This window comes from Microcaecilia unicolor, chromosome 6 (genome assembly GCF_901765095.1).
Source record: "Microcaecilia unicolor chromosome 6, aMicUni1.1, whole genome shotgun sequence".
In the NCBI taxonomy this organism is placed as follows: Eukaryota; Metazoa; Chordata; class Amphibia; order Gymnophiona; family Siphonopidae; genus Microcaecilia; species Microcaecilia unicolor.
This window is the reverse complement of record NC_044036.1, coordinates 113706361-113850539: the sequence shown is the minus strand read 5'-3', so window position 1 is coordinate 113850539 and position 144179 is coordinate 113706361. Positions and strand designations below refer to the sequence as shown.

The window sequence follows — 144179 nt, the reverse complement described above, 5'->3', positions numbered from 1 at the left end:
TAACTGTATGCTGAGGACTATCATGCTGTTTGTTCTAATTTGTTAAATAAAGTTCAGTTGAGTTTCTTGACTTTCTGACTACCATGTGGTTCCTGGGTTGGAATCGGAGGGAACCTGAAGTGAGTAGTTTATACCCAGTCTCCCGATCCCCAAGTTAAGCTCTCGGAGAAAACCAGAGATCCTAACCCAGCTAAATGAGAGAAGCGGGTTACAATATCACTATTACAGAACTCCTCAAAGCTAAAAAGGCAAGGCCCCAGAAAATAACAGCTTCACAGTTGAATTTTACCAAGCTGTTACTGATTTGTTTACTCCCAAATTATACTATATTTTTCAAACCTTCCCCACTTTATCAGACAATTCAGGTTGCTTCCTACAATGCACAATTATGTCATTCCTAAACCTGATAAAGGGGAAAGGGAAATGGGACTTGATATACCACCTTTCTGAGGTTTTTGCAACTACATTCAAAGCGGTTTACATATATTCAGGTACTTATTTTGTACCAGGGGCAATGGAGGGTTAAGTGACTTGCCCAGAGTCACAAGGAGCTGCAGTGGAAATCAAACTCAGTTCCCCATGATCAAAGTCCACTGCACTAACCACTAGGCTACTCCCTCAATAGTTGAAAATTATAGGCCTATCTCCCTTATCAACATTGGTAATAAAATGTATCTAAAAATAATTCCCTCTAGACTACAAAAAATCTCCCCTCATTGATTCATAGGAATCAAAATGGATTCACCCCTAATAGATTAGCAAGCAACAACTATTCCAGACTACTATGGAATAAAATGAAACTGTTTGACAAGGCCTTCTTAGTGATCTCACTAGATGCTGAGAAGGTGTTTGATTGGATAGAGTGGAGCTATATATTTTGAACCTTTCAATGGTATGGTTTTAGCCCCAAATTTATAGCAATGATCCAACTCATGTATAAAAATCCCCTGGCAACTGTTGCAGTCAATGGTACAATCTCTCAATTTTTTAGTCTCAAAAGAGGTACTAATCGGGGCTGTCCTCATCTCTTCTCCTTTTTAATTTAGTCCTGGAACCATTTGCTAATGCCATTAGAGCTAATCAGAACATTATTGGTGTCTCTCCTGGTCAAGAGTCCTATAAGCTATATATATATGCCAAACGACATTTTAGTTTATACCACTCTGGAATCCCTTCGAACTTTGCTAAAGGTGATAAACGCCTTCTCTCCAATCTCTAGGTAATAAATAAACTGGTCTAAATCAATGCCTAAATCCTCATATTATGAAACACCAACTGGACCATTTGCCCTTCACTTGGGAACTCTACAAAATTAAATACTGTGGTATGCCAACACAATTGACAAATCAATGAAACTGACTAGTGATTCTATCATCTCCCTCATAAAATCTATTTTGGATTCCTGGTCACCCTTATTTCTTACCTGGTAGGGTAGAACTGAGGCCGTTAAAATGATCCTGGCCCCTAAATTAAAATACATTTTCAGTATGACCCTTCTATCATTCCCTCCTAGCTTATACAAAAAGATTGATACCTTAATCAACAAATTCATCTGGAAACATAAATCACCCCGCATAGCTCTGAAGAAATTAAAACTTGACAAAAAAAAGGTGGGAATCAATCTTCCGGATTTCTGGATATACCATTCCGCCTTTTGTCTATCCCAACTTGTTCAATGGTTTAGATTGGAGGAACATTGTGATGCCCTGAGATGACTAACCCTTTGAGGCCTCCTTAGTACATCCCTGTCCACTGCATCTCCTTAACACGATGGACAAGTTCCACTATTTCACATCATGTCATCTCTTAAAAGCTTCAGCCTATACTCTATGTGATTTCCGCAACAACATGAAAAATATGTTGTTGTCACTAAATGATATTCTAATATAGTATTTCTCTCTGTTTGATGCTAAATTTCTAAACTTATAAGAAAATATATGGAAATCTAAGGGTCTGTGGTCTATATCACAACTGTTTACAAATGACACATTATCAACTGCTGAGTCTGTATCTTCTAATTTTAATGCTCCATTAACTGACTTTAATACTAGGGAACAGGTTACCACACAAGCCTCCTCCATTCGTCCTCCTTGTCCTTCATTCTTCCTCTCTCAATTCAACTCCCTATGCCAACTTCTAGTAACTGCTCACAAGAAAGCATCATATATTTATTTAAAAAACTACAGGAAAATGTAACTGTTGACTCAGACTTGATTGACTGGCCTACTTATTGTTCTAAATCTCTTCGCCCAACCAAATCTAGTACAGCCATCACCCAGTCATCTTACTTCACCCTATACATGGCGTATTGGACTCCAGTAAAATTTGCAAAGCTATCCAAAAGGAGCAACTCAAGTGTATATTGGTCCTGCTCTTCAGAATCTGGCTCACAGTCTCACATGATATTCTTTTCTAAAAATGCCCAAGCCTACTGGAGTCTTAAATGGAAAAGGATGCTTTAGATATTTAGCCTTCCACAGAACACCAATTTCCTATCGGACTGTAATATTAAGATCCTCCAATCCAGCTATATCCTTGCCAGACCATCATCATAAATTATTTAATGTCATGCTGGCTGTTGCCTTTCATCTCATACTCTGCAATTGGAAGGACAACTCTAGGTTAAACTGGAGTTATATTTGTGTAATTAAAAAATATGAAGCTTCTATAGTCCTTAAACACCATCACTTGGCATCTCATGCAAGATATTGTGCCCCTTTAGATACCTTCTGTTCCAATATAATGGATACTTGATTGCGTTATAGCAAATACTCTGATTATTCTGTTAATTTTTTTTTAGCAGGATGATGCAAAGTCTTTTTACACTGTATGGAAGCCCTTTGATTATTTTATATGTTTGTAAAATATTTGAAAAAATAAATAAGGATTGTATTTTTCATTGTGTAGGCCCCTTGTCAGGCTTCACTTGAAGTATAGAGTAAAGGAACTAGAAAAAGTACAGGCAAAAGAAATTTAATTAAGGCCTTATTTCTTTAGAACGTGAGAGCTGGGAGCATGATACATTTTTCAAATATATTAAAAGGTCATACAAGGATCTTGCTGGGACACTGTGAGACTAGAAAGATGTAGCAAGGCATAAAACACCAGCCTCACACCCATTTCTTAGTGTGCTGTAGTGAATGGAACGCAGTCCATCGATACACACATCACAGCCACACTTGCATGCCTGTATTTCCTACTATTCCTGTTCATCCCAGCATTCTTGGTTGCAGTGCTGGTGCTAGACATGATGCGGTCCAGAGCAAATACTAGGGAGGGAGCCCCAAAGCTTCCTTGCAAGCCATCTCGCTTTTCATTTCAGGCAGGTTCGGGGTCAGGTAATTGCCCTGTTTGCCCACCCCTAACGCTAGTCCTGCTTGATTGCCATTATTACCCTTCCTAGTCAGCATTGGTTGTTCTTATTTCCATTTCTGTATACTGAATTCTTCTAATTTTTTATCTGGTTCATGCTTGCTGCCATGGAGGAGGCCTAAGTTCAGTTTCTCAGTGCAACTTTGCTCTTCTGGCTAGCCAGAACTGCAGATGTTGTGGGGGTTAGCCCTCAGCGCATCGGGAAAGGGAGAGCGTATCAGCCAACACACAATGAGGACACCTAGTGGTCAAATTTACCAGCATCAAGTGTCAGAGATTCATAGCAACCTTTAGGCCAAGAGCTGTTGCTAGGTGGGAGAACAGAAATGTTGACAAGAGGTGGTACCAATATAGCCCATATAAAAGACTGCTTCCTTGAGCATGAAGCCCAGAGGAGCAGGAAGAAATTGCCAGCACCACCTCCTCCATCCCCAAATTTCATCTGTTTTCACCATGGGCTAAATTCAAAATAAATATTTGTTCTTCTCATGGCACCATTGAGTATGTCTGCCTAGTACAATTTGAGTATTTGATACATAAACATCCCAAGGTTTCTGTGCTTTCAGCTGTTGGGAACTAGGCAGACAGAGATGAGGAGGGTAGCGAGCGGTAATTGAAAACAGCAACATGTTTCTTTTCTTGATGTGACAGCAGGGAGGTCCAGCTCCCTATTGGAGCATGGCGTACTCATTTTTCATGAGAACACAAGTGGTTTTGATCATAATAACTGCTAGCGTCATATTCTCTCACTGAAGTTGCTGTGCACTAGAAAGCAAGAGGCAGAATGCTATATATACTGTAAGATATGCAGAGCACACTTTTGCAGATCCATCTCACAGGGTAGGATGTGATGGGAGCACTGGAGACTGGAAACGTTTTACAAATTTCTCAAGCTCCAATTTGAAATTTGGGGTTTATAGCTCTTCTCCCAAGCTTATAGAAAGGCATTATAGACATTGGTCTTCCAGAAGGAAACACCATTCTATCACCTGCTATCCAGAGAAGTACATTTGAATATGTGGCCTGTTTGTATAGCCATGCCTTATAGAATAGCGCACAGCCAGATGCATGTGGAAATTTTAATTAGCGCCAATTAACTTCAATAATTAGTTGTTAGCACCCAACTATTGATAGTTAAGGGCTCGTTACTCAAATTGCACATCTTGAGTGCACTCCCAAATTTGGGCACGCAAATCTGGGCACCATATATAATCTGGGGGATCGCGCTTAGCTGGATACTATTACCTGTTATCCAAAAGAAGTAGGGATGGATGAAAGGCCTTCCAGATTGCTATGTTGCCTTACATAGGGGTTTTGCACCCTCTCTTGTCTTTACTATTACCTATTATACAAATAAATGACACTGACCAGGGCCATCCATTGACTTTCAGTGACCTTATCCAGATAGAGCCACTAAAATCATTACAGACTCTCCTGTTGCTAACTGGATAATGCTGGGGAGGTATGGGGATGGAGTGTAGATGAATTAGAGGCAATATTCAAACTAGCTATCTGGGTAGTTAGAACTGAAAAATTGCTATTCGAACCTTATATGGTGTCATGACCATTCAGACCCATTTTAGTAATAGTTTCTAGCATTATCTAGGGTCAGTGACAGCATTAGCCCTGCTCCACCTCAGTGGGAGGGCTTTCCAGATCCACTTTTCAAAGATTTTCAAGTCAAAGTCTGTAGGCCTTGAGCCATAGTAGCATTCTTCCACTTGAGACTTTACAAGATAATGTTCAGGTTATAGATGGTGTCCGGAAAAAAAGGGACCCCTTAAGTACTTTTCAATTGTTTAAACATATGGACTTTGAAAATACATTAGTCCTACCTTAGTCAAGATCGGGAGGCGGGGCTGGTGGTTGGGAGGCGGGGATAGTGCTGGGCAGACTTATACGGTCTGTGCCAGAGCCGGTGGTGGGAAGCGGGACTGGTGGTTGGGAGGCGGGGATAGTGCTGGACAGACTTGTACGGTCTGTGCCAGAGCTGGTGGTTGGGAGGTGAGGATAGTGCTGGGCAGACTTATACAGTCTGTGCCCTGAAGAGCACAGGTACAAATCAAAGTAGGGTATACACAAAAAGTAGCAAATATGAGTTATCTTGTTGGGCAGACTGGATGGACCGTGCAGGTCTTTTTCTGCCGTCATCTACTATGTTACTATGTTACCTTTATTAGGAAACTCCCTTAGCAAATGCTTTGTGCCATATGCCTTATTTTGTTGCAAAAATTTAATCGCAACATTATCTTCTTCGCTAAATGCCATTTTGCTAAAACAGATCTTAATGATCACTTCCTGAATGATGTCATTTTGAAAACAGGGATCATCCTATTTTTACAGCATCTGGCAGTAACCCCATAGTACATTTGTTTGGGGGTGAAGGTCCTATTTTTCCGGACACCATGTAGTCATTCACAAAATCAACTCTTCTTTATAAAGGTTATTTAGTTCAACTACTCTTAAACACAGAAGTCCTTTTCCTCCATCCAAACCATCTTTTACTTGAATCACAATAAATATTGAAAAAAAATGTCTAGAAGCAATTATTGACCACAATATTTAGCTGAAATTGCAATGTTCAATTACCTGACAACAGCACATACCAAGGGATGTGCGAATGGTACAGTCACACAGGGCGCCAGTGGCATCTCTAGGCAGAAATATTTGGGTTGGCAACAGAGAGGCAAGCTAGGTAAGGGGGGGGGCATGTCAAAACAACATTTCCACATTTCCACAAATCATACTCCTAAATTAGCAATAAGACACCATGGCCTTCTATGCATAAAGAACCCCCCCCCCCCCCCTTCAGTCAGTTTCAGCCACCCAGTAAAACTGTCATTATAAATAATAACATCATTCAACAAATTCTCTGTGTCAGAGGAGTCTGGATTCTCTACAGGATTGGTCAGAATCTCAACATAAACCCTGAAGCTCCAGTTCTGTATCACAGCCTAGATCCAAAAAGGCCAGGCAGTATATACAAATTTAATAAGCTGTAATAACTGTAACTCTAACCTCTGTATTTCCCAACAATCGAGCTATTCCCTTTACAACTCACTATACAAAAAAATATTCAAATTGTGATTATCACCTCAGGAACAGCAATCACGCCTTCCACTTGCAGACACTTTGTTTAAAGCAGATGGGTTTTTGTTTGTTTGTTGTATGTATGTATGTATGTATGTATGTATGTATGGTGACTTTACCGGACATAGAGACCACTAGTCCTGTGCATTTTTAATTTTGGCTGATTTGAGTAATTTTGCCCCAGAGCCTGCTTTCAAACATGCCAGACACTCACTATTTTTGCAAAACCTTCATTGGCTACCAGTATATGCAGGACTAAAATTAAAATTCTATGTCTGATGTTCAAGGCCCTTAAGGAAATTGCCCCGAGTACTTGAAGAACAAGATCACCCTCTACACACCTCCAAGGACACTAAGGTCCTCCCAAGGAGTATCCTTAGCCACACCCTCTCCAAAAGACATTATATGATGTGATACCCGTAAACAAGCCTTCTCCGGAGTAGCCCCCACACTCATTGAAAGGCTCCGCTTAACACAAGACTATCTCTTCAGGAAGTAGGTGAAAGCTTGGCTCTTCAATCAGGCCTTTAATGGAAGAAGTAACTAACTTGTTAGCCTCACACACACACAGGAGTGACAAGGGCTGCACATACTGCAGTAGGACATGTTTATCCACTCCTACCCTAACTGAGATAAAATTTAATCACCTCTCTGACCTCATGTGCAACTCTCTTGAAATCAGTCCTCTTATTTTCTCTCCTCCTACTTCTTATCTATCTATGGGGTCCTTTTACTAAGGTGTGCTGAAAATTGGCTTGCGATAGTGTAGGCACGGTTTTGGGTGTGCACCAATCTATTTTTCAGTGCGCCTGTAAAAAGGACTTTTTAAATGTTTTTGCCAAAAACGGATGTGTGGCAAAATCCAAATTGCCGTGCATCCATTTTGGGTCTGCAACCTTACCGCCAGCCATTGACCTAGCGGTAAAGTCTCACGCGGTAACTGGGCAGTAATGATCTACGCGCATCAAATGTCACTTGACGCACGTCCGATACACGCATCCGAAAATAACAATTATTTTTCGGTTGCACGTATCGGACATGCACCAAAAATGAAATTACCGCAAGAGCCATGCGGTAGCTGTGTGGTAGCTCCATTTTGGCGCACGTTGGACACACATAGACGCTTACGCGGCTTAGTAAAAGGGTCCCTATATGCTCCATCTTTGCATTTACCCTACGCTGTCTATTAAAATGTTTTATTTATATTTTGTTGACATTGTACGTAGCGTATTATGCCATACCTTGTATTGTTATTTGAATATTTTACTGTTGTAATTGTCTATTGCTTATGTTTGATTTATCCATACTGTATACCGCCTTGAGTGAATTCCTTCAAAAAGGCGGTAAATAAATCCTAATAAATAAATAAATAAGTAAACTCTGATGGAACCTTTTCCATCAAAGTTTTTATTTAGGGGCCCTTTTACAAAGGCACACCAAAACGTGGCCTGCATGCTAGACCATTTCTCCACTGCATTTAGAGAAAAGGTTTTTTTGTGGGGGCCGGGAAATGGTGTGGGAAAATTAAAACCAGTGCACATCTGTTTACGATCTGAGCCCTTAACGCCACTCATTGAATTAGCGGTAAGGGCTCACACGTTACCCGCATGGTAACTCTTCAGTGAGTGCCAACTGCTGATTACCGATTCTACTGCGGGTTTTTGGCTTGCGCCAAACTTGGAATTATCGCCAGGCACATGCTAGCCGGGTGGTAATGCCGATTTGATGCACGCTGCATGTGTGGCGACCCTTATGTGCCTTTGTAAAAGGGCCCTTATTTGTTTGTTGTTTATTTATTTATTTCTCAGACCGAGAGAAGGAGATGGAATCAATCAGGCAGACTTAGATCTCTGCTTGACAACACTACACCCCCTTTAGAAACTGGCAGAAGAATGCTGGGCTTAATCTGGGCTGCTATGGAAGCCCTGAACATGGGGGTCCTGTTTACTAAAGTGCGCTAGCATTTTAGCACATGCTAAAATTAGCGCACGCTAAATGCTACAGACACCCATATATTTCTATGGGTGTCTCTAGTGTTTAGCGCATGCTAAAACGCTAACGTGCCTATAGTGTGACTTACCTGCTTATTTTCGAAGGAGATCGCCGGCCATCTTCCGACACAAATCGGGATATGGCCGGTGATCTCCTGAACCCGGCCAAATCGGTATAATTGAAAGCCGATTTTGGCCGGTGCCAACTGCTTTCCGTCGTGGAGCCGGCCAAACTTCAAGGGGGCATGTTGGTAGGGTAGCGTAAGCTGTGACCTCTCGCACTAGCTTCACACTACTGCTGGTACTGCCACAAAGTTAACCACTGAATTTTGCTGTCCTAAGTTTGTCTGCTAACCTATGCTGGCACCAATGAGGTTTTATGACAGGAGACAGCTATCTGACCTATTCTGTGGGCTGAGGCTAGTTGGTTGAGGTTGCCACTATATTATGTGAACCCTTTGCTATTGAAAACAATAGCAAAATTGTGAGGTTATGACTGTCTATATGTGGGTTTGTTTTTTATTTGACAGCTTTTTTATTTATTTGAAATCTTATTTATTTTACCTGGTGGGAGGGTCCTGGGGGGTGAGCTGCGGTCCTGCCATGGGTGCAGGTGCTCCAGAGCAGGAGACTTGTTTTTGGAACTGTGGGTGTCCCCACAATTCGGCCCTAAGGCTCAGGCAGAGCCAGGGCCTTTCTTAAGCTGCCCCCTACAAAAAATCAAGCCTCCCATGACTCCAAAAAGTCTGCCATTCCGGAGTGCCCACAACTGCAGCAAGACCACAGCTCACTCCCCAGGAACCCCCCCCCCCCCCCCCCCCCCCCGAGATTTAAAAACACCCTTGGGTTACATATGGGAAGCTTTCATATAATAAAAAGCTGTGAAATAAAATAAAAAAAAACACATAGGCAGTCATAAACTTCACAAGTTTTTATTGTTTTCAATAGTGTCTGTGAATGTTTGGAGTCACACAATATGGTGGCTGTGCAGGGGAGACAGCTTCAACTTTTTGATGTCATGCCATTTTCTGTCATAAAACCTTCTTGGTTGGCACCCGCATTATTGCCAGTTCCTCCCCAACTCTGCCCCCTTCCACCCCTGACCTGCCTACTTTGGCCATGGCCGGTCAGAGCTCATACTCAGCAGCACTGCCCAGTTAGTTGCCGCTGAATATTGGCAGTTTTATACATACACATAAAAATGTTTATCACTGCTTGGTGTGTTCTGGTGTAGCACTCCTATTAGTTTTTTATTTGTGCTAGGAATACTGCCACTATTTTGATTTGTTGCCTTTATAAAAAAGATGCCCTATTATAACATTACTTCCCCAAATGGAAAAGCAGGGATTAATGCCATTCCGTGCATATTTTCGCTCATGGGGAACAGAGGCATTCCAAGGGGTGGAGTTGAGTAGGGTTTGGATTTATAAACGTACTTTTGGATTTTTAAAAGCATAGATATGAAATTTTGTGTGCACTAAATGGCTGGTGTAGAGGTATGTAGGTATTTTGTTGGGATAATTCTGAAAGGGAAAAGTATGCACTTACTTTTCTGTCTGAAAATTGGTGTGCCTTATATCATATTATTATTAGCTATACAGGTTAGGCGGGCTATTCACACTACAACATTATGGACGTTCATGGGCAGTTTATTCCAGCAGTTTTGCATTAATTCCAGTGTGATGTGCATACATTTATGTTGCAAATTTCTTAAGAAACATTCTCTGTGGACACTTGCTTCATTTTTCTGCAGATCTTTTTTGCGACTAAACAATGCATCCTAACCTGTGAACCTCATCTCTCATGCAGGTAAAAGCCTAATATTTAGCTACTGGGAGAGTGGGCAATTTTCAATAGCCCATTACCCAGGTATATCACTTTCAGAAATTGCCCTATCAAGTATTGCTTAATGTATTGCTTTGAAGACATCTACATGTTGTCATGCCAATAAAGTTTCCTGACTTTGAACCTGCTGAGAAGGGATAAGTCTGGTAATTCAGCATAACAGAAATGCACTTAAGGAGGGTGACACCTGTCCTGAGAAAAGAGGCTAATAAATCCAATACCTTCTGTTTAGATTTAATAATGCACATGCTAAGGAACATACAGTAACAATTGTTTACTTTGATTAGTCAATGGAGTTAATGATAAGACAATGGAGTCGGCAGGAGCACTGTGTTGTTGTTTGCGGATAATGAGGGAATTACATGGGGTGGAAATGAAGGCCAATGTATGCTTATTATAATGAAGTGAATGTTGAAGGAAGTGGGACAGAAGACACACTAATTTTCTCCATGCAATGTGGTTCTCAGTTCTGATCGTAGTACAATGATGTGAGTGCCAGGCAAGCACGTCCGGTACTCGGTATATCGTAATCTGACCTCATAAAGATGGCCGGTAGAACTGGTGCATGGTGCAGTCTGAGCATTAACTGAGCTCCATCCATGAGAAATGTGTGCTATACCTAGGTATGTCACCCTCCAGCAGTAATGAAGGCTAAGTGCTCTTGACCTCACTTGACTCCCACGCTTTAAATCACTGTGTAACAGACAGGACCTGGGAGCTGCCTTGAAGCCAGGAAAGTATCTTCCAGCAAGCTCAGATAAGTTCTTCACATGGAGCAGATAGGTCTAACCTTTACTACCTTTTAACAGGTTTTCCTACAACATCGCTCCTAATAGCTTAATCCTACCTCTTGATGAGCAAACAATAAATAGCTTTTTCCTAGTCATAATAAAAAAAAAAAAAGATTGCAGCATCTTGTTAACATCTGGAGCTCAATAATTTCTGTGCCGAAAATGTGGAATGCTTCAGCAGGCATAAATCTTGGAGTCGATTGAGACAAGCCCAGGCATGGGGTCCAGATGCTGTAAGAAGAATTAATGTTCACTTGTAACACGTCTGGGTGTCGGCAGCTTTGAGCAAGTTTCATGGCAAGAGTGCGGAACTAATGCAGCGTTTCGCTCTCAGACCCTGCTGCTACAGGAAGGAATAAAGCTCACAAACTCCCCCAGGATCTGCAGTAATCTTGTCTAATCGGCCATGGCTGTGTTTGAGGTTTCTGCAGCCCAATGCTCATCCTTTAGCGGCTTAGTAATTGCTGGCCATTTTATCTGGTGGCATGTCTAGGACTCTTTGTCCGGAAGTTCTGCACTAGTGAAGGCCAGAGATCCTTGGCTTGACATAAGCACTGACAGCATAGTTAAACAGACACGATCCAGAAAGAGAAGCTTGCTAAGGCTTTTGTTAACTAATCTTCATCGGGCTTTATACCACTTTTATGGATAAATCCATTCAAAGTGGTTTACATTTGCCAAAAAATAATAATTAAAATAGAAAGAAGGAAAAAAAAGAATCAGCAAGAGCTATTCTATTGACTGAGAAAGTCCTATAAATTTATCACAGTATAAAGCAAGCAGCAGTATTCCACATGTAAAGTACAGGCTCTTTCAGCTATGTAGAGGAATTCAGTTCAGGACCAATGGCTTTATAATTGATTCTAATAGAAGCCTCCCACCAGCCTCATGCACATCCATGAGACTTTTCATCTAAGATTGCTTGGTTCATCCAATGATATCACACAGTGGTTGCTTACTGCAAAAAAAACAGGCATCTTAGTGAAGTCAGTAGAGGTTCTCCTGGCATTGCTCTCTGTGGTGGTGTATATAGGAAATTGCTGATCCCCCTTCAGCACACTCCCTCACTGGGTCACCTTAAGAGGCCTAGTCATAGCATACTCAGCAGAGAGGATGTGGTTCAGCTCATAGAGAGAAACCCCTACATCAAAGATAAGCTAGGAGAGGCCCAGTGGGAAGAGAAGTAGCCTCCAGGGCTCATCCCAGTATTGTAAGGACCCAGTGAGTGGTTTGCAGCTGGTATCGTGCAAGGTAGGAAGCTAAGTTTATGCTTTGCCAGAGGAAAGCCAGTTGCCAGGGACATAAAGGAGGACAGCAAAGGACCTAAGAGAGGTTTGCAGCAAGGAAGGGCAAGATAAAGGCTGCATTTTGCCAGAGTTAAATTTTGTACCTTGTTAACTGTATACTCATTTGTTGGGCTGGCAGGAGCACAGGCCTATTTTTGATGGTTAAAACCAATGCTAGAAAAGCCTGTGAGGGAAAGGGTGTCTTTATGTTTGACTTTTGGCTATGTGAATAAATCTTGTTTGCCTCTGAATTGTTGTCTGCCTGTAAGTTAAAAGCCCAGACCTAAAAAACTCACACGCTTTATCACACTCTCATAATTAGGAAGAATATCAAGGAGTATGTTTCCTGGTGCAGCCCTCAGAGTTAGAGCAGAGTACCATGGAATATGTTTACTGGCACATTCTCATAGTCTGGGGGGAATACATAGAGTGTGACTCCTGCTGTGATCCTTGCTGTCAGAGAGGGTATTATAGACCATGCTCCCTAGCACAGCTCCAGAGATGCCAAGTTATTATTTGTTGCATTTGTATCCCACATTTTTCCACCTATTTGCAGACTTAATTTGGCTTACAACTGCCTGGTTACTGTCAGGGTAACGCAGGAGGCCTTACCGCCACTTCAATGGGTGGCGGTAAGTGCTCCTCCCCCCCCCTCATGGCCACAAGGTAAGTGCAAGCTTATCACATGGCAATGTGTTTTTCAGGCTTTTTACCCACTGTGGTAAAAAGGGCCCTAGCGCATGGCAAAAAAAATAGCTGCTGCCTCTACCACAGGGCCCTTTTTACAACAGCTTGTGTAGGGACCCCTCTATGAGCCATGCTTTGCCACTTGCTCTTTTCAATTTCCATCGGGTTGGAAAAAATAAAAATGGCAATTACTAAGTTATGCTCTCTGGGGCCCTTTTACTAAGCTTCGTAAGCATCTATGCGTGCTTAACGCGCCAAAATGGAGTTACCACCTGGCTACCGCATGGCTTTTGCGGTAATTTCATTTTTGGCGCACGGCCAAAAAAATAAGTTTATTTTTGGATGCATGCATCGGATGCGCCCAAGTGGCATTTGATGTGTGTAGGTCATTACTACCTGGTTACTGCATGAGACTTTACCGCTAGGTCATGGCTGGTGGTAAGGTCGCAGACCAAAATGGACGCGTGGCAATTTTGATTTTGCTGCACATCCATTTTCAGCAAAATATTTTTTAAAGGCCTTTTTTACAGGTGTGCTGAAAAATGGATTGGCGTGTGCCCAAAAGCCACGCCTACACTACTGCAAGCCATTTTCAGCGCATTTAGTAAAAGGACCCCTCTATATCTTTCTTCTTTCCAACAGCTCTTCAAGCTGACTGGCTCAAACACTAGAGGCCTTTTTTTTTTTAATGTGCTTTTAGAAATTATACATGTCCCAATAAATCAACAAGAAATACAAGAGAAAATAAATATCATTATCTAAAGAGACAATGAAGGAGGCAGATATTATTACCTAAACAGTAACACCAATTGCTAATTAGTCCACATCACGAAAAGAGATAACCTATTAATCAAAACAAGAAAAGAATAATTAAAAAGAAAAAAGAAGCCTTCTTAACATTACAGACACAATAATTAAATGAACTCCAATTGAATGAATTCATTCCTCCAGCACACTTAAAGTCTCATGTTTTTCTAGAAATAAATAAATAAATAAATAAATATTTTGTTTCTCCTGAAATGTAACTAAACATTTACAGGGGAAACAAAGGGAAAAAAGTGGCTTCTAGAGCCACTAACCTACTTTTTAAAGCCAGAAAGGCTTTCCTTCGAACTTGAGTATTCCATGAAACATCTGGGAAGACTTGTACATTCCTTCCAGAAAACAACTGACACTTCTTCTTGAAATAAGACCTTAATATCAGTGATTTATCAGATTCATTCAGGAAGGTAACCAACAAGGTAGATCTGGCAGGAATAATATTGGCAGTGTCCTCCAGAAATGCTGTTAAATTAGCAGTTCCAGTTCATCCTGTTGGCACCCCCTACAACCTTTTATTAGAAATATAGAAACATTTAATCAAGGAAATCTGGTCAGAGTTAGACAAACAGAGGACTTCTTTAAAATATTTCTCACTAGGGTCTCTGCAGATAAGAAATGAGTTATAAGAAAATTAAAGAATCTCAAGTTCCTATGCCTTAAAGAATTTTCCACAGCAACCAATTTGTTATGCAAATAGAGGCTATCCTTAACAGCAGAAGTACTAGTATTTTGTAAAGAAACAATCTTATTATCAGCATTTTGTACTAAAGAAGAAAACTGAGACATTTTAACATCGAAATCCTTAAACTTAAGAACTGTTTCAAAAGTGAAAGAGCAGAGCCGAGGCACCACATCCTTCAATATCTCCACGTCCTTCAATAAAGTCTCAATAAGAGTGACAACTGTCCATATGTCTTTAAGAGTAATTTCTGACTGAGTTAGAGAAGTCACATCTGATAATCCAACTGGAAACATGACTTCAAAATTCAAATTGCTCAAAAGAAAATACCTTTTCAGCAGAAAATCTCTCTCTCCCTCTCTCTCTCTCTCTCTCTCTCTCTCTCTCTCTCTATATATTATATATATATATATATATGCCTAGGTTGTAAGTGGATAATAAATAAGAAAAAAATAAAAATATATGTGATATAATCATTTTATGCAGGAACTATTGTAAGGGTATTGGACTCACTAGGCTAAATTTCAGCTATGCACTCTTCCCTGCCCTACCTCCCAGCTTTAGGAGCATTCCCTTCTCTCTTTCCTCCCCTCTTTCAGTTCCAAGAACTTTTGCCTCTTTCTCACTTTTCTGCCTTTCCGTCTCAACAGCAGAAGTATTCTCCTCTTTTCTTCCCCCTCTCAACCCCTACATCCAGATTCCTCTTTTCTCCTCCCCCTTCCTCAGCATCCTCCTCTCTTCTCCTCAATCATCAGCCTCAGCAGAATTCAACCAGGATTCTCCCTTTCTCCTACCTGGACACTGAGAGGCTGCAACTCTCTCTCTGACCTGAAGGCTGTCCTGGAGGATTAGCACCACAAGTCCAGTCTGAGCAGTGGCATGAACAGTAAGAGGAAATCCTCTTTGCAGTATTATTTCTGCGGCAGCAGAAACACATAACAGCAGAGCATGCATGTGATTCCCACTTTGCTGTCTACGTTGATGCATGTTCTAGGACTGATTCTTTTCCAAATTCCAGGAGGTATACTACTACTACTACTACTTATCATTTCTATAGCGCTAGTAGACGTACCCAGCACTGTACACTTGAACATGAAGAGACAGTCCCTGCTCGACAGAGCTTACAATCACATTAGGACAGATAAACAGGACAAACAAGAGATAGGGGAATATTAAAGTGAGGATGATAAAATAAGGGTTCTGAGCAAGTGAATAAGGGTTAGGAGTTAAAGCAGCATCAAAAAGATGGGCTTTTAGCTTAGATTTGAAGACGGCCAGAGATGGAGCTTGACGTACCGGCTCAGGAAGTCTAGTCCAGGCATATGGTGCAGCAAGATAAAAGGAACAGAGTCTGGAGTTAGGGTGGAGGAGAAGGTGCAGATAAGAGAGATTTACCCAGTGAACGGAGTTCCCAGGGAGGAATGTAGGAAGAGATGAGTGGAGAGGTATTGAGGAGCTACAGAGTGAATGCACTTATAGGTCAATAAGAGGAGTTTGAACTGTATGCGGAAATGGATAGGAAGCCAGTGAAGTGACTTGAGGAGACGGCTAATATGAGCATAACGACACTGGCGGAATATTAGTCGTGCAGCAGAAGTTTGAACAGATTGAAGAGGAGAGAGATGGCTAAGTGGGGAGACCTGTGAGAAGCAAGTTGCAATAGTCTAAGCGAGAGGTGACTTGGTGTGATGGGGGGGGGGGGGGGGGAGAGTTGGTGAAATGATGTGGTAATTTTCTCCATCCTCACCACATTTATATTGACTGGTCCCATAGTCAAAGTGCCGGTGGAAGCAGCAGTAGTGCTACTACAGCTACCCCCATAATTATGAAACTGTAGGCAGCATCCTAGTGCACCTTGTTCTTCCACTGGCCTGGCTCATGTACATTACATTATCAGCCTTCAATGGGTGCTGCTTTAAAGAAATGGTTCATTTCACTCCTTCCTACTTTGTACAAGCACAAAATGTCCTTACTGTGAGAAACACATTTATCTGGTAAGGATCCAATGGGTCCTTAAACATACATATTCATTGTGGATATGTAGAGAATCCAACCAGCTGGATGTCTCTGAGAATAGTGTTGGAAAACCACACTGGTCTATGGGAAAATCTTAATAAAAAGAGAATTCTTACATTATATTGCCAAAGCTTTTGTGCACTTTAACCTTACTCTATGTAGTAAATATGTGCTACCAGTTACAAATCTATGTTAAGGAATGGCAGGGGTTCTACATAAATGTACAAAAATCTGGAATCCAAGTTACTGTGCAAATCCTTTTATGGTGCCAGCAAGCAGCATCTCTGACCTTATGGGGTCCCTTGACACCCATAACTCTGTACCGTTGCACTGGCATCATCCAATTATGTGAAATAAAGACCAGACATTTTCCCATTTATAAATATTATGCATCAGAAGATTCCAGAACATTCGCAGAGCACAAAATGACTCTTATTAAATGCACTTCATGTACGTGAGTGGTGACTGAGTTTTTCTTCAGTGCTAGATTCTATAGAAAATGACTACAGATAATGCAAAATACAGCATTCAGACTGCTTTGTGGAGCTCACAGGCCCAATTGAGTGACTCCTCTCTTACAGAGATTGCACCGGCTGCCATTAGAGACATGAACACTTTTCAAACTGTGAATTATAGAAACTATGATAAAGGGAGTTCAAAGCACACCAAAGAGCACCAAACAAAAAAGCACAAAGGGCCTTCAAGATTAGGGCGTCAATTGAGAAGTTTATTGGATAGACTCAACACAGTCCGTGTTTCGGCGAAACCACCTACGTCAGGGGTCTTACAAATGTGAACAGGTACAGTTATAGCAACCTTCAAAGGAAAATGCCAACAAAAGGCGCGAATGCAAAAAAAGAGCACTGTCTCACAGTATACACTACTACTACTACTTATCATTTCTATAACGCTACTAGACGTACGCAGCCCTGTACACTTGAACATGAAGAGACAGTCCCTGCTCGACAGAGCTTACAATCTAATTAGGACAGACAAACAGGACAAACAAGAGATAAGGGAATATTAAGGTGAGGATGATAAAATAAGGGTTCTGAACAAGTGAATAAGGGTTAGGAGTTAAAAGCAGCATCAAAAAGGTACACTCTGCATTCGTGCCTTTAGTTGGCATTTTCCTTTGAAGGTTGCTATAACTATACCTGTTCACATTTGTAAGACCCCTGACGTAGGTGGTTTCACCGAAACATGGACCGTGTCGGGTCTATTCAATAAACTTCTAAGTTGACGTCCTAACCTTGATGGCCCTTAGTGCTTTTGTGTTTGGTGCAAACTGTGAATTATGGCATTTAGAATATTCTACAGTCTGGCTCCATTGTGCATGTGTTCATTATTGATTTTACCCCTGTCTTATAGAACATTATGTAATGGGGATCAGTTATTTCTTAATTTTCCATCGGCAGTAAATGTAAATGGCTCTTTTTGTGCAATTTAGTTGCTTGTTATATCCCAGTGAAAGTCTAGCTTTCTTACTGAAACCCACAATGAACCAGATGACTGAAAATTGAGGAATAGAGTGATACGTTGTATTGTACTGATTATCACAAACATTTTGAGCAAAGTATTATGGTAGATGTCTTGCTCACTGAATGCATAGAAATAAGGATCTGCAAACAAGCTGTAGGTGATATTTCCATTAAACTGAGTGATGATTTTCTGCTGGGTCACTGATCTAGAATCTTTTTAATGGTGACATCACTTTTCATGAATTGCTGCAGTTCAAAACTTTTGAGTCAACACTTTCCGATCCCAAGATCATCAGCCAGAAAGAGCTGGCTATAAGTTTTAACAATGCCTGCAGTGAGTCACAAACAAAGGAGGCCTTTGTTGGCTGGCAAAATTCATCTTGCTAGCCACAAAGAAAGGAAGACACCTGTGGGGCCGTAATAAATGGGGGATGTTATCCATCCATCTGCCATAAGAAAGAATGGAACTGCAATACTGTAGCTAAGAAGATAAAAGCAGAGTTTCAGGGGGGGGGGGGGGGAGTTTAGAAAAAAGATCTGGTGGGGAAGGATGAGAGGTCAGTGCAGATATTCCCACCCCTACTATCCCATCACCTCCTGACCTGGTACCTAGATTTTTAGAAAATTGCCTCTGGACTACCTTAATACATCTGTGACTAGCTTTCAAGAGCTAGTGTTTGCTCCTCTCATAGCATATGCATATTGCCTGGATTCTGCTATGTCTTGACATGTTGTTAATGTATTACTAGCATCTGCTTATCTTGTTTCTAGATTGTTGCTTGCATAAAACCATATGGCTATATTTCTTATGAAATAGCTGGTCTTTCATAATATAAGTTGTCCCGATGCCCAGTAATGTAACTATACAATGCATGTCATCTAACCCAAGTAATAGCACAATGATAGCTCTTGACAAATTAAAACAGATAATCATTCAACCTAGTTCTTGTTTTAACTTAAACTAGGGGACACTCAATGAAGTTACATGGAAATACTTTTAAAACAAATAGGAGGAAACACTTACCCCTGTACAATGATGTTACATTAACGTACACAGTCTCACAATTATTTTCCCCTTGCTTGTATCATCTAGAACCATCCTTTCTGCTCTCCCTCTGATTGCACTTACTTCTCTGGGTATAGCAGCTTACACCTGAAGAAAGAGCAGATGGAATAGATGGACATAAGAGAAATGGAAAGACAGTGGTCCAATCTAAAAGAGCTATAAATACAACAACATATCTTTATATCAGGAAAGTGAAAAAAAAAAAGAAAAAAATGATTGATTCTTCAAAAAAGTTGCAAAAAATAAAGGCAAAAGAGGCGACTTTCAAGAAATACAGAACGCAAGAAGGGAAACACGGAAAAGAATACTGGATAAAACTCAAAGAAGGAAAGAGAAATATGACTGGTAAAAGCAAAGGCAGAAGAAAAAATAGCCAGAGATGTAAATAGAGGTGACAAGACTTCTTTCAGGTACATTAGAGAAAGGAGAAAGACTATCAATGGAATTATGAGTCTGAAAGATAGTTAGTTTATAGTTTATTGAAATGTTCAATACCACTTAGCTACAAAAGAGATCGCAGCAGTTTACAATGCCAAGAAAAACCACTATATGGAGAGGAATGAGGAAAAAGTGGACATGCTAAACAATACGTCTGCTTTGTGTTCATGGAAAAAAAATTCTGGAGAAGGCCCTTGGTCGGTTGAAATAGGTGTATATGGGGATGGAGTAGATATTGCACCGCTTATGGAAGAATGTGTTTATGAACAGCTTGCAAAACTGAAAGTGGAAAAAGTCATGGGACTGGACGAGTTCCATCTCAGAATACAGAGTGGTTCTTAAAGATTTGTTTAATAAATCCTTGGAGACAGGAGAGGTTTCTCAGGATTGGAGAACAGTGGATGTATTTCCTCTTCACAAAAGTGGTGACAGAGAAGAAATTGAAAACTACAGGTCAGTAAACCTCACTTCAGTGGCTGGAAAAGTGATGAAGATTCTGTTGAAGGAAAAAGGATAGTAAACTTCTTGGAATCCGTCATCCAAGGCAGCATGGTTTTCCCAGAGGAAAATCGTGTCAAATGAATCTGATTGATTTCTTTGACTGAGTGACCAGAGAATTGGATTGAGGACGCACACTAGATATAGTTTACATGGATTTTAGCAAAGCCTTTGATACTTGAAAGCTATTAGTTATACAAACAAATCGTATTCAGAGATGGCAAATGGTAAAGCTAGAGAACATGGTTGCAGGGTGGTAGACTTAGGAGTAGAATCAGAAAATACTTTCTCATGGAGAGGGTGATGGATTCCTGGAATGCCCTCCCAGTGGAACTGGTGGATACAAAAACAGTGATGGAATTCAAAAACACATGGGATAAACATAGAGGATACTTAAATAGAAAGAGCAGTATCAAAACAAATCTTAAATGACCTCATGGCTGTTGATGTGTTAAGATGCGCAAGAGTGGTGCTTTGACAGCAACTCCACCAGTGGGACAGTAAGGCAGACCTCAGCAGTTTGCATCCTATATATGGTAAGATAATAGTGCTGTGCAGACTTCTATGGTCTGTGTGCTAAAAATGGCAGAGAGAGATCATGATCAAGTATACATATTTTATTTTGTACCTCATGCATATCATATGCTATATATGTGAGTATTGTGTAAGCACCTATGTTCCTTTAAAGAATAGTTTCCTATAAGGTACCCTGTTATAGAATTGCCCTGCACCCTGACTCACCTTCTGGCCTCAGGAGGGGGTGTCGGGGTAGGTCTGCACCTTCCCTGGGGTCTATGCCTGCCTCGTTGGTCAACACTATGGTATCCAGCACACTAGAAGTCTCACCCGGAGGCACACACTGCTCCTGCCCTGGGCTAGGTAGTGTTCCTGTCGCTAGGCACGCATGCGAGCTGAAGAAATATTAAAGGGCCAGCAGTGGCAGTGCTGGGCCACTAAGAGAGAACATCATTTCTAACCCAGCAGCTTTGTAGACGGACTCTGCTCCCTTACCAGTGCCTTAGTAACAGGTTTCCTAGTCCTGTCTTGGAGGGTTGTTTCAGCAATGTTCCAGTTCTCCACAGCCTTGTTCCAGTACCTGCAGCCTTGTTCCAGAGTCTTCAGCATTGTTTCTGTACCAGCAGCCTTGTTCCAGAATCTTCAGTGTTGTTCCAGTACCTACAGCTTTGTTCCAGTCTTTGGCATTGTTCCGCTATCTGCAGCCTTATTCTAGAGTCTTCTGTGTTGTTCCAGTACCCACAGCTTTTTAGGAGGACTCTGCCTTACCAGTGCTTTAGTAACATGTTTCCTAGTCCTGTCTTGGAGGGTTGCTTCAGCCTTGTTCCTTTTCTCTCGCAGCACCTTATGCCTGGAATAGACTTCCTGGACCTATACGTCTAGCTCCATCTCGACCTGTTTTCAAATCTATGCTGAAAACCCACCTTTTCACTGCTGCTTTTGGCTCCTAGCCACAATTGTCCTCCCCTTGTCCCTTCCTCCCTTCTCGCCCATTACTTCCCTCACCCGTAACTGTCTTGTCTGTCTGTATTATTTAGATTGTAAGCTCTTTTGAGCAGGGACTGTCTCTTTGTATCAGGTGTTCAGCGCTGCGTGCGTCTGGTAGCGCTATACAAATGCTAATGCTAATAATAATAATAATAATCTTCAGCATTGTTCCAATACCCGCAGCCTTGTTCCAGAGCCTTCAGCATTGTTCCAATACCAGCAGCCTTGTCCAGAGTCTTTGGCATTGTTCTAATATCTGCAGCCTTATTCCAGAGTCTTCTGTGTTGTTCCAGTTCCCACAGCCTTGTCCCAGAGTCTTCCGCATTGTTCCAATACCCGCAGTCTTGTTCCTGAGTCTTCAGCATTGTTCCAGTACCCACAGCCTTATTCCAGTCTTCTGTGTTATTCCAGTACCCACAGCCTTGTTCCAGAGTCTTCTGTGTTATTCCAGTACCCACAGCCTTGTTCCAGAGTCTTCTGTGTTGTTCCAGTACCAGCAGCCTTGTTACAGAGTCTTCAGCATTGTTCCAGTACCAGCAGCCTTGTTCCAGAGTCTTCGGTGTTGTTCCAGTCATGTTCTGCATATCCAGTTGACTCCTGCCAGGCCCCTCCTGGTCTATTCCTCTCTTCCAATTAAGGCCAGCCCCAGGGCCCTTCTTGAGCCACTGTCTGGCCTTGCCTCTGCTGGGCTACTCACCTGCTGCCTGTTGGGACCTGCCTAGCCTTCAGGCTTGGTGGGTAGCGCAAAATCGACTGCAGCCTAAGAACTCACTTACCTTGAGCGTGACATGCCTTTTCTGTGTCTATGAAAAAAAAAACTAAGTCAATCAGTCTCATAATGCAAGTTTGCTTTAACTTGGGAGGTTCATTTTGACCAACTCAAATGGGTTGTGTTTGCTAGTTTTACCTGCAGCTACCAAAGGGAGAGTGGAGATGAAGTTTCCTAAAGCTGGTCTGGCGGTCTTTTGGTCCTGGAGAAGGAGACAGAGTATAAATGATTGCACAGGAAGAAACAGAGAGCTAGAAAAGGACAGTGCAGTGAGGAAAAGGTGCACCTTTGGATTGCTGGACATCAGCAGAGAAGAACATAGGCAGACATGTCAAAAATATTTACAGTCTAAACCACCCTGCTGGGACTAATAGAGGGAGAGGAAAGCCACTGGTATTATTTGAGCCTAGACATCTTAACAGAGTTATAGAAAGATATAAGGTTAGACCTCCATCCTTTGAAAGGTGAATCTCATGCCATACCTGATCTTCTCAAGCTCTGGACTTCATTAATATCTTGTAGTTTAGATCCATTCCCTGTAATAGAGTACCAGGCAGTCAATGATAGGAGAGATTAAACAAGGTGAAGGGAAAGGAGGTATTGCTCCAATCTGTTTTCGCTATCATTGCACTCAAAGCTCTTCTGAACTTATAACCCATGTCTACCATGTCTTAGTAGCAATATGGGACATGAAACATCTGCCTTGGCTGATGGAAGCAACCCAGCCTTGTGTCATACAAAACACTCTGGGCTTGATATTTAAAAGGGTTTAATCAGGGAGCAGAAGCTCCTGCCTAGTTAAACCATATTCAAATATTAGCTGGGCAGTGCCACTGATTGGTCAGTTGAGGGGTTGTCAGAAGGTAGAGTCTGAGTGGTTCTGGAAGTTATGTAGGTACCGGTGATATTTAGTGTTGGTGTCTGCATAACTAACCTGATAGGTAGGACTGTGTAAACTGCAGACCTAATTTTGCACAGTTAGCTATGCAGGTATGGCCATCATGGCACTGAACGCTGGCCATACCTGTACAACTTCCAGGTGACACTGCAAACCCGGATATTCAGTACTGGTGCCTGGACATGGCCTGGCATTGAATATCCAGGTCTAATTTAGCAGGCAAAAGTCAGCATTTAAAAAAACACTGACCGCCATCGGCTGAACATTAACCCCTTCATACTTATAAATGCTCACACACATTCCCCAGAGAGAAGGAGGGATATGTAAGACAGCTACCCACACACATTCAAAATAACATTAAACATCTGGCATCTTAAGGAAGAACTAATTTTTAAAGAAAATACCAAAAAAAAAACCAATATCACAATGGAGACTGATTACAGCCCAAGAAATTAATTAAACATGTAGCCAAAACTATTTATCAAGAGCAGTCCACAGCCTCTATTTATATGAGCATAAGACGTGCCAAGCTGGGTCAGACTAATAGTTCATCATGCCAAGTGTTCTGTCTCCAAAAGTGGTCAACTTAGATCGCTTAGTAATACATATCAGATCTCAAATAACCCCCTCCCCCCGGGAAGCTATCTTCTAGAAACACATCCAAACCCTTTTTTTTAATTCAACTAAATAACTAGTCATGACTACATTCTCAGAAACAAATTCCACAGTTTAATTATATCTTGACTGAAAAAATAACTTTCTTGCATTTGCTGCATTTTGAGTGAGCTGCATTGCAAGGCACAACTGACGAAAGTCGTATAACTGTCCTGGCTATAAAGGCATTGAAATGAACCTATAAACCTCAGTCCATACACAGATAGCCAAGGGAGGAACAAGTTCACCCTCATAGTCCATACCCAGGCAATTCAAGGTAGGCCAAGATCATGACTGGAAAATTATTGATGTTACTAATCTTCTGCATAGTAACAGAATCCCCCGAGGCTGTTCTTCCACCATGTAAGAACTGTGAAGATAGTGTATCTCCAGCAAACATCATGACCAACTGTTTGGCAGACAGCATCTCCATAAAGAAAATCTCTCTCTAGGATTTAATTGAGGCAACGGCATGATCTTCTGGTGTGATACTGCAGGTAATCTTTGCAGTGTTAGTACTAGAAAATATGTTGTGGTTATGGTGGTGCCTTCAAAAGCATTTTGCCAGCTACAGTCATAGTACTTTTACTTGTCCCCCCTCCCTTTGCCCTCATCTCTGCAGGTTAAACAGATATGAACTCTGGCATGATGTTCAGCTGCTCACCATGGACTGTGTAGTGGTAGAGAGAGGTGTTTAAGGCCAAAGACCCAAGATATCTTTCCACAAATTGTGGCCAATATGCTGATAGTTTGCACAATGAAAAATATGTAATGCACAGTAAGCAATTGAAATCTTCATGTTTTTATCCAAATTCTCAGTGACCCTGGACTGGAGATGGTATTCCTTTTATAGTACCTTGAGTCCTTTCTGGACTGTACTGTCCACTGTTTGTCCCCAGGATTACAAGGTAGTCTGTCAGTGGGGTGTTAGCTGACTGGCTATGTAAAAATGCTACAGGCCAAGGCAAAGACTGAGGGGACTTGTCCAATGCTGCTGGTGATTTAGGCCTTTACAGTTTCATTGCTCTTACCATTCTCAACTTCAGGATCACTACAGAGTAGTGGTTCCAGCTGGGAGGGTGAAGTCTGCATTTTTCCTTCTGCAGAGGTGAGGAAGCAAGTATGCAGACACCCAATGCAACAGTGCCTGGTAGACTACGCCCAGAAGCCTCCAGAACACCACCTATACTTGTAGAAGCCAGATGAGATGTAAGTAAGTGATTTGAACACACAACAGAAATTCCATATAAGGAAAGATGTGTCTACAGGTTTTCTCAATAACAGGATGGAAAGGTTGCTCCCCACATTTCTGTGACATATCCTTAGAACAATCATTCACTTCTCCTCACCAGGCCAAACCATCTACAATTATCCCTCCTACATTTATTCAGCTCTATTCTTCCCCCAACTCCAAAACATGCTCTTACAACAAAGATGACAGAAAAGGACCCAAAACATCCTCCAGAAATAGGTGCCACAAGGGCCTATACAAAGCTATTAGGTGCCTAGGCAAACTTTCAGCCTTATGTCCCCCCTTCAACTATCTTTCAACCCCTAGTGTCCCCCTCCAAGATTATGATAATTAAATTCAACAATCACAATGATTCCAACACCACCCTTCCCACAACAATCCTGTAAAAATGTTTAAAGTAATTAGACATCATATGTTTTTGTATGTATATATTACATTTATTTATTTATTAGGATTTATTTACCACCTTTTTGAAAGAATTCACTTAATGTGGTGTACAGTAAGAATAGATCAAACATGAGCAATAGGCAATTACAGCAGTAAAAATACTCAAATAGCAATACAAAGTATGGCATAGAGGGGCATAATCGAACGGTGCCAGCCAACTATGTGGCCGGCGCCGTAAAGGGGTGGAGCCAACCGTATTATTGAAAAAGATGGCCAGCCATCTTTTCCTTCGATAATACGGTTGGCGCCAGCTAAATCTCAACATATGTTGAGATCGCCGGGTGTAGAGATGGCCGGCTTCGCTTTTTGGCCATAATGGAAACCGGGTCTGGCCATCTCAAACCCGGTGAAATGCAAGCCTTTTGGTCATGGGAGGAGCCAGCATTTGTAGTGCACTGGCCCCTCTGACATGCCAGGACACCAACCAGGCACCCTAGGGAGCACTGCAGTGGACTTCATAAATTGCTCCCAGGTACATAGCTCCCTTTCCTTGTGTGCTGAGCCCCCCAAATCCCCCCCAAAACCCACTCCCCACAACTCTACACCACTATCATAGCCCTAAGGGGTGAAGGGGGGCACCTACATGTGGGTACAGTGGGTTTTAGGGGTTTTTGGATGGCTCAACATATACCACCACAAGTGTAACAGGTGGGGGGGGGGGGGCTGGGTCCACCTGCCTGAAGTGCACTGCACACACTAAAAGTGCTCCATGGACCTGCATACTGCTGTCATGGAGCTGGGTATGACATTTGAGGCTGGCACAGATGCTGGCAAAAAAATGTTTTATTTTAATTCTTTTTGGGTGGGAGGGGGTTGGTGACCACTGGGGGAGTAAGGAGAGGTGGGGCACTTTTTTGAGACTTGGTCCTAAAAATAAATGGACCAAGTGCAGCCGGCGAAATGCTCATCAAAGCTGGCCATCTTTTTTCCATTATTGGGGGAAGCCAGCCATCTTCTAATCACGCCCCCGCCCCGCCCTGCCTTCTGTACCCTGCCTTGAAGTATGGCCGGCTGCACGACAAAAAGCAGCTGGCGCTGGCCAAAATCGGCATTCGATAATACCGATTTGGCCGGGTTCAGGAGATCGCCAGCCATCTCCTGATTTGTGTCGGAAGATGGCTGGTGATCTCTTTCGAAAATGAGCTGGACAGTATACTACTTACAAAGTCAACACAATATGTAAGAGAACATTATATATGTGTGTAATGAGGACAATCTCCAAAAGCCCCACCTCCCTGTGGGTTCAAGTACACACTGATGGTTGTTTGAGTTAATGTGATTGTCAGACCCTATTTTGTTTTGAATGCTGCTATTCTTTACTACCCCTCAGAAACTGCTGCCCTAGGTAACTTCCTAGTCTTGTCTATGAATCTTCATGAGTTAGATTTTGATGAAATTGAAGCAGTGCATGCAAATCTCTCACATGTATATTCATTGTGTATATCCTGAAAACCCCATGGGACTAGGTGTGCTCCGAGGACTGGGTTGGGAATGGCTGGTTTATAGAGATTAATAGCTGCTTGGATGTGGCTCAGGGAGGTTTTCAAAGGGTAGTGGGACAGAGACTTTGTTGGTGGCCATGATGGATCGGATCTATATGGGCTTGGGAAAAAAATGTCCCAGTCCTTTTAACATCATTAGGTTTGTCAGCAGCTTTTGACACCTTAGAAGAACCTGAAATTTTATTGGATAGATGTTCAGCGATTGGTTTAAGAAGAAATGGTTGGGCTCTTTTTTGGAGGATCATACCTTTACAGTAACGTATGGTGGTCATTGTTCAGAACACATGATATTGGAGAGTTCCTCAAAGTTCACCCTGAGCCCTCTTTTGTTTAATATCTATATATATCCATTGGGGGAGCTTATTAGATCTTTTGATTTCATGGTGTATATATGAAGATGATATTCAGATGATCTGTCTATTAGAAGGTGACCTGGATGTGGTAACATCTAGATTACACTCTTGCTTATCTAAGGTGAAAGACTAGTTAAAAAGGAGTGGTTTAAAGTTGACTGTGTCCAAGACTACCTGTTTGGGATTGGAACAATTTGGAGCCGAAGTGTTAATAGGGCACGAGGTAAAGGTGTTGGGAGTAGGGCTGCATTTTGATTAAAATTTTAATTGCAATTAATTGCACAATTAAAGGTATGTTATTTATTTACTTATTTTTCCCACTGCATTGCCCAGAGTCATAAGGAGCTACAGTAGGGGGGAAAAAAGAAATAACATATCTTTAATTTTATTCATTTATTTTATTTATTAGGCTTTATTTACCACCTTTTTGAAGGAAATCACTCAGAGTGGTGTACAGCAAGAACAACTCAAACATAAGCTATAGGCAATTACAGCAGTAAAAATATTCAAACAACAATACAACATATGGCATAGTATACTGCTTACAGTGTCAACACAAAACATAATAAAACATTTTAATAGCATAGGGTATAAGCAATGATGGAACATATAGATAGATAAGATATTGTAACAGGAGTAAGAAAAGGAATTAATTTAAAAAGAAAGTTGCAAATGAGGTCAGAAAGGTGCTTGAACATGGATAAACATGTCCTGCTATAGTATGTGCAGCTGGTGTCATTCCATGTGTTTGTGTGTTAGTTACTTCTTCCATTAAAGGCCTGGTTGAACAGCCAAGCACGATTAATCTCATTACAAATTTTTATCAAAATGTAGCCCTAAAAACATTAAAGAATAAAAAGTAATAGAAAAGTAAGAAATATCAAATACAAATTTTACAATTACAAATTAAAGTTTGGGAATTTTAGGTATTGTAGATGGTGACCTATCCATTTTGGATGAGTCTGTTGGATTATTGCAATGTGTTGTATTTAGGGATTAAGGGTGGATTAATTTAAAACAATTGCAAGTTATCCAGAATATGGCAGCGAGACTTCTTCTAAGGAAATGTATATGGGATAGTGCTTGCCCATTATTTAGAGAACTTAATTGGCTACCTATTAAGGAAAGATGTTTATTTAATTTGATAATTATGACATATGTTATTTTATTTTCAATTGCCCAGATACTTAATGAATGTTTTCCACAAGTATGTGCCTGCCCATGCATTAAGGTCCCTCTTCCATAGGCTGTTGCTTAACCCATCCTTAGAGTTCTGCCCCAGAGTGAAATGGAGGAATAACGCTTTCAGTATTTTAAGTCCTTTGTATTGAAATAAATTACTAGAGGAGTTGAAAGATATGCCAACTTTGTTGGTGTTTATAAAAAGGCTTAAGAACATAAGAACAGCCATACTGGGTCAGACCAATGGTCCATCCAACCCAGTATCCCGCTTCCAACAGTGGCCAATCCAGGTCACAAGTACCAGGCAGACATCCAGTTAGTAGCAACATTCCATACTACCAATCCCGGGGCAAGCAGTGGCTTCCCCCATGTCCATCTCAATAACAGACTATGGAATTTTTCTCCAGAAACTTGTCCAAACCTTTTTAAAACCCAGATACACTAACCATTATTACCACATCCTCCAGCAGCGAGTTGCAGAGTGCAACTATTCTTTGAGTGAAAAAATTATTTTCTCCTATTTGTTTTAAAAGTATTTCTATGTAACTTCATTGAGTGTCCCCTAGTCTAAGTTGAATGATTATCTATTTTACTTTGTCAAGAGCCATGATGGTGCTATTACTTGGGTTAGATGACATGCATTACATAGTTACATTACTAGACATTGGTACAACGTGTATTATGAAAGACCAGCTATTTCATAAGAAATATAGTCATATGATTTTATGAAAGCAACAATCTAGAAACAAGATATGCAGATACCAGTAATATGTTAACAACATGTCATGACATAGCAGACTATGGACTTTTCTCAAATGTAGTAGCTGAAAAGGAAAGGGAAAGAAGGTTAGCCTTCGTATGTTACAAGACAACTCAGAAAAAGGAGGACAGGCACAAATATCTGAAAAAGCTAAGAGAAGCTGGAAAAGCTGTCAGGAATGTGAAGAGGCAAATGGAAGAAAAGATAGCAAATATGGTAAAATTGGGAGACAAGGAGGGGCATAATAGAAAGGGACGTCCTCGTTTCGATTTGGACATCCTTGCAAAAGGTACCCATCCAGGGGCGGGGAAACCCGTATTATCGAAACAAGATGGACATCCATCTTTTGTTTCGATAATACGGTCAAGTACGCCCAAATCTTGAAATTTGGTCGTCCTTAGAGATGGTCATCCCTAGACTTGGTCGTTTCTAATTTTCGGCAATAATGGAAACTAAGGACGCCCATCTCAGAAACGACTAAATGCAAGCCCTTTGGTCATGGGAGGAGCCAGCATTCGTAGTGCACTGGTCCCCCTGACATGCCAGGACACCAACCAGGCACCCTAGGGGGCACTGCAGTGGACTTCATAAATTGCTCCCAGGTACATAGCTCCCTTACCTTGTGTGCTGAGCCCCCCAAAGCCCACTACCTACAACTGTACACCATTACTGTAGCCCTTATGGGTGAAGGAGGGTACCTAGATGTGGATACAATGGGTTTCTGGTGGGCTTTAGAGGGCTTGCTGTTTTCTCCACAAACGTAGGGGGGATGGGCCTGGGTCCGCCTGCCTGAAGTGCACTGCACCCACTAAAAGTGCTCCAGGGACCTGCATACTGCTGTCTTGGACCTGAGTATGACATCTGAGGCTGGCATAGAGGCAGGCAATCAATATTTTTAACAATGATTTTTGAGGGTGGGAGGGGGTTAGTGACCACTGGGGGAGTAAGGGAGGTCATCCCCGATTCCCTCCGGTGGTCATCTGGTCATTTTGGGCACCTTTTTGTGCCTTTGTCGTAAGAAAACCACGACCAGGTAAAGTCGTCCAAGTGTTTGTCAGGGACGTCCTTGTTTCTTTCGATTATGGGTCAAGGACATCCTAGTGTTAGGCACGCCCATGTCCCGCCTTCGCTATGACTCCAATACGCCCCCTTGAACTTTTGCCGTCCCTGCGATGGAAAGCAGTTTGGGACATCCATAATCGGCTTTCGAATATACTGATTTGGACGACCCTGTGAGAAGGACGTCCATCTTCCGATTTATGTCGAAAGATGGGTGTCCTCTTTCAAAAATAGCCAAAACATATTTTTCAGATATATAAATGACATAATAGCATTGTGAGGCTGAAAGCTGAGGGGGAGGAATATATAGAAGCTGATAAGGATAAAGCTGAACTGCTTAACAATTATTTCTGTTCTTTGTTCACAGATGAAAGCCGGGGGTAGGACCACAGAAAACAAATGCAAATGGGGATGGATGTATAGTAGACCAGGACCTATTCTCAGAAGCCTGTGTTCATGGGGAGCTAGCTAAGCTAAAAGTAGACAAAGCAATTGGGCATGATGGGATACGTCCAAGGGTGCTCAAGGAATTCTGAGAGGTTCTGGAGGCTCTGCTATCTGGCATCTTCAATGCTTCCTTAGAGTCTGGAGTGGTCCCGGAGGACTGGAGAAGGGTGGATGTGGTACCGCTGCACAAAAGCGGAAGTAAAGAGGAGGTTTGGAATTACAGAGCTGTCAGTCTGACCTCGGAGGTGAGCAAACTAAAAGAAATGCTTCTAAAGCGGAGGATTGTAAAGTTTTTCGAATCGAATGGACTGCAGGACTCGAGGCAGCATGGCTTCACTAGAGGCAGGTCATATTAGACAAACCTGATTGATTTCTTTGATTGGGTGACCAAACAGTTGGACTTAGGAGGCTGCTGGATGTGGTGTACTTGGATTTTAGCAAAGCCTTTGACATGGTTCCGCACAGGTGGCTGATAAATAAACTGAGTACCATCGGTATGGGACCTAACGTGACTGGGTTAAAAATTGATTAAATGGAAAGACACAGAGGGTAGTGGTAAATGGAGCTTGCTCTGAGGAAAGTGATATTATCAATGGTGTACTGCAAGGGTCGGTCCTCGGGCAGGATCTTCTTAACATCTTTGTGAATGATATTGTGGAAGGACTGTCTGGTAAGGTTTGTCTCTTTGCGGATGATACCAAACTCTGTAATAGGGTGGACACCCCGGAGGGTGTGGATGGCATGAGGAAGAATGAACTAAGCTTGAAGAATGGTCCAATAATTAGCAACTAAGATTTAATGCTAAGAAATGCAGGGTCATACACTTGGGTTACAAGAATCCAGGGGAATGGTACAATATAGAGGGTGAACTACTTCTTTGTACGAAAGAAGAGCAGGACTTGGGGTGATTGTGTCTGATGACCTTAAGGTCTCCAAAAACAGGTAGAAAATGCAACGGTGAAAGCCAGAAGGATGCTTGGCTTCATAAGGAGAGGGATGACCAGCAGGAAAAAAGAGGTGATAGTGCCCTTGTTTGGTGAGGCCCCATTTAGAAGTACTGTGTGCAATTCTGGAGACCGCACCTACAGAAGGATATAAACAGATGGAGTTGGTCCAGAGGGCGGCTACAAAATTGGTAAGCGGTCTCGGTCATAAAACATATAGGGACAGGCTTAGGAACCTCAACATGTATAAGCTGGAAGAGAGGCGGGAGAGAGGGGATATGACAGAGACGTTTAAATACCTCAGTGGCATTAATGTACAGGCGGTGAGCCTTTTTCAAATGAAGGAAAACTCTGGAATGAGGGGGCATACAATGAAGTTAAGAGGAAATAGGCTTAGGAGGAATCTAAGAAAATACTCTTTCACGAAAAGGGTGGTGGATGCGTGGAATGGCCTCCCGGTGGAGGTCGTGGAGACGAGGACTGTGTCAGAATTTAAGAAAGCATGGGGCAGGAATGTGGGATCCCTTAGGAAATGGAGGAGTTAGTGCTTACTGAGGATGGACGGACTGGATAGGTCACTTGGCCCTTATCTGCTGTCGTGTTTCTATGTTTCTAACAAGGGAATAAATGATTTCAGCAGCATTGATAAATGATATATTGATAAATAAGCTTTTGGAACAATAAATTACATGTCCTTGGATTTTGTTATCTTTGGACTTGTGGTTTGGTGGCTTCCATCCCTTTTTGGCTTGTGCGTGCAGATTTTTGTGGAATATTTTGGTTTGTTTTTTTGTTTTTTCCTGTGATATACAGGTCTCCTTCACAGACAGAAGTGGACAGAGATTTAATTGAAGACATTTAAATATAGCTGTGAAAGGGGAAGTACTACTAATAGGTGATCTTAATACTTAATAAGTGATGTTGATCAGGGTATCCTTATTGCAGGGTCTTTTAGAAGCAGGGAGATTCTGCATTCTCTATAGAAGGAACTATTCCAGCAGTTGGTAATAGGGCCATACTGGACTTAGTGCTTACTAATGACGAGAGTATTTCTGATGTTATAGTAGGTGGTCATCTGGTTTAATATTAAGATAGGTGTGGAGAGGGTTCATTCAAAAGTGAAGGTTCTAGATTTCAAAAATACTAACTTTATTCAGATGGGGGATTACCTCAAGGAATTGCTGTCTGGATGGGAACATCTAGAAGAAGCTAGAAAGCAATGTGCAAATCTGAAAGGAACTATTTTAATTCTTGTGCTCAAATCCTGACTCCACTTGCCTCTGATTACCTGTCTCACCTCCTCATTCTTTACACTCCATCCCGCTCAGTCTATTAGTGCCAGCCTTCTACAACTCCCTCCCCTTCTGTTGGCTTCCTGGACTCCACTCGTGCCTCTGCCATTAGTTACTCCATGTTAGGCCCTAGAGCCATGTTTCTCTAAGATGGAATTTTTTTCAGAAATGAAATTTAATGTTTTAGCGACTGCATGTGATTACCCCGGAAACAGGTTGGGTGGATCAAAACGCCAAACTGTTGAGTGTTGGCGGGTGTTGCTAAAGTTTTAACAGCACTGTGCTCTGCATGAGCAGATAAGTAGTTTCTCTTTGGTTCATTACCAAAAAATGTATATCACATTGTTGTGCTGTTCAAGACTGTAGATGTGCCTGTTTATTACATGTTTGGGACAATAGAGGCAAATGATTGAATACACCTGAAGGGCTTGGATCTGGAATAGCTGTGCACTAAGAGATCCTGTAGCCAACTTACAGTGCAAAACAACTTCTCTTTTGTTTTAAGAGGAGATATTTTTTTGTTTTAAGAGGATGGTTTACCTGGATTTTTATCAGGTTTCAAATGTATTTTTTTTTTACATTTTGTGGATGTGGTAGTTTCAATTTTAACATTTTTGAGATGTTTTGAGATGTTTCCAATCAACTTTAGAACATTTTATGAGGTTCCATCTCTTTTTATGGAAGATTAAGGTTGCTCAGGGTTCTTCCATGGTTGAACCACATTGATGAAATCCATGGCTTTTTTGTGCTGGTATGGGCCGGTACAGCGTTCCGGCACCTTTTTTCATCTGCTTCCCATGAGCAAGACTCCAGTGGCAGCTGTCCTGAGCTCTCCCCTCCCCCCAGTGTACCTTTCAACCTGATTTTCCCCTTCAGACCGAGGCCAGGATGGGGAGCTGTGGAAGAGTATAAGAGAGGAAGGAGATAGGTCCCAAGGAGTTGAGTGAGGGTAGCAGGTTTACTGGTGCTCTAGGGCCCAGTCTAATATTTATAACACTGTCTTTTCATAGGTGGGTCAGGGCTGTTATGGTTTAGTTTTTCCTCTATAGGCTTTGAGTGTCTTTTTGCATGGTTTTGTGTTATTTTGGCCTGTTAAAAGCAGACTCTGAGTCACCACACAAACTAGAACCCATCCGTTTTATACAAAGAGTCTGGCAGTGGAAGGAGCTTATGCTGTTCATGAGGTGATAATCAAAATTTTAATATTTTTTGTATAGCATGTTCTAAGAAGGGGATAGCTCCATTGTTGGTGAATATGAAAAGTTTGTGATATAGAACTAGACCTTCAGGATTTATATAAAGATTCTGACCAATCCTATAGAAAATACAGAAGGCTTTATGAATGATACTATCAATTATCATGCTAATTTAAAAGGGGGTGGGGGAGAAGGGTAAGCTGTGCAAAAATGTCACTTTGACTTGCTCCCCTCCCCGGTGCCACCTCAAATATTTCTGTCTAGAGATTCCACTGGCCAAAGGTACATATATTCAAAATTACTCTGGATTTTTATGTAGTCATTTTAGTTTCATACCTCACTTTTTATACCTGCCCTATTCTTTCTGATGTATGATGGGATGCATTGAACTTTATATCCATAATGGCAACAGCAGCATACAGTAATTTGTGGTTACTTATTTTGTATTTGATGAGGCCATATCTGTGCACTGTGTATATGTGAGTGAGGTGCAGTATTCTGCTGATATGTAGTTTCTGTGTAGAAAATCCTGTTTGTTACGTTTTCCCAGTAAGAAATGTGTTGGTATTCTAGGGACTGGTATGAGTACTGGTACCTTTTTTCCTACAAAAAAAAGCACTGCTCCCTTCACACATGGAATTTCTATTCATAGGGATTCCATGTTGCTGTTTCTTGCTAAAATTTTATTCTGTTAGACTTAATTCCCTCTTTAACGTATAGCATCACCCTCTGTCCAATTTGATCTACCCTATCATTAAGATATAATGTGTTCCTTGGTAACACAGAGTCTCATTGATTGTTCTCCTTCCACCAGGTTTCTGAGATGCCTATTATATCTACCTCTTCATTTAATTACGTATTGTGTTGACATTATAAGTAGTAAAGTATCACATACCATGTAAAATTAGTTTATCTTGTTGGGCAGACTGGATGGACCATACAGGTCTATCTGCCGTCATTTACTATGTTACTATACTATGCCATACTTTGTATTGTTATTTGAATATTTTTACTGCTGTATTTGTCTATTGCTTATGTTTGATTTATTCTTACTGTACACCACCTTGAGTGAATTCCTTCAAAAAGGCAGTAAATAAATCTAAATAAATAAATAAATAAATAAATAAATAAATGTACTACTTAGTAGCTTCATTGTGTGAATCCTAGTCCTAGTATTTTTGGAAAGAGAAAATAAGTGATTCACATCTACCCATTCCACTCCACTCATTATTTTATAGATCTCTATCAAATCTCCCCTCAGCCATCTCTTCTCCATGCTGAAGAGCCCTAGCCACTTTAGCCTTTCCTCATAGTGAAGTTGTCCCATCTCCTTTATCATTTTCATTGCCCTCTCTGTAACTTTTCTAATTCCACTCTATCTTTTTTGAGATGCAGTGTCCAGAATTGCATACAGTATTCAAGGTGCAGTTGCACCATGGAGTGATACAAAGGCATTATAACATTCTCATTTTTGCTTTCCATTTCTTTCCTAATAATACCTAACATTCTATTTGCTTTCTTAGCTGCCGCTGCACACTGAGCAAAGGGTTTCAATTATCATCAATGATGACCCCTAGATCCTTTTCTTGGTCGATGACTCCTAATGTGGAACCTTGACTCCTAATGTGGAACCTTGCATCACGTAGCTATAGTTGGATTCCTCTTTCCCACATGCATCACTTTGCACTTGCTCACATTTGGATGCACAGTCTCGTAAGGTCCTCTTGCAATTTTTCACAATCCTCTTGTGATTTAATAACTTTGAATAACCTTGTGTCATCAGCAAATTTAATTACCTCACTAATTATTCCCATCTCTAGATCATTTGTAAATATGTTAAAAAGCAGTGGTCCTAGTACAGACCCCTAGGGAAACCCACTATCTACCCATTTAACCCTACTCTCTGTTTTCTATCTTTTAATCAGTTTTTAATCCACAATAGGACATTACCTCCTGTCCCATGACTCTAATTTCCTCATAGGCTCTGGCATATCCCCACCAAATTTAGCCCCCGATATCCAGTGCCGTTGCCCAGACATAGCCTGGCACTGAATATTGGGAGCTAATCTAGCCGGCAACGGTATTTTAAAAAAATGCTGACTGCTGCTGGTTGAATATCAGCCAGAGTTATTCTAAAATCAGGCTGACTTCATTTTCCAAATCCTTTGAATAGTTAGAGAAATAATTTGCAATAATCTCACAACTGTACAGTTCTACCTATGGATTTTTCCCCCAGTTCATCAACTGTCTTCAAGAGATCCCTAGACTTGCTTTGTGAAAACGTAAGTGCATTAGAAAAAAAATTATTGTTCAGCCTTTCTTCTAACCTCCCTCTCTTTCTTTTTAGGTCTCTTAGAGGGTAATTCTATAAGGTGACATCTAGATTTAGGCACTAGGAAAGTTCATATTTGAAGCCTATTCTATACTGTATTAAAAAAAAATACACAAAGCTTGTTTTCTGCAAAACTCTGTGAAAACTTGACAAATGTCAATAAAATTTGGGATATATCATTCTGAATAAATTTGCAATAAGCCTACACTCACGCTGGCCACCTCACCTAAATGACATCACCACCACCTAGTGATTGTCATCATGATATGCGTAGACGCCATTTTGCTTTAAACATAAACAGTTACCATGATTTTCCATCAGGAGGATCTAATCCTTATTAAAAATTTGTATCTGGAGAAAGGTTATGGTTCTCATAGACTGGTGCAAGAGTTTCCAGAAAAGATGTGGAAAAGGGTAAGCCTGTTTTTGAAAGGTTGATTCATGACAACCTCAAGCAGCGTCTGGCTGAGTTGTGGGCCAGCTTGAGTCAAGCATGTGTGCGTGCCAACGGGGGCCATTTTGAACCTTTGCTGTAGGCTTATTACAAATGTATTCGGGATGATATATGCCAAATGTTATTGAAATTAGTCACGTTTTGACAGTTATGCAGAAAACAAAATTTGCATAGTTATTTTTTTTTTTAAAACATTTCCCCTGATATTCTAAGCTATTTAATCAGCCAGACACGGCCGCTGACAGGTTAAATTTAACCAGTAATATTCAGCGGGAGATAACTGGTTATCTCCCGCTGAATATTGCCGGTTAGCACCTAGTGCATAACTGGTTTTATCGTGTGACTTATCCAGCTAGGCGCCGATATTCAGCACCTAACCGCATAAGTTTAGCGGTCAAATAGGACTGCATAAATAGCTGGCCTATCTTTAACCGCTAAAACGTTAATGAGTTAACGCTGAATATTAGCTTAACTGGTTAACTTTTTAACAGTTAAAAAAAAACAGATATTTAATGCCAGTTGCCGGAAATGTCCCGGCATTGAATATCCTGGTTTATCGCCGGCAGTGGACAGCAAAAGCGCTGCCTGCTGCCAGTTGAATATCGGGCCAATAGTGTATAATGAAAAGTAGGTTATAGGTCAAAATTTATTTGATGTGGAGGGGCATTTTCGAAAGGGCCATCCAAGTTGCGATTTGGACGTCCTTGCAAACCAGTGAAATCCAGGGGCAGGGAAAACCGTATTTTCAAAACAAGATGGACATCTATCTTTTGTTTCGAAAATACTGTCAGGGACATCCAAATCCTTAAATTGGGACATCCCTAGATTTGGACATCCCTAGACATGGACGTTTCTGACTTTCGGCGATTTTCGAAACCAAAGACATCCATGTCAAAAACGACCAAATGACATGCCACAGGACACCAACCAGGCACCCTAGGGGGCACTGCAGTGGACTTCCTAAATTGCTCACAGGTACACAGCTCCCTTATCTTGTGTGCTGAGCCCCCCCCCCAAAACTCACTACCCACAACTGTACAGCACTACCGTAGCCCTTACGGGTGAAGGGCGCACCTAGATGTGGGTACAGTGGATTTCTGGTGGGTTTTGGAGGGCTTGCTGTTTCCTCCACAAATGTAACAGGTGGGGGGGGGGGGAGGATGAGCCTGGGTCCGCCTTTCTGAAGTGCACTGCAGTACCCACTAAAACTGCTTCAGGGAGCTGCATACGCTGTCACGGACTTGAGTATGATATCTGAGGCTGGCATAGAGGCTGGCATGACATATTTTGAAAGATGTTTTTTGAGTGTGGGAGGGGGTTAGTGACCACTGGGGGAGTAACGGGAGGTCATCCTCGATTCTCTCCGGTGGTCATCTGGTCATTTCGGGCACCTTTGTGTGCCTTATTCGTAAGAAAAACAGGTCCGGGTGAAAACATCCAAGTGTTCGTCAGGGACGTCCTTGTTTTTTTCGATTATGGGTCAAGGATGTCCAAGTGTTAGGCACGCCCAAGTCCCGCCTTCGCTACGCTGCTGACACGCCCCCTTGAACTTTGGCCACCCTTGTGACGGAGTGCAGTTGGAGACGTCCTAAATCGGGTTTCGATTATACCGATTTGGATGTCCCTGGGAGAAGGACGTCCATCTTCTGATTTATGTCGAAAGATGAACATCCTTCACTTTTGAAAATGAGCCCAATACTGTCCATCAGAAGGATTATCTGAGCAGTTTACGCGATTCCAATTAATACATAATACAGCTGTTCAAACTTTTTATAAGCACGACCATGTTGCTGAACAACACTGGTTTCCAATCTATTTTGTAATTTGGTTCAAAATTCTTTCCTTATCTCATCGTGCACCTTATTCATTTACTCCATTGTATTTGGCAGACTGTATTCACTTACAGGTACTTTCCAGAATATTCCATTTTGCCCACTCTCTCCTCCACAATAGTTATACATCCAAGATCACTTCTTTTTGGAAAGCCTCACTGTTACAGTTATGAAAGTTGTTTTATTCCCCTTTGTTGTCCTTTATTGTAAACTGCTTTTCTGTGACTTGTGAAATGTGGTATATGAAATCTTTTAATAAACATATCACTTCTTCTCTCAGTCAAGAAACGTGAAGAACAAATAAATGTCTCTTACAGTTTCAATTGGATCTGCAGCATAATCGCATACTATCTTTACACTGAGTGCTAAACTCCTTCAATAGAATCCAGCCTTAGTAATAGGAGGTAGAGGAAACCAAGACCCGCTAGAAGTTTTATGACAACATTCTTTCTGAGGATAAAATTTTTCATTCCATAATAAAGAAAGTCCTTTTAAAATCTGATGTACATTAAGGCTCTCTCATAACATAGTGTTTTCTGTTTTCTCTTCCAAGGCATTTTTTACTCTCTGTACAAAACCCCTTTGTTCCTTGCACCAATCTCTGTCTAATGCAACTTTAGCCCAGCTGTTCCGCATCAAGCAGGAAGCCATGCCAGCAGCATTTGGCACAGATGAAAGTACACTGACTAATAACCCTCTAGAAATACCATTTTTCCCCTCTGATTTCTGCACATATTTTAAAATGTTAATGGGTTCCACTCTGCTCCGAGCTAGGGAAGGTTACAGAATGGACTGTGTGTGTCCAGCAAATTACTAGGCGGGCACCAGGCGCCTCTCTTGCTGGACTGCCCTGGGGCATTGTCTGGGGTTTTAACCTTTTAAACTGCTGTCACAGCTTTCCTGCTAATAATTTTCCAATGATTGGGAATTTGTGTTTGAAAGGGAAATGAGTTGAACCAGCAAAGGACACCTCAACTATTCTACGTACTGGAGTCGTATTTCAGAATTCTGGTAAACAGTGTCTTTGGAATCCATGTGCTCAGGGCCGACATTAGAATGGGAGACAGGGCAGTTGCCCTCGGCCCCCATGTTACAGGGGACCCCAAGTCTACCTAAATCTGAAGGCCCTACATGTGCTAAATCAATACTGGAGCTTACAGAGAGAAGTCAGAGGTATAGATATATAGAGAGAGATAGGTATAGATACAGAGATATAGGTATATATAATATATATAGAGAGAGAGAGAGAGAGAGAGAGAGAAATGTAGGTATAAATGCTGTTTTATTTATTATTTACCCACTGTCTTCCTCAGTGCAGAATTTCTAGATTTTGACAGAGTTCACATAATGGGCACATCCTTCAAAAAATGCCATCTAGCCACTCGCCACTGAACTAGTGTATCAGGAAATGGAACACTGTTGCCTGAAGTAAGGAAGCAAGGCCAAACTGCCTGACATGAGGGAAAGCTCGTTATGGTCCCTGAGGAAACACTCAACATAGTGCTGCCAGACATGAGAGAAGAGGAAACTCGGTACTAATTATTCTGATCAATTACATCTCCATTATTACCCCTATTAGGTTTGTGGCTAATATCCTAGAAAAGCTCAGCAAGATTGGTCTGGCAGAATATGTTGCTCCTGAACCCTGATTAAGTCTTGCTAATTATTCCACTCCACTCAATGTACACAGCCATATACCAGCATAGTAACATAGCAAATGATGGCAGATGAAGACCAGCAAGATTCTTCCAGTCTGCCTAGAAAGGTGGTCAGGGTTGTACCTGATACTTCATGCAGTTTACCCCTCCCCCTTGTCGTTAGAGTTGTACCTGCCACCCTGTGGGATTATCCAGGAGTGTTCTCAGCTGGAAAAGTGCCCTGTGCGAAACACCCTCTAGCATCTTGTCCTGCTCACTGTGCTGCAGCCACCAATTTGGGGACAATGGATGGGGAGCAATTTTTGCACCTCTCTTGCGCCCTGTGTGGCTGCACCACTTGCATAGCACTTAGGACAGCCCTGAGGTTCTCCAACCTCCTGTGTCATTAGGGTTGTAACTGTCATTCCGCAGGTTACTCCCTTTTTAAATGAAATTGCAAGTCATTTATATTTTGTTTTGAGCAGAAATACTTACACATTTATTCCATCCTCTCGTGCTAAATGGATTCTCTGTATTTATTCTGTCATCATTTTCGTCCCCATCATGTCCCACGGAAGAACATTCCAGGCATCCACCACCCTCTCTGTGAAAAATATTTCTTGATATTGCTTTTCAGGTTCACTCTTTGCTTTCAATGGAAGTAAAACCCAGACTGGATCAATGTGTCCTCCTTTTTCTGGAGCCATATGGTAACCTTATTTATGCAGCCGACAGTGGTGGCCCTACCATTAGGCCAACTGAGGCTGGGGAGCTTGCAGTCTAACCTTATCTGGATAATTATCTGGTTGGCTGACTGAATATTGCGCTAATGGGATACAGTCAGCTCTGTCTCAGCTCTGCTCTTGCCCTGCCCCACCACTATCTGGATGTAAGAAGTGCCACTGAAATCTGTGCCGCCTAATGGGTCCTTTTACTAAGCTGTGGCAAAAAGTGTCCTGTGCGTGAAGGCCATTTTTAATGCTGATGTAAAATGGCTGATTTTCTATTTTTGTATTAATGGCCATGTGCTGTGCGACTGTTAAACAAAATTACTGCATGAGTACTTACCACCACCTATTTTGTAGGTGGTAAGGGGTCACGTGAAAATATGTGACGTTTCTTTTTTAAGATAGTGCTTTGAGAAGGGCACAAGTAGTACTATTAAATTCTAACAGTGGTTTCTTATAATGACGGTTTTTAAAGCCATTTTACAGATTCTTTTATGACTTTTAAGGTTTTTATTTAAAAACTTTTTTACCTTAAAAATGTTTATTTATTTTTTGAACTCTAACTAATCAATTTCCTTGTTTATTTAATATTTTTATTTGTACAAATGCTCCATCACCTTTAACCCCACATAGAGTCAGTTGTAAGATGGTAGACCCTGTCTGACCACAGTGAAAGAAGGAGAACTGCAGTTCAGCATTCCTGCTGTTTTCTCTGTGCCCAACAGCAGCAACTGTAAGAAATGTGTGGCTCCCTTTTCCACCACATCACCGTGTGCAAACCTAGGTTTCTTTTATTTCTCTTATTTATTTATTTTTTAACCTTTTAGTCTGTCTTGTATGCAGACTTACTATTTTAAAGGGGAAGCACCCTCTTGCCCTTTAGTAGGTATGTTTCCTTTTGTATCATCTTTTATCTGTATATTATCGTTTTATTTTTCATCTGTTTATATATTTTACTTGTGAATCTTTACATTTATCTGTGAACCTTTAAATGTTAGTCACTGGAGATTTTTCATGTTCATCAATTTCAATGAGACAGATCACATCATTTACCTTAATGGACGTCATCTGTTGTCTATTGATCATTAGATTTTTTAAGCACTGCTACACATTATTGTTTATGATGTTTGTTTAATATGTTTTTATGGTTTAGAATTTCTCAATTTTTATTTTTTTTATTGTTTGTATATTAATATTAAAGATTTAATTTACTGTCATTAGATATTTTAAGGATTATGTATATGTTGTTTTAGATAATTGAATTAATTTGCATGTAGATTTTAATTTTGTTTTTGTATGTCTGATCAGTGTATTGCAAACCCCTGATGCAGCCTTTTTGAGGCAACACGTGGCCACGTTGGGTAACTGACAATAAACCATACAGCTATTCATTCTGCTTTCTTTTTGCTGTTTTACATTATTGCAAGCAGATTACTGCCTCTTTGTTTGTTTGTTTCTAATCAGTTAATGCACAGTAATGTAGCTGCGCTAACTGGTTAGCGCAAGAACAACAACTGATATGCCCCCTCCAAAAAAAATAGAAAACTTTTTTAAGGACCGACCACAGGATGCCTGGCTTTGAATACTGACCTGGATGCAATTACTTTCTGGTCAGCCCTTCACATATCTGTCAGGTCACTAGGTGAAGTCTATAGTCATGTTTCTTCAATGTCCTCATCAGGCTGAAGCAGGGCAGCCCTAGACAATCTGCTGCCTGAGGTGAGGAATGAGCTGTTGCCCCGGCTTCTCCTCTACCACCCCCTTACCACAATCTGACATCCCCCCCCCCCTTCCGTTCCTTCCTTCCTTAATCTTACCTCTTTTTTTTTTTTTTTTTTAAAGGCAGTGGCAACAGCGGCATCAGCGATTCTCATAGACTGCCCTGTCGCGGGTCCCAGCCCCTTCTACTGCAGCCCGCCCTCTGAAGTAACTTCCTGTTTCCTCAGAGGCAGACTGTAGTAGAGAGATGAGGCCAGGATCGGCGGCAGGGCAGTCTATGGAAATCGCTACTGCTGCTGTTGTCACCTTTTAAAAAAAAAAAAAAACAGGTGAGTTTGAGGAAGGGGGTTGGGGAAGGAATGGAAGAGGGGAGGTGCCACCTCAGAAGAGTGCAACCTGAGGCCCCCGCCTCAAGTGCCCTAATGGTAGGACACCACTGGGTTGAAGAGCAGAGGTTTGGTCTGAAGGATAAAGCCTGCCTTTAGTCTTGGTATTTATGTTGTGATGATTCGAGACAGTGGCAAGAGTAGGGGAAAATGAACTAAAGTGACACGTGAGCATAACTTTAAATTCTATAAATGGCGCCCAAAGTTAGGTGCGTGATTGGTTGTGCCGTTATAGAAGAGGACCAGTTATGCACGTAACATAATTAAATTAATTTGCACTAAATTAGCAAATAATTGGTGATAAATGCAATAATGGTGTTAACAAGTACTAACTGGCGCTAATTTGCAGTTGCACGTGTAATAGACTTACGCCCCGATTCTATACACACCGTGCCCTATTTTGCAAACAAATACAAAGGGAGCTTTAATGTGGAAGGAGTATTGGGTGTTCAGGAATGTTCTGACTTTTCTTATATGCATTTATAGAATAGCTACATTTATGTACCTGACTGCTTCCCATTTATGCCAGCCATAAACATGGTCGCACCTGAAGTTTGGCGTGTAATGGTGGACTTATGCTGGCATTCTATTACAGATTTGGGTGTAATTCTGCCATTGTAGAACACAGTGCCAGGTTTTTTTTGGCACCTAACTTTTGGTGACCTATATAGAATTTACCACTAGTACATAAAAGACAACATCATTTATCACAATGTAATTACCTTATGCATTAGGGATAAGCATTATCTAGGCTCATGCCCTGCAAATTTGCAATTTGGGCTTACCAAACCTGTTTAAAGTTGGTTGAATTCAGCCTGGCCGATATTCACAGCAATTTAACCAGGCAGGAGCTTCTTTGCCTAGTTAAATTGCTTATCACTGCCTAAGAGGTGATATTCAGCAGTTTTTCCTTAAACTGGATGGTGCCACTGAATATCACCACAGACCACCCAATAAAAAAGTGGGCAGGTCAGGGGCAGTACAGGGGGTGGCGTGGGGAGCAGCCAGGGGTTATGCGGGGTCCGGCCCGCATAGCTAAGCTCGCCTAGTTATGTTAGTCCCAGGACTGAGTATTGATTGGGACCCATATAACTGGGATTGAATTTCTTACATGCTGCAGATTCCCCTCCCAGCCCCCAAAATAACTCCCCCCTTCCTACCCCTCCCCCCAGAATGCCATTTTCCAATAGCAGCTGCAAGGGGCAGGAGTGAGTGGTCTTTGCTTCTGCCCCCTTTTCCCCTACTAGGACTACCAGGGCTATCAGGCAGGCCCAGGGGTGGGGAGGCCTTCAGGGGAGAGGAGGATTTTAAGTCTCACAGGTTTGGGGAAGGGATAGAAAGGTGGGGAGGGGCTTTTGGGGGGCCAGGTAGAGGGATTGGCAGCACTTACAAATTCAAACCCAGTTATGTGGGTCCTGACTCCACAAGAGTTAGCCCCCGATATTCAGTGCCGTACCTGAACATGGCCCTGGCACTAAATATCTGGAGCTCATCTAGCCGGTGATGGTCAGTATTTAAAAAAACATTGACTGCCACCAGCTGAATATCGGCCAGAGAGTCTTCATCAATCTATAACTGTTCAAACCCAATTATGTCATTTCCTGGGATGAAAGACAAAAATGTGACCTTTCACACTAGAATCCATATTAAGATTCCTGAATTTTCAGCATTATTCAACAACTGAAGGTATTTTCATGTGAGTATTTCTTCGTTACACAATGTTAAAGCTCAAAAACATCAAGTCTCCTTATCAATACCATGGAGATACAAGCCTCATCGGCTCAGAGGAGGTTGGTTGTTAATCTGCAAAGGGAATGGTTTTGTCTAGTAAAATGACATGTGAAATGAGGAATCCGAAAACAAACGCTGACCTGTGTGCCAAAGCCCTTCATTTTCCATAATCACAACCTAATGTGTACAATTTTCTTAAGCACCTCTGCTCTCTGTAGTGAGGTTTCCAGGATAAACCCACCCAGAAAATAACCATAATGAAAGAAAATCCCCATCACCAACCTTTAGCTCAGAATTCATTGCACTGGATCCTGTCTATTAAGGCACCATCAGACCATATATATTTTTGGCCTTCATTTGAACCATACATATGCTGCATGGTAAAAGGGGGCAATACAGTTAGTTGGTGCCTACACATAGGTCCTAATAGGCCTATTCTATAAGGGAACCCCTTCCCAGAGCTGGTGGTAACTGCACTAAATGCTAAATATACATATATACTTATAGAATTTTATAAGGCACAATGTGCGAGTCCTTCCTATGCCCTATCCAGGTTTTGCCTACGTATACACTTACCTGCAAAGTACATGCTGCAAGATATGCATGTTCTTACAGAATAGTACTAAGATGGGAATTTGGCATGCACATCTGTATGTTCACACATATACACAATGTTAAAGCTCAAAATAGGATCTTACTCAAAAATACAGGTTAATACATACATACTGCATGGGTACTAAGCACAACTGTGGAACGCATTACCAAAAGCCGTGAAAACAACGTACGACCACCTAAACTTCCAGAATCACTAAAAACCAACCTGTTCAAAAGGCATACTACCAACCCAACCTAAATGCCTGAATCCTGCAACACAACGAAACCAAAGCTCGTAATGGACACTACTATGATTCCCCAATGTGTCTGTAATCACATGAACCTTATTCGACCATAACATCACTTTGTATTTGTTTCTTTACCGGAGTTGGCGAATGCCATTACGGTATTATGTAAGCCACATTGAGCCTGCAAATAGGTGGGAAAATGTGGGATACAAATGCAACAAATAAAAATCCTAAACCAACACAGTGAATAATAAAGTTATTAAAGAAATTCTATTATAAAGGAGGAAGACCCCATAAACTGTGGCAACATCTCAACAGATATCATGAACTACTTTTTTTTCAGTGTTCATTCTTGCCCACAGTTAAAACAGTAACCATGGGTCAAAAACCTCCTTAAAATGAAATAGTGTCCAAAAATATCTTCTACTAAATGTGCCACTCAAATAAACGTTAAATGATTTCACAAAAAACAGCACTTATCTTGTATCACCAATCTTGGAGTAATATGATTATTTTTTAATATATTGAAAGGTTCTAGTGTACAGATATATAATCTTGCCAGCCCAGTGGGATTTGCCCTACTGCCAGTAGGTGGAGACAGAGAAAATCTTGCACTACTTCCCTATACAGTATATGCTGGTGTTGCAGGAAAGTTATTTATGATATTGCCACAGTTTTCTTCTCCTGCAACCAGGAAACTCATTACTAATAAGTAAATCACTCATTTTATTCTACTATCTTTTATTTTTGGATACGTTCAAATGATCATGTCATCCTCTTCTTATCACATAGATGGCTGAGCCCAACTTTTCTGTCCACTTTACCTGCTTAGACTGGATCCTGGATTGGTCTGGCAGGACTCAATCTGGTCAATATTCAAAATGATTTAACTGGCCAAAAATGGCCGCTGACTGGGTAAATCGCTTGTTTGGGGCTATCCACTAATTTTCAGCAGCACTTAACCGGTTATCGCTGCTGAAAATTAGCGGTGAGTGCGTATATGAAAACAGGCTATTTTGAGGGGATTCCAGGGGTGGACTCAGGGTAACTGCATAAATGAGACCCACATAAAACATAGTCCTATCTTTATGTGGCAACCAATGGCTAGTTAAGTTCTAAATATTGACTTAATCGGCTCTGTGTTAACCGGCGCCACAGAAACAGATATTCGATGCCAACATGGCCCGGCATTGCATATCCGGGAATAACACCGGCAGTGGCCAGTAAAAGGCTCACTGCCATTTACTCCAATGAATGACAAGTATCAGGTAAGACATAGTTGTACTTTTCTCTGCGTCCATGCTAGACCACTCCTGACCAGTGAGATGTACCAAAGTGATTTCCATGTATTGTGGGGTATATCTCATGCATTTCCCAGTACTACCATTCCAAAGCTTGCTCTCTGCTCGCGCCCTATATTCAGTCTATAATGGCAGGAAGATACATGAAGTGTTTTCCACATGGCTGCCCCACAAATTCCTTGGATGTGCCTCTCCTTTTATAAGTCACCTTAAAATGATAAAGAGCTTAGCTGTCATGTAGTCAGCACTGGTCAATACCGAGATTTCTCTTTACTTACACTATACATTTTCCCACTGTGCTTGTGTTCATGCTGACTTGTCAAATATTGTAGTTCCTTTCCACTTCTTGGATTGTAATCTGTACACTGTTTTGATTTTTTTGGTGGAAAAGTGGTATATCAAATACCCAATAAAAATAAACATAAGGACTCATTGCTTTCAAATATCTACACAAATATCTCTTAAGGTCTAATTGATGTGATGATTCATTCTCCTCTTCAGCCATCTGTTGAGAAAAAGTTGGTAACTCAGGTGATTGGTTAACATGAAACAGTAAAACTACTGTTCGTAAAAAAGGCGGGAATGATATACAGGGTAACCTTATCTCTGGAGATTTTAAGATAAGGTTTTCTATAGGATAAGGCCTGAAATTCTGATGCCCTCCTTACTGAGGCTATTGCCATCAGAAAAAACATCTTCTGAGTGAGAATCTTGAGGTTTGGATAGCTTCCTAAAAGAAAAGTCCATAAGCCACTGCTTATTTCTAGGATAAGCAGCATAAAATGTATTGTACTGTTTTGGGATCTTGCCATGTACTTGTGACCTGGATTGGCCACTGTTAGAAACAGGATGCTGGACTTGATGGAACTTCAGTCTGTCTCAGTATGGCAATACTTATGTACTTACAATGCCAGTGAAAGAGGCACAAAAAGTTCCTGTATTAGTGCTTTCACAACCATATTAAGGATCCATGCTGATATCAACCTGCACACCTGAGGAGTTGGGGGTGGGTGTCTAATGTGCAGCACCCCTTTTAGAACTTTACTATATCCTTTTCCATTGCTGTTTTTCCAAATGGCTGCCCTCTACTGCACAAAAGTCCCACATTGAACCTTTTGGCAATGAAAATGGCCATTTAACCCTACCCTCTGTTTTCTGTCCAATAAGCAATTCTTAATTCACAGAAAGATATTGCCTCCTTTCCCATGACTATTTAATTTTCCCAGGAGTCTCTCATAATGTTTTCTGAAAATCTAGATACACTACATTAACCGGCTCACCTTTATCATCATGTTTATTCACGCCTTCAAAGAATGAAGAAAATTGGTGAGGCAAGACCTCCCTTAGCTGAATACATGCTGACTCTGTCCCGTTAAACCATGCTTGTCTATATGCTCTGTAATATTATTCTTTATAATACTTTCCACTATATTTCCCAGCACTGAAGTGGCTTACCAGTCTATAATTTCCCGGATCACCCTTAGAATCCTTTTTAAAATCTGCGTCACATTGGCCACCCTCCAGTCTTCAGATACTACAGACTATTTTAATGACACAGATCACTAACAGCAACTCATCATTTTCATGTTTGAGTTCTTTCAATACCCTGGGCTGTATACCATCTGGTCCATGATGATGATGATCCCTTTAGCAAAACTCCTATCAAACCATAATCTCAACCCATGTATATACGCCGATGATGTGACAATATACATCCCTTTCAAACAAGACATCAAGAAATCTTCAACGAAATCAACCAAAGTCTATACATCATGAACACATGGGCAGATGCATTTCGTCTGAAATTAAATGCAGAAAAACTCAATGCCTGATACTCACCTCCCAATACAACACTAATGAATTCAACGTGTTAAACACCCAACCTAAACCTTCCAATCTCAGAAATGCTAAAATCCTTGGAGTCACTATCGATCGGCACCTAACACTCAAAACCCACGCAAACAACACAACTAAGAAGATGTTCTACTGCATGTGGAAATTGAAAAGGATAAAACCATTCTTCCCAAGATACGTCTTTCGCAACCTAGTGCAATCCCTCGTCCTCAGCCATCTGGATTACTGTAACTAACTATACGCAGGATGCAAAGAACAAATACTGAGGAAACTTCAAACAGCCCAGAACACAGCAGCCAGACTCATTTTCGGAAAACCAAAATATGAAAGGGCAACACCACTACGAGAGAAACTACACTGGCTTCCACTTAAGGAACATGTCACTTTTAAGGTATGCACACTAGTCCACAAGATCATTCACGGTGAAGCCCCAGCCTACATGTCCGAGTTGATAGACCTACCACCAGAAATGCTAAAGATCATCTCGAACATACCTCAACCTCCACTTCCCTAATTGCAAGGGCGTGAAATACAAGACGCTACACGCGTCAACCTTCTCTCATGTGAGCACGCAGCTTTGGAATACACTGCCGCGCAACTTAAGAACGATTATGAAAAGCTTCCTTCCGCAAACAATTGAAGACCCATCTGTTCGAAACAATTTACGGAAAGAGCCAAAACACATAGAGTCCACACTCACTGTTCATTAATGCTTCATACATCCACTTTTGACCCTCATCTCTCGTAATTCCACATCACTCATACACTTACTCACAGAAATATGTACACCAGATGTCTTTGTGTCTCAATACTGCCCTTTAAGCTTCCCACTGTCTCCCCCCAATGTTTCCATGTTGATGTCCCATTGTTAAATTCCTAACGATACTTCGATGGTCTCGCATAACTTGTACAATGTAACCCATAACCAAGTTGTAACAAATGTATTTCCATTATTCATATCTTATTGTAAGCCACACTGAACCCGCAAAGAGGTGGGAAAATGTGGGATACAAATGCAATAAATAAATAAATACATAGTAACATAGTAGATGACGGCAGAAAAAGACCTGCACGGTCCATCTAGTCTGCCCAAGATAACTCATATTTGCTACTTTTTGTGTATACCCTACTTTGATTTGTACCTGTGCTCTTCAGGGCACAAACCGTATAAGTCTTCCCAGCACTATCCCCGCATCCCAACCACCAGCCTCGCCTCCCGATCTTGACTAAGCTCCTGAGGATCCATTCCTTCGGCACAGGATTCCTTTAGCTTATCCCACGCATGTTTGAATTCCGTTACCGTTTTCATTTCCACCACCTCCCGCGGGAGGGCATTCCAAGCATCCACTACTATCTCCGTGAAAAATACTTCCTGACATTTTTCTTGAGTCTGCCCCCCTTCAATCTCATTTCATGTCCTCTCGTTCTACCATCTTCCCATCTCCGGAAAAGGTTCGTTTGCGGATTAATACCCTTCAAATATTTGAACGTCTGTATCATATCACCCCTGTTTCTCCTTTCCTCCAGAGTATACATGTTTAGTTCAGCCAGTCTCTCCTCATACGTCTTGTAACGCAAATCCCATACCATTCTCGTAGCTTTTCTTTGCACCGCTTCAATTCTTTTTACATCCTTAACAAGATACGGCCTCCAAAACTGAACACAATACTCCAGGTGGGGCCTCACCAACGACTGTACAGGGGCATCAACACCCCCTTTCTTCTGCTGGTCACAGCTCTCTCTATACAGCCTAACAACCTTCTAGCTACGGCCACCGCCTTGTCACACTGTTTCGTCGCCTTCAAATCCTCAGATACTATCACCCCAAGATCCCTCTCTCCGCCCGTATCTATCAGACTCTCCCCGCCTAACACATACGTCTCCCGTGGATTTCTATTCCCTAAGTGCATCACTTTGCATTTCTTCGCATTGAATTTTAATTGCCAAACCTTAGACCATTCTTCTAGCTTCCTCAGATCCTTTTGTTTTCCACTCCCTCCGATGTCCACTCTGTTACAGATCTTAGTATCATCCGCAAATAGGCAAACTTTACCTTCTAACCCTTCGGCAATGTCACTCACAAATATATTGAACAGAATCGGCCCCAGCACCGATCCCTGAGGCACTCCACTACTCACCTTTCCCTCCTCCGAGCGAATTCCATTCACCACCACCACCTCTGGCGTCTGTCCGTCAACCAGTTCCTAATCCAGTTCACCACTTCAGGTCCTATCTTCAGCCCATCCAGTTTATTTAAGAGCCTCCTGTGGGGAACCGTGTCAAAAGCTTTGCTGAAATCTAAGTAGATTACGTCCATAGCTCGTCCCTGATTCAATTCTCCTGTCACCCAATCAAAGAACTCAATGAGATTCGTTTGGCATGATTTCCCTTTGGTAAAACCATGTTGTCTCGGATCTTGCAACTTATTGGCTTCCAGGAAATTCACTATCCTTTCCTTCAGCATCGCTTCCATTACTTTTCCAATAACCGAAGTGAGGCTTACCGGCCTGTAGTTTCCAGCTTCTTCCCTATCACCACTTTTGTGAAGAGGGACCACCTCTGCCGTTCTCCAATCCCTCGGAACCTTTCCCGTCTGCAAGGATATATTAAACAAATCTTTAAGAGGACCCGCCAAAACCTCTCTGAGCTCCCTCAATATCCTGGGGTGGATCCCATCCGGTCCCATGGCTTTGTCCACCTTTAGCTTTTCAAGTTGTTTCTTCCGTGAACGGTGCTCTATCCACTTCATTCTCATTTGTACTATTTCCAGTCCATCGCGGTCCTTCTCCAGGATTTTCTCTCTGTGAAAACAGAAAGTATCTAGCAAATTTGCTTTTTCTTCATCATTTTCCACATAGTGGTTCACAGTATCTTTTAGTCTTACAATTCCCTTTTTAGTCATTCTCCTTTCACTAATATACCTGAAGAAATTTTTGTCACCTCTCCTTACATTTCTAGCCATTTGTTCTTCCGCTTGCGCTTTTGCCAGTCGTATCTCTCTCTTGGCTTCTTTCAGTTTCATCCGGTATTCCTCCATGTGTTCCTTTTCTTGAGTTTTGTCCAGATCTCTTTCCCCTGCCAGCCTAGAATCTGGCTGAACCCAGACCTCCTAAATCATATCCCTAATCAGTGGCGTTCCTAGCCTCGACGGCACCCGGGGCGGATCGCCGATGCGACCCCCCGCGAAATGACCCCCCCGGGTGCATGCCGCTGGGGGGGGTGCCGCAGCGCGCGCCTGTCTGCTCCCAGTTCGCTACGCTCGCTAAATTCTCTCGTTCGCTGCAGCTCCCTCCCTCTGCCCCGGAACAGGAAGTAACCTGTTCCGGGCAGAAGGAGGGAGCTGCTGCAGCGAACAGAGAATTTAGCGAGCGTAGCGAACTGGGAGCAGACAGGCGCGCGCTGCGGCACCGCCCCAGTAGTGTGCACCCAGGGCGGACCGCCCCCACCGCCCCCCTTGGTATGCCACTGTCTCTAATCACCTAATAGATCATAAGCCTTTGGTGGTCTACAGATAGGATCACCCACTATACACACATCTTGAATTTGTTCATCTTAAATTCTAACTGGTTGATATTCAGTCCGCAGCGATCAGCCTTTTTTAAATGCTAAATGCCGTGGGCAGTTAGTCCCGGAATTCCAACAAGCCATGTTGGGCCTCACATTAAATATCCGGGGCTAAATGAAGATAAGACGCCGCCAGGGCTTATGTGGATCCTGGCTGAATGCCCACATAAGACCTTACTGGGCCTTGACTGACCTGCATGAGGTGTCCTCTGCTCCTCCGAATCACCTTCTTTCCCCCATAACTCTGATCCTCCTCCCTTTCAACCCACACATAGATAAGGGCCAGCCGAGGTTCCCCCTCTCCCCCATCCATAGGCCCTTCTGGGTCTGCCCAATGGGGACACATGGGCAGGAACAATGCCCACGCGCTCCTGCCTATCACAACAGCTAGTGTAAAATGACTGCAGTGACCTCTAGTGGCAGTCTCACGATACTTGCTAGTACTGCACGGCTTCTGTAAGAGATCGTGGCAGCCACTTTACAGTAGCTGCCATGACGTCCAGGAGTGAGTGGGCATCATTCCTGCCCATATGACCCTACTGGATCACCAGGTATTTAAAAGAAGCCCGGGTGGGGGGCTCTTACCTATGTATGGGGTGAGAGGGAGGGGATTGGGGTCACAGGGGAGGGAAAGGCAGCAGTAGAACTAGTGCTACAATCACTGAGCAGCAGCCAATATTCAGACCGGTGCTTGGTTAATCTTTTTGTTGTCCTAACTTTAGTTGCACTTAGCGGTCTGAATATGGCCACTAACCAGTTAGATCCCAGCTCCTCTCATGCACTGCTCGCAGACCACCCTGATACTAACCAGACAGTGCAGGGATGGTCTGTGGTGATATTCAGTGGCACTATACAGTCATGTGCTGCTAAATATCATCACTTACTCTAGTGGTTCCCAAACCTGGTCCTGGAGGCACCCCAGCTAGTCATGTTTTCAAGATACCCACAATGGATATTCATGAGAGATTTGCATGCACTGCCTCCAAATCTCCTCACGAATATTCATTGTGGATATCCTGAAAACTTGACTGGCTGGGGTGCCTCCAGGATCAGGTTTGGGAACCACTGACATACTCCATTTCCCCCAGTGGCGTACCTAGGGTAGCTGACACCCGGGGCTGTCATTTTTTAACACCCCCTCCAAAATCTAGTACTAGGCATACCGAGAATACAAAACACTCAGGACCTATAGAGCAATCCTACCATAGCATAAGCTGTAATTTCTATGAGTCACAGAAGGAAAAGGAAAGCATCTTAAACACTACAGTGAGCACTAGAACATCAATTCACCTATTGTAAAACAAACCAGACAGAATAGTACAGATCGTCAATCCTGCACAGTCAATGCAACCAACTGAAAGCCATGTCTTTTTCACAAACCAGATACACCCTAATCCCTATAGAATAAGTAATCATAAACTTTCTATTTAGACAAAATTAAACTGAACCCCCAAGATGCCAGACTCTGCATACAATGCAACACCACAGAAACAGAAATGTCCCCTAGTACTGTGCAAAATAAAAGACAGCAGATGTAAATTTGAAAAAACTAACAAAAACCAATCACCACTTTACAAATTCAAATAGAAACAAACAAATAATAGAAAATAAATACCATTTTATTGGACTAATACATTTAGCTTTCAGATGCAAAAACCTCCTTCCTCAGGTCAATACAGTATACTGCTGTTACAGTATCCTAGCCTGACCTGAGGAAGGGGGATTTGTTCTCCGAAGTTAGTCAAAATGTATTAAAATTAGTCCAATAAAAAGATTACCTTATTTCCATATTTTAAACATTTATTAACACAGCTACAATAATACTTTATCCTAAAGCAAAAAAATAAAAAAATATTTTATTTACAGTTTGTCTCTGGTTTCTGCTTTCCTCATCTTCTTTTCACTGTCTTCCTTCCATCCAGCATCTGTCTTCGCTCTCTCCCGCCATCCAGTGTCTGCCCTCTCTCTACTGTCCCCTCCATCCAATGTCTGCCCTCTTTCTGCCTTCCATCCTGATCTGCCCTCTCTCTCCTTCCATCTAGCGTCTGCCCTCTATCTCTGCCCCTTCCATCCCCATCTGCTCCTGTCTGCCCTCTCTCTCTCCCCTTCCCCACTGCTCTTTCTCTCCCTTCCATCCACTGTCTGCCCTCTCTGCCCCTTCGATCCACCATTTGCCCTCGCTCTCCCATCCATCCAGGGTCTGCCCTCCCTCTTGCTCCCCTTTCCATCCAGCATCTGTCCCCTCTCTCTCTGCACCCTCTTTTCCGCCCCCAGTTCCAGCCCCACTATCCCACTGCCCCTAGTTCCAGCCTCACTATCCCATCAGTCCTCAGTTTCAGCCCCAGTCCTTTTCTCCCACCAGTCCCGAGCTTCAGCCCCAGCCACTTCTCCGTCCCCTTTCCAGCCCCAGCCCTTTTCTCCCATCAGTCCCGAGCTTCAGCCCCAGCCACTTCTCCCTGTCCTTTTTCAGCCCCAGCCCTTTTCTCCCACCAGTCCCAGCTTCAGCCCCAGCCACTTCTCCCAGTCCCCACAGTTTCAGCCCCAGCCCCTTTTCAGCCCCCAGTTCCAGGACTAGCCCCCTTATCCCACCTACCCTCCTTTTCAGCCCCCAGTTCCAGTCCCCTTCATCCACATGTCTTGCATTAGGGCCCCCTTTTCAGCTCCAGCCCCATTCTCTCACTTGTCCTCCTTTTATTATTTGTTACATTTGTATCCCACATTTTCCCACCTATTTGCAGGCTCAATGTGGCTTACTCAACCTCCCTGCAAAGAGTTCAATTTTTCCTTCTGTTGCTCTTTATCCATCTGCAGCCTATTAGATATTCCAGCAAGTTCTTTGGAATTCTTAGTAACTGAAGCTTACAATCTCATTAGGGCTGACCAATGGAGTCCAGTGTGACCACCGAAGGTTTTATAGGGAGAGCGCGTGTATACTGCTGTATCCAACAGTGTTAGGTCCTTGGGTCAAAGGGTGTGGGTTCACAGATGATAACTTCAGAATCCTTTGCTGCTCAACCTCCACAGAAGATATCTCTCTATCTTGACCCCAAACTACAGCCACTGGTTCACCCGGAAGTTCTTTCACATTCAGCGGGACAGAGTTACCACCACCTGCTGCTCCTAGTGATGAAGACCAATTCTGCACTTCGGCAGGTCGACTCTACATCCTGAGGTTCCTCCAGACTGTACATCCTGAGTTCCTCCAGACTGTTGGAGGATGAGTTTGGGTGTCAGGGCTCAATGAGTACTCCAGCATATGCTGGGCCAGCATCTCCTCTACAAGTAGCCCTTTTGCTGGAGACCCTTCGAGGCCAGAGAACAAACACGGTTATTAAAGGCTGCTTCGAGGCGGAAGGCTGAAGAGGTTCAGAGGGGTAGCTCCTAACCTTCCCTCTCCTCTTTGGAGCCATCAAGAAGAAAAAGAGTCTTGAAAAATCCAAACAGGTAAAATAGTTCTCTTCACAGCTACCTAGCAGTCTACGCGTCCACACCGGCAGCAGCCATCTTGGTTCCCTCATTTTTCACCTTGGAAAACTTTTTATAATTTTTAGGACATGGCCCACGTTTCGAGAACTTGCTTCAGGGTCTGGTGCTGCAAAATAGTAAAAATATATCAATAACCCAACTCTTGTCCAGCTATTCTTAAAATAATCCCTGCTTGAATCTTACCTTAAATTACCTTAGCTTTTACATCATCTCATTTTCAAAATGGCAACCGGGCATTAAGACACACAGTATATATGAAGGACGTCACTCCACTGCTCTCTAGAACCCCGCCTATCTAAAGAGAATGCTACCAAAACACAATGACTAATTAAAGCAGAGACCCCCAATCTATCTCCAAATTTAAACCACCCGGATGTATGGTATTAAACTGATATATTCTACATTGCTCGTTCATATTTAATAGACCTGTCATATCACCTCCCTCCTATCCTTCTTCTATTGGAATTTAGCTGTGTGTCCACCAATTGCACATGTACATATTGGACCCAAACTGGCACACAATATCCACCATATGAAATAAGAGAGAACAGAGTGCTCATTCTCAAGATCTTTGTGGATGCACCCCAGTTTGTTCCACCCAACTTTGTGATCAGATTGTTATGTGTCTTTAGTTTAACTGCCAATTTTGGTGTTTTTTTGAATGTGAGGATGAGGTCTAAAGTGACCCCAAGGCACATTGGTTCTTTGAAAAAGAAGAAATATGTTAGTGTTTTGCCTGCAATTTGCATGATATTGATGGAACACCAAAGAAATTGTTTTGCTGGAACTTAGAGTGAGTTGCCAGATTTGACAGAACTATTGAATTGCTGCCACATCCTCCAAATCCAAGAAGCCGTGTTCTTGCAATCCAAGAATAAATGAATTTTCTGGACTGGTAACTGAGAGATTGTTAGTGTATAAATTGGAAACTGCTGGAGAAAGCACTGATCCTTGAGAAAGTCTATTCTAGCTTTATCACTCTTATTTTTTAAATAAGACAACAGATCACTGAAGAATCGCCCTACTTCAGTAAGTGCTGGACAGATGGGGCAATTCTTCAGGTGACTCCATGGTGAACAGCAGCATTAGGTTTCAAGCAAGAGAGCAGTCAGAACATTTTTGACAGCTCCTGCCACTGAAATGAGCTGTTTGGCAAAGGAAGGGGTGGCCAGAAAGCTGATTCGGGTTCTGGGGTCAGGATGGGAAAATCACACTGTAACTCTGGGAGGGTGATGCTTCACCTTATGAACTCTGGGGGAGGGGGCAATTCTTTATGTGATCCCAAACAACCAATACTATAAAAACTGATGTTAAGACCACCAGAAGGGTATACTGCTATGGTTGATTATGAAACCTGCTACAAAATAAATCAATGTTGACTAATGGAAAGACTAATCCTGTGGTTTTACCTATTAAGAACAACTCATCTTAAGAAATTAATTCTGTCCCTTATATTACATGTAACATCACTGCATTCAGATAAATGGTTAACTCAAGTTCAGTTTGGTACATAAGTACATAATTCAGTTTGGTCTGTAAGAAGGTCTTGCATCTTAACTTCCAGAGCTTTATTGAACAAGTAACAGGAAATGGAAAATATTCAACTTACTGAATAACAAAATAGAATCAAGAATAACACCCCCAGCATCCTTAAGATGTCAGGAAATGTTATGAATCCTCAAAGAATGCTGAATTTCTAGAGTACGATTGCTGAATTGCTGGGTAAAAAGCAATGCCTTGTGAAGGCACTGGACTGGCAGGCACCTCAGGCTAAGCTGTAAGCCTACAGGTATCAGACATCTAGCCACAAAATGGAGATTCTAATTCACGGGAGAAAATTCCCATGATTCTCTCAGCTACTTGCCAAAGATAACAAAGTTGTTAATGCAGTTTCCTGAAAAGATCAGCAGGTGGCATCATAACACATAAACAATATAGAGTATACAGATTTATTTATTTATTTCATTTCAGTCCCACATTATCCCAATAGATCAGGTTCATGTGGCTAACCACTTATTGTAATTAACAGTACAAAAAGTGCTGCAGGATAGTAATACATTAAGTAGTAATAAAGTAAATGAGGATTGAGTATTACAATATGTATATGGAAACGAATGCTAGATGCAAAAAGGTAACAATTTATAGTCATCCATGTATAATAAAATTAGAGTGGGACTGAGCAATTGGAATAATTGTACAATTAGGGGTTTAAATTAACTATGATCATCTGTGAGAAATTGCTTGAACAGAGAGGCTTTAAGGTATATCTGGAATATCAAATAATTAGGTTCCCATCTGATGATTTTGGGACAGAATTCCACCAGTTTGGTACAGAGATAAGGGAATTCTGACATATAGATTGACTTATAGATCACATTTTTTTGCAACTGGGATACATAATCTCTTGAACCAGGGAGAGCATTGCGAAGGGGGAGATCAATTAAAGATTGCATATAATTAGGGGTTAAGCCATATAGAGTTTTAAAAACAAATGCACATAGTTTGAACGTTATTCAGGCTTTGCTTGGGAGCCGGTGTAACTTTATACGCAAAAGGCCTGCACTTTCAAATCTTGTAGCCTTGTAGACTAATCTGGCTGCTGAATTTTGAACTGTCTGGAGTTTTTTCAAGGAAGATTTCTTACAGCCAGCATAAATGGCATTGCAATAATCGAAGTGTGATAATACTAACGTTGTACTAGGTTCTAAACATATCATTAGGAAAAAGATGCCTGATTTGTTTTAGTTTCCACATTGCTTTAAAGGTTTTTGTGATGACTGCTGGACATGAATGTCAAATAACATGTAGGAATCAATTATATAACCAAGTATCTTTAATTAGGACTCCATAGATAAGTTACATTATCAATTGTGAAATGTTGTCAGTTTATGACACAGTGAGGGTAGATAATAACAGAAATTTTTTTCTCTATATTCAATTTAGTTAAAGGGTGGAGGCCCAATTCTTCATCAGGTCTAGATCAGATTTGATGATCGATAGCAGTTCTTCAATAGAATCTTTGAAAGGGGTGTAGATGGTTATGTTATCCGCATAAATAAAAATTATTATAACCAAAGGCATCCAGCACCTTTCCTAAGGGGGGCATCATAATATTGAATAAGATGGGTGAAGAGGGGGGATCCCTGTGGGATTCTGGAAGTTTACAGCCCATTGGGGGGAAGATGGAATTAGGAGATTTGACTTGATAGGATCTAGATTTTAAAAATCCTTGGAACCAATTTAGGACACAGCCTCCTATACTTAAGTTGTCCATTAGTGCAAGTAGCAAATTATGGTCCTACAACATTGAATGCAATTGATATATCAAATTACATAAGGATGATTTCCCTGCCTAGGCTAATTTCTTTCCTGCAGTTAGCAATTAATGTGGTTAGGACTGTTTCTGTGCTGAAATTGGGTCTGAAGCCAGATTGTGTATTGTGATGAAGGGAAAGGGAGGACAGATAATCTATAAGATTGTGAGCGACTATCCCTCATCACCTTACTAGTAAAGGGATAGAGACCACTAGCCTGTAATTTGTTACATTGTTTATTTATGCCAGGGGATTTTAGAGATGGTGGTTAATATTATGGGCCCTTTTTTCTGTGGGGAAATGACCTAAGGATAGCAACACAAAAAAAGAGATATGTGATCTTAGGGATTCTATATACAGGTCAGGTGCAGCTTTTATAGAAAACTAGGGCAGGAATCCAGTACACAGTTAGAAGATGAATATTTCAATAGAAAAGATTCACCATGGAAATGAAGGGGGAGAAAATGATGACCAATATCTATCAGTTTTGATACCAGTGAGGTTATGTGTCAGTTCAATCATGAATATCATAGGGTCTTCTTTAAACATTGCAATATTGAGTTTTATGCTTGGGTCAGTAGGCCTGCTTTGTCTACATCCAGCTTCACTGGTACATAAAAGCTCTACACAAGCAAGGAGTTTTTTTTTTTCGGAGGGGGGGGGGTTTGTTTTGCTTTTGTTTGGTTTACTTTTTTTGGTTATTGGACCAAAGTTGTGGCATTTCCTCCCTGCATATTTTTTTAGGGAGCAGGATTTGTTTCCATTTCATTGGACGTTTTAAGACCTATGGTAAAATTATGTATAATCATACCTGATAATTTTCTTTCCATTAATCATAGCTGATCAATCCATAGACTGGTGGGTTGTGTCCATCTACCAGCAGGTGGAGATAGAGAGCAAACTTTTGCCTCCCTATATGTGGTCATGTGCTGCCGGAAACTCCTCAGTATGTCGATATCAAAGCTCCATCCGCAGGACTCAGCACTTAGAGAATTACACCCACGAAGGGACACTCTGCCCAGCTCACCACCGCCGAAACGGGGGAGGGGAATTAACCCAGCTCATCCCCACACAAGTGGGGGAGGGGAATCCGTCCAGCTCATCCCCGCGGAGCGGGGGAGGGACACCACACCCGCCGATGCGGGGGGATCTGGCTTATCCTGCAACCGCAACCGCGGGAGGAGCTGACTGACCCTAACACCGCCGAAGCGGGAGGGGTACAAAGCTGCCCTACAGCCGCACGAAGCGGGAGGGGGTGCCGGCAGAATTTATGTCTCAATCCAGCCCCGTAAAACGGAGGGAGAGGAATGCAGCAGCTCACTGTAACACAAACTCGTCTCAACTCTTGAAGAATCCAAGTGAAAGAACTTGAACACGAAGTCTTTCTGAAATAACTGAAGACTAAACTTGAACCTGAAATGCAACCAGAATAAAAACAGAACAGATATCTGGGAGGGGCTATGGATTGATCAGCTATGATTAATGGAAAGAAAATTATCAGGTATGATTATACATAATTTTACCTTCCATATCATCAAGCTGATCAATCCATAGACTGGTGGGATGTACCGAAGCAGTACTCACCCAGGGCGGGACATTGAAATCCCTGACCGCAACACTGAAGCTCCAAACCGGGCCTCCGCCTGTGCAGCCACAGTCAAACGGTAATGCTTGGAGAATGTATGAGCCGAAGCCCAAGTTGCCGCCTTGCATATCTCTTCCAAGGAGACGGATCCGGCCTCTGCCATCGAGGCCGCCTGAGCTCTCGTGGAGTGAGCCTTCAGCTGGATAGGCGGCACCTTCCCCGCGGCCACATAAGCCGCTGCAATGGCTTCCTTGACCCATCTTGCCACTGTAGGCTTAGCAGCCTGCAGACCCTTACGAGGACCTGCAAACAGGACAAACAGATGATCCGATTTCTGGAAATCATTGGTCACTTCCAAGTATCTGAAGATGACTCGTCTCACATCCAGATATTTAAGAGCAGAGTACTCCTCTGGGTAGTCCTCCTTACGAAAGGAAGGGAGACAGAGCTGCTGATTCACATGGAAGCGAGAAACAATCTTGGGCAGGAAGGAAGGCACTGTGCGAATAGTCACTCCTGCCTCAGTGAACTGCAGAAAAGGCTCTCGACATGAGAGCATCTGGAGCTCGGAAACTCTTCTGGCTGAAGTGATAGCCACCAAAAAGACTGCTTTCAACGTCAGGTCTTTCAGAGATGCCCTCGACAAGGGTTCAAAAGGCGGCTTCTGCAATGCTCTTAGCACCAGGTTGAGATTCCACGCAGGCACCACTGAGTGCAGAGGAGGGCGCAGGTGATTAACTCCCTTGAGAAAGCGCACCACATCTGGCTGCGAAGCCAGGGAAGCACCCTTCAGGCGGCCCCTGAAGCAAGCCAGAGCCGCTACCTGGACTTTAAGGGAACTGAGCGACAGGCCTTTCTCCAGACCTTCTTGCAGGAACGTCAACACTGAAGAAATTGGAGCAGTGAAGGGAGAAAGTGAGCCTGCTTCACACCATGCTGCAAAGATACGCCAAACCCTGGCGTAAGCAGTAGAAGTAGAGCGTTTCCTCGCTCTCAGCATAGTGGCGATGACCTTGTCTGAGAAGCCCTTCTTCCTCAGACGCTGCCGCTCAATAGCCAGGCCGTAAGCCCAAAGGGAGAGGGATCCTCCATCACCACGGGACCCTGATGTAACCGGCCCTGCTCCACTGACAGCCGCAGAGGATCGTCGACTGAGAGCCTGATCAAGTCCGCATACCAGGGGCGTCTGGGCCAATCCGGACCCACCAGGATTACCCTGCCGGGATGCTTTGCCACCCGGTCTAGCACCCTGCCCAACATGGGCCAGGGCGGGAACACATAGAGGAGCTCTTGTGTCGGCCACTGTTGGAGAAGAGCATCTACTCCCAGGGATCGAGGGTCCCGTCCTCTGCTGAAAAAGCGCGGCCGCACTCTGCATAAGAGGGGGGCTCGGATCAACCAGTCGTCCAGATAAGGATGGACTTGTACTCCTTCCTTTAGCAGGAAGGCCGCTATGACCCCCATTACTTTGGAAAAGGTCCGCGGAGCAGTAGCCAACCCGAAAGGGAGGGCTCTGAACTGGAGTGTCGTCTCAGGACTGTAAAACGCAGAAAGCGTTGGAGAGGAGGCCAGATGGGAATATGCAGGTACGCTTCCTTGATGTCCAAGGAAGCCAAGAACTCTCCTGCCTTCACTGCCGCTATAACAGAGCGGAGAGTCTCCATGCGAAAGTGCCTCACTTTCCAGGCCCGATTGACCCCTTTGAGGTCGAGGATAGGCCGGACAGAACCTCCTTTCTTTGGAACCACAAAGTAAATGGAGTAACGTCCCTTGCCAATCTGATTTTTTGGCACCGAAACGACCGCACCCAGGCGGATCAGGTTGTCCAAGGTCTGCTGCACTGCCACAGCTTGACCGGAGACTTGCAGGGAGAGAGTACAAACCCGTCTCTTAAGGGTTGGCAGAACTCTAGCTTGTAGCCGTCTCTGATGACTTCCAGCACCCACGCGTCTGAAGTTATAGTGGTCCACTCGCCCAGAAACGAGGACAGCCGTCCTCCAATCTGCACTGGGGCGTGGACCAAGGCCCCGTCATTGGGTACGAGACCCTGGGGGAGGACCGGAGGGAGCACCTCCGGGACGGCGGTCTCTGCGAAAGGAATGCTGCTTGGGGGAGCTCTACACAAGCAAGGAGTTTTTTTTTTTTCGGAGGGGGGGGGGGGGGTTGTTTTGCTTTTGTTTGTTTTACTTTTTTTGGTTATTGGACCAAAGTTGTGGCATTTTCCTCCCTGCATATTTTTTTAGGGAGCAGGATTTGTTTCCATTTCATTGGACGTTTTAAGACCTATGGTAAAATTATGTATAATCATACCTGATAATTTTCTTTCCATTAATCATAGCTGATCAATCCATAGACTGGTGGGTTGTGTCCATCTACCAGCAGGTGGAGATAGAGAGCAAACTTTTGCCTCCCTATATGTGGTCATGTGCTGCCGGAAACTCCTCAGTATGTCGATATCAAAGCTCCATCCGCAGGACTCAGCACTTAGAGAATTACACCCACGAAGGACACTCTGCCCAGCTCACCACCGCCGAAACGGGGGAGGGGAATTAACCCAGCTCATCCCCACACAAGTGGGGGAGGGGAATCCGTCCAGCTCATCCCCGTGGAGCGGGGGAGGGACACCACACCCGCCGATGCGGGGGGATCTGGCTTATCCTGCAACCGCAACCGCGGGAGGAGCTGACTGACCCTAACACCGCCGAAGCGGGAGGGGTACAAAGCTGCCCTACAGCCGCACGAAGCGGGAGGGAGTGCCGGCAGAATTTATGTCTCAATCCAGCCCCGTAAAACGGAGGGGAGAGGAATACAGCAGCTCACTGTAACACAAACTCGTCTCAACTCTTGAAGAATCCAAGTGAAAGAACTTGAACACGAAGTCTTTCTGAAATAACTGAAGACTAAACTTGAACCTGAAATGCAACCAGAATAAAAACAGAACAGATATCTGGGAGGGGCTATGGATTGATCAGCTATGATTAATGGAAAGAAATTATCAGGTATGATTATACATAATTTTACCTTCCATATCATCAAGCTGATCAATCCATAGACTGGTGGGATGTACCGAAGCAGTACTCACCCAGGGCGGGACATTGAAATCCCTGACCGCAACACTGAAGCTCCAAACCGGGCCTCCGCCCGTGCAGCCACAGTCAAACGGTAATGCTTGGAGAATGTATGAGCCGAAGCCCAAGTTGCCGCCTTGCATATCTCTTCCAAGGAGACGGATCCGGCCTCTGCCATCGAGGCCGCCTGAGCTCTCGTGGAGTGAGCCTTCAGCTGGATAGGCGGCACCTTCCCCGCGGCCACATAAGCCGCTGCAACGGCTTCCTTGACCCATCTTGCCACTGTAGGCTTAGCAGCCTGCAGACCCTTACGAGGACCTGCAAACAGGACAAACAGATGATCCGATTTCCGGAAATCATTGGTCACTTCCAAGTATCTGAAGATGACTCGTCTCACATCCAGATATTTAAGAGCAGAGTACTCCTCTGGGTAGTCCTCCCTACGAAAGGAAGGGAGACAGAGCTGCTGATTCACATGGAAGCGAGAAACAATCTTGGGCAGGAAGGAAGGCACTGTGCGAATAGTCACTCCTGCCTCAGTGAACTGCAGAAAAGGCACTCGACATGAGAGCGCCTGGAGCTCGGAAACTCTTCTGGCTGAAGTGATAGCCACCAAAAAGACTGCTTTCAACGTCAGGTCTTTCAGAGATGCCCTCGACAAGGGTTCAAAGGCGGCTTCTGCAATGCTCTTAGCACCAGGTTGAGATTCCACGCAGGCACCACTGAGTGCAGAGGAGGGCGCAGGTGATTAACTCCCTTGAGAAAGCGCACCACATCTGGCTGCGAAGCCAGGGAAGCACCCTTCAGGCGGCCCCTGAAGCAAGCCAGAGCCGCTACCTGGACTTTAAGGGAACTGAGCGACAGGCCTTTCTCCAGACCTTCTTGCAGGAACGCCAACACTGAAGAAATTGGAGCAGTGAAGGGAGAAAGTGAGCCTGCTTCACACCATGCTGCAAAGATACGCCAAACCCTGGCGTAAGCAGTAGAAGTAGAGCGTTTCCTCGCTCTCAGCATAGTGGCGATGACCTTGTCTGAGAAGCCCTTCTTCCTCAGACGCTGCCGCTCAATAGCCAGGCCGTAAGCCCAAAGGGAGAGGGATCCTCCATCACCACGGGACCCTGATGTAACCGGCCCTGCTCCACTGACAGCCGCAGAGGATCGTCGACTGAGAGCCTGATCAAGTCCGCATACCAGGGGCGTCTGGGCCAATCCGGACCCACCAGGATTACCCTGCCGGGATGCTTTGCCACCCGGTCTAGCACCCTGCCCAACATGGGCCAGGGCGGGAACACATAGAGGAGCTCTTGTGTCGGCCACTGTTGGAGAAGAGCATCTACTCCCAGGGATCGAGGGTCCCGTCCTCTGCTGAAAAAGCGCGGCACTTGGCAATTGGCCGATGACGCCATCAGATCTAGGCTCGGCTGGCCCCAGTGCTTCGTGATGTCCAAGAACGCCTGAGCAGATAGTTGCCACTCTCCGGGCTCCAAGGTATGGCGACTGAGAAAGTCCGCCTTGACATTCATGACTCCGGCAATGTGGGCCGCTGAAAGCTGCTCCAGGTTCGCTTCCGCCCACTGGCAAAGACTCATAGCCTCCTTGGCTAGAGGGGCGCTCTTGGTACCTCCCTGGCGGTTGATATAGGCCACAGCCGTGGCATTGTCCGACAGGACCCGTACAGGCTACAACACCAGTACCGGGATGAACTCCAATAACACCAACCGAATGGCTCTGAGTTCCAGGAGGTTGATAGACCACTTGCCTCTGCAGGAGACTAGAGCCCCTGCGCTGTCCTTCCCAAGCAGTGGGCTCCCCAGCCCATCAAAGAGGCGTCTGTGGTGACGACAATCCACTCCGGGGTCACCAGAGGCAATCCTGCAGACAACTTGTCTGTCTGCGTCCACCAGCTCAGCGCCTTGCGCACTGCTGGGTCCACAGGAAGGCGCACAGCATAATCCTCCGACATCGGAGTCCAGCGCAGCAGCAGAGATAGCTGTAGTGGTCTCATATGAGCCCTGGCCCAGGGCACTACTTCCATCGTGGCCGTCATAGAGCCCAACAGCTGCACGTAGTCCCAAGCCCGAATAGGAGAGGCTACTAGGAACTAGTCCACCTGAGCCTGAAGCTTGACAATCCGATTGTCTGGCAGGAACACTCTGCCCACTTGGGTGTCGAATCGAACTCCCAGATACTCCAGGGACTGAGTCGGGCGCAGCTGGCTCTTCTTCCAGTTGATGATCCATCCCAGGGAGCTCACAAGAGCAACTACCCGGTCCATAGCTTTGCCGCACTCTGCATAAGAGGGGGCTCGGATCAACCAGTCGTCCAGATAAGGATGGACTTGTACTCCTTCCTTTAGCAGGAAGGCCGCTATGACCCCCATTACTTTGGAAAAGGTCCGCGGAGCAGTAGCCAACCCGAAAGGGAGGGCTCTGAACTGGAAGTGTCGTCTCAGGACTGTAAAACGCAGAAAGCGTTGGAGAGGAGGCCAGATGGGAATATGCAGGTACGCTTCCTTGATGTCCAAGGAAGCCAAGAACTCTCCTGCCTTCACTGCCGCTATAACAGAGCGGAGAGTTTCCATGCGAAAGTGCCTCACTTTCCAGGCCCGATTGACCCCTTTGAGGTCGAGGATAGGCCGGACAGAACCTCCTTTCTTTGGAACCACAAAGTAAATGGAGTAACGTCCCTTGCCAATCTGATTTTTTGGCACCGGAACGACCGCACCCAGGCGGATCAGGTTGTCCAAGGTCTGCTGCACTGCCACAGCTTGACCGGAGACTTGCAGGGAGAGAGTACAAACCCGTCTCTTAAGGGTTGGCAGAACTCTAGCTTGTAGCCGTCTCTGATGACTTCCAGCACCCACGCGTCTGAAGTTATAGTGGTCCACTCGCCCAGAAACGAGGACAGCCGTCCTCCAATCTGCACTGGGGCGTGGACCAAGGCCCCGTCATTGGGTACGAGACCCTGGGGGAGGACCGGAGGGAGCACCTCCGGGACGGCGGTCTCTGCGAAAGGAATGCTGCTTGGGGGAGAAATTCCTCTTGAAGGAAGAGGGGGCAGAGGAACCCGACTTGCCCGGGCGGTACCGACGGGCTTCCAGCAACCGTCCTCTGGAGGTACCGGGACGAGTACTAGCCCGAGCCCTGACCTCTGGTAATTTCTTGCCCTTAGACGTGCCGAGATCGGTCACGATTTTGTCCAGCTCGACCCCAAAGAGCAGCTTGCCTTTAAAAGGCAATCTAGCCAGGCGGGATTTAGAGGCGTGGTCAGCAGACCAATGTTTCAGCCAAAGCCACCGCCGCGCAGAGACTGTCTGAGCCATGCCTTTAGCTGAGGCTCTCAAGGACATCATACAGCAAGTCTGCCAAATAGGCTAAGCCCGATTCCAGGGCCGGCCAATCAGCCCTCAAGGAAAGATCCGAGGGGGAAGCCCGCTGCACCATAGTCAGGCACGCCCTGGTCACATAGGAGCCGCAAACTGAGGCCTGCAAACTTAAAGCAGCTGCCTCAAAGGACGACCTTAAGGCCGCCTCCAATCTTCTGTCTTGGGCGTCCTTTAGGGCCGTGCCACCTTCCACCGGCAACGCCGTTTTCTTAGTCACCGCAGTGATTAAAGAATCCACGGTAGGCCACAGATAGGCCTCACGTTCACTCACAGCCAAAGGATAGAGGCGGGACATAGCCCTAGCCACTTTAAGGCTCGTTTCCGGGACATCCCATTGAGCCGCAATTAAGGTGTGCATGGCATCATGCACGTGGAAGGATCTAGGCGGGCGCTTCGTCCCCAGCATAATGGCAGAGCCAACAGGGGCTGAGGGAGAGACGTCCTCCGGAGAGGAAATCTTCAAAGTGTCCATGGCCTGGAAAAACAGGTTGGGCAAATCCTCTGGGCTAAAAAGCCGCGCTGCAGAGGGGTCATCCGCTCCATCCGAGCGGGGATCTATCTCCTCCAAGGAATCCGCAAAGGACCGTTGGGAGACCTCAGACACGCTGCCCTCATCTACATCGGAGGAGACAAAGTCCTCCAAGGCCTGGAAATCAACCCGAGGGCGTTTACCTCTGGGAACCTCAACCTCTTTATCAGAAGAGGGAGCAGGGGCAGCGTTTTGCATGAGGAAAGCCTGATGCAGCAGCAAAACAAACTCGGGGGAGAAACCCCCCAGACTGTGCACTTCCGCAGCCTGGGCAACAGCCCTAGACGCACTCTCAACCGGCGCTCGCAATAGCGGGGGAGAGACATGCTGCGCATCCAAAATGGCGTCCGGCGCGAAACTCCGCGAAGGAGCCGCGCGGGAAGAACGGCGCTTAACTTTAGCCGCTTGTGCCGTCGCCCAAATTAAGGGCGTTCATGGCATTAATGTCTCCAACCTCAAGGGCGGCCCACGAAGAAGCCGTCCGAGCCGCGTGGCCGGCCAAGATGGCGGAGGCGAGGAGCGGGGGATGGGCGTTTATGGCGGGAAAAAACCGCCACGCCTGAGGAACGACCGGGACATTCATCGGTCACTAAACTGTCACCCATCAAGGGCGAATCAGGTTGCAAAACCCCCGCATCCCCTCTAGAAGCGCTCCAGCGATCCGGGGAGCGACCCTTTGCGCCCTCGCCCTCCGACGCCATATGCCACGAGGAGAAGAATCGGGGAACCTCCTGCCCGCTATAAAAAGGTAAAATTACCTGCTTGCCGCTCCGAGCTGTAACGAACTGGTGTCCCAGTGAGTAGCTGCAATGAACGTTTAAAGAAACGTCGAATTAAACGCCTTTAAAGACGTTTAAATTTTTTTTTTTTTTTTTTAAACGGAGCCAGCGGGAGGGGGGAGAAAAGGAGGGACCTGGCACCACCAGGTTTGCACTTGCTCAAAAGAGCCCTCAACCCCAGGCCTCAACAAAACCTAAGGATTAGGCTTGGAGGCCTAGCCAGAGCTGCTGCTGTGTGTGACCACCACCTGCTGAGATAGAGAACATACTGGGGAGTTTCCGGCAGCACATGACCACATATAGGGAGGCAAAAGTTTGCTGTCTATCTCCACCTGCTGGTAGATGGACACAACCCACCAGTCTATGGATTGATCAGCTTGATGATATGGAATTGTTTTCTATTGCATTTAATGTTGCATGAGCAACACATTTTCTTGTCTTGCCTTTTTTAACAGGGGCATAGCCAGACCTCGACGGGAGGGGGGGGGGGGGCAGAGCCCAAGGTGGGGGGGGGGCACATTTTAGCTCGCCTCCCCCACTTCCGCCCCCCCCCCCCCCCCCCCCGCTGCGAAAGTATCTTGGCTGGCAAGGGTCCCCAACTCCTGCCAGCTGAAGCGTTGGTCTGTCCCACGCTGGTCTCGTATTGCCTCTCCTGTTTTCAGTGCGCCCTGCACGCTCATTTTAATAAAACTGAGCATACGCAAGCATGCTGTTTCACTGAAATGAGAGCATGTACGGTGCCACTGAAAACAGGAGAGGCAAAACGAGAGCACAGGACAAACACTTCAGCTGGCGGGGGCTGGGGACTCCTGCCAGCCAAACCGGGGGCCCCAGGCCCCCGTGGCTACACCACTGCTTTGTAATTGTTGTTTGTTTTATTATGTATGCTTTATTTTGTAAGCACCTGGAAGTGTATTTAGATTTGCTGGACATAAATGTTACTATATGAAATGGATAAAGAATAAGGTATTTCTTTCTTTTTTTGTATAAGAACATAGGGCCCCTTTACCAAGTAGCGGTAAGAGGCCCTGTGGTAGTATCAGTGCATGGGTTTCCCACGTGCCAAGATTCCTTCTACCACCACCTGGCTGGGAAATTCTGGGCGGGGGACGGAAATGGTCGTGTGGTAACTTAGTGAAACATTTGTCAAATGGTCATTTCCCGGGGGGGGGGGTGCCCTTACCACCACCTTTATTTATAATTTGTAATAGGGGCCCATCACATGTGAAAGATGCCCTGAGCATTTTATTTAACACTTTCTTGGTCTAAGATAATCATATGAGCCTAGTGCTGAAAATCAGTTCTAGGCTCCTATTCCCTTCTCTAAATCCGCCCCGTTGTACCCACTTTTTATGCTTGTGGTTTACAAGTCCGTAGGATCGCAGAGCACACAGATAAACACACTGCTGTTAAACGCACTCGCAGCAGCCCAAATCGTCGTCACATCATCATGTAACTTAGAAACACACAACAGGCGCCTGCTGCAGCCTAATCCCGCCCCCAGGTTTCCAGCAGAATTTCCTGCCAGGTTTAAAGATGGCTACGAGCAGCACCAACGTCCTTTCCACATTTCCTTTGCACGCTTTCGGTTTCCACAGTAACCACGTCAGGCAAACAAAAAGCCAAAGGAGGTTCTGCGAGAAACATGCCTGTCTTCACCTACACTCGTTCCGAGTTCAGGCGCCTGACGCTCCCCAAATCTCCCCTTTCCCCCTGCAGTTCTTCTTATTCAGCGTCCGTCTGTGCCGAGTGGGGTAGGGCAGCCGGTAAGGGCCGCGGGGTCTTCGACGTGGCAGCTGTCGCGCATGCGCAGTACCAGATGAAGGAAGTGGAGCCTGGAGGCAGCTAAGTGGTTCCTTTTCACAGTCCTGCGGGTATGGCAAGCTGGGCAGGCTTTTCAGAAGCGGAGCTGCGGCGACTAAAGCAACAGAAAGGTAAAGTGCTGGAGGTCAGAGGATAGTGAGGTTGTGATGAATGTTAGTACCGTAAATGCACCACCGCAAGCCTAAAGTGACAATGCCTACCTGTCCATATGTGATACAACTCTGATCTCCAGCAGGATGGTGATAATTAGCAACTTCTCCCCCCCCCCGCTGCTCCTATCTTATTCATGCGGTGCACTGTGAGAGATCACCAGCAAGAGAAATAAGATAATGTTGCCAGAGCTGCCAAGGATGGATTGTCCTGAAGCATGAGATTGTAGCAAAGTGTCTTTGCAAAACGAGAGCTACATGGTCTGTCGTTTTGAGACGGTGTGTCATTTGTTCTGCTGATGAGACCATAAGTACAGGGAAGGGGGATGGAGCAGGGGGTATTCTTAGATTTCTTTCTATTGGGTTCTTTGGCAGCACTGGCACTGAATTTCTGAGTGAGAGAAGTAGTTCAGAGAGTATAAGTATGAGAGAGCCTTAAAATGAATATGACACTCATTAATGAGTGAAACTCGGTATCTGTATGTTGTCCATATATTGGTCACTAATGAGTCCCCATCTCCAGTACTGTGGGGACGATGCAGTAAAGCGTACTAGGTTTTGTGTACTAGTTGGCTTGGTTTAGCACACAGTTTTGTGAGCTCTCTATGTAAAAACAGGTTTTGCTGACAAGTTAACCATATGCAAAGCTTGTGTAGACACCAGAGTGCAGCATATTTAAATCTCATGGAAATGAGGCTATTAGCTATTCAGGTCAGATGTAGAAAAGTGATCAAAAAGGCTGAGTATAATGGATGGTCTTAATGCCAGGTAAGCTCGTACTTCTGTCACCAGCTTTAGTGGGGATTTAATGTTCATTTCCTTTCTTTACTTTAAGTCAAAATGATATATTCCAGAGTATGTCATTTTTCTCTGCAGGGAGTTTGGATTTTAAGTGTCTTGGTTGTTTCCTCTTGGGGCCTTTTTTTGTAGGCTTTCTTTTTTGTGTGTGTGTCAATGAATTTTTATAAATTTACAGATTTTTCTCATCCAGAAAAGTTTGTACCTTTTTATTTAAAGATGTGTTTCCTTTCATTAAAAAATCATATCCTTCCTCGGGGCTACTCTGTAATTGTTCCTGCTGTTAGTGCTTGGCATGCATTAATGGCGAGTTTCCATGGGTTTCTTTTGAAGTACAATATGTGTTTTGTAATCATGACATTGACCAAGTGGAAGTTAACTTGAAATGTCACTAAGCACTCTGAACACCTGCACTGAGGTGACCAACTTCATAACCATGGGAAATCTGGGCCTTAGTATTGATGTGCCTGGTAGAGTTGAATACTCTTGACCTCAGTTTGGCCGTTTAAATCTTCCAGGCAGGACAGCAGTGATTACACTAAAATAATGTTTAGTTCCTGCCTTTGGGATGATGAGGTGGTCCTGCAGTCAGAAGCAATGCCTACTGCTCCTGCCCATCGCAGCTCTGGTCTGAAAATGGTATTAGTGAGTACTGTGAGACTGGTGCTAGAAGTCGTGATGGCCATTTTGAGACCAGAGCTGCAGTGGACAATAGCAAATGGATATCGCTAAAGGACCTCCTAGACCACCAGGGATATATAGAATAGGACCAAGGGGAGCCTTTGGGGGAGGGGCTCAATCAGGGGCTTCTGGCATTGGGAGTGGGAAAGAGGGGAGATCCAGATAGGGGGAGGGAGGGATACCAGAAACCCTGATGGCCATTGCCCAGTTAGCTTCCAGGTTGTGGCAATATTCAGATTGGTGCCCAGTTAGCATGGCGGCTAACGTTAGGACAGCCTTTTTGCTATACTGTAGTGTGATATGAGTTTAATCATCAGAATTAAATGTGTAGCATGATGTTGTGTTGGATCAGATACATATATATACACCAATATATTTGTACAGCTTTAAAAACATATTGAAACTGCAGCAGAAACTGGCTCCTCTTCCCCCTCCCTTTGGGGAACATTTAAAAGACAAAAGGTACTGCCTGCAAGGAGTTTTCAAACTCTCTTTCCCCATCCCTTTTTCTGGGAACTTCTGATAGCAGGGCTAGGCAATTACAAACACTTAACAGAGACAAAAGGTAGCTTTCTTCTCCTCCCATCTGAAACAAAGCATGACTAGGTGGATACCTGAAGGCTCATCAGGACATCTCCGAAAACCAAAGACCCAAGAGACAGAAAGTCTGGAGAACCCATTGAAGACAAAGACTTCAGAGGAAAAGCATAAACAAAACATTTGCCTGTCATCAGAGGCATACCTGCCCCCTCCCATCAGCTATCAGACAAATGGACGCCAGGACATCTGCAGAAAGGAAAGACTTATAACGTGATCATATGAACAGACTACAATAACCATAATGCCTTGCAAGTTATCCAGTGCAAACCAGGAAGCAGGTGCTGGGACTCTGTGATCATATCCTACTACTACTACTACTATTTAGCATTTCTATAGCGCTACAAGGCATACGCAGCGCTGTACGCAAGCTTGCAAGATATAAAAGATACAAGCTGTTCCAGACAGGCAGATTCTCTCTTCAGCTGCAACTCAGATCCATCTCTGCAGAAGCCCTGCTCCTGACCACATGGCTCATCACTCTGCTGAATAATAGAACTTTTCCAAAAGACTTTCTCTCTCTCAGCTTCAACAATCCTACTACAAAGACTGTTCTGTAAGTTATAACTTTTGATCTAGATTTGCTACTTTACTTAAGCACAGATTATCTGTAAAGATCTCTTAAAAGAACTATCTCTCGTTTATATGATTGCATTAATCATATTGTAACTTAATAAACCTTTTGAATCTAAATATATAGTGTTCTTGTCCTTTAAACCTGGTAATGCAGGTAAGTGCAATCCAATAAATACACTTAATTCCTTTTATTCTTGAATCGTTCTTACCTTATAGGTAAGTGGTGGAGAAACATTAGTGAGTGCTCTAGCTATCCCCAAGTATAAATTAATTCCTTGTAACAATACTAACTTTTAGCTGCTTACTTAACCAGTCAGTAGTTGCACTATCACTGCTAACCAGTTATGTACTGGCTCCACTCACAGACTACAATGTAACAAAGAGAGGGAACCAAGTACAGAAAAAGACCAAGCAAAAAAACAGCACAAAGGGCCTTTAAAAACAAAAGGGAACACAGTTCTTTCATTAAAAAATCCTTTAATATTAGTGAACTTTGATTGAAGAAAGACCCGACACGGGCCGTGTTTCGGTGCTACCGCACCTGCGTCAGGGCCAGGGGTCACACCAATGACAAAGGAGGCTTCAACAGACTAATTTCAAAAGGCTGATGCTTTCCAAAATTTTGTGTGATATGTTCCTCCGAATGAAATGCAGTGCAAAGCTCACACACAGCAACAGTGTAAGCGGTTAGCGTAGTGCTGATATTCAGTGGCAGTGTCAAGTTAAGTGCTGCTGAATATCGATGGTTAGGCAAGGACAAGTGATTTTACCGGGCAGGAGGCTTTGAATATTATAGGTTAATTTTTTTTTTTTTTCCTCAAGATTGTGTTTGACCAGATGGCAGGCTGGCAGTGGTAAGAAGTAGCAGGATTTGGTTTTCTATCTTTTTTTCTTCTTCTTCTTCTTCTTTTATCCTGCTCACTATTTTATGTTCTGGCTTTCTGTATTTTTTCTTTTTATTCCTTTTAAAAAATAATTTTAGCAGTTTGTTTCATTAGGTTTCTAAACTTCTTTGGTGTGTCTTTGCAAAGGGCAGTACAGGAAGTTCTGGAATGAAGACAAACAAGGTAGTAAAAATCCCTTCCCTAAGATATTGAATCAAGGCTAAGACAAAGGTGGCAACGCCCTGCAAGATTGTACAAAGGTTGAAAACCAGACTGAGGTCAAAACTCCAGAAGAGAGACATGCACTGGTTCCTGTTTAGTTATCACACTTGGGGCCCAATATTCAACCGGTGACGATCAGCGATTTGCTGACCACTGATGGCATTCTATCCTGAAATTCAGTACCGGACAATGTCCAGGCTCTGGCATTGAGTTTTTGGGTGTATGGAGTTGGCAGAAACATAGCCGGTTAAATACGATATTTGGCACTTAACTGGTGATGAAGAACCACAAAGATAAGACAGCGTTTTATGCAGTTATCTTGGCCAGTTAAGTGCTGAAAATTGGCACTTAACCGGCTACATGATGACTCTGTCCCCAAAATAGCTGGTTTCAGCCGCCAAAAATGCCCAGTTATTTATTTATTTGTTTGTTGCCTTTGTAGTCCACATTTTCCCACCTTTTTGCAGGCTCAATAGCCTCAGACAGGTGATTTAAATGGCCAGGAGAAATATTTCATAGGAAATTTTCTAGCTGTATCGTATAAGCTCTGTCAAATTACGTTTTGTATGTGAAGTTTAGTGAACTGTGGCAAGTTGCCAAATTGAGGTCAAGAGTATTCAACTCTACCAGACAAATCAACACTAAGGCCCAGGTTTCCCATGGCTATGAAGTTGGTCACCTCAGTTCAGATGTTTAGAGTGCTGACTGACGTTTCAAGTTAACTCCCATTTGGTCAATGTCGTGATTGCAAAACACATATTGTACTTCAACAGAAACCCATGGAAACACGCCATTAATGGATGCCAAGCATTAACAGCAGGAATAATTACAGAGTAAAGTCGAGGAAGGATATCCAGCATACAATGTGAAGAAGAATATTTAAGTACGTCTTCCTTAAATTAGTTAATGGTAAGAAATTGTGCAAAAACCTATCCGTTGGAACATAAAATTCTGGAATTGTAGAATTTATATGTAAATCTATTGAATCTATACTCCTTGATGTGATTTCTGCCATAGTCTTAGTAGGTTTCTAAAGGTGCCTTCCAGGTTCTCCTCTTTCCAGGTTGGATTGCACATAAAAGCTCAAGACCTTATAGGTACATACAACTGTAGCCTTCCTTTAAGCTAAGGAGGGTCCGAACCATTTAAGGCTTTTAACTTAAATTGGGCTTGAAAACACATTGGCTATTGGTGAAGTTTTCAGTATTTGCCTAATATGCACTCTGTTATGGGATAGGAGGCAATGTCCTGTGCATTAGGAATTGGTTATTGGACAGAACACAGAGGGTAATGTTAAATGACCATTTTTTTTCAATGGAGGAGAGCAAATAGTGGAGTGCAGCAGGGATCTGTACTGGGACCGGTGCTATTTAACATATTTATAAATGATCTGGAAATTGGGATGATGTGAGGGGATTCAGTTTGCAGATGACACAAAATTATTCAAAGTTGTCAAAACAGAAGCGGACAGTGAAAAATTGCAGAAAGGCCTTACGAAACTGGAAGACTAGGCATCCACATGGCAGATGAAATTTAATGTGGACAAATGCAGAGTGATGCACATTGGGAAGAATAATCTGAATCATAATTACCTGATTTTAGGGTCCACCTTAGGAGTCAGCTCCCAAGAAAAAGATCTAGGTGTCATCGTAGACAATACTCTGAAATCTTCTGCCCAGTGTGCGGCAGCACCCAAAAAACAACAGGATGCTAGGAATTATTAGGAAAGGGATGGTAAATAAGACCAAGAATATTATAATGCCTCTGTATCACTCCATGGTGTGACCTCACCTTAAGTATCGTGTTCAGTTCTGGTAGCTGTATCTCTAAAAAGATATAGCAGAATTAGAAAAGCTTCAAAGAAGAGCGACCAAAATGATAAAGGGGATGGAACTGCTCCCATTTGAGGAAAGGCGAGAGAGGATGGAGCTCTTCAGCTTGGAAAAGAGATGGCTGATGGGGAGATATGATTGAGGTCTACAAAATCCTAAGTGGTGTAGAAGGGTAAAAGTGAATAAATTTTTCACTCTTTCAGAAAGTACGAAGACCAGGGGTCACTCAATGAAATTACATGGAAATACTTTTAAAACAAAAAGGAGGAAATATTTTTTCACTCAAGGAATAATTAAGCTCTGGAACTTGTTGCTAGAGAATGTGGTAACAGTGGTTAGCGTAATTGGGGTTTAAAAAGGTTTGGACACGTTCCTGGAGGAAAAGTCCATAGTCTGTTATTGAGATAGACATGGAGGAAGCCATTTCTTGCCCTGGGATTAGTAACATGGAATGTTGCTACTATTTGGGTTTCTACCAGGTACTTGTGGTCACTGTTGGAAGCAGGATACTGGGCTACATGGACCAATGGTCTGACCCAGTATAGCTATTCTTGTGTTCTTACATGATTACAACCTTGAATTATTAGAGTCCATTGCAGTAAGATACTGCAAGCCTAACCACAGGGTTACTGAGGGTTGTACATGCACGTTAATGGCCAAGCAATGCAGAGAGGAACTGAGTGTGGGTGTTAACTTGTACAGAAGACATAGTCACATATTGCATTAAAATGCATAGTAATGAGGTCATTAAGTACTCTGCGGCAATGCAGAGAAGGGAACAAGGGCTTTTTTTGCATTGACAAAGTGAGAAATGTTTCATCAGGTTCGGGACAGTGTAGAAGGGTTAGCATAGAGGATTTAAGGCCAGGTTTTAAGATTTAATTGCCAGTTTTGTCATTTTTTACAACCAGAAAGAAATGCCTACAAGTTTAAAAGACTGACAGGAGGTAACAGAGTTTGTGTTTGTTTGTGTCAGAATATAAATGGAAGTGTCGGCATGTATTGGCAACCATTCTGTGTATAAATATCAGACTCACAAAAAATGTATGTAGAAAGAAACTTTTGCAAGGTTGATATATGTAGGAGAACAGGCAGCTGTGTGCTGACACTTCCATTTTTGTTCCAGTATGCACACAAAAGCTGCGCTTACCATGAAATAGCTTGTGTGCAGGCATCCGGCAGTCTCTCCTCAATCAGCGTGTAAGTTCTGTGCACATAAAATTTGCATATACTTAAGCTTTCTCCACGGCATAGTATTACGTTTGCAGTGGAAGCTGTGTGCTTGGACATTTATATATTTATTGGGATTTATTAATCGCCTTTGTGAAGAGATCCACTCAATACAGTGTATTGCAGGTACAGTTTAACATAAAACTTACAGTTTTGTTAACAGCATAACAATAGTAAAATAACCAAGTATAAACATAATTACAATAGATGAGGTAAACTTAAAAGCAACAAATTGAAACCTACCATGAAACAGGATCAAAAACATACACACTTAACAGCACTGAAATTCAAATAACAGGGATATAATATGATATCACCATAATACTAACGAAACATCTAATAAGAACACATTACAACATTCAAATAACATACTAATGCTGTTCTAGAATGCAGCTTACCATATAGCTGAAGGGCCAAGATGCGTGGTACAGAGTCAGTTGGGATAAATAGACGGGTGGCTGAACTCAAGGCAAGTTCTTTGTATAGATAAGATATAAGGAACTGATCTAAGTTAGTGTGCATAGTAGTTCTGTGTGGCTTTCTGCATCAGCTCCCAAGAGTTCTGAATTGATTGTAAACTGAATAATATGGATAGGAAATCCTGTATGTAAAGAATTGCAATTCTTTATCTAAATGTGATAAAATAAATGCATATATAAAACTTATCACACCCATTTCTTTCAAAAAAGGATTAATCTGGCATATATTGGTAAAGTTAGGAAGAAGAACAAATCATTTCTGTTTGTGGCTCCATGGACAGTGAAGCAACAGTGATCACTCTCAAACTTTTGTATTTGTGTACAAATGTGTAACAACAACTCATTCAATACAGAGAAACATAACAATTTAAAAGTAGTTGGTTTCCCTCCCTAAGGCCTCTAGTGTTGGTCATTAAAAATTGGTAACTTTAGAAAAAGCAATTTCTTATTAAAGTTTTGTGGCAATATGATCTAGATCTAGAGGAGGAGTGGCCTAGTGGTTAGGGTGGTGGACTTTGGTCCTGGGGAACTGAGGAACTGAGTTCGATTCCCGGCACAGGCAGCTCCTTGTGACTCTGGGCAAGTCACTTAACCCTCCATTGCCTGCCGCATTGAGCCTGCCATGAGTGGGAAAGCATGGGGTACAAATGTAACAAAAAAAATAAAATAAATAGTCTTGATAGTTTTATCTGCAAACATGCTTGTTAACAGCAGCAAAAGGAGATGCGAGATAAGAAACCTGATCTGCCCTTAACAGGTGAATGCACAATGTCAAACCCTTGCCTTTCTGTCTACAGTGTGAAGATAAAGAAGCTCAATGAATAGAGCAACATTTTTCAACCACTGTGCTGCAGCTGCTCCCCAGGTGTCTCATGGTCAAGAGATGCATGGGAACCCCACGGAGTCCGCGGGGATCCCACATGGATCCTGCGGGCATGGAAGTAGCTCCTGCAGGGTTCACATGGGAGTGTACAAGCCTCTCAGTGACCAGTTACCTAACCAGGGTCCTTCAAGACTTCCAAGTACTGCCTTCTCATCCCTTCATTAATTCAGAGCACTCACACTTGCTCTGTGCCTAGGTTGATGCAGCAAGGCTCATACTGACACATGCATAGGCCAGCAGCATCAGAGGTTACCTGATCTACTGACTCATACGTGTGGCGAACTCCATGTGCAGCTGGCCTGTGCATGTGTCCGGTGAAGGAAGGAAGGAAGGAATGAGAGAGCATTGGGGAGAGTTTGGAGGGGGGCTGGAGTTCACCAGACTGTTGAAAGAAGGCAGGAGAGAGCATCGAGAGGGAGGGCTGGAGAGCATTGAATCATTAGGGGAGGGCTGAAGAACATCAGGCCGGTGAAGGGAGACAGGAGAGAACACGGGGAGGAGGGGTGTTTGGAGAATATGGGGTCAGTGAAGGAAGGAGGGGGAGGGCTGGAGAGCATTGTACCCTTGAAGGATGGCTGGAGAGAGCATGGGACAGAGGGCTGGAGAGAACATGAGGGGAGGGTGGCCAATGTAACGCCAATTTTTTAAAAAAGGTTCCAGAGGAGATCTAGGAAATTATAGACCAGTGAGCCTGATGTCGGTGCTGGGCAAAAAACAAAATTACAGAGCATATTCAAAAGCATCTATTACATTTCTTTTGAAGGGGTGAACAAAACAGGTGGATAAAGGTGAGCCGTCGATATTATGTATCTGGATTTCAAATGGCATTTGACAAAGTACCTCATGAAGGACTCCAGAGGGAATTGAAGAAGAGTCATGGGATAGGAGGCAGTGTCCTATTGTGGATTAAAAACTAGTTAAAAGATAGAAAACGGAGAGTAGGGTTAAATGGTCATTCTCAATGGAGAAGGGTAGATAGTGGGGTTCCTCAGGGGTCTGGGACCACTGCTGTTTAACATATTTATAAATGACCTAGAGATGGTAATTAAATTTGCTGATGACACAAAGTTATTAAATCACAAGAGGATTGTGAAAAATTACAGGAGGACCTTACAGGACTGGGCATCTAAATGGCAGATAATGTTTAATGTGAGGAAGTGCAAAGTGATGCATGTGAGAAAGAGGAACCCGAATTATAGCTACATAATGCAAGATTCCACATTAGGAGTCGCCAACCAGGAAAGGGATCTAGGCGTCATCGTTGATGATACTTTGAAACCCTATGCTCAGAGTGGGACAGCGGCTAAGAAAGCAAATCGAATGTTAGATATTAGGAAAGGCATGGAAAACAAAAATGAGGACTTTATAATGCTTTTGTATTGCTCCATGGTGCGACCGCACCTCGAATATTGTGTTCAGTCCTGGTCACCGCATCTCAAAAAATGTATAGTGGAATTAGAAAAGGTACAGGGAAGGGCAACAAAAATGATAAAGGGGATGGGACGACTTCCTATGAGGAAAGGCTAAAGCAGCTAGGGCTCTTCAACTTGGAGAAAAGATGGCTGAGGGGAGATATGATATATGTCTATAAAATAATGAGTGGAGTGGAACATGAGTAGACATGAATCCCTTGTTTACTCTTTCCAAAAATACTAGGACTAGGGGGCACGAAATGAAGCTACAAAGTAGTAAATTTAAAACGAATTGGAGCAAATATTTCTTCACTCAACGTGTAATTAAACTCTGGAATTCGTTGCCAGAGAATGTGGTAAAAGCAGTTAGCTTAGCAAGGTTTAAAAAAGATTTGGATAGCTTCCTAAAAGAAAAGCCCATAGATTATTATTAAAATGGACTTGGGGAAAATCCACTGCTTATTTCTGGGATAAGCAGCATAAAATGTATTGTACTTTTTTGTGATCTTGCCAGGTACTTGTGACCTGGATTGGCCACTGTTGGAAGCAGGATGCTGAGCTTGATGGACGTTCAGTCTGTCCCAGTATGGCAATACTTATGTACTTATGAAGGCTAGAGTACATCAGACTGCTGAAGGAAGGCAGGATAGAGAGGGAGGGCTAGAAATCATTAGACTGAAGGAAGGCTAGGAAAGAGCGTTGGGGGAGAGGGAATAGTGATAACTGGAGAGCACTGGACTGGTGAAGGAAGGGCAGGAGAGAGCATGGGGGAAGGGTGCCACTTTTGAACTCCCTCTGCACAAAACTATCTTTGTGCAGTATTGCTATGATTTTTAAACAAACATTAAGAAAAGTACTGGGGCAGATTTGCATATTGAATAATGGAAATTGTAGTTTACTTGATATTAAAAACGTATCTGATGTTTGTTTTACGTAATTTACTTTGTTTTTATTTAACCACTGGACTGTTTTATATCTTTTTGAAGATGTGGTCCTCAGAACTGTACACAGCATTGTAAATGAAGTCTCTTTTGGCACTGATGTTGTGGAGGTGGAAAGTATAGTCAGGGCTTTTTTTGAGGGGATACTTGGGGGTACTGAGTACCGGCACCTTTTCCATTGTCTGCTAAAATTGACCCATGGTCCCCAAGTTTTCATGAAAGAGCTCAGGCTCTATACACCAATTCTTCCTTGTCATTGATTCTATGACTGGTTGCAGGGGGCCTGGCTTTTGTGGGATGGGTCCCTCAGTGATCACCCCATCCCTGAAGGGTGGCCTAGCATTTAAGTACCGGCACCTTTTTTGCTAAAAAAAAATGCACTGAGTATATTGTTGGAGGGACTCAACTGGAGCCATCATATGGTTTAATATTCTTTGGTCACATCCTCATTCAGGGTTTGCTTCAGAGAGTGAAAATATAAAATGTGAGTAGCACAGCAAATACCAGCATAAGTAGCTGTTGGTGGGGGGGGGGGGGGGGGGGTGGATTTGCTTAAAATTGTTTTTGAATGTGTTTTATTTGTGGCTATAAAGGTAAGTGTTTAAAATTTTAGTTATTAAACTTTAAACACAATTTTTATACACTCTTGTTAAATGATAATATATAAATATATATATAAATAAATAAATATATATATATATATATATATATATATATATATATTATCTCCTTAAAAAACTGATGGTGTGCCTTGAAAACTTTTGTGCCTTGTAAGTGTGCCATGAGATGAAAACTGTTGAAAATCACTGAAATAGAATAATGTTTCTCAAACCTGTCCTGGGTTTTCAAGACATCCTTAACATGCAGGAGATAGATTTGGATGCACTGCTTCAATTGAGTGCAGACTTTTTACACATCTTTATCAGATACCTGAAAACCTGACTGGCCAGGTATCCCCAGGACTAGGGTTACCATATGTCCAAATTTACCCGGACATGTCCTCTTTTTGAGGACATGTCCGGGCAACCAGGCGGGTTTTGCCAATCTGCTCGTTTGTCTGGATTTCTGGACAAATAGGCAGGCTGGTGGGCAGATGGCTCGCCCGCCCGCCAACCTGCCGGTTTGTCCAGAAATCTGGACAAACAGGCAGACTGCTAGCCTCCCCTCCCCTTACTTACTACTGCCCTGGTGGTCTAGTGACCTCTTCCGCCTTCGGGGCAGGAAAGAGCCCCCTCTTTCCTCTCTTTCCTGCCCGGAGCGCTGCCCTGCATGCATCCTTCCTGTTCCTGATTTCGGCGCTGATTCAAAATGGCTGCCCAGAGTTGAAGTGACCTCGCAAGACTTCCACTCTCGGTGGCCATTTTGAATTGGCGCCGAGATCAGCAACAGGAAGGATGCATGCAGGGCAGCGCTGCGGGCAGGAAAGAGGGGGCTCTTTCCTGCCCCGAAGGCGGAAGAGGTCACTAGACCACCAGGGCAGTAGTAAGTAAGGGGAGGGGAGGCTAGCAGTCTGCCTGTTTGTCCAGATTTCTGGACAAACCGGCAGGTTGGCGGGCGGGCGAGCCATCTGCCCACCAGCCTGCCTATTTGTCCAGAAATCCGGACAAACGAGCAGATTGGCAAAACCCGCCTGGTTGCCCGGACATGTCCTCAAAAAGAGGACATGTCCGGGTAAATCCGGACATATGGTAACCCTAGTCCTGGGGATACCTGGCCAGTCAGGTTTTCAGGTATCTGATAAAGATGTGTAAAAATTCTGCACTCAATTAAGGCAGTGCATCCAAATCTATCTCCTGCATGTTAAGGATGTCTTGAAAACCCAGGACAGGTTTGAGAACCATTATTCTATTCCAGTGACCACCAGGGCAGTAGTAAGGTATGAGGAGGGGAGTGACGGGGTGTGTGACAGGGGGGAGGGGAAAATGTGGCGGGGCGGAGCGAGGGCATGTAAGGGGGCGTGGTGGGGTGTGAAAGGGGCATGTGTCCTTTTGGGGGGACACAATATGGTAACCCTACCCAGGACAGGTTTGGAAACAAGTAGAATACAGGATTTGGGGGAGGAAATAAATCTGTGTAGAGAGGAGTCTGGATAAAAATGCAGGAGAGGGAAGAGTAATAGAAAGTGAAACATACAGGTGAGCTGGAGAAAATATTCTTGTAACTTCTGTCAATACCCTCCACTGATTTTTGAGATATAAGGAAATAGGTTTTCATGTCTACAGCCATGGCAGCAGTTTTATATGAGAGGATATTGGGGAATATTTGAATGAAGTTTCTGTACCTGTTGGTAAGATGGACATGTATGCACGATGCAACAGTGAAACGAAAGAAAGCAAGATCTGGTAGCCTGAATGAAAAAGGTTCATAAGAATTACTTGGAAGATATTGAAAGGACCATGTCTGAATGTGCAGGATCTTCAGATTAATAAATATTCATTTGTCATACATTCCTTTTTTTAAAGGACAACCTGGCTTCCCTGGACATAGCTTTTAGATGGACTTCAGAAGTTAATGCTTGAATTTTTATGTTTAAACAGGAATGTAGTAGTAGCATGAGAATATTTTAAAATCATGTTAAAACAGGCAGATATTCATTTTAAGCTTCAGAGTCTTTTTTTCTTCTGGGTAATGGTTTAAATCAAATTTGACCTCTCAAATTAGGAAATACTGGAAAAATTGTTGATCCAGGCTCTTAAGCCAGTTAAGTTCAAAGTCAGATCATTATTTGACTTATGTCGATATGCCATTTATCTTTGGAAGAAATGAGATCAAGTTTCTCTTGAGGTTGTCTTGGCTGTCCTTTAATAATGTTTGCTTTCGATTTGTTGCTTAGCTTTTTTACTCTCTTTTCATAGATGGTTTTTACAGTAATTCGTGTTCTAAGCTGGTTCTCTGGTTAGTCAGTGTTATTACTTTTCAGACTTCATCATTGTTGGGATAAGTTGACATTCTGTAATTCATCAGAATAGATCTGGAAAATGCATGATGTCATGAGGATGAAGTTACACCTGTTCTCATTTGCTATTCATCCATCTGTTAGCAGTTAGTAAAAAGTGGCACTTGTGATTAATTCCATTGGCCCAATTCTCTTCCCATGTTGTTTCAACTAGATGAGACACATTTATTGCTAGTCTTTTGACTGCTGTACTGAACCAGCTTAAGAGTCGAAAAGACCAAATATGTTTTCATTATTTGAACATTTCTCCTTCATCATGTGAAAAGCTTCAGTGTGACTGACATTCACAGTGTATGTATTGGTGTCATTTATTTTTAAGTACATTTCACGTCAAGAAGCTGCTGTGTCACCCAGTGCATGAGACGATCTTACCACAAGGTGTGCTGGAATTAGCAGGAGGGTGTAGGAGAGACTGCTCTGCACTGATGTATAGATAATAACAAATTTAAACTGAAGCCTTCAGGTTAAATGTAACTTTAATCAAGTAGAGAGAATGGGTTTATAGTGAGACATATATAGTAAGGTGAATTGGAATATCTTCTTTCGACCAGGAAATGCAGTGATACTAGTTTTCTAGAAACTATGGAATGGCTAATCTGCCTTGGTTCCCACATATGGTACATAAGTATTGGCACACTGGGACAGACCAAAGGTCCATCAAGCCTAGCATCTTGTTTCCATCAGTGGCCAATCCAGGTCGCAAATACCTGGCAAGATCCCAAAAAAATTCAATACATTTTATGCTGCTTATCCCAGAAATACTCAATACCAAGTAGTAGAATATTAAACAAGCGTCGAGTGCTTTCAAGCCACTGTCTCACAACACGATGTTGTTTATAGGGGACGTCTCATATAGTCACTACTTAGATTTGACCCAATCATAGAGGTCTATATCTGTCTTGTGACGGTTGTAATCATTGACTATTCCACCTTCCTACCTCACATATATTTTTTCTTCTTTTCCTATTCTTGTTCAATTTTACTTTTCACAGCTGGAAGGATTTAGAGACTGGTTAAATGGTTGTCATCCCAGAATACAGTTTACTGCATCCAGTTCTGAGACATGTATCCACTTTCTTGGCGTGGAGATAAATCACAGCGGGCATTTATTACCAAAGTATTCATCAAACCCACGGATAGAAACACTATGCTAGATTACAAAAGTAGCCACCCGAAAGCCCTAAGGGATAGTCTCCCTTTTTCGCAGTTGTTACGATACAGACGAATATGTTCTTCAGACACAATCACAGGCACGGGTGTTTAAGGACAGCTTACTATCATGCAATTATCCACAAAAAATCTTAAGACATGCTTATACCCGAGCAAAATATAACAGGGAATGGTTATTGCAATCTAGAAACGAAACGCCATCCAATGATCCAGTGATGACTTTTATTATGAGATTTGCTTCGGGGGAGAAAAAGTAGCACACATCATCAGAGAACATTGGGACATCCACTGTTCACACACTATCGACTGCGCACTGCATTCTCACGTGACAGAAATTTAAAGGAGATTCTCAGCCCGGCAGAATTACCAGGGCGTGACTCTCGAGACACATCTGTATCCAGAGGTCACAGGAAATGCAATAAACCAAGATGCAAAACTTGTGAGTTAACAATTGTAACAGATAACTTTAAACACAATGACAAAGTATATCAACTGAGACACAATACCACCTGCTGCACTCCATATGTGGTGTACTATATTATTTGTCCCTGTGGAAAAGTATACATAGGAAAATCCAGTAGATCCTTAAATGCAAGAATGACAGAACATCACTCCAGAATAATAGGGAAGAATCTAGGAGCACCATTGGTGAAGCATTGTGTTAAGTACAGTCATTCTGTACATACTCTTAAATGCATGGTGATAGATTTGGATGCACTGCCCGTAGAAGCGGAGATCGGAACCGTAAACTGCTCCAGCAGGAGACCTTTTGGATCTATCATCTGGAGACCTTGGAACCAAAGGGTGTGAACACATATCCATTGGGGCTGTTTTATGTGAGACTTCGTGATTTTCCGGTATGGGTATACCGGAACTTCAACACCGGATATGATCAGCATTTGAATTTCCTATAAAGAAGGAGTTGTATCCATACTCTATGGCTGAAGAGCAGACGTGGAGGCTGTGTGGAGGTGAACCATGACACCATAGAGTACATTTGAGTTTGTATACGGCAATAAGTAGCAGATTAACGGAGTTGTATTTGCTGTTACAGATCCTGAGTGCATCTACCCTTGATAAAGCCACATTGTGCGAAACAGGCACCTGTCGGGGCAAATTACGCACCTGGATAAGCAGATAAGTGGATATTTAAACTACTGTGTTTCCAATACCACACTATGCACAGCTGTTAGAATTTCTAAAGCCGTCGGACATCAAAACATATATTAACGAGTTTGTCATTGTTTGGTGGGTGAGTAAGCAGCCACAGAAACAAGAGCAAAAAGAAATAAGAAAAGATTAAGTAAAATTGAACAAGAATAGGAAAAAGAAGAAAAAATATATGTGAGATAGGAAGGGGGAATAGTCAATGATTACAACCATCACGAGACAGATATAGACCTCTATGATTGGGTCAAATCTAAAGTGGCTTGAAAGCACTCGATGCTTGTTTAATATTCTGCTATTTGGTATTGAGTATTAACTTGTGATAGTAGTAAAACGCCACTTAAAAGTTTACAGTTCTCCCAGAAATAAGCAGTGGATTTTCCCCAAGTCAATTTAATAATGGTCTATGGACCTTTTCTTCAGGAACCTGTCCAGACCTTTTTTTTTAAACCCCACTAAGCTAACCGCCTTTACCACAGTCTCTGGCAACAAATTCCAGAGTTTAATTACACGTTGTTTCTCCAATTTGTATTAAATTTACTACTTTGTAGCTTCATTGTATGCACCCTAGTCCTAGTATTTTTGGAAAGAGTAAACAAATGATTCACTTCTACCTGTTCCGCTCCACACATTATTTTATAGACCTCTATCATATCTCCGCCCACCCGTCTTTTCTCCAATCTGAAGAGCCATAGACGCTTCAGCCTTTCCTCATAGGGAAGTCGTCCAATCCCCTTTATCATGTTTGTCGCCCTTCTCTGTACCTTTTCTAATTCCACTATATCTTTTTTTGAGATGCAGTGACCAGAATTGAACACAATATTTGAGGTGAATGCATTCTCTTTTTACTTGTGGCTTCACCTTTGGCCTCAAACACTAAAATGCAAAGGGACTTTTTTTTTCCAAAAGTGTGTTTCATGTGAAAAATGGAGCTAAAACACCTCAAATCTGGCATTTTTGTGAGTTTCCAGGTGTTTTGCTTGATTTTTCATGTAAAGTACATTTTGAGAAGTCGCTATGCAAAAGTAAACTTTTGCGCAAAGTCCACTTTGTACAGAAGTTTTAGTTAAAGTTGTCATTAATCAGCTGTTGCAAAACAGAATCTTGCAAAGCAGCTCATTTAATGTCAAAAATCATGAAGACAGGTGCACCAAAAAGGATTTGTCAGCTCGCTTTTGCAAAGAGAATAAGTAGATCTCTGGAGACATAGTTATATTTTTCAGAGCTGCTCGGAAAAAGGCTTTTCACAGAATGATGTCTGCTTTAAAGAACCCTCATGGCCCATATCTCATGCTTTCCGTGCCAGTGCCCTCTTGCAGCCCCTTCTTCCCAGCTCAAACAGGGGGCTAAAATGTACAAGCCCTTCCCCTTTAGGCCCTACCCCTTATATCAAGCACTAAGGCCGGACCCTGCTACATATCCCTCCTCCTTCTTACCCAGTAAGAACAGCAATACTGGGTCAGACCAATGGTCCATCTAGCTCAGTATCCTGCTTCCAACAGTGACCAATCCAGGTACAAGTACCTGGCAGAAACCTAAACAGAAGCAACATTCCATGCTACCAATCCCAGGGCAAGCAGTGGCTTCCCCATGTCTATCTCAGTAGCAGACTATGGGCTTTTCCTCTAGGAACTTGTCCAACCCTTTTTAAACCCAGATACGCTAACCAATTTCCTGGGAGTCTTAGGAACTGTCCTGGTGTCTCCCTCTACCAAAATGGCTACCCAGTTCCTAGTGGCAGTACCAGACCACAGAGTGGAAGGCCCTCACTGTTGCTAATGTGGGTGTGTAGTGTTCCCAGCAATGGCAACAATTTTCTGGCAAAATTTAGCTATGGGATACATATGAGCCATGAACTCATTTGCCTTCCATAGCTAAATTTAGCAAAAATTGGTACTAAGATGCAAACATTTTCATGGGTTAGCATATGATGCCCTTAATATCAGTGAGAGTTTGCTGAAGTAGTGAGGTTGAATAGTGCTTCACTTCTAACCATCTTCAGGAAAGTAGAGCATGCCTGCCTGCCCTAGGCATTAAAATGGCATAATACAAATTATATTACTCTGTAATTATATTTGCAACAAATACCATTCTTTATTCATCAAAACATAAAACATGTAACCCAAAATATTGTTATATATATATATATATATATATATATATATATATATATATATATATATATATATATAACAAAATATAACAAAATATGGTTATATATATATATATATTTTGGGTAATGTTAGATTACATGTTTTATGTTTTGATGAATAAAGAATGGTATTTGTTGCAAATATAATTACAGAGTAATATAATTTGTATTATGCCATTTTAATGCCTAGGGAGAGAGAGAGAGAGAGAGAGCTTTCTACATATCTCTTGCCCTCTGTAGCTCCCGCTCTGTTTAGATATTTCTCTATCTACCAGTCAGGTTATCCCCAATGAATTTTAATCATTTCCATACACTGTCTCCATTATATGCAAATCTCAATGATTTCCATACACTGTCTCCATTATATGCAAATCTCTTTCATGCATATTCATTCTGGATATCCTGAGGGTACCCCAGGACCAGACTTGGGGAAACACTGATCTACATATATCTCTGTCTGTACATATCGCTCTCTCTCTCCCTCTCCGTCTGTATATTTCTCTCTCTCTCTCTCATGCATATTCATTGTGGATATCCTGAAAACCTGACTGGCAAGGGGTACTCAACTGGACTTGGGAAACACTGATCTAGGTATATCTCTGTATCTAGATATCTGTCCCATCTAGATATTTCTCTTTCTCTGTATCTGTCTAGATATATTTCTCTCTCCCTCTCTCTCTCTCCATCATGGATATCCTGAAAACCTGACTGGCAAGAGGATACTCCAGGACCAGACTTGGGAAACACTGATCTATAAATATTTATATCTCTCTCTCTCTCTCTCGGCAACTGAGGACGCTTGTAACCACAGGATTTTGTAGCACTCAAAGGCAGTATATCAAATCCATTCTCACCCCCACTTAGAGTCCTACATTATTATGGTCACTGTCCTTCCTATGATGATTGGTGAAATTATACCCTGGGAGGGCCAAACTCCAGGAAAGTAGCTGTCCACTCTCTCCTGAGATTCTCGATAACCCACTCAATGGATTATGATCTGTTTTCACAATGAATTCTTATCCATACAGATAAGGCTAGGTATTCTTTCTTGTTTGTAAGACAGTAAAGAGTAGGGTTCTGTGTGCTCTTCAATGAGTTAATTGGGAAATTTGAATGGTGTTGAGCTGGAATATTGATGATTTTGCGTGTGTTTCTTATTGCGTAATGTCTTTGGATTATTAGTAAGTTTGTTAAGTAAATAAATATCTGAAGAGTGAACGCTGGGAAGAAGGTTTTAAAATGAGGGATATATATATAACTGTCTAAGAAATATACTGGAACAAATAACAAATACCAAGAGTTAAGGCCACAAGTGAAGATAATAAAGATGAGAAAACAGGTAACTTGATATTTCAGCGAATCGAGCAAGGGTGCTTTTTACTACAACATTTCTACATGGCCCCAATATAGTGGTTTAGAACTGATGGTGGATTTTTTGGGACATGGATAAATTTTCCTTTCTTTTCTTCTTTAAATATATACAGATCCATTGGAAGTGTCGGAACGATCACAGCAACCTCCTTCTATAAAGAAGAGTCGCCAGCAGTTACAACGAGAAAAGGCTGTTCAGCAGGAGGTCAAGAGGAAGAGTCAGCAGAATGGAGCTGCCTCGCTGCCATTGGAACAACAGCTCTCTAAACCCAGAGCCATGCCTGCTCCGCAGCCAGCCCTTGCCCCACCGAGAGAGCATAATCCAGGAGGGCAGGAAAAAGAGCAGGGACTGGAGACTCCAAGGGATAGCCAAAACGTACTTCAAGAAGATCCCCTAGGACTGTCTACAGAGCAGGAACTGTTACAGCAGAAAAAGGAAGTGGAATTGTTAGTAAGTCTATTAAATTAAGGGGTTCATTTAGTACTTCTGTATATTGGCAGAAGTGATTTGAGTTTATTATTTGTCCTTAAAATTAGGGGTGGGCAACAATTTAAAATTTTTAATTACGATTAAATGCGCGATTAATCATGGCATACATTTTGGGCATTTCTCTTGTCCTTTCCTACTGATTATCTCTTATTGAACACAATCATCTCTCTATCTCTTTCACCGTCTTTGTTTCTTTCTCTCATACCCCCTTCACCAGTCTTCACCCAGATTCTCTCAAGCGCCTCTCCCCAGTCTTCACCAAGGGGTCCTTTTACAAAGCTGCAAAGATGCCTATGCATGCCCAACGCGTGTCAATTTTGAACTACTGTCTGGCTACCGCGTGGCCCGAGTGGTAATTTCATTTTGTACGCACGCTGGAAAATATTTTTATTTTCCGGCACGCGGCGCTAACCGGGCGGTAATCTGCATTGTATGTGCGCTGATGATTACTGCCCGGTTAACGTGAGACCTTACCACTAAGTAAATGGGTGGCGATAAGGTCTCAGACCCAAAATGGACTCGCATCAATTTTTATTTTGCCACACGTCCATTTTCGGCAAAAAAAAACCCCAGGCCTTTTTTGCAGGTGCGCTGAAAAAATGGATCTGCACCTGTCCAAAACATGCGCCTACACTAGCACAGGCCATTTTTCAGCACACCTTAGTAAAAGAACCCCCTGGATTCTCTCATGCCCCCCAATTTTTTTTTCTTCCCCTACACAGCTGGGCTTCTTCACCTGCACATCTGGGCTTTGCTTGAGCTGCGCTGTGCAGGCATGTTATACAGGAAGTTGGGGAGTGCTCATGGTACTTGAAACTGTGAGACTTCCCCAACTTCCTTTGCGGCGTTAGGGTCAGCCTGCATTAAAAAGCTATTAACACGTTAATTGCCTACTCCTACTTAAAATTGTGAGAGATTTCGCAGTTTGTAATGTAATGGTTATTGAATGTTCTACAGTCTTGCATACTCTTGTCCTGTATGTTCTGTGTATTCTGGGAGATTGGAAATTGGGAAAGATCTCATAAAAGTTAATGGATGTTTTCTATTACCTTTCAAGAAAATCGATGGAGTGTTTTTTCACTCCTGTTTTTCTTCTCTACATGAGAGATGAAACTCATTGAGGAATTCCAAGCCCTTAGTGACAACATATATGGCTCTGAGGGAAATGGAAACTGTGTTTCCTTGAAATATTAGCCCAATTCATTGAAACAGTGCACTCAAGAGTGCATTTTATCATAGCCGACTATTAATCATACTGCTGAAGTGTCATTTTAGAATGCCATTAAAAATGAAATCTTTTTAAGATGAATGACAATAAACTTAAGGCCTGCAGAGAGATTTTAGATGAAGAATGTAGTGTTTGTCTTCATATGTTATTCCCTTTGTATGCTTCTGTATAAATATTTATTTAGTCTTTAGCAGCTTCTCAGCTTAGAATGAGTCACAATACGTAAAAATGTACAGGTTAAATAGAATGAGCATAAAATAATTGTGTATTGTTTTTTATGAATGTTTTATTGTACCTCGCTTAGATGTTTGGATAGGCGGCTTATAAATGTAATAAAGAAGTAAATAAGAACTAAAAAAGGATGATAAACGTAAATCAGAAGCAACAGAACCAGTATAACAATAATTCAGTTGAATTCAGATCTGTTGAAAATGCCATGCCTTGTTCTATTCCTGAGCAGTAATAGGGAACAAACAGTCGTATCAAAATTCAGTATTTAAACTCAAAAATACCACATGCCACACTTTCACTTTAATAAGCCTTAAAGAAATGTTGGATTTTTGGAAGGTATTGCTGGCGTTCCTTTCATGCACAGCCCATGTACCATATTTCCTCATTGACCCTTACTTTTTAGGTTTTTATTTATTTATTTCTTACATTTGTCCCCACATTTTCCCACCTATTTTCAGGCTCAATGTAGCTTACATAATACCGTAAAGGTGTTCGCCAGTCGGTTGATAACAAATACAAGGTTGTGTTGTGGTCGAATGAGGTAGTTGTGTGTCAGGCAGCATGAGGGTCGAAGGGAGTGAAGATTGTGTATTGTCCAGTACGATTATTGGTTATGCTGGGTGTGGGGATTTACGTTGGATCGGTGGGGTAAGCCTTTTTGAAGAGGTTGGTTTTTAGTGATTTCCTGAAGTTTAGATGGTCATGGATTATTTTCACAGCTTTTGGGAGTCCATTTCATAGTTGTGCGCTTATATAGCTGGATGCGTAAGTTGTTTTGTATTTAAGTCCTTTGTAATTTGGGTAATGTAACTTTAGATATGATCGTGATGATCCAATTCTGTTTCTGGTTGGTAGATCTATGAGGTCTGTCATGTATCCTGGGACTACACCGTAGATAATTTTGTGAACCAAGGTGCAGATTTTGAAGATGATCCGTTCTTTAATTAGGCGCCAGTGCAGCTTTTCTCGGAGGAGTTTAGCACTTTCGAAGCGTGTTTTACCAAATATCAGTCTGGCAGCTGTGTTTTGAGCGGTTTGGAGTTCTTTTGCGAGTTTTTCTTTACATCCCGCATAGATTCCGTTGCAGTAATCTGCGTGGCTTAAGACCATTTTATTTGTTTAAGTTTCCACATTGAATAGAACATTTTAGTAATAAATAGAAATAAATAAAAATGTAGGTCACTGTTTACTAAGCCACGCTGTATCTATGCTAAATGTTTAGCGCACGCTAACGATAGAGACACCCATTATATTCCTATGGGTACCTAGCATTAGGGTGCACTAAAATGTTTGCACACCTATAGCGCGGCTTAGTAAACAGTGCCCATAGAAAAGAAAATAAGATGATACCATTTTTATTGGACTAACTTAATAAAATTTTTGATTAGCTTTTGAAGGTAACCCTTCTTCGGGGTACCTTTGAAAGCTAATCAAAAAATGTATTAAGTTAGTCCAATAAAAAGGTATCATCTTATATTCTTGTCTGTTTTGATTTATTTCTATTTATTGTCTTTAAAAGTGGACTAACATGGCTACCATAACACTTTAGGTTTTTTGTTTTATTTTTTAGAATCGATGAGGAAATATGATACATGGGCTGTGCATGAACAGTAATATTTCAGCAGGCAGAGCACAATCGGAAGTAATTTCCATGCTGAGGACTAGTATAAGAAATAGCTTTCCTGAGTATTCTTCCAATGTGAGATTATTCAAAGAGGGAAAATGTAGCAACATACTGTTTGAAATTCTCATAGTACATAAGTGATTATTCAAGCAGCCTGGCCCCAAAATCAACAGCTTTAAATACATTCTGAAGCTAAGTGAAAACCAGTGCAGCTCTTAAAGAACTAGAGAGAGATAGAGTATCTTTCAATCATAGGCTTGTTAAAAGGTGGACAGACATATTTTGGACAGCTTGAAGCTTATGGGTGATGTTCTTGGAGCTTCCTATGTAGACAGTATTACAGTAATGTAATCGAGATCTGGTCTGCCTTTCTGTTTTCCACTCTGATTTTTTGTGAATAATAATACTCTAAAGGCTCAGTTCATGAACCATTTTCTCTCTGTATTTTATTTGCATTATTCACTACCCTGCACAATCCAGAAAGTTCTTGATGGCTTGCAATAGCAACGTACATAGTTAAAAAGAAAAACATAGACAATGCAATAAAACATACTTCTGATATAAAAGTAAACAAAATCAACCTTAGATAAATATCAAGCAATAACCCTCCAAAATAAATAGGAGTTACTAAACATTACTGATTAAAAGCTTGTCGAAATAATGGTGTCTTAAGTTCTTTCTTAAAAAGGGCAACGTCCTGAACCGATCTTAAAGATACAGGCAAGCATTTCCACTGTGTTGGACCCATAACTCTTACAATATTCCTCTAACCTTATTTCAGGTACAGTAGGAGTGTCCAACAAATATTTGGAGGAAGATCTTAAACTCACTGAATTATGGGTTTCTGTAGTCTTATCCTACATAACAGATATGTAGGGTAAGACTACGGAAACCCAAGGGAGCAGTACCATTTGTGCTCAAAAGAAAAGCTGGTCTTGGGGGTGATCGTTTCTGATCACCTTAATTAAGGTGGCCAAACAGGTAGGAAGGGTGATGGTCAAAGCCAGAAGGATGCTTGGGTGCTTTGGCAGAGAAATGGCCAATAGGAAAAAGGAGGTGATAGTGCTTCTGTGTAATGTGACTCATGAAACGGATCTTTCTGAAAAACTGTAGCATGAAGAATAATCCATGTTTTTCTATGTGATTCAATGGAGCCTTTTTATCTTTATTTCACTATTTGATTTGTGTGTGTGTGTGTGTGTTAGCAACTTTGAGTTTTTGAGGGGCCCTTTTACTAAGCCGCGTAACAATTTTGAGCTACCGCCCAGCTACCACATGGCCCTTGCGGTAATTTCATTTTTGACGTGCTTCGGAAAATATTTTTATTTTCTGACACGCAGGCAGTAATCGGCATTTTACACGCATAGACCATTACCACCCGGTTACCACATGAGACCTTACCGCTAGGTCAATGGCTGATGGTAAGGTCTCAGACCCAAAAGGATGTACGGCAATTTTCATTTTGCCACATGTCCTTTTTCGTCAAAAATTTTAAAAAAGGCATTTTTTACAGGTGCGCTGAAAAATGATCCTGCGTGCACCCAAAACACGCGTCTACCGCAGGCCATTTTTCAGCACGCCTTTGCAAAAGGACCTCTGAATTTTCTGTAACTGGGTTAGCAGGCAATAATCATTCTGTAGTGTGTTATGGGGTGATAAGGTCATTCCCGTGTATTTCTCGACTTCTCTAGCTGTCCCTTCGCATCACATTACTACCGTGTTAGAATTTTTGTGTAGCATTTTAAGAAAGGTACTTTTGAAAAATAGACTAAATAATTAGTGTACTTATTTAAGTACACTAATTATTTAGTGAAATAATGCTTCCTTAGGCTTAGGAGTAACCTAAGGAAGTATTATTTCACAGAAAGGGTGGTGGAGGTGGTGGAGTCGAGGACTGTTCCAAAATTTAAAAAGGCATGGGATAAGCATGTGGGATTGCTTAGGAGCAGGAACAATTAGGGATTACAGAGGATGGGCAGACTGGATGGGTCATATGGTTTTATCTGCCGTCATGTTTCTATGTTTCTAACAGGAAAGAAAAATCACGTTTGGATCAACTCCAACTTGAGCAACGGCTGATGGAAGAGAAGAATAAACGCAAAAAAGCTCTTCTGTCCAAAGCTATAGCAGAGCGGTAAGAATGCTAAGCATTTCCTGTGGCACACATTAAGTACAGCAATACAGCGCTTGGGCTTTTCATGCATGGCAGTTAGCCTCCTCCCCATGTTAGTGCTGCTTTCACCAAATGGCAATATATAAAATCTACATTTGCAGAGCAGTGTGGACCACGCCAAGTAATGTGGGATACAAATGTCATAATAATAATTAATTATTGTGAACTTCAGATAAATTTAGTTTCTTGCCTACATTGGTGTAGCTAAGGCTGACTTACTTGCTTGGGGAGAGTACTTACCAGTATAGGGGGTCTGCTTCCTGATCAGCAGTACGAGATAGGGATGGGATGGAGGTGGAGCCCAGGGTACAATCTGGGCTCCACCCAGCACTAGCTTTTGTTCTGTAGCCAGGCAAATCAAATACACATGGCATTTTGTCCATATTCACAAAGTTGACAAGCTATATGTCACCACCCTATTTTGTTTTCCAGCAGTTTATGCTTGGATGCATTCATGTTTTGTTTTGTTTTTTCTCGAGCATTTTGGAACTCTAACAGAGGAGCGCTGATAGCATGTTAATGCCTAACAGTGTTGTCACTATTTGAAAAAGGAGCTCCAATTAACTATAAAGCATAAAAGTTAGAGTCCTTGTCCTCTGAGGTTTTGCATAATTTGGTGCCTCGGTGACAAAACGTGCAGTGTTTTAAGGGGAAATGAACTGGGAATGGGAGGGAGGCCATTTTGTTTCCAAGATCCTTAGAGACTTGTGATGTCTTGTTGGTGATGCCCTTACTCAGAAGAGAGAGTAGAGGAATAGAGTTCCAGTCCCTGCAGTAGACTTCATAATTTGATAGCTGATATTTGGATGGTCTTATGGACAAGTGGTCTAATCCATTTTTCACACCTGGGTAGTAGACCCAGTTGTCCATGTGGAGAGTGGGGATAGCCCGTTCAATCACATGCAAAAATCTGCTAAATTCATTGAACTCATGAAATTTTGGACCAGGGATCTGTTGCATTCACAATTTTTTTTTTTAGATATGTCTTCGGCATTCGATCTTGTTGACATGATTTATTATTACAAACATTGCAGTTAGCTTGGTTTGCTTCATTTTTAAAATATAGAACTTATTCTGTTTTGATAGGACAGTCATGTTCTAAATAATTTCATTTGAATAATGGAGTCCCATAGGGCTCCTCACTATCACCAATACTTTTTAATATTTTTACTGCTCCATTACTTACCATTATACAAGAATTTGGTGTTAAAACTTTATTGTTATGTTGATATATTAATAATTGCAAAAATTGTTCTGTTGAACCCTGATTTAATATACATCCAGAATTGTTTACTAGCAGTACCAATTGGTTACAAGAACATCAATTTAGTTTGAATATTAATCAAACTCATACCTGTTGGATTACTGGTAAAAGTGAGGTACCTAATGTTACCCCAATTTTATGGGGCATACTGATTCCAATAGTAGTCATTTAGCTATCTGGGAATTCCAGTGGAATCTCAGTTATCTTTTTTGACAGACAAGTTTCTGAACTCAAAAAACGTTTTTGATGTCTTTGAGACTTTTCAAATCTATAAAATATTTGTTTGGTGAGAAGATGTTGCATGTTTCTTACATTTGTTTCAAAATTGGATTATTGCAGTGTAATATATGCAGGGATTTCCAGTGCTAATATAAGATGTCTTCAGACATTGCAGAATACTGCACTTTGAGGTCCTTTTACGAAGGTGCGCTAGCGTTTTTAACGTATGCTAGAGCTACCTATATATTCCTATGGGTGTGTCTCGTGTTTAGTGCATGCACCTTTGTAAAAGACTCCCTTAGACTCTTAGAAATGTGTTCATATAACGCCTCTTTATTTGAAATACCACTGGTTACCAGTTATGTACAGAATAAAATTTAAAGTACTAACTTTAATTCATAAGGCACATTACACATTACAGCCAGGGTATTTAAATTCATTAGCTATTTCATATACTCCTTCATGGGCTCCGAGATCTTTAGAAGATCGTAGATTAGTAGCCCCACCTTTACTAAGAGCTAGGCTAAATTCAAAGTTCCAGGCATTTTTTTAAATTTAGCTCCTTGGCTGTGGAATCATCTTCCAAAATTATGTTCGTCAAGAGGAAAATTTTAATCAGTTTAAAATGATATTGAAGACTAGTAAAAAAAATGCCCGTTTGACACAAATGAAACGGGCACTAGCAAGGTTTTCCTCGGAGTGTGTATGTTTGAGAGAGTGTATGTGAGAGTGACTGTTTGTGAGAGAGAGAATGAATGTGCGAGTGTGTGTGTGTGTGTGAGAGAAAGAGTGAGTCTGTGTCTGAGTGTGTCTGAGAGAGAGAGAGTGTATGTGTGAGAATGAGTGTGTGCAAGTGCGTATGTGAGACAGTGTGAGAGAGAGTGTGTTTCACACAGATACAGTGTGTGCGAGAGAGAGAGAGAGTGTGTGAGACAGACTCTCTGTGAGACAGTGTATGAGACCAAGAGAGTGTGTGAGTGACTGTGTGACACATAGAGAGTGAATGTGATATAGTGTGAGACAGAGTGTGTGAGAGACAGTGTGTGAGAGAGAGAGAGAGAAAGACATTGACTGTGAGAGAGAGTGTGTGACAGAGATACCTCCCCCCCTCCCTCCCTCCCTCCCTCCCTCTCTTCCTCTTTCTGGTGTCAGCCCCCCCCCCCCCCTTCTCTCTCTCTGGTGTCTGAGTGTTACTGTGCAGGACGCTGAGCTCTGGCTGTGCTTCAAGGAACTGGCCAATCCTATCTAATAGAATGCACCTCCAACAATCTGAAGCCGAGAAACCTCGTGTGGTTGGTCACTTCTGTTTGTGACGAACCCGGAAGTATGTGATGCCAATTCAGGAGATGGATACAGAGAGCAGGAATGCCATGCAGTCAGCTTCAGAATGTTGGAGGTGCGTTTTATTATATAGGATGTTTAATGTGGATTGTGATATAAATGAACAGGTATATTAATATAAACTTCATGCACTTTATGTTTGGAGAGTGATTCCTCTATGAATGTATATAGGTCTTTCCTACCACTTTACAGAGTTCTTATTTATATTATTGTGTTTTTATTGTAATAATAATGCATACCTGGCAGATGCATTCCAGTTGAAACTTAATGCAGAAAAAACACAATGTCTTGTACTCACCTCACAGCATAACACAAAAAAACTTCTCCACCATAATCAAACCATACTGTTCTCTGCCTATCTCTCAAAACTTGAAAATTCTGGGAGTCACCATTGATTGAAACCTCACTCTTGATGCCCATGTGAAAAACACGACGAAAAAGATGTTCTACTCCATGTGGAAACTGAAAAGAATAAAACCTCTCCTCTTTATTCCCTTAATCAATTTCTGCCTAACAATAACTGTACCTGACATCCAGGATTAACTATGTTAACAAAACCATGTAAGCCACATTGAGCCTGCAAATAGGTGGGAAAATGTGGGATACAAATGCAATAAATAAATTGTATTGTAAACCACTTTGGTCTACCTGAATTAAATGGTATAATACATTTTAAATAAACATAAACATTAGCTTGGTCCACTTGTCCATAGCCTTGATGCACTAGATCCAAAAAGCTGCAAAATTAAGGGTTTAGCCCACTTGTCCATATGACCATCCATGTGAAAAATGTCATCAGCTGTGGTCCAGTTTGTTCCACTAGGGGACTACTAGAATAGCATTTCACACATTCAACTAGGGTCTTTTTAAACTTGTCTGGTGCTTTTATGTGCATCAGAAGTAGTTTTTCAAACACAGTACTTACTTTGAGGCAGCACATGTAGAGAATAGGTGGAATGGGGGTGGGAGTTGCACGTATGTACATATTTTGTATAAAATATGCACCTGCTCTTATCGTATGTAATTACACCTACTTCAGAGCAAGTATAATGTTTAAACCTACTTTCCTGTGGTAATTTTATAAAGGCATATAGGTGCATGCGTTGCCTTTAGAAAATAGTGTTCTGGAATTTTCTGGCCTTTTCTTTTGGGTCTGCTTATTTCTGTTTGTGTTTCTGTGAGTTTCCACTGATAGTGGCAAGACAAGAATTTCTGGCTTACCACAAACTGACAAAGACCATTGCCATGACATCCCAACCAACTGTCTTGTTACAAACAAACTGACCAGATCCCCCGTTGTCATGACATCCCAACTGTTGGTTACTGAGCAAAGGTGTGGCAAGGACATTAAGGCCCTATCACAGTCTCCTATGTACTTTCAGGATTGCTGATTGGGTGATATATGAGGTGGTCCTTTGTGATGGGAAGCGTATATAAGTAACTGCTCATCTTCTAAAGAAATACTCTGGATTTCAGGAGAGTTTCATATCCTTGCCACAGCCTATTTCCAAGGGGAGGGGGTACTGTTCCCCCCCTTGTAGAAACTAATTCTTTATAGCTAAGAATCTTACTTTCATTCATTCATTCTTCCTTCCTTTCTTTCTCTTTTCTGTGACCTTTGTATGAGGAATAAAACTTTCCTTCCTATTGTTAGACTCTCTGTAAAACTACCAATAACAAGAGCCAATAGTATTTCTTGAGCTGTTGCTAGGGAGAAATAAAGATTCCTTTTCTTCTTCTAACTTAGCCTGAGTTTTTTTTTTTTTTAATAAGAATAACAATCAAATGTGCAGCCTAGTAGAATAGATGCAATGTGTGTGCCTTTCCTGCTAGGTGCCTTTTATACAGTTACCCTCCGCTTAGCTCATAGGACCCTGTTTACTAAGCCACACTAGAGGCGTGTTAGTGCTTTTAGCGTGTGCTGTGTAGGCACCCTATGGGCGCCTCCACAGCGCGCGCTAATTTTGTGCACGCTCTAAAAATGGTAGCACACCTTAGTAAACACAGTCCTTAGTGATGATTCAGCTATATTTTCAAGTTGAAAACAAGATCTGAGGTACATAAAGGAAACTACTGATTTAGGGAAAAGTCATTTTGCAGTTTAGACTTTGTTGTAAAAGGTAGCTTATTTCCTACAGAGGTGCATTCCCATTGGGAATATCCTTGCACATTGTTTTACTTCTCTAGATCCTCAAGCCACTCACGCTTGCTTAAATTCTGCATTAGGCTATTGTGAGTTCAGCTTTCACATATGAAGAAAAGTCCAAGCCAGTCATGGTGAATGTTCAGGTGTATTTTTCATATGCAGATAAAATTCTTTTTAACTTTATGAAAACTAAAGAAAGCGTTGCATTCTTTTTGTGGCATATGTAGCTCCAAAAGGACGCAGGCAGAGACGGTGAAACTGAAGCGTATCCAGAAGGAGCTGCAAGCTTTGGATGATCTGGTGTCCACCGATATTGGCATTCTTAGAAACCGAATTGATCAGGCGTGCATGGATTACAACTATGCTAAGTATGGACCCAAATTTCATGTCATGGTGTTTTGACAGGGATGGCATTGCATGTCACTGCTAATGAATTATAAAAAAAAACCTTTCAAATGCTGAATTGATTAGTGCAGGCTTTGACAAATACTCAAAGACGCAGTGGCTGAGACCTCTCCAACCTCTTCACCCCTGTTGTCTCCACTAATGATGAAAAGAGTGGGATAAGGAATGGAAGGGGAGGAGCGAGACCTATTACAGCACTTTAGGGCCTGGTTGTAATAAGACTTTGTTTTTTCTCATTCTGTGTCTTGGGGGGGGGGGGGGGAGATTTGCACTGTTGAAAATACACAGCTAGCAAGCAGTTCCTTCTCTAGTCTCTTATTTCAAGTGATCCTCCACGCTATCCTCACCCAAGCGTGCATGCTGTCTCTGTCATCCTTTTCTTCTTCATTAGTCATAGTCCACCATCCTCCCAACACACTATCTCCCTCTTCTGCAAAGTAACCCTCATCTCCCTGTCTGCCCCCCACCCAGCAACCTCCCCATCTAGCCCTCACCACCTAAGAAGTTGGCTAAATCCCCACCAGCTAGCCACCCACTTCTCCCAGTCACTGCTGTCCCAGAACCTGCCCCCCCTATCTAGTTGACCTCACCCACCCTCTCCACTTAGGAAGCCAGCCCCCCCCCCCCCCCCCCCCCCCCCCCCCCCCCCCCCGCTGACTCCCAGTGCAGCTAGCCCTACTGACCTTTATCCTCATCCTGTAGTCCAGGAGTGAACAAATGTTTAGACCCAAGCACTGTGTTGTAAGTCATGACATTTATTTATTTACAGTATTTAATATACTGTCACTCAGATATTTATCGATTGCAATGGCTTACACAGGTTAACAAATCAAAATTAAAACCCACAAAGCATCCAAATCATCCCAAATTGAGAGGTCAATAAAAGTTTCCAGTAATAGTTGCACAGAGGTCAGTCAACGGCAGAGGAAAATTAAAGAAGTTTTCACATCTTTCCTAAACTTTGAAATATTGGTTTCTAAGTGGAGATAATTAGGAAGGGAATTCCACAGGGCTCGGGACAAATTTTAAAAAATGCTGATTATCTAGTCTGGCTCTTGATAATGGAAGGATTACTAACCGATTTGGTTGTAGGGATCTCATCGTACATGTCGGACAATAAGGGATAAGTAAATTTGCTAAGTATTGGGATTGGCCTGAGTAAAAAAAACTTTATGAATTAGAACTAAAACTTAACAATTCATCCTCGCTTTACAGGAGAGCTACTGAGCCTTCCTTAAAAGGGAGTAACTGTCGTACCATCTAGCTCCTGAAACCACTTTTATTTTGAGGTTTTGAATGGATTGGAGTCCCTTAATCAAACATTGTGCAGACCATTAAAAAGTGAGGTTGCATAGTCTAATCTGCTCATTATCCTCCATAACCTCTCAGCTTTCCTGGTCTGACCCTTTAAAACTGAAAGCCCATGATGTTACCAAGCCAGCTTTTTTTCCCCTTCTTAGCACTTATGTTCGACAGGGTTCATGTAGCTCTACTGCTTGACATAGTCAGATGCCAATGTTCCGCCTTATCCGGTAGTAAATACATCTGCAAAAGTTGGAGGAAAGTGCCAGTCCAAGAGAAATTGTGGGATATCTATCATCTGTAAAGAATGAGATTGTTTTGATACTGTTATTTTTATGTGAGATTCAAAGGAAAATGACCCTTGAATGTATACAAGGAGATGGTCTGACCATGGAAGTTGTTTTTACCCTTAATTGCAACCAGAATCCATCAAAAACTGTGGAGTGAAGATTAGATCCAGCAGGAGACCTTTCAGATGGGAAGGGCCAATGATATGTTGTCTAAAACCTAGACCATCCATTAAAGTAACAAATTCCTTTTCTAGGAACTCAAAGCTTCAAAATGCACATTGAAGTCTCTGAGAATGTAATATCACTATTGGTCATTATATCTTACCTGTTTTATTTTGTGTTATATAAATCATTCTACAGTAATATGTCAAATTAGACCAAACCCTTACTCTATTTATGATTATACCTTTTGCAATATAATGTAAGCCACATTGAGCCTGCAAATAGGTGGGAAAATGTGGGGTACAAATGCAGCAAATAAATAAATAATAAAAGCAGTTAGCTTAGTGGAGTTTAAAAAAGGTTTGGATAGCTTCCTAAAAGAAAAGTTCATAAACGATTATTAAAATGGACTGGGTAAGCAGCATAAAATGTATTGTACTGTTTTGAGATCTTGCCAGGTACTGTAACCTGGATTACTGTAACCTGGATTGCCAACTGTTGGAAACAGGCTGCCAAGCTTGATGGGACCTTTGGTCAGTCCCAGCATGGCAATACTTATGTACTTATGAAGTGCATGACTTAAGCAGCTGAGTCACCAAGTCCGCTCAGCATGAGTTTAATGGTCACCATTATTTTTTCTAACTGTATCACTGGTTATTTGAAATACACACAGAGAGGCAGTAATCTGCAAATAAAAGTGCACAAATGTATTGTCAACAAGCACCTGATGTGACCATGTTTCAGCTTCAAAAGGCTGTGTCGGGGTAGAGCTGTTGAGACGTTCAAAACATATAGATAAATAAATACATCAATCGAATCTAATGTAATATTGACGTTTCTATTCCACTTTACCGAGGTGGCTCAAGGCGAATCACAAACAAAGATACAAACCAAAGAGATAATCCCTCTTATAGCAATATATTTCCATTATAGTTATCCTAGTTCATATTAGGTGTAAATAACTATCAAATATAAAGTAAAAAGAAAACCCTTAACCAGTTCTCCTAAAAGTATTATAACAAGTGATAGTGTGGATATTACATGGCAATTTATTCCACAAAGCCGGACCCCTACCAATCAGAGTTCTTTGATAGTCAATTTCCAACAAGTTGATATCACTGAAATACATAATCTAACTTCCTGGCCAGGACACAGCTCCCTAGAAGGAGAATAAACACTTTGAACGGGCTGTGTCAGCATTGCTGCACAGCTTAATAAACGGGGGTAAATAACAATAAAGAATTAATGAATATTGCAAATTAGCATTTATATTGAGCACTGATATAAATAAAAGTGGCCTAGTGGTTAGAGTGGTGGACTTTGGTCCTGGGGAACTGGGTTCGATTCCCACTGCAGGCACAGGCAGCTCCTTGTGACTCTGGGCAAGTCACTTAACCCTCCATTGCCCCAGGTACAAATAAGTACCTGTATATAATATGTAAGCTGCATTGAACCTGCTATGAGTGGGAAAAGCGCGGGGTACAAATGTAAGAAAAATAAAATAAAAATAATATCTAACCAAAGTTTATATAAACATAAATTTAATTTGCTTTTTGTTTGGTTTGGTTTTTTTTGCAGTTTTAGCGGGATTAAATCATGCTGCTTTTACATTTTAAAATACTTGCACCTGTACGCTTCTCCGCATTTGTCTGTTTTATCTTGATTAGTTTAATAAATTGTGCTATATTTATAGTTTTATTTAAGTATGAATATTTTTATGCATATAAAAGTTTATTTTTATACATGTAACATTTTATTTGGGGATATGATTTTTATTGATGCAGCCTTTTGAAGGTGAAATGTGCCCATATCAGATGCTTGTTTACAATAAATTTGTGCACTTTTATTTGCTGGTCTGTTTCATGTTGCTCACTGATTATTTGACCACATGCAGCTGTGAAATCTTACATTAATTTTGAAAATAATGGAATGAAAGGTCGGCAGTGACCATCAAATTAAAAGGCGAAGTGCCTGAGGAGTCCAACTAAATGTCATCACATTTTGGAGAAAACCACCATCACTTGCGGTAGCAGTGGCAGCACATTGTTTCGAGCGTTAGAAAGCTCTAGACTGACAGTGATTTTATTCTGACGTATAGGCATGAGTTTTAATTGTCACACACTCCTGACATAAGCAACATATCCCGAAACACTGCTGTGACAGGTCAGTGTTACTTAATTTTCAATAAATTGCGGTGTCAGTTGGACTGCTCAGTCACTTCGCCTCTTCATTTGATGATCATTGCTGTCCTTTCCTTGGTGCCTTTCACGGAGTCCTTTTTTTCTTGTTGTTTCTTTGAAAATAATGGAACATCATTAAAACAGAATCCACACACAAAGTATTATGAAATGACCAATGAAATCTGGATGTGTTCAAAGCAGAAAAACAGTGACACGACTTTGCGGCAGTTTATATCATTGTTCAGGACTTGGGTGTGGTGGGTATTGTTTTATTATATTTATTATGGGTGATATAATTTCACAACAGCAGTCTAGAAATAGCTTTCCAGACAGCAAAGTCAGTCTGCTTTTGAGTGTATGATATTTGGTAACTGTAGGACTCGTCCCTTAAGTAGGAGGACAGAAAAATGCTGAAAGCTCATCTCTTTAAGCAAGCCTACCCAAATGCCCCAACCTAATCTTGCCAACTTCCACCCCCAATTCTGTTCTGACTTAAATACCAACCTCCCATCCTTCTCTTTCCATCGCTTCTTAATTTTATCCCTCCTTACCCTTTCTCCCAAATTACACTATCCTATCCTGTCTACCCTCTTTTATCCTAGTCAAATATTATCTAGCTCAACTTATCATACACTACTAAGCCCAACTTTACATTGTTTTACTACTGTTTCATTAAAATTCTATTAACTTTGTATTTCAAATTACTATGTAAGCCGCATTGAGCCTGCATTGTGTGGGAAAGCGCGGGGTACAAATGTAATAATAAAAATAAGGGCAGCAAGCTGACCTAGTACTGATTTTACCCTTTTGTTTGCATGGAACTATAGTTATGTTTTTTTCAAAAGAAGAAAACTGGAACTCCATCTCCATGCATGCAGCAGACTAGAAGCAATACTGGCTCAGCTTGTCCACCTTAACGCTCGAGTATCATACCATTAGTGATGCTGTTGTGCGACTCTGGACTTGTGTGTCGCTTTCTATGGCTAGCAGCTCAGCTACTGTTCAAATAACATGTTTTGCACCGATTGTGTTCTTCTGCTCATCATGTCACCAATCCTTTTTGTGTGAAGATAGTAGAACAGAGATTACGCTACACAGTTTATACTACTGTCATTTACTATGTTAAATGGTTATGGTCATGGTATGCTTATATTATTGTCTTTCATGAAATTTATTCTCAAGATAAAGTGCCTTTATGCTCATCACAGCTTTTGGGACAAGTGATAGGTTTTGTATATGTCATGCATTGTGATCAGGATTTTAAGATTTTTTGTTTTGAAAATCACTTGTTTTCATTATAATCATTAAACTCATTTCCTAATAAATTTAAATCATTGTCCATATGTTAAGGTACGAGATTTTGTGGTGCATTCATTCCAATATTTATATACCGCTTAGACCTGTGTCTGTCCCTAGTGGGCTCATAATCTTAAGTAGCACATTGCACTACTGTACACAGAGCTGCAGAGGGAATTTGAACCTGTTTCCCCAGGATCTCAAGCAGCAGCGGGAATCAAACCATTAGGCCACTTTTCCAAGTATGCTGATCTCCTCTTCCATCTCACTGCATTCGTTATTCTTTCCATTTTCTTTTCTTCACTTTTGAGAGTTGCAACAAATGCCATGTTTCAGGCTCAGCTTTCTATAAACTCGTTTTTTCACAGTTCTTAAAGGCACTTCCTCCATGCTGTACTGCCCCCACTGATGGTTTCAGATGTTGCTTGCACACAATGTCTGCCATTTGTATAGATTGCTACTGTATTATCCATCATTCATAGATCCCAGAATTTTCTTAAATGCACTTAGAAAAACGTGTATACTGTGGTGGTTGAAGATGTTTCATCAGGCCTTTCGTAGCCCACAACTAATTGTGTGTGCCTCTTTACTGTAGCCTTTATACTCTTAGTGGAGTGGAGGAGTGGCCTAGTGGTTAGAGCACCAGTCTTGCAATCCAAAGGTGGCCGGTTCAAATCCCACTGCTGCTCTTTGTGATCTTGGGCAAGTCACTTAACCCTCCATTGCCTCAGGTACAAACTTAGATTGTGAGCCCTCCTGGGACAGAGAAATAGCCAGAGTACCTGAATGTAACTCACCTTGAGCTACTACTGAAAAAGGTGTGAGCAAAATCTAAATAAATAATAAGCAAGCATCATAGATCAATCAGCATTATTCTGCTTTTGCATTTTTAAAGCCCTTTTCCCTCTATTTCTACATTGTTCCTATTTAGCCTTCTATCCAAGGAGTGTTTATCTGTTAACTATTCATGTTCATCCATGCAACAGTATTGCTAGGGAATGTTCCAGTTGTCTTGTGCTTGAAAATTCTGTGGAGTAGGCTTTTCCCCACAGCTAGCACGATTGTGACTTTCCACTTTTCAGAGCCTTTTGTTAAGCTCCCAGTCCCAGCTATTTTCTGGAGCAAATCAAATGCACATGGTACTTCCATATAGTTTGCAAGTTGTGCATGGCCACCATACTTTTCTTTTCCTGTAGTATGTGCTTGGAAGTGTTCACATTTTTTTGTAGGAAGTGGATGGCCTACAGAGGTTCTAACTCTTAGTGAAAACTCATTAGGAGCTGTAAACTCAGTGAAGACACAATGTCTTGCTATTATTTTTTTACAACAATTTGACACAGTTGTCATACAACATTTCTGTCATTCACAAATTATCCACTGGGGACGGGACGAGGACAGATTTTATCCCTGTGTCATTCTGTAGCTGGACACCTTTTACTTGACTTTGAAACTAGGGAGCTTATCATTGCAGTCATCCTGGATATTTCTCCAACCTTTATACTGTGGAACAACACATCTTAATCCGGAGGCTGGAGAGCTATAGGATTTGTATCATAATACTTAATTGGTTAGATCTTTTCTAACAAACCAACAGCAGCAGTTGGAACATTGGTGGCAATGAGTTAGAGTGGCTTGAGATACCATGGAATATGCCTTAGGGCACTGCCCTCTCTATATCGTTGTTCAATCTGTATTTGCCATCTTATATGATGTCATCAAAATGTTGAGCAGTTTGCCAAGTGCCGAGCAGGCTTCTACGATCTGTGTCTGGAAAATGGCAAAGACAGATCATAATCAAGAATATATATGCTATATTGTGTCATATGCTATGAGCTTATCTTAATGGGCAGACTGGACGGACCATGCAGGTCTTTATCTGCTGTTATTTTACTGTTAACCCCAGTTATAGTAACTAGGACTCACTGCATAAAATGAGACCTGTGCTAAAACAGCACAAGTTAGTGGTAAAATAACACATCTAAACAGTATTTTTACCATATAAATCATACCAAACAATGATTTATTATTTGTTTGGTTTTTAAGGATTTATTTATATTTTTTATTTATTTCTTCTTTGATATAAATAGTGCTGTATTTTTTGATATATGTTTTCGACCTTTGATTTGATTTACTTTTTATGAATGACGTATGTTTCTGGGCAAAACATGGCTATGACGGGCATGTGTGTGTAAGAACCTGGGAGCTTTCGTAGCGAATAAAGTGTAAAGTCTGCATTTCTACACGGTCTGCTTTTTCTTTACCACCAAAAGAACATTGAATCATGCGAACCATTTGCCTCGTTTTATTAGAAACGCTGCAGCTTACAGGTGTAAGTTATGAAATATTGACTTTTGCTCGTGTGTCAGCACATACATGTATGTGAGCTATTTTGCAAACCTGCATCTGTGACTGCCTGCGTCTGCAGTCTGTTTGCTTCTGTTTGGAGGAGAAAAATAATGAGGATTAAGAAGGATAACTCCCCTAATCCCTTCTGTAAAGGGTAGGCCTCAAATTAGTACCTTTTCAAAACCTATACGTGAAACCTATATGTGCTTTTGAGCAGGTGTAAATCGTGATGTGCATATTTTCCTACATACATGTATAGTTCCTTTGGCAGCTCCTTGTGACTCTGGGCAACTCACTTAACCCTCCATTGCCCCATGTAAGCCACATTGAGCATGCCATGAGTGGGAAAGCGCGGGGGTACAAATGTAACAAAAAAAAATAGAGAGTACTCCCCCCCCCCCCCCCACCCCCCCTTTGGGTATCTCTATATACTATGGAATTTTGGCTTTCTATGTGGGGTAGTAGCCTAGTGGTTAGAGGCACCAGTGCGGGAAGCTTGGTTCAAATCTCATTGTTGCTCCTTATGATCTTGTGCAAGTCCTTAAACTCTTTGTTGCCTTAGCTACAAAATTAGGTGGCCAGCGAAACACCTAGTATACCTGAATGTAACTCACTTTGAGCCACTACTGAAAAAGGTGTCTGCTAAATCCAAATAATAAATGCTGGTATTTACACATGCAAATCACAAATAAGCCTTCTACTCTAACCATTTTAGAGTGGGAACATTAATTACTTCTCCCCAATCAAATCCAGAGCACTGAAAAATAGCTGAGACGTGTGTGAGGAATCATCGTATCCTTATTGAGAGTGGAAGGTAGTAAGCTCTGGATTTGGAGAGGAGGCAGAAATTTGTATGAATTTTTAGTATTTGAGAGTTTCTTTTAAGCTTATTTCTGGGCGATTGTCACAGTCTTAACTCGTGTTGTTCATTTTATTATTTAAGTTAAGTGATTGGTTCCACCTGTTGTACCAGATGACAAGATAAATTTGATCATTTCTTTTTTTTTCTTTTTTTTTTTTTTATCATTTTACTTAATTACATTCACATTTATCACATAAATGTAAGGAAATATAGAAATTAATATAAAAAGAAAAACATTGAGGGGCATAATCGAACAAAAACGTCTATCTCCATGGGCGTTTATCTCCGAGAACGGGTCTGTGAAGGGGCGGACTGAACCGTATTTTCGCAAAAAAATAGACGTCCATGTTTTATTCGACAATTTGTGAGTTGGGCGGTTTTTGTTTTTCTGTGATAATGGAAAATGAAAGCGCCCAGCTCAAAAACGAATAAATCCAAGGCATTTGTTTGTGGGAGGGGCCAGGATTCGTAGTGCACTGGTCCCCCTCACATGCCAGGACACCAACCGGACACCCTAGGGGCACTTTTACAAAAACAAAAAAAAAAAGGATAAAGAGCTCCCAGGTGCAAAGCACCCTTCCCTTGTGTGTTGAGCCCCCCAAATCCCCCTCAAAACCCACTGCCCACAAGTCTACACCATTACTATAGCCCTAAGGGGTGAAGGGGGGGCACCTACATGTGGGGTACAGTGGGTTTGGGGGGGGTTGGGCGACTAAGCATTAAGCAGCACAATTATAACAGGTAGGGGGGGGATGGGCCTTGGTCCACCTGCCTGAAGTCCACTGCACCCCCTAACAACTGCTCCAGGGACCTGCATACTGCTGCCAGGGAGGTGGGTATGACATTTGAGGGTGAAAATAAAAAGTTGTGAAATATCATTTTTTGTGGTGGGGAGGGGGTTAGTGACCACGGGGGAGTCAGGGGAGGTCATCCCCGATTCCCATCTGGGGTAATCTGGTCATTTAGGGCACTTTTGGGGCCTTATTCGTGAAAAACAGGGTCCAGGAAAAGTGCCCTAAATTCTAGCTACAAGCGCATACTTTTTTTCCATTATTGGCGAAAAGATGCCCATCTCTGTTCGGGTGATAACCATGCCCCAGTTCCGCCTTACACACGCCTCCGACACGCCCCCGTCAACTTTGTACGCTTCTGCGATGGAGTGCAGTTGAAAACGTCCAAGGTTTGGCTTTCGATTATACCGCGTTATTCATTTTTGTGAGATAAACGTCCATCTCCCGATTTAGGTCGGAACTTGGGCGTTTTTCTCGTTCGATTATAAGCAGGATTTTCTCTCAACAGTATATATTTACATAATTGTCCACAATTGGAAGATCCAAGATCAGGAAACAATCTTAATGAAAATAAGAAAAACTCAAAATGGTTAATCTTACACTTCACATTTTCTGCGGGAGGAAGGTTAATCGGTTATTGCAGCTGGTACAGTGGTAACTGAAGGAAGGTGCTGCAGAGCATTCTTCATCTGTTTCCACAAACCTCTTATAATTTCTTAGGTTCAAACAAATAAGTAATAAGGAAATAAAACACTTACAGGGAATCGCGCTAGGAAGGTCCCACCTAGGGCAATGATTCCTGGCTTAAAAGCCAAGACTTCACACCTCCCAATCTGTGAATCCCTTGATGTGTCAGGAAATATATGCATCTTTGAACCCAAAAACTATCAACCATGTAGCGGAAATACAATTTCAAAACATTATTCCTATCTAAATCAAAGACGAAAGTCACTAATAATATAACTCTATCTATAACTTCTGAATTTTCCAAAATGTCGGTTAAACTTACATAAAGGAAATATAATTTTAGTCACCAAAAGGAGGCTATCAGAATGTATTAGCAAATTATCAGAGAAATATTTCTTCAAGAATTCAGTAGCTGATATGTAGGATATTATAGGTAAATTTATCATTCTAAAGTTTTTTTTCCCCTTAATTGGTTCTCCAGAAATTCCAATTTTTACAAGAAAGATAACTATTCTTTATTACCAAATTGTCTGATTTTCATAGAGAAGCCATTTCCGTAATCAAAGTCTCTATTTTTATATCTTGGACTTCCACTTTGTTAGATAAGTGTTAATATAAATTCTTTAACTCACATAGTGAAAAATTTAAACATCTGAAGAAGAGAGTTATTCACATTCTGCTGCAGTTCCTATAGTAACGTCCATTATGACATTATGGCTTCACCAAGTCCAATTTCTCCCACAGAAACCGCTCCAGATATCTTCGGGGGAAGAGCTCACTCTCCAATCCCCCAGTTGGTTTATTATCCGAGTCGATGCTGCGCCAGGACCTCCTCGGGTCACGTGAAAATCCTAACCCACTTCGGGCATTTCCATTATTGACCTCCTTAGCGAAGCATTACTATTTCTGGGTCTTGGAGGGGTCGTGCCAACAGGGGGACTCAGTCACTCCCTCCACTGAGATTCGGCAATAAAGCCTTGCTGTTCCCCGAAGCAAGAACCGATATCCCCGACGTTATGACTCAGAATCTCTCCAAAATAGACTGAGAAGTGATGGGAACCTCAGCCGTGTTCAAGGAGGACAACACCACGCTTTGCCTTTTCTCTTCTCCATTCTCTGGGGAGCACGCCCTCTTCTTCAGGCATTCTGGTGTAAAACAGGAACTCAACTAGCGTACATCCTCCCTCAACGCCATCTTGGATCCTCCAGGTTGGGACACTCTTTGGTTTTTCTCCTCAGAGGCCTGTCTGATATGGGTAACCCTACAGCATAGCCTCTGAGTCATTGAAACACGGAAGCCCCTCCACCACTTACAAGGTGGTGTCCCTTCGGAGGGGTAAATTTGATCATTTCTGTTTGGTTACTTCTGCTTGGTGGTGCGTTCAAAGCCGATCCAACCATAAGCATCAAGGGGCTGGCAAAAGAACTCTGGGATAAGTTGCAAAGATCAGGGGCTGGATAGAAATGGAGTGCAGTTAGAACAAATATTTAAGACCCTTCCCAAATCGGGTTGTCCTTCCAAACCAGCTGCTCGAGCAAGGAGCAGACTAATCGGGGAGGCAACCAAGAGGCCAATGGCAATTTCAAAAGGCCTGCAGGCTTTTTGGCCAGCACTTGTCAAAGAGTGTACATGCCAATATCCCAAGCATCTCCACAAAAAACCACCAAAAGGAGAAGATGTGGGGACTATTAAATAATATGCATACACATGTCCCAAACATCAATATGGAGCACAGGTCATAAATAAGTAATAGTTTGATATCTGGAGACCATCAGATCTAACTGCCTCACACAGCCATCAGAACATACATTTGTTCTATCGCAATGAGCGAAATGGTGTGGTGCAAATCCTCATCGGCTCCTCTCATTATTCAACAACTGTTCATTACATTCTTTATTTCTTATATTTCTTTTTGTAAACCACATATATCTCATGAAAAAACTAGTGTTTTTAAAGACACTTATCTTAAACGATAGCTCAGAGATATCAAAGATATTAAAGATATCAGGGAACCCCCGCCGACATGGCCAAGTTTCGCGTAAAGCTTTTTCAAGGAAGAGGCTCACTTTCCATCCTGTGATCGCTCCTGCGGCCATTTTTTGTATGCAGGAGCGATCACAGGATGGAAAGTGAGCCTCTTCCTTGAAAAAGCTTTACGCGAAACTTGGCCATGTCGGCGGGGGTTCCCTGATATCTTTAATATCTTTGATACTCTGAGCTGCTATCGTTAGATAAGTGTCTTTAAAAACACTAGTTTTTCATGAGATATATGTGGTTTACAGAAAAATATAAGAATGTAATGAACAGTTGTTGAATAATGAGAGGAGCCGATGAGGATTTGCACCACACCATTTCGCTCATTGCGATAGAACAAATGTATGTTCTGATGGCTGTGTGAGGCAGTTAGATCTGATGGTCTCCAGATATCAAACTATTACTTATTTATGACCTGTGCTCCATATTGATGTTTGGGACATGTCTATGCATAATATCCCAAGCATGGCATAAATCTGGCCTATATTGTATGGAGGCAAGAAGGACACCATTACTCAAAGCCCTCCCTGACTTCTGTTTTACAAAGGAAAACTTGGGAAATACTGCTGCCATGTTATATAAGTACATAAGTAATGCCACACTGGGAAAAGACCAAGGGTCCATAGAGCCCAGCATCCTATCCACGACAGCGGCCAATCCAGGCCAAGGGCACCTGGCAAGCTTCCCAAACGTACAAACATTCTATACATGTTATTCCTGGAATTGTGGATTTTTCCCAAGTCCATTTAGTAGTGGTTTATGGACTTGGCCTTTAGGAACCGTCTAACCCCTTTATAAACTCTGCCAAGCTAACCGCCTTCACCATGGTCTCCGGCAATGAATTCCAGAGTTTAATTACGCGTTGGGTGAAGAAAATGTTTCTCCGATTTGTTTTAAATTTACTACACTGTAGTTTCATCGCATGCCCCCTAGTCCTAGTATTTTTGGAAAGCGTGAACAGACGCTTCACATCCACCTGTTTCCACTCCACTCATTATTTTATATACTTCTATCATGTCTCCCCTCAGCCGTCTCTTCTCCAAGCTGAAAAGCCCTAGCCTCCTTAGTCTTTCTTCATAGGGAAGTCGTCCCATCCCCGCTATCATTTTAGTCGCCCTTCGCTGCAAAATGTTTGCGGCCTGATTGAATTAAAATAGAATTTTTGGCCTGAACACAAACCGTCGTTGGTGCAAACCTAGCACAAACCCAAGGAACCACCAGCCCTATTCTGAACCATGGTGGTAGTAACTTTATGTTATGAGGATGTTTCTCATCATCAGAATCAATACAAAAATAAAGGGAAAAATGTATAGAAAAGTCTTTGGATTGCCTTGCAAGAAGCTGAAGCAGGGGCAGAAGTTCACCTTTCAGTATGGATGATGTGAAACGCAGCAAAGTTGCAAGTAGAGAACAAAATTGTAAATGTCCTTCAATTGCTCGGTCTGAGCCCTGAACTCCAATCCAATTGAAAATTTATGGTATGATGTAAAGATTGCTGCCCATCAGTGCTCCCCAAGGAACTTTTTAACAGTGCATGTAAAGTTTAGTAAAAAATAATAGTCTAACATTGACAAATCCAGGTGTGCAAGATTGCATCAGACTTTGGGGTGATGCAAAAAAGCACGGGAGGCTTTGTGCACAGTTAGCTCAGCATTTTGTGGGTGTCCTTTGCAAAAATGGCTTTTGCACATAAGCTAACCATGTGCAAAGCTTAGCTTACACACCAGCACACAGTACATTTAAATCACATGGTAATGAGGCTATTGTCTGTTCCGTACAGATGCAGAGAAGTATGCAGAAGGTCAAAAGCCACAGAAAACACCAAGGCTTTAATAGATGGTTTCAGGAGTTGTAAAGTAGATTGCAGTTGTAGTCAGTGTTGGTGAGGATTTTGTACCTGCTTCTTCTCTTTACTGTGAGCATATAAGATGTGCTTTTCCTGGCTTCCATAATGGGCATGGGGGTTATAATAATACTCGTTACAAAAAAAAAAAAGAATTTGCTTGGTCATTCAGTTGAGGGGAACACCATGCTGTTACCTAACAATACATGTGGCAGCAAACAAAGGAGTAGGATGATCTGGCACTTTCCAAACCAAGGGAGACTTATATACTCGATCAAAGTCTTTATTAAAGAACATCAAAGACTTGACACAGCTGTCATGTTTCGGCGCCTATGCTCCTGCCTCAGGAGGTCTTGCGATGCATAAAATGTCTAATAAGAAAACAAAATGTTCTTTCAAGAGTAGTGTTAAAGGATCTCAATCCAAAGAAATTGGAAACTGTGCCTTCAGAGGTCTGAGTCCCGCATATAGCAATCCGGCTTACGATGGGCTCTAGAGAGCTTTGACAGAAACTCCAGTAATTTGGAATGTGAGGACAATGCCGGGGCAGACATTTTCGGTCTGTGTCCCACAAATGACAAGATGGATTCGAATAGGCTTTGACGGCAACTCCTGTAGTTGGAACATAAGGATAAAGCTGGTGGACTTCTGTGGTCTGTTTTCCTGAAACAACAAAGAAAGATCATGATTAATATATAATATCACGTTCATTGTTGAGATGAATGAGACTGTTGGGCAGACTGGATGGACCGTTCAGGTCTTTATCTGCCTTCACTTACTATGGTACTATGATAAAGACCTTTATGGTCCATCCAGTTTTCCCAGTGTCACACTCAGTATCATTCATGGTTAAACCAATATTGAATGTGCTATAAAATACTTGATCCTGGTCTTTCTTTTCCTTTTCTGGGACATAGACCATAGAAGTCCACCTGGACTATCCACTTTAAATTAGAGCCTTTGTTGCTCCCTGTGTCCGTTAATCATTTCAGCTAGCTACGTATATCTTGCTGTGGCCATTCCATTGGCTTCCACTTCTGCAGATTCAGAACCCTCTTATTATCCATTTTCACTGACACAGCAGAACTGCTAAATAACGTATTCTGAAATTGGCAGAAGTAGGAAAACTTGCATCTCTGGACTAAAAGTAACAGCCAAGTCTCAGGAGCTCTCAACAGCTTTTCTTCACTCTGTATTGTGTGTGTGCTGTATATGTGGAGTGGAAGAGTAGCCTAATGTTAATGCAGCGGCCTGAGAACATGGTTTATTTCTCATTGCAGCTCCTTGTGCTTCTGGGCAAGTCACATAACCCTTCATTGCTCCAGGTACAAAATAATTGACTGTATATAATATGTAAAACCACTTTGATTGTAATCACAGAAAGGTAGTATAACAAATTCCATTCCGTTTCCTTTCCTGTCCTTATAAAGTCCCTGTATGGCTAATGGAGTCCATGCAGTTGAAGGAAGAGGAGTCACAAGATCTTGCAGGAAACCCCTTGGTCCTTGTTGCATTTAACCTTAACACAGTTCTTGAAAATGAGGAAAAGAAACACCCAAGGCCAGCTGGCGATAAAGGGTGCCAAAATCTCAAATCCAGGTCTGGCATCTCTCCTTCCTCTCCCCTCCACCTGCAGGGGTAAGGGAAGAGAGAGCGAGAGATTCTGGACTGAGGATTGGCGCCTTTATCATTGACGGCCTGAGCTAATTTCTCACCTGCTCCATAGGTTGAATCAACCAGACAAATCATAGCTTCTGTGTGCCCACCATCTTGGATCTGTCCCTTGCAGAATGTTTATTTTCCTCAACTTTAAAATGTCGTTGCACTTAGAATCTAGTTACAAGATCTGACCTCACACACCTCTTAAGATAGATCAACAACTGGGTCTGTTTTCTACTCCACATCCACCACCCTATTGCACCCTTCATTTCCATGGCAACATAAAAAGTAGCCATGGTGCAGTCAGAAAGTCCCATGAGTGCACAGAGGGGGGTGTGGGGTTTATCTTAAATTTGGAGTGAGACCTGATCCTTTTGTTTCCCTCCATAGTGATGTAGAAAGTAACCATCTTGTGGCTAAGCTAGAAAATGTACCTCCAAAATAAGCATCAGTGTTGGCAGTCCTGCAGTTTTATGTGCGGCATTGCCTGTGCTTGGGGGTGATTCATGACTGGAATTGTAGGAGTAGTTGCTAAAATTAGCTAGGTAGATCTGAGGAATTAGGATTTAAGTTAATGCTGTGGGTAATTTGTGTTTTGGACTTCCTTGCACTGTCAGCTGCATGCTCTAAATTAAAACCCTAAAATTATAGAAGTGTTGGTGCTCCTTTCCATATTAAACGTTTGTATGGATTATAGAATTAATATAGTTACCTTCTCATGTGTTTTCCAGCCTTAAAACTGTAGAATACTCACTGTATATGCTGAGGTGTCTGATTTCTCCAGTGTTTATAAAATATGCCACTTCAAGCAGAGATGGAAGTTATTTTAAAGAAATTCATGATTATAATGTTTATATTTCAAATACCATTTGCTGTACTGCTGAGAACAATATTGGAGCAGTCATGATTTGCCGTGTATTTGAAATTAAATCTGGAATCTATTTAAACTCTTGCAATGAGCCTGTACAAGATACAGAAGAAAAGCCTTCCCATACTGTTCCAGAAGCAACATTAATCAAGTGAATATTTTGGCAATGCGTAGAGTAGTTGTGGGGGAAGGGGAGAAGGGTGGGATGAAGGGTAAGAAGAAAGTATTCCCCTGTGAGAGCATGAAAATGTCTGTAGAGGAAATTGGATAGCTTGGAACTTATATATATATATATATATAATATATATATATATTATAATATATTATATAATATATATACAGAGTGGAGAGAGAGAATAATTATGTACTAAACTGTTGGGCTTGGTGACAGATACCTTTGCAAATACATAAATATACAGATGAGATGCAGTAAGGACAAGTGTAGGGTAGTGATCTTTAGGCACAATATAAGGTCAATGTACTGTGATTTTCAAGTAGAGATGAGTTTATAAACTACTGTTTTGGACCACTTCACAAATAATGCAATACTTTCTGCTAGCTCAGTGTGCCATATCACTATGCTATAACTAAAAAAAATGTTGCTCAAAGATGGAAAATGTGCTTCCCCTTAGTATGAAAAGATGTTTCCTTTTTTACTGCCTTGAGGGATAGAAATATCCCCTGCATAATTTCTGTAAGCTGAATTTGTACTGTGCAGTTATATCCTCCCAAGTATCTATTCTGTTAAATAATATAGCCCCAGCCTGCACAATTTAGTAACATACCTAAATCCTCACATCCACATTATTGGCTAATTGGGATTTTTTTCCCCCTGAAAACTGCATAGCCATTTACAGCGAGTCCACAAAGTTTATCTCTGTGCCTCTTTCTTGAAAGCCTGTATAAATCCCAGAGGCCACCGTCTGAAGGGTCATTAGTCTTTGTAGGCAGGAGCAGAAGGTATCCCTCCTGCCAGTCTGTGCATAAAATTTCAAAATGGTTCCTTTGCCACTTTGACAAAAAATTCTTAGCACATGACTTCTGTGAGATTGTCCTTGTTACCATTGTGAAATCAGCATCAAGGGACTGACTCCCTGTTGCCTCAAAATGTAAAGGCTCTTTGGATGTTTTAGTCAGGAGTTTGGGAGGGGGTTGAGGTTTACAGGTTTATAGTATATTGGGGATAGATACGTCAGTGGGGAGAAGTAATAGCCAGGGTGCCTGACCTTAGGTGGCCTCTGTTAACATGAACTGTATAATAGATAAAGTTAACTATACCTCTTTAGGCCAGTATTAATACCTGAGTTAATGAGCCTATTTGTATAAACTGTCTATTGTCATTTCCATGCATGTTAGCATTATCACACATTAATCTATTTAGTAATCAAGCATTGTGTAATGCATGTGTTACTGCTTGCATGAATCGTAACTCCCATTAGTGGTGGTGGTGGGGGGGTGAGAGGATCTTTAATAATGTTGAGGCAAAATACAAAATTGAAAACAAAATTGGTGACTAAATCCTATGTTCTCCACCTGAAATTGTACTCCGTAGACATCCATCCCTATTATTGATCACTAACTGGCCACTTCCTATTAATGTAGATCACTAAAGAGCTCATTTGTAACCATTATAGACAAACATAATGTCCTCTAAGTAAGCTGGGTTGCTGAGTACTTATTTCTTTGTCTTCTTTCTCTCAGGAAGCGGTTTGATAAAGCTGAAGTAGAGTATATTGCAGCGAAGATGGATCTGCACAGAAAGACAGATATCAAGGAACAGTTGACGGAGCACTTGTACACAATCATTCAGCAAAATGAACTGCGCAAGGCCAAGAAGCTGGAGGAACTCATGCATCAGTTAGATGTAGATGCCGACGAGGAGAACCTAGAACTGGAGATAGAGGTGGATCAGATGCTACAGCTACAGAATGCAGAAAACAGAAGGCAGGCTAGTGCTGCACAGACGGCTCCTGAGAAACTTCCTCAGACAGTGGAGGGAAATCAAACACAGCAGATTACAGAAATGAAGGAAAGGGACCCAAGCGGTTCTTTTTTGGAGAACCTTGTGGAAAATTCCATTAACAACTGTGTAAGTGCTCTTCAAACCAATGACAAAGATCAAGAAGGAAAAACTACATTGACTGAGGCTAAAGCAGAATCTGTTATGAGTTCCTAGTATCTGTACACTGTATAAACTCAGTTTCATCATTATAAATTAGAACTTTAAATTCAACCCACACTTTGATACAGTGGTGAAATAAGTATTTGATCCCTTGCTGATTTTGTAAGTTTGCCCACTGACAAAGACATGAGCAGCCCATAATTGAAGGGTAGGTTATTGGTAACAGTGAGAGATAGCACATCACAAATTAAATCCGGAAAATCACATTGTGGAAAGTATATGAATTTATTTGCATTCTGCAGAGGGAAATAAGTATTTGATCCCCCACCACCAGTAAGAGATCTGGCCCCTACAGACCAGGTAGATGCTCCAAATCAACTCGTTACCTGCATGACAGACAGCTGTCGGCAATGGTCACCTGTATGAAAGACACCTGTCCACAGACTCAGTGAATCAGTCAGACTCTAACCTCTACAAAATGGCCAAGAGCAAGGAGCTGTCTAAGGATGTCAGGGACAAGATCATACACCTGCACAAGGCTGGAATGGGCTACAAAACCATCAGTAAGACGCTGGGCGAGAAGGAGACAACTGTTGGTGCCATAGTAAGAAAATGGAAGAAGTACAAAATGACTGTCAATCGACAAAGATCTGGGGCTCCACGCAAAATCTCACCTCGTGGGGTATCCTTGATCATGAGGAAGGTTAGAAATCAGCCTACAACTTCAAGGGCGGAACTTGTCAATGATCTCAAGGCAGCTGGGACCACTGTCACCACGAAAACCATTGGTAACACATTACGACATAACGGATTGCAATCCTGCAGTGCCCGCAAGGTCCCCCTGCTCCGGAAGGCACATGTGACGGCCCGTCTGAAGTTTGCCAGTGAACACCTGGATGATGCCGAGAGTGATTGGGAGAAGGTGCTGTGGTCAGATGAGACAAAAATTGAGCTCTTTGGCATGAACTCAACTCGCCGTGTTTGGAGGAAGAGAAATGCTGCCTATGACCCAAAGAACACCGTCCCCACTGTCAAGCATGGAGGTGGAAATGTTATGTTTTGGGGGTGTTTCTCTGCTAAGGGCACAGGACTACTTCACCGCATCAATGGGAGAATGGATGGGGCCATGTACCGTACAATTCTGAGTGACAACCTCCTTCCCTCCGCCAGGGCCTTAAAAATGGGTCGTGGCTGGGTCTTCCAGCACAACAATGACCCAAAACATACAGCCAAGGCAACAAAGGAGTGGCTCAGGAAGAAGCCCATTAGGGTCATGGAGTGGCCTAGCCAGTCACCAGACCTTAATCCCATTGAAAACTTATGGAGGGAGCTGAAGCTGCGAGTTGCCAAGCGACAGCCCAGAACTCTTAATGATTTAGAGATGATCTGCAAAGAGGAGTGGACCAAAATTCCTCCTGACATGTGTGCAAACCTCATCATCAACTACAGAAGACGTCTGACCGCTGTGCTTGCCAACAAGGGTTTTGCCACCAAGTATTAGGTCTTGTTTGCCAGAGGGATTAAATACTTATTTCCCTCTGCAGAATGCAAATAAATTCATATACTTTCCACAATGTGATTTTCCGGATTTAATTTGTGATGTGCTATCTCTCACTGTTACCAATAACCTACCCTTCAATTATGGGCTGCTCATGTCTTTGTCAGTGGGCAAACTTACAAAATCAGCAAGGGATCAAATACTTATTTCCACCACTGTATATATTTTATTGGCTACTTTATCAATCATCTGTCCACCAGTGGGAAATGGATATTCCTTGTGGCCACAGCAGTGCATGTGTCACCTTTCTCAACCCATGGCATGAAGCAGCTAATGGTGTATGTAACACTCCAGGAGCCCTATCTTTCCAGAAATTTCTGATGACCATAGTACTACATATGTCCACATGTTGCCTGTTGTAGCCTCAGTAATTTTGGCATTTTTTACACATTGTTTTTATTTTATTTTGTAATTTAAGAATTGGTATCTTAACTCTGTTCACTTTTTACTAGAGTAAACATGTAGGGTGAATCTGGCACACAAGTGAATAGTGTCATTTGATGGTACCGACAATACAGAACCCAGGCTGTTTTTCTTTGCATGGATGGTACTTTTTTTTTTTCCATATCATTTTATTGATAACACTGAACATATCATATCAAATAATGCAAACAATACATATAAAAATGTCATCAAGTTTATATATTTTTTCTCCCTCCTCCCCCCCCCCCCTCTCCGTTCCCACCCTCAACTATTCCGCTACAAGTTCTGTTAACAATTCAATATCCTGCTTCTCACAACGGGTGTCAGGGTATCCCAAAACGGGAGCCAGGTTTTACAGAACTGGTCTCCCTTCTTTGAAGCTAAGTCTCCCACTTTTTTTTTTTCCAACATACAGCATTGCATCATAGCACCGCGCCATTGCGGTGTTTCGGGTGGGTCTGGTTGTAACCATAGTTGTAATATGGTACGTTTGCCCATCAAGATTACTCTTTTCAAGAACTCTTTAAGTCTCTCTGGTGGCTTGCCATAAATTTTATAGACATCAAATAATTGTCCTGGTGTTGGTTGCCAATGTATGTTCCACATTTGTGATACTTGTTGTCCAAGTTTTATCCAGAAGGGCTTTACTCTTGGGCAGTACCAGAACATATGTCCCAAAGATGCCCCCACTGTTCCACATTTTGGGCAGTCATCTGTTGCTCTCAAAGTCGCTTTGTATGCCCTGTGTGGTGATATATACAATCTCATGAGAAATTTGTAATGCATTTCCTGCCAGGTTACATTCTCCGTCACACTGTACACACCCTTTAAGCTCAGTTTTATCTGTTCTGGATCCGGTTTCCATCGGAGCTCCTGATGCCATTGTTGTGACACCTGCGCGTAGTCAAGTGTTTCCTGTAAATCTCTTAAATGATGATGAAAGTATTTGAGTGGCACTTTTAATTGTGCTTCCAGGCCCAGCATCTCACTCATTGATTCCCATATTTGTTGGGTAAGAGCCATGGCCGGCAACGTTTGTATATAGTGTTTAAGTTGCAAATATTGAAAATAGTCTTTTTGTTCAAGTCCAAATTCTGTACACAGGGCCTGAAATGTTTTAATAATCCCTGTCTCCGACACTACTTGGAATAGATATTTAATACCACACATCTCCCATTTCCTAAACAACGCAGAATTCCCTCCCTCCGGGAATGCTGAGTTACCCTTAATGGGTAATAATGGGGATACCATATTATTCCATTTGTTTTTTTTACTCAACCATTTCCATGTTTTCCGCAGGGGGTTCAATAGAAATCTATATGAGCCTAGGTTTGGGAGTGCCTCCGGAGGGGCATGTAGCCAATAAGCAAATCCCATTGGAGCCATCAGCATGGTTTCCACTTTCGTACAGGAGAAAAACTCTCTGGAACGAAACCAATCTGATAAATGTCTCAGGTTACAAGCAATTGAAGTAAGTTTTAAATCAAGCAGCCCCAGCCCTCCTTTTAGGCAAGGTCTCATAAGTTTATGTAATCCAATGCGTGCGCGTTTTCCTTGCCACAGAAATGTTGTGAGGGTTTTTTTTAGCCACCTCTCCTCTTTATATCCCAGTACAGCAGGAATCATCTGGAAGGTAATGGATGGTACTTTTAATGCAACCACTGCCTGTTAGATTTCCCTCAGTCTTGTCCATCTCTACTGTTGCCTGGATGGGTTCCTAGTTGGCACTTAACCAGAATTTTTCCAAGCCGCTCATAGTCTATCCTGTCTCTTTTGTTTTGCTTTTCTTTTTGTCCATGGAAGCATAAAATGTCTGACAGGTTAGGGAGTTGGAGGCCTATACTGCAGAGGCCCAAGCCACTGCTCATCTGGTGGGCCTTCATTGAAAGAAAAGTTGGACCAGACAGAACATCCTGTGAAAGAGGAAACACCACCAAAGAAAAAGATCAATCCCCAAGCCTTTCACTTGAATGCAGGATTCTCCAGTACCCAAATTACCAAACTGCCTGTTCTCAACCAGCCCATTATCTCTAGGCTGAAGAAGTTAGTGGAAAGATTTTATCCTGTGCAAAAAGACAAAGGAGAATGCAGCTGAGCTGAGGACTGTAAGTACCATACAGCTATTAAGCACTGCACAAAGATCGCCATTTGTGTTGAAGATTTCAGGACTAATGACGTCCTCAGCATCCTAGACATCTCTTACCTTGAAAGTGGTTTTCTTGGTAACAGTGGCTTCACCCCTGAGAATAAATGAGTTTCAGACACTAGTTTCGTATTCTTCCTACCTTCAGTTCTTCTACAACTGGATAATTCTCCAAACTTGCCAAGAAATGTTATTGAAAGTGGTATCAGAATTTGACATTAACCAATATATAGTTCTTTCCAAGGCCTTACGCCCACAAAGGTGATCAAACTACACACTTTAGATTGTAAAAAAAAAAGTGCTGACTTAACTCTGAAAAGAATACAGCTGCATCACTGATCTGCTCAACCTTTTGTATCCTTTGACACCAATGTAAAATCAAAATAAGTCTGCCTATCTGGTTAGATGAATGTATATACTATTGCTGTAGCTTAGCTGGGCTGCAACTGACCATTAGGGTTAGTCCACCAAATTAAAGCAATGGCAACCTCATTTGCTCACCTATATTCAATTTCCATTGAAGACATATGGTCACTCCATTGCCTTCCTATGTCTACAAAAGATGGTGCTTTTGACACTCAGTTCTACAAGGCCTATTCAACTGACAGCATCCCTAACTCAAAGTCCAAGGTATTCCCTGCAATATCATAAACCAAAGCAGGTTAGAGAAGACCTCAGCTAAGCACATTTACTTGTCAGCAGACAAACCAAATGTGCTTACCTGAAAGACAAGTTTACCATAGGATAAATCAGACACATATTCCTATGTGGCTCAGGTAGTTAGCTTCTAAGTTTTGAATAGCTGAGGAGACTCAGATGAGCAGAGACTATGAAGGAAGTCCTGTGTATTTGCATAAAAACCTCATATGAGAGCTGTTTCTAAAAGCATTATCAGATGATTCTGACCACTTGTGTGTCTGATTTATCCTGGCTGAAAAATACACCCATTGTAAGTAAACAATTTCACTTCACTATGACTTTTGAATTTGCTTTGGGATTCCAGTTTCAACTGACTTTTGTTCTGTTCTTCCAGAGCAGCACTGAGGTACATCCACAAAGCAAAAGCAGTGGGGTGGGTCAGTGTATGGGGAAGGTTATAATACTGCTACTAGTACTGTTTTTGTTCAGTGGTGCTTCTAAAATTTTGTACATGTGAATGATGTCCCAGTCAAATAACAAACTGTTATATATTAGCATAAATAAAAGTTGTTAAATCTAAAATGTGGTTTTAAATATGGGGGTTTTAAATAAAGTACAAATATATGAAGAAGAAAATCTTGTTAATACTTTTTATGCTGGAAATTTGAGATGCTGTAATACCAGCAATGCAAGATACAGTGGAGATGGTCAAAGTACAGAGCACAAGCAGTCCAGAAAAAAGTACAAAGGGCTATCAAGAATGGAACAAATGTACTTTCTCCGAGGACAAGCAGGCTGCTTGTTCTCACTGATGGGTGACGTCCACGGCAGCCCCTCCAATCGGAAACTTCTCTAGCAAAGTCCTTTGCTACTCCTCGCGCGCACTGCGCATGCGCGGCCGTCTTCCCGCCCGAAACCGGCTCGAGCCGGCCAGTCTTCTTTTGTCCGCACTCGGTATGGTCGTGTTTCGCCGTGTCGAGCCCCGGAAAGTCGACCTCGCGCGTCCAAATTTATTTTTGACGTGTTTTTTCTTCGGAAAAGTCTTTAAAGTGTCGGGAAGTGCTTCGGAAACCCCCGGGTTTCAGACCACCCCTTCCCATACTTCCAGCTTTTTGCCCCCGATAAGTTTTCTTTCGTCGTCGGGGTAGGCCTCTTTTCGGCCTCGGTCGAGATTTTCTCCCTTCTAAATTTTTTGGTGCTCTTTTTCCGTCATTTCGGATTTTGATTTCGCCGGCGTGATTTTTCCGCCCATGACATCGAAGCCTTCCAGCGGCTTCAAGAAGTGCACCCAGTGCGCCCGGGTAATCTCGCTCACTGATAGACACTCGTCGTGTCTTCAGTGTCTGGGGGCCGAGCACCGCCCTCAGAACTGTAGTCTGTGTTCCCTGCTTCAAAGGCGGACTCAGGTAGCGAGATTAGCCCAGTGGAACGTGTTGTTCTCGGGCTCTTCGTCGGCATCGGCACCGGGATCTTTGAGTGCATCGACGTCGTCAGCGTCCAGACCATCTTCCTCGGCCGCCACTGTATCGAGTGCATCGAGGCATCGGGCCTCTGCATCGGCGCCAAGGTATCGGGCGACTGCATCGACGTCGGTGGTACCGGGACCTCGTCTGCTGATGTCGTCGGACGGTGGTGCATCGTCAGGAGTGCAGGTGAGGGCTGTCCATTCCCCTGCTGGTGGCGGTGAGCCTTCGGGTGGGTCTCCTCCTACCCTGAGGGCTCCTGCGGTACAGCCCCCCCGAGACCGACCTCCTTCGGCCTCGGCCCCGAGGAAGCGACGGCTGGATTCTACGTCCTCCTCGTCGGTGCCGGGGAGCTCCGGTGACATGCTTCGGAAGAAGTCGAAGAAGCATCGACACCGGTCGCCTCCCCGCGTCGGCACCGAGAGCTCTGGGTCGCCGAGGGAGTCGGCACCCAGCAGGCATCGGCACCGAGAGGACCGCTCACCCTCTGTTCAGGAGGTGTCGATGCGCTCCACTCTGGACAGCCCGGAACAGCCTCCTCGCCCGGAACAGGTTCTGACGTCGACGCCTGCATCGACCTCTTTGCCTTTCTCTGCAGCCGCTCTGAACGAGAGCCTCCGGGCCGTTCTCCCAGAGATTCTGGGAGAGCTGTTGCGCCCTTCCCCTCCGGTACCGGCGGTGCTTGCGCCTCCGGTACCGTCGAGCGTGGCGCCGGCTGGCCCATCGCCCGAGGTGAGGTCCCCAACGTCGGTACCGCGTGCGGTGCCGACTGCGGCCACCTCCCAGGAGGGCTCCCCGACTACGTCGGCGGAGGGAGCTTTGCCGATGCGGGCGAGGGAGTCTACCTCTCGACGCCCCCATCGTGGACGTGGCTCCACGGAGTCGAGCCGGGCGAGGTTGCAGACACAGGTTCGTGAACTTGTGTCTGACACCGAGGGTGAGGCCTCGTGGGAGGAAGAGGAAGATCCCAGATATTTCTCGGACGAGGAGTCTGAGGGTCTTCCTTCTGATCCTACTCCCTCTCCTGAAAGGCAGCTTTCTCCTCCTGAGAGTCTGTCTTTCGCTTCCTTTGTCCGGGAGATGTCTACGGTCATCCCCTTCCCGGTGGTTGTGGAGGACGAGCCCAGGGCTGAAATGTTTGAGCTCCTGGACTATCCTTCTCCACCTAAGGAAGCGTCCACTGTTCCCTTGCACCATGTCCTAAAAAAGACATTGCTTGCGAACTGGACCAAGCCACTAAGTAATCCCCACATTCCCAAGAAGATCGAGTCCCAGTACCGGATCCATGGGGACCCAGAGCTGATGCGCACCCAGTTGCCTCATGAATCTGGAGTTGTGGATTTGGCCCTAAAGAAGGCTAAGTGTTCTAGGGAGCATGCTTCGGCGCCCCCGGGCAAAGACCCTAGAACCTTAGACTCCTTTGGGAGGAAGGCCTACCATTCTTCTACTGTATGCTCGTGGCCAAAATTCAGTCGTGAGGGAAGATCCACTAGAAGGTGGAAAACTCAAGCACCCCACGGTAAAAACAACAGTGTGCAAAAAGTGGGAGTACGACCAAGGAAACCAGACACTGGAAGACGTTCTTAAATAAAAAGACTTTATTAAAGATTTGAAGACTCGACACGTCGTGTTTCGGCCGTCAGGCCTGCATCAGGAGTCTGCCGTGCAGAGTGCTACGGAGCAATGGCGATGGAAATGCACTGAGAATTTTTCAGCAGTCTCTTATACGGAGAGTTGCTATGGAGTGATAGGGTTAAATCTTCAAAAATGGCTTGGTAGTCTTAAAAAAGACTGTTTTGAGAAAATTCGTCAAAAGCGCTGCTCGCACTATCTGTGTCGAGTCTTCAAATCTTTAATAAAGTCTTTTTATTTAAGAACGTCTTCCAGTGTCTGGTTTCCTTGGTCGTACTCCCACTTTTTGCACACAAAATTCAGTCGTACCAGCTCTACACGAGCATACATATGCGGAACAATGTGCGGCAGTTGGGCTTGGTTGATGCTCTTCCCCCTGAGCAGGCCAAGCCTTTTCAGGAGGTGGTCAGGCAGCTGAAGGCGTGCAGAAAATTCCTGGCCAGAGGGGTGTATGACACCTTTGATGTTGCGTCCAGGGCCGCTGCTCAAGGTGTGGTGATGCGCAGGCTCTCATGGCTGCGTGCCGCCGACCTGGAGAATAGACTCCAGCAGCGGATTGCGGACTCGCCTTGCCGTGCGGATAACATTTTTGGAGAGAAGGTCGAACAGGTGGTAGAGCATCTCCACCAGCGGGACACCGCATTCGACAAGTTCTCCCGCCGGCATCCTTCAGCATCTACCTCTACAGGTAGAAGATTTTTTGGGGGAAGGAAGACTGTTCCCTATGCTTCTGGTAAGCGTAGGTACAATCCTCCTTCTCGACAGCCTGCGGCCCAGGCTAAGCCCCAGCGCGCTCGCTCTCGTCAGCAGCGTGCGCCTCAGCAAGGCCCCGCGGCTCCCCAGCAAAAGCAAGGGGCGAGCTTTTGACTGGCTCCAGCAGAGCATAGCCGACATCCAAGTGTCAGTGCCGGGCGACCTGCCAGTTGGGGGGAGGTTGAAAGCTTTTCACCAAAGGTGGCCTCTCATAACCTCCGACCAGTGGGTTCTTCAAATAGTCCGGCAAGGATACACCCTCAATTTGGCCTCAAAACCTCCAAATTGTCCACCGGGAGCTCAGTCTTACAGCTTCCAGCACAGGCAGGTACTTGCAGAGGAACTCTCCGCCCTTCTCAGCGCCAATGCGGTCGAGCCCGTGCCATCCGGGCAAGAAGGGCTGGGATTCTATTCCAGGTACTTCCTTGTGGAAAAGAAAACAGGGGGGATGCGTCCCATCCTAGACCTAAGCGCCCTGAACAAATATCTCGTAAAAGAAAAGTTCAGGATGCTTTCCCTGGGCACCCTTCTCCCCATGATTCAGCAAAACGATTGGCTATGCTCTCTGGACTTGAAGGATGCCTACACACACATCCCGATACTGCCAGCTCACAGACAGTATCTGCGATTTCAGTTGGGCACACGCCACTTCCAGTACTGTGTGCTACCCTTTGGGCTCGCCTCTGCGCCCAGGGTGTTCACAAAGTGCCTAGCTGTGGTAGCAGCGGCACTTCGCAGGCTGGGGGTGCACGTGTTCCCATATCTCGACGATTGGCTGGTGAAGAACACATCCGAGGCAGGGGCCCTGCAGTCCATGCAGATGACTATTCGCCTCCTGGACCTACTGGGGTTTGTGATAAATTATCCAAAGTCCCATCTTCTCCCAGTGCAGAAACTCGAATTCATAGGAGCTCTGCTGGATTCTCGGACGGCTCGCGCCTATCTCCCAGAGACGAGGGCCAACAACTTGTTGTCCCTCGTCTCGCGGGTGCGAGCGTCCCAGCAGATCACAGCTCGGCAGATGTTGAGATTGCTGGACCACATGGCCTCCACAGTTCATGTGACTCCCATGGCCCGTCTTCACATGAGATCTGCTCAATGGACCCTAGCCTCCCAGTGGTATCAGGCTGCTGGGGGTCTAGAAGACGTGATCCACCTGTCCACGAGTTTTCTCGAATCCCTGTATTGGTGGACAATCTGGTCCAATTTGACTCTGGGACGTCCCTTCCAAATTCCTCAGCCACAAAAAGTGCTGACAACGGATGCGTCTCTCCTGGGATGGGGAGCTCATGTCGATGGGCTTCACACCCAAGGAAGCTGGTCCCTCCAGGAACGCGGTCTACAGATCAATCTCCTGGAGTTGCGAGCGATCTGGAACGCTCTGAAGGCTTTCAGAGATCGGCTGTCCCATCAAATTATCCAAATTCAGACAGACAACCAGGTTGCCATGTACTATGTCAACAAGCAGGGGGGCACCGGATCTCGCCCCCTGTGTCAGGAAGCCGTCAGCATGTGGCTCTGGGCTCGCCGTCTCGGCATGGTGCTCCAAGCCACATATCTGGCAGGCGTAAACAACAGTCTGGCCGACAGACTGAGCCGGATTATGCAACCTCACGAGTGGTCGCTCAACTCCAGAGTGGTGCGCCAGATCTTCCAAGCGTGGGGCACCCCTTTGGTGGATCTCTTCGCATCTCGAGTGAACCACAAAGTCCCTCAGTTCTGTTCCAGGCTTCAGGCCCCCGGCAGACTGGCATCGGATGCCTTCCTGCTGGATTGGGGGGAGGGCCTGCTGTATGCTTATCCTCCCATTCCTCTGGTGGGGAAGACTTTGTTGAAACTCAAACAAGACCGAGGCACCATGATTCTGATTGCTCCTTTTTGGCCGCGTCAGATCTGGTTCCCTCTTCTTCTGGAGTTATCCTCCGAAGAACCGTGGAGATTGGAGTGTTTTCCGACCCTCATCACGCAGGACGAAGGGGCTCTTCTGCATCCCAGCCTCCGGTCCCTGGCTCTCACGGCCTGGATGTTGAGAGCGTAGACTTTGCCTCTTTGTGTCTGTCAGAGGGTGTCTCCCGCGTCTTGCTTGCTTCCAGGAAAGATTCCACTGAGAGGAGTTACTTCTTTCTGTGGAGGAGGTTTGCCGTCTGGTGTGACAGCAAGGCCCTAGCTCCTCGCTCTTGTCCTACACAGACCCTGCTTGAATACCTTTTGCACTTGTCTGAGTCTGGTCTCAAGACCAACTCTGTAAGAGTTCACCTTAGCGCAATCAGTGCATACCATTACCATGTGGAAGGTAAGCCGATCTCAGGACAGCCTTTAGTTGTTCGCTTCATGAGAGGTTTGCTTTTGTCAAAGCCCCCTGTCAAGCCTCCTACAGTGTCATGGGATCTCAATGTCGTTCTCACCCAGCTGATGAAACCTCCTTTTGAGCCACTGCATTCCTGCCATCTGAAGTACTTGACCTGGAAGGTCATTTTCTTGGTGGCAGTTACTTCAGCTCGTAGAATCAGTGAGCTTCAGGCCCTGGTAGCCCAGGCCCCTTACACCAAATTTCATCATAACAGAGTAGTCCTCCGCACTCACCCTAAGTTCTTGCCAAAGGTCGTGTCGGAGTTCCATCTGAACCAGTCAATTGTCTTGCCAACATTCTTTCCCCGTCCTCATTCCTGCCCTGCTGAACGTCAGCTGCACACATTGGACTGCAAGAGAGCATTGGCCTTCTACCTGGAGCGGACACAGCCCCACAGACAGTCCGCCCAATTGTTTGTTTCTTTTGATCCCAATAGGAGGGGAGTGGCTGTAGGGAAACGCACCATATCCAATTGGCTAGCAGATTGCATTTCCTTCACTTACGCCCAGGCGGGGCTGGCTCTTGAGGGTCATGTCACGGCTCATAATGTTAGAGCCATGGCTGCGTCGGTAGCCCACTTGAAGTCAGCCTCCATTGAAGAAATTTGCAAAGCTGCGACGTGGTCATCTGTCCACACATTCACATCTCATTACTGCCTGCAGCAGGATACCCGACGCGACAGTCGGTTCGGGCAGTCAGTTCTTCAGAACCTGTTTGGGCTTTAGGATCCAACTCCACCCCCCGAGGGCCCTGTTTGTTCTGTTCCAGGCTGCACTCTCAGTTAGTTGGTAAATTTTTTAGGTCAATCTCAGTTATGTCCTCGCCGTTGCAAGGCCCAATTGACCATGGTTGTTGTTTTGAGTGAGCCTGGGGGCTAGGGATACCCCATCAGTGAGAACAAGCAGCCTGCTTGTCCTCGGAGAAAGCGAATGCTACATACCTGTAGAAGGTATTCTCCGAGGACAGCAGGCTGATTGTTCTCACAAACCCGCCCGCCTCCCCTTTGGAGTTGTGTCTTCCCTTGTATTGTCTTGCTACATACTGGACTGGCCGGCTTGAGCCGGTTTCGGGCGGGAAGACGGCCGCGCATGCGCGCGAGGACTAGCAAAGGACTTTGCTAGAGAAGTTTCCGATTGGAGGGGCTGCCGTGGACGTCACCCATCAGTGAGAACAATCAGCCTGCTGTCCTCGGAGAATACCTTCTACAGGTATGTAGCATTCGCTTTATTGGTGACCCGACATGGGTGTGTTTCAGCGTAAACTAATGTGTGCTTCTGCTTCAGGGGTCAAGCAACACTAAGTGCCTAAGTTGTTGCTCAAAATGTAGCAGCTCAACACGGTAAAAGTGTGCACTGAAGACAGAGAAATAAGTTCCTAGTGTGGAGCGAAAATGCCAAGAATTGAACCATTTGTGCAAGATGGTGTTCAATGGGAAATGTTATCTGCTTGCTTTGCAGCTCAGGACCTTTATATGGTACAGTATATGCACACTTTTTCAGAAGTCTGAGCACAGACTAAGCTATCAGAAACAGATATGTGTAGAACATATCTTTTATGTACAGCTTGTATTTGCTACCTCTTCAAGGATTTTGACTTCTGGCCTACTAGATGATATCCACATCATGGGTGTCAGAACAGGGGCGGGAGGGGGATCCACAGGTGCCATGGCACTCCCCAAAATTCCATATGGCAGGCCATCGCTCCTGCTCCTTGACTCTAATAATTCAGTAGGTGGGAGGAAGTTATATGACGTATAACTTCTGCCTGCCTCATGCCATGGCTGCTCTGCTGCTCCAGTTCCATGCCCTGTCTGTCTGCTCACCCACATTTATGAATGACAGTCTGCAACAGCATGTCACACCACCCCAGACTCCCCTATGTTTCCAGCAGCGCTATTGCTACCAAACTGCCTGGGACTCCACCTCTTCAGCAGCAGCACACTGACGCTGCTGTAGTTCACACTGCCACAGGATTGGCTCAGGATTCCACCACTTCTTCAGTCTGCTTCAGGTCAGTTGGGCCCAGGGAGCATGAAGGGCTGGAGAAGCAACATCGGGGAGGAGGCTGGGTGGGGGCAGGACAGGGTTGTAGAAAGAGAACATGAAGTTCTGGAAAAGGAGAGAGCATGTTGGGAGGGCTGGAGAAGGATACAGTATCGTAGGAGAAGAGCCAGAGAAGCAGTATGGAGGTAAGGAGAGGAAGGCTGGAGAAGAAAAGAATAAAGTGGGGGCAAGGTAGGGCTGTAGAAGGAAAAGGCATGGTGGGTGAACGGCTGGAGAGCCAGCAGTGGAGCTTGGAAAGAAGAAGTCTGAAGGAGAGAGTATACGGGTGGGGGCAGAGCTGGAGAAGGAGAAAGCATAGTGGGGGGTGGGGTGGAGAAGCAGCACTGGAGCATGGGTGCAAAAAGGCTGGAGAAGGAGCAAGCATAATGAAGAGAAGGAGAATACAGTGGTGGAAATAAGTATTTGATCCCTTGCTGATTTTGTAAGTTTGCCCACTGACAAAGACATGAGCAGCCCATAATTGAAGGGTAGGTTATTGGTAACAGTGAGAGATAGCACATCACAAATTAAATCCGGAAAATCACATTGTGGAAAGTATATGAATTTATTTGCATTCTGCAGAGGGAAATAAGTATTTGATCCCCCACCAACCAGTAAGAGATCTGGCCCCTACAGACCAGGTAGATGCTCCAAATCAACTCGTTACCTGCATGACAGACAGCTGTCGGCAATGGTCACCTGTATGAAAGACACCTGTCCACAGACTCAGTGAATCAGTCAGACTCTAACCTCTACAAAATGGCCAAGAGCAAGGAGCTGTCTAAGGATGTCAGGGACAAGATCATACACCTGCACAAGGCTGGAATGGGCTACAAAACCATCAGTAAGACGCTGGGCGAGAAGGAGACAACTGTTGGTGCCATAGTAAGAAAATGGAAGAAGTACAAAATGACTGTCAATCGACAAAGATCTGGGGCTCCACGCAAAATCTCACCTCGTGGGGTATCCTTGATCATGAGGAAGGTTAGAAATCAGCCTACAACTACAAGGGGGGAACTTGTCAATGATCTCAAGGCAGCTGGGACCACTGTCACCACGAAAACCATTGGTAACACATTACGACATAACGGATTGCAATCCTGCAGTGCCCGCAAGGTCCCCCTGCTCCGGAAGGCACATGTGACGGCCCGTCTGAAGTTTGCCAGTGAACACCTGGATGATGCCGAGAGTGATTGGGAGAAGGTGCTGTGGTCAGATGAGACAAAAATTGAGCTCTTTGGCATGAACTCAACTCGCCGTGTTTGGAGGAAGAGAAATGCTGCCTATGACCCAAAGAACACCGTCCCCACTGTCAAGCATGGAGGTGGAAATGTTATGTTTTGGGGGTGTTTCTCTGCTAAGGGCACAGGACTACTTCACCGCATCAATGGGAGAATGGATGGGGCCATGTACCGTACAATTCTGAGTGACAACCTCCTTCCCTCCGCCAGGGCCTTAAAAATGGGTCGTGGCTGGGTCTTCCAGCACGACAATGACCCAAAACATACAGCCAAGGCAACAAAGGAGTGGCTCAGGAAGAAGCACATTAGGGTCATGGAGTGGCCTAGCCAGTCACCAGACCTTAATCCCATTGAAAACTTATGGAGGGAGCTGAAGCTGCGAGTTGCCAAGCGACAGCCCAGAACTCTTAATGATTTAGAGATGATCTGCAAAGAGGAGTGGACCAAAATTCCTCCTGACATGTGTGCAAACCTCATCATCAACTACAGAAGACGTCTGACCGCTGTGCTTGCCAACAAGGGTTTTGCCACCAAGTATTAGGTCTTGTTTGCCAGAGGGATTAAATACTTATTTCCCTCTGCAGAATGCAAATAAATTCATATACTTTCCACAATGTGATTTTCCGGATTTAATTTGTGATGTGCTATCTCTCACTGTTACCAATAACCTACCCTTCAATTATGGGCTGCTCATGTCTTTGTCAGTGGGCAAACTTACAAAATCAGCAAGGGATCAAATACTTATTTCCACCACTGTAAGTATTGGGAGTCCAAAAAAAGCCTCCTCATCTTGTCTCCCTCTTTCCCCTTGATGTCTCCAGCCCCGCTTCCTCTCTGCTTATCCCTTATTATCAAGTCCTCATATCCCTTGCCACTAACTAGTCCTGGAGAAGCAGCAGTGGGGTTGGTCCTAAAATTTAAATATCAGAATTAATCCTGGGGAACTGGGCACAGAAAATTTTGGCCATCTGGGTTCTTCAGACTGCCCAGAACACCCCTATCTCCACCCAGACTTATTGAACCCACCCATCCCTGCTCCTCTAAAGGCAGGAGGGGAGCCCAATTGGCACCCATCATCTTTCAAAATGGTGGCACCGGAACCTTAGCAGTACATTCCCTTCTACCTTCTACATTTTGACTGTGTCTGATATTTACAGGTGATACCTCTGTATTTGGATATTGCTTGCATTTTGTTTCGATAGTAGCTCAAGGTGAGTTACATTCAGGGATTTTCCTGACCATGGAGGTCTTACAATCTGTCTATACCTGAGGTAATGGAGGGTTTAGAGACTTGCCTAAGGTTACAAGGAATAGTGGTGGGATTTGATCTGAGCTCTGGTTATCAGCCCGTTGCTCTAACCACTAGGCTATTCCTCCACTCCTAGAATACATACTCTACCTTAACTTTGGAGGGTTGGGTACACTTCTTTGTAAAGCAATGGGAGCAGATGCAGATCACTATGGATTAATGAGTTCTTTAGATATTTCTATCATTGATCATTCAGAACAAGTGCTGCATTCTTTATTCCAGTTTCAAATCCCTAGCTTTCAGAGTGAGAAACTGAGCAGCATTCAATATTATTTATTATTGTTTCAAGATATAACAATATAACCTTGTATATGTTATCAACCGAATTAGCAAACGCCTTTACGGTACTATGTAAGCCACATTGAGTCTGCAAATAGGTGAGAAAATGTGGGGTACAAATGTAACAAACAAATAAATAAAATTAGTTGCTGCAAGAAAACCATCTGAGAGATGCGTCTGTGCCTTTAAGTGGAAAAGGTTTCCATCTCATTTTTCATGAATGGTCATGACCCTATTTGCTGTCCTTCTGACAGCATTTTGCACTGGTTCAATCATTTCTGTTAAGAGCTCCAAATGTCCTCCATCAGAATACCTTCAGCACTTTCTTAGCTTATCCAGCCCAGCTGATAGACTTCAAGCTAATTCAGGATAGAACTTGAAGAAGGTTTGACATGAACCACCTTTGCAGAAATTATGGGACCTGAATGTCATCTCTAAATCTGTCGCAGCTCGAGATAGGTGAGCCATTGGGCCGCAGTCAGGTTTACACTACCTACCCAACCCAAAGACTGGCGACAGGCGAGTCATGCCCTGGTGGAAACTAGACTAGAGATTGACGGAAACAAGGCCAGGGCATACCTCTTAAAAGAATTCTTGAGGGTGCCCCGACAAGGCAGGGCAGAGAGTGACTCTTGAGAGCTCTTTGGGGCTGGCCCGATAGAGTTGAGGCCAGGGAGTAGCTGGAACATGGAAACCTGGGGACCAGTAACAGCTGGAGACCCAGGACTGGACAACCAGGCTGGAACAAAGCTGAAAACACAGACTGGAACTAAGCTGGGACAAGGTTGAATACTCCGACCGTAAGAAGGTTGGAGACACAGACTGGACCCTAATCAGATGCTCTAGCCCAATTCTTTGCTCTAAAATTTCTACTCATCTTACTAGGTCTCAGCTTCCACTGTGGGTTAAAAATAATGAATCCAATCCAATCCATTGTGGATGGTGAGGGCCATCTTTGTTTTGTTTTTATTTGTTTTATTGAGGCTTATTAAGGACAGCAGTGTGAAAGAACAATACTTACAACATGTCACGCTTCTCCGCCTATCTCGAACAGTGAGCCCTTGGACCACTACCGACGGCCAGCAGTGGCAGGAGAACCCCTCAAACATACAGCAAGACGCAGACCGGAACTGGAGCAGCTGGCCAGGAGTAGCAGCAGAGGCAACGACCTGGACCAGGCCAAGCAGGAACCCAAGTCTTCACCTGCACTTAGCCGCGATTCATCAGGAGTTGAGCCCCTGGCTGCAGGTGGCCGGCAGGACTTGCCGGACTGGACTGGAACAGAAGCACAGGCAGTGAGCAGGAGAAGTCCACGAAACAAACAAGTTCTGGGGCAGGCAGCAGCAGAAGAATAAGCCAGTGCACAAGCCAGGTTCTGGACAGGCCGCAGGCAGAAGCAAAGCCAGTAAACAAGCCGGGTCTGGGGCGGGCAGCAAGCAGAAGGAGCAACCAGAAAACAGGCAGGGTTTGGCTGACACGAAAAGTAGCAATGCAGCACTGCAACAAAACTCTCACAGAACAAGACTCCTCTGAGGACCTCTGTTGCAAGGCAAAGTGGAAAGCCTCCAGGTGGCTAATAAAGGCAAACCACAAGGGAGGTCACCTGGTATGGGTACTGCTTAGTTCCAAAAAGTCCCAAGACAGACTGGAGGGCTGGAAGATCCGGACCGGACTGGAGTAACCTCTGGAGCATGGGAACGGCAAGCAGTCAGTCCACGGCAGCCACCAGGTCTAGCCAGCAGGTGGCGATATGAATGAGAGCAGGAAACATAGGTAATATCATAACACAACATGAGGCAAGAGAACACATAATAATCAAGCTCAAGGTCAACATAGAATTGAGTCCACTGGCAAAGTAGCACCCAAGTGTTTACACCATTTTGTTTAGCCCTATTATTAATTCAAACAAAATCCCTTTCCCCTTAAAACACTACTCCCTCGCATGCCCTCGCATTACCCATGATCAGTCAAGAAAGGGTGCCAAATGAGCTCCCACTTTTCCATAGTCTTAGTTCACCCTTGGGTTTGTTGTTTGTTTTATATATTATCCTGCTAGCTCTTTCTTGATTCAAGTGGTGGGGCCTGGCCTATCTGCAGTGGCGTGCTGGACCTGGTTCACACCATCTTGTGAGAGCTGGTTGCAAACTTTTCTTGAATTTTGCGAACCTGTTGTTGAGCCCTCCATAGTAGCTCATGCAGCAAGAAGAGGAGGAAGTGAACTGCAGCACAGCAGGTCACTTCCTCCTCCTGCGTCTGCTTAGATCTGACTGTTTATGTGGATCACTGTGGTCACTTTTTCTTCCTGTGTGGACTTAGACCCAACTGTTTACTTAATTTTTAAAAAAAACACATTTCAAAGTATTTTATAAAATTTCATCACTATCTCCATCACTTACTTTGAATTTTGGTGATATGTCTTTACAGCCTAGTGACATGGTTAAAATCTTGGGTGTGCTGATGTATTCTACCCTTTCTTTTAGGACTCATATTTCTGCAGTGGTCAAAGCCTGTCTATTTTTAGGTTACTTTGGATACACTTTGTGCAGCATCTGTTTGATAAAAAGGCTTTGTGCGTTGTAATTCATGCCTTAGTCATGCAACGGCTGGATTACTGTAATGTTCCTTTTAGGGGCATAGGTCAGGGAGAGACCAGGCGACTGCAACAGTTGCAGAATGTCTCTGTAAAGCTACTTTTTCATGCTACAAAATATAACCATTTGATTCCCTTATGGAAAACGGAAGAAATTCACTCAGAACTGCTCGTTCCTACTTAAACCTCCACTACTCTGCGTGTCCTGGACTCAAATATAAAACCACATATGCTTCCACCTTTTCCTATATCAGTACTCGTTTGTGGAATGCATTACCTAAAACAGTAAAAACGGTTCAAGATCATCTAGCTTTCAATAAGTCTCTCAAGACCCACTTATTTGGGCAAGCTTACCCTAAAGAACCAGTCTTGGCTCAATGACTCCTGGACTTCGACCCCTCTAGTGATCTTGTGGACTAATCTACTTCTTTCCTATCCCTTTAACTTTCCGCTCCACTTATCCCTTTCCATTTATTGTACTCCCTTGTTTGTAACTTAAAAATTGTAAACCACATTGAGCCTGCCAGTGGTAGGAAATTGTGGGGTATAAGTGCTGTAAAATAAATAAATAAATAAACACTGGTTATTGGTGAAATATCGCATTACCTATAAAATATTGCTTCTGGGGTTCAAGATTTTTCATACAAAGCTGCCTGATTTTTTGTCACATAGTTTGCATCCTTATGTGCCTGGACAGCCTCTCCGCTCTAGCCAACAATCACTACTGTCTGTTCCTTCGTTGCGCACCATACCATCTTCCACATTTTGGAAGGTGTTGTTCAGTGTGATGGGACCAACACTCTGGAACAATCTAACCATACTCTTACGTACAAAGATCTTTCTTCCTTCATTTAAGGCTATGCTTAAAACCCACCTCTTTCAGTTGGCTTTCCCTAACTAAATTCTCTTATTGTTGATCTGCCTCGGCCAAAGGATCATGTGAAATGCATCAGGTTTGTTTGTGTTTGCTTGCATTTACCTGCATTTGCAAAATTTTGTTTGCCTATGTTATTAGTTTACTTTTATGTGTGTGCTTGATGTATTTTGCTTATGTTGTAACAATTTTGAAATATAATATTTATTATATGTACCGTATTTTTCGGACTATAAGACGCACCGGACCATAAGGCGCACCTAGGTTTTAGAGGAGGGAAATAGGAAAAAAAAAATTTTCCTTTTTCCCTCCTCTAAAACCTAGGTGCTCTGGTGCGTCTTGTCCGAGTTTTGGATCGCCGTCCCCTACTTACGCGATGCCATGTTCCCTGGTGGTCTAGTGACGTCGGGGCAGGAAAGAGCCCCCTCTTTCCTGCCCATCGCACTGCTCTCCGTGCTCCTGACTGTCGAGACCGTCAGGAAGCAGTCAGGAGCACGGAGAGCAGCGCGATGGGCAGGAAAGAGGGGGCTCTTTCCTGCCCCGACGTCACTAGACCACCAGGGAACATGGCATCGCGTAAGTAGGGGACGGCGATCCAAAACTCGCTACCTTCGGACTATAAGACGCACCCCCCATTTTCCTCCCAAATTTTGGGGGAAAAAAGTGCTTCTTATAGTCCGAAAAATACGGTAAATCGCTTTGATGGCCTCGGCTTTAGGTGATCAATCAAATAAATGTAACCTTGAACCTTTATGTGAACCGTGATCCTGGGGATCACATAAACAGTTGGGTCTAAGTCCACACAGGAGGAGGAAGTGACCTATTTTGCAGCGTGTCACTTCCTCCTTACTGTAGTCATCACAACCATTCCTTCCTGCCACCACTAACCTACCAACTGTATCCCTCCCAGTGTCAGCTACTGCATGCTTGCAAAATCTATGGGAGAAGGTGAGTGTGCAGTGGGGGATTGCAGAGTAAAGGGATGAATCGTGTAGGGGGTGAGGATTGGGGGCAAAGTAAATGGGTGAGTGTGCCATGCAAAGAGGGGTTGAGGACAGACAAATGGGGTGAATGTGCCATGGGGTGGGGTAGAGGGGTTGGAGACAGCTCATTGCTCACTCACCCCTTTTGTCTAAGGGGTTGGGGCAAAATACAAGGGTAAGTGTGCCATGTGGTTTGGGGCAGACAAAGTGTGCCATGGGATGGGGGGGTTGGGGGGTTGTCACAAAATGTCTATCATGCACCTGGGATTATCCCTGCAGCCACTTAGAGGTTCTATCTCTAGCACAGCTCAGGTCTGCCTGTTCCTGCCACTTGTGCTCCACACTAGCACCCTCCTCCCACTGACTAGATCCCAACTGCTTCTGGTGAGTCTCCCACTCTCAAGATGTTCCCCGGTAATTTCTAGGTTACTGGGACCACACTCCCAGTGATCCCACAGATCCTAGAAAGCACTCACCTACCCAATACACAAACCACCAGGATTCTTAGTCAGTCCAGACAAGCAGAGGCAATAAACAAAAAGTTTTATTGTCATAAAAAATATTGAACAGTGAACCATAAAAACAGATGGAACAAAAACAATACACAATAACAAGTAACTGAATATGGATCAATTATAAAACTAAACGTGTTCACTACCCGGAGAGTATAGGAAATATAACTGCTCACATGGTCTCAGTGATGAGATCTTTCTCTCTTGCCTCCCAGTCTGAGATGGAGAGAAATCCAGTGTTTCCAGACTGGATTTGAACTCCTGGGCCAATCAGAGCCCAGAACAGCAAATTTTAAAAGTATACTGCAGGTACTTCCTTTTTGTGCTAAACTAAAGAAAGAACAGTCATTTTCTGCCACAGCATTAAACATAAACATGCACCACCTGCTGGCCAAACTAAAGAAATACACTTCAAGAAATGATTAATACAGTTTTGATTGGGAATGGGAAATGGGACTTGATATACTGCCTTTCTGGGGTTTTTGCAACTACATTCAAAGCGGTTTACATATATTCAGGTACTTATTTTGTACCAGGAGCAATGGAGGGTTAGGTGACTTGCCCAGAGTCACAAGGAGCTGCAGTGAGAATTGAACTCAGTTCCCCAGGATCAAAGTCCACTGCACTAACCACTAGGCTCACTGTTTTGTCACAGGTGCAGAGTAAAGGGTGAACATGCCATGGGGGGGGGGGGGGGGGGAGGGGGATGTCCCCAGGGTCTCCTTCCTGCTGAGCACAGTAAGGGAAGGGCAGCAACACTCTGGGTTTGACAGTTTGGGGTTTTTGTTTTGGACAGAGGGCCCATTAAACATTTACCAGCACACCATTGGCTATCTGCCACTTCTGGTTCACAGGTGGTATTCTTTTCTAATATAAAGCTGTATACTTCTGTATGTTCGCACATACAAAAAAGATGTTTACAGATGGATGGACAGCTAGACAGTCAAATCCTCCCTAGAAGGTGCCATTGCTTAATCCTTAAGAAAAATGATGAAAGTATTTGGGATCACTGACTGTTGACGTCATCTGAAAACCACATTCGATGCTTGCAGTGTCTTCTGTTGATCATGTGAGCTCAAACTGAAATTGAGTCACACAGTTCTGGTCAAGATGTCATTTTTAATCAAATGAGTGCCCTTTTAGTATAATTTGAACAGGGGTTGAGTTTTAGAGCTCACTGAATCTTAAAGTTTTCTACAGTAATCTGCAGCAATGCAATGAAAAAGCATTAGTTAAATATACATAATTTTTTCACTGAGAGGTTGGTGGGGAGGAGACTTGGAACAGACTTCCATTGACGATAGTAGGAGCAAGCTTAAAACAGTGACCTCTCTCTTTTGGAGAACTTGAACTTTTCTTGGAGTTTTGGAAAATGCATATCAGCTGAAAGTAGAAATATTAGACTATGATTAAGGTAGGTGCTTAGTAGTCAGAGCCAGGTTTCCACTGATTTCCATGCCATCATTCCACAGCAAACAAGTGGCAAAGAAAGGAGGGTGCAGAAGCATTGATTTCAACTCACTGCCTGTGGAAACCCATTAGTTTCAGAGGTTTTACATGGACAAGCCTAGAAGCATTTCACAGTTCTCAAAAGGTTCAGGGCTTTGTGAATTTTGGACTGGATTGCACGGTTCGTTACCTAAATCAGCAGGAATGAGGCGCCGTGTGAGGAGCTGGATCTGATTGTCCTGTGAAGCTGTTTGAAGCTGTTCCATATGTTTGTTCAACAATAACTGGAACAATGGAGAATTTGTTGAGGTTTCTACTCTTAAGCATAAGGGATCAATACAGTAAAACCATTTTAGACATAGATCCATCTATAAAAACATATACAGGAAAATTGTGTTTAACAGAAAACTTTTCTGCTTGGGGATCTCTTTCAATAATCAGGCTGTTCTTTCTTAGTTCCCTCTCTCTCTCTCTCTCTCTCTCTCCTCTGTCTTCAAGTTTACTTTTGGATCTCTGTCCTTTTTAAATTCCTTCTCTGCATTTCATTTCTTCCATTTTTCCTATATTTTCTGGTTTCTCACTTGATTTTACAGTTAAGAACAGTAACAGTATGTTATATTTAGAATAGATGAAAATTTCTGGAGAGAAGAGGAATGGGCAGGGTTCATGAATATTGACCATCTGTCAGGGAGACGGTGACTAAAGTCTCCAGAAACAAAAAAATGAGATTGTAATGAATTCTGTTAGAACAAACAATTTGTAATACAACAGTCCCAACCCCATACTTTTACGTGAAAAAAAATTAAAACAAATTACAAAAGTTCAAACATGTAACTTTTGCAGACTGCCTATGGACCCATGAGATGAAAAACTGGCCATTCTCAACATTTTGATCCACTACTTTAGTCACCTTTTCTCAAAGATGGTCATATATGTCAAGACATTTGCATAGACATAGGGTACTGGATGGAGTCATTCTGTAGAGCGGCTATTCAAATGGTCAACCTTTTTTGTTATAAAGGAGATGGGGCCAACTTAAAGATGTAAACATGTATATCCTGGTGGAGAGACAGGAAAGGAGAGTTATGATAGAGACATTTAAATATTTTCAAGGGATAAATACATGGAAGTCGGGCATTTTTCAGTGGCAAGGAAGCTCTGGAATGAGAGGTCAAAGGATGAGGGTAAAAGGGGACACACTCAACCGTACTCTAAGGAAATATTTATATATAGAAAGGATAGTAGAAGCATGGATCATCAGCTTGATACAATATCTGAATTCAAGAAAGCTTGGAATAAAGGATCTCTGAAGAAGAAGGGATTGTAGAATCTGGGCTGTTGGTTTAGATGAGTAAACTCAACAGGTCGTCTGGTCTTTTTCTGCCAGAGGTTTCTATGGGTCCAATACTTAGCAGTACTTATCTGGGTAAGAGGTATTGATCCTTGGATAGGTGCTGCTGACTGGGGCCACAACCAGGTTTTCAGTAGTAGTATTTGCATAATGTCCTTGGAAGTCTCTGCAGACTGTCCCAGCACTTAAAACATCAGGAGAAAAAGCCTCAAAGAGCTCCAAGTTTTGGAGCTGGAACTTTCATCATCTGCTAAAACAAAACACCCAGAAAAATAATCTTTTAATGCATTTATATTAACAGCTTAACTCAAAAATCTGTGAAATTTCACTTAGCTGCTTAGCTGTCTCTTTCTCCCAGCTCATATAGAAACATAGACCATGACCAACGATGACCAGCGTTTCATTGTGCTGCATCAGTGTCAATGGGTAAAACATCCTTTTCATGTGCTGTCTGCACACGGCTGCCTCTTTATGCTCAGCTGTGTGCAGACGGTGCATGAAATGAAAGTGTGACCCCTGACCCTGACGCAGCACAATGAAACGCTGTTCATCGTTAGTCATGATCTATGTTTCTGTATGAGTTGGGAGAAAGAGACAGCTGAGCAGCTAAGTGACATTTCACTGATTTTTGAGTTAAGCTGTTAACATAAATGCATTAAAGATTATTTTGCTAGGAGTATTTTTTTTTAGCAGATGATGAAAAGTTCCAGCTCCATAATTTGGATGTCTTTGAGGCTTTTTCTCCTGATGTTTTAAGTGCTGGGACAGTCTGCAGAGACTTCCAAGGACATTATCCAAATAATACTACTGAAAACCTGGTTATGGCCCCAGTCAGCAGCACCTATCCAAGTATC

At 43.0% G+C, this 144179-nt stretch overlaps 1 protein-coding gene across 1 annotated transcript; it reads left to right on the top strand.

Annotated features, from left to right (window-relative positions):
* Nucleotides 1–70700: 70700 nt before the first annotated feature.
* Nucleotides 70701–119853, top strand: GORAB (golgin, RAB6 interacting). The gene is made up of 5 exons (XM_030206532.1): nt 70701–70780; nt 90284–90617; nt 95776–95877; nt 101114–101254; nt 119314–119853. The coding sequence occupies exons 1-5, from the start codon at nt 70723–70725 to the stop codon at nt 119786–119788; spliced, it is 1110 nt and encodes a 369-aa protein (XP_030062392.1). The 5' UTR covers nt 70701–70722; the 3' UTR covers nt 119789–119853.
* The last annotated feature ends 24326 nt before the right edge of the window (nt 119854–144179 follow it).

Coding starts and splice junctions, on each gene's coding strand:
- GORAB (XM_030206532.1), top strand. CDS start 70,723: ATGGCAAGCTGGGCAGGCTTTTCAGAAGCGGAGCTGCGGCGACTAAAG. Junction 70,781..90,283: donor GCGACTAAAGCAACAGAAAG/GTAAAGTGCTGG, acceptor AAATATATACAG/ATCCATTGGAAGTGTCGGAA. Junction 95,878..101,113: donor TCCAAAGCTATAGCAGAGCG/GTAAGAATGCTA, acceptor TGGCATATGTAG/CTCCAAAAGGACGCAGGCAG.